This window comes from Zootoca vivipara, chromosome Z1 (genome assembly GCF_965207765.1).
Source record: "Zootoca vivipara chromosome Z1, rZooViv2.hap1.1, whole genome shotgun sequence".
Classification (NCBI taxonomy): domain Eukaryota; kingdom Metazoa; phylum Chordata; class Lepidosauria; order Squamata; family Lacertidae; genus Zootoca; species Zootoca vivipara.
Window position 1 is genome coordinate 69,786,862 of NC_142583.1, and position 128,627 is coordinate 69,915,488.

The window sequence follows — 128,627 nt, forward strand, 5'->3', positions numbered from 1 at the left end:
ACCACACTCCTTGGTGCAAATTCCACTGCCGAACAGCTCTTACTGTCAGGAAGTTCTTCCTAATGTTTAAGGTGGAATCTTCTTTCTTTCTTAATGTTTAGGAATCTTTCTTTCGTCCAGTCCTAATGCCACTCACTGCTTTTCAAGGAGAGTTCACACAATCAGTGGTTGAGTAGCTCGGGCTTGGAGATGCAAATGTATCACAGTACGTGCATGTTATAAACCAGGCACCCCCAAACTGCGGCCCTCCAGATGTTTTGGCCTACAACTCCCATGATCCCTAGCTAACAGGACCAGTGGTCAGGGATGATGGGAATTGTAGTCCAAAACATTTGGAGGGCTGAAGTTTGGGGATGCCTGTTGTAAACTATGCTCCTGGCCTTCCATACAAATGGGATTTGCTGTTTGCTATAGCAGTGAAGTGACCATTGCGGAAAAGGCAGAAAAATGGCTGGGTTTTAAGGTGGACATCAGGCAGCACTCTCGGCCCAAGCAAAGCCTGCCTATGTTTGGCAAACGTCCTCAAATGAGGTATGGCGGAGCACTTATAGGACAACAGGGAGCATCTATTCGCAGGCAGGGTTGCAACATTAAACTCTCTCCCACTGAACGTTCGCAACTAATGGATGCCATGGAGGGCAGCAATGAAAAAGCAACACGAATGTCCTTATTGAAGATTGCTTGGGAGAATTCCACTCTAGGAAGCCCACTCCTCCAAATGTGCTTTAGCTACAATGGCTGGGTGTACAAGGGGGTGTACCTCTCCAGAGGGAGTCACCTGCTCTGATTATGGAAGGTATCAGGTTCCACCAACATCCTCATCACCAATTAAAAACAAGTCAGCTGGCCAGAAAAGACCAAGGCGTCAGATCTTGTCCAACAGCTACCAGTCTTAAGAGAGGACAACAGGGCAAGAACCAGTGGCCTTAGCTGTCGCTGAAAGGCACCTTCGTACGTTCATATATGTTATTGCGTTTGATAGCATAGTGATTGTAAAGTTTGTTGTTTCTTAATGCTTTTGTGATTATCATGAGCCACTTTGAGCTCTACATTTGTTGTTGGAAAAGTGGAACAGAATATTAAATAAAATCTAACTAGGTTTGCGGGGAAGAGGGATTTAAATAAGGTGTGTACTTACAGGTGTGTTCTAGCAGCAGGGCCTTTTTAGTGGTTGGCCCTATATGTATGAAAGGTCCTCTCCCAGAAAGTATGGTCCCCCATCACCAGTGACTTTTAAAAGAACGCTAAAGACATCCTCATTTCAATCTGCTTATGATTATGTCTTTAATGATGTTTTGTTGCTCAACTGAAGGAGAATGATGTAGATTTTAATTTATTTTTTTAATGCATATTTATTTTGCACACTGTATTGGGAGGGCAATTCCACTGAAAGGTGGTTTGTGAATTAGCAATAATTGTGTAAAAAAACCCACGAGATTTGAAAGTCCAAAGGAGATCAGCAACTCCTGACCATCATTTTTATTAAGGCTTATTATCATTTCCCCCCGCTGCTATAGCCACCCCTCTCCAGTTGCACAACAGAAATCAAGAGTGACAACAGATGTGTGTGTGCTTGTGTTTGTGCGTAAACACGTTGACTTTTTATACAGATTGCACAACTAATGAAATTGCCGCTGTCATCGTTCAAGCGTCTCATATGGAGAGTTACTTGGTTTTTGGAAGAGGCAACCTACGTTTTCTGCAAGCTCCCCCCCCCCCCAAGGTTGGATGTCAAATTAAGTGGCAGGCGCCACATCAGGTAGGCTTTCCTTAACCACCTTTCCTTTCTATAACCAAAAAGCTCTCTCTATCGACCAGAAGGCAGGGGAAGTGAGCAACACAGCCGCTTCCTGAGGAACAAGCTGCCGCCAAGGCCTGAGCCACCTGGAAAGTAGCAAAATAATGGGAGCACAGTTACATGGACACACCACTTTTATATACAAATGACCTTTTTAAATTAGAGAAGCATATGGCTTTATTATCCTTTGATCGCTTTAGCTCTGGCACAACGCGCAGCACTGTAGCTGCATCGAGATTCTCTCCAAGGGCAGCAAAGTCCTCTTCAGAACCCCGCAGTTTCCTTTTGCAAGGTCTCCCATCCTGGCGCGACTCAAAGGAGATGGGGAGGAGCGTGTGGAACAGCCACGGGTCTCCTCTCCTCCTTGGTCGTCCCCCATCCCCCTAACAGCTCACTTTTGTTTTTTGTGTTGGATCATCCAAATTCCAGAGAAAGCGCAGTGAGAACGGTGTCAGAAGTGGACCCTCAGGATGTCGTGCGTGGCAACTAGCCTCTTGCAACTCATGCACAGTATCGATAAGGACTTCTGCTTCTCGGCCAAGCAAGAGCGGCACACCAGGTGGCCGCAAGGGAGCTGGTAAATGGGCTCCGTTTTGAAGTACACGGAGAAGGTCCGGGAGCAGGAAGAGCACCCTTGGGTGGAGTCACTCCTACTGTGCTCTGCAAAAAAAAAAAAAAAAACAGAGGAAGAAGAAGCACACGTGAGTGCCCATGGCGTCTCATGGTCAGCGATACAAGCCCAAATAATGGGAATTCCCAATCACTGTTGGAAAAACGCCCTGGGGGGTGAGCCTGCAAGCCCCCGGAACTATGCGCAGCTCTGGATAGGGGCATTCTCCCCTCATCTCCAGTGCTCTCAGCGACATAAACCAGCTGGTATTATGCACACTAATCTTCTAGCTTACACAGCAAGAAGCTTAAAGCATCGTAGAGCTAATCTACTATTTATTTACACACTATGTACAGAGAAAGGCATAATGGCGTCTGTTCTCTCCAGCTCGGAGAGAACAAGCAGGACAAGTAAAAGTGAAAGTACATTACAGCGGAAGAAATAAGACCGTCTTCCGTTTCTCACGCTCTTCTCAGGCAGGCGTGTGATTTATAACAATCTCATCTGCAGCGTCGGACTGCATGAAATACTAACACTCACTGCAGACACCACCAAGTAGAACCCTGAGCACCTTTTGTAAGGCCCAGCCTTTGGAACTCTGGTCAACATGAGTCGAGAAAGGGTGGGGAAGTTTGATGGAATATTATGTATTATTGTTACTGCATTTATACTCCCCCTTTTCTTCCAGGGAGCTCAAGGATGGCATACATGGTCCGTCCCCCCCTTCTCACTTAATCCCCCACAACAACCTTGTAAGGTAGGTTAGGCTGAGAGGCAGTGACAGGCCCAAGGCGACCCAACAAACCTCAGCGCAGAGTGGGGATTTGAACCCTGGTCTCTCCCAGGTTCCTAGTCTGACACTCTGAACACTCTGACACTGGCTACACCACCAGTCTGTTTTTTAATCTATTTTGCTATTGTCACCAGCCTCTGGAATGGAGGAAACTATAATCTCTGAATATAGCCTGACTCTCCTGAGACATGCATATTTAGATAATCAAACAACTCAGAGGATTGATTGTTTCCCCACCCCCTGAACCGAGGAGCACCTCCGAGGTCACCGTTTTCTGGTTACCTTCTTTTAAACATACAAACATTACTTAAGGTCCTGGCTATTTGACTGCAAGTGCTCAGCAAATCTACACAAGTGAATAAGTCAAATCTGCTTCCTGTCTTGTAAAGGTAAAGGGACCCCTGACCATTAGATCCAGTCGCGGACGACTCTGGGGTTGCGGCGCTCATCTCGTTTTATTGGCTAAGAGAGCCAGTGCACAGCTTCCGGGTCATGTGGCCAGCATGACTAAGCCGCTTCTGGCGAACCAGAGCAGCGCATAGAAAAGCCATTTACCTTCCCGCTGGAGCAGTCCCTATTTATCTACTTGCACTGCGTGCTTTCGAACTGCTAGGTTGGAAGGAGTTCCTGACTTGTAAGACGTTCTAATTTTGCAGAGCACACATATCCTGGATGGATGAGGTCCAGGGCTTCCTCTAATGGCTCTCTGATGCAGCTTCTCTTGGCAGGAGAAATGCCACAACGCTGTGGAATTCACGGCCACAAGATGTGGGTGTGGCCACAATCTTGAGAGGTTTCGCTCCTTCTCTCATAATACTAGAAGTCAAGAACATCCCGTGCAGCAGAATGTTGGAAGGTTCAGGACAGGCAAAAGGACGTGGCTAAACTCACACCCACAAGGGTGATGGCCACCAACTTAGATGGCTTTAAATGATTAGACAAACTCATGAAGGGCTACCAATGGCTACTAGCCAGGATGGCTATGCTCTACCTCCAAGGTTGGAGGCAGCCATGCTTTCTGAATATCAGCTGCTAGAAACTACAGAAGGAGAGAGGGCTGCTTTTGTGCTCAAATCCTGCTTGCCGGTTTTCCACAAACAATTGCGTGGCCACTTTGAAGACCAGATGCTGGACTAGGGGTGCCACTGGCCTGATCCAGGAGGCTCTCCTTGTGTTCTTATGAAGCGATCACTTGCAGGCAGAATTTGAAGTTAGACCTGAGGCTGCAGATTGCCCACTTGTGCAATCTACGTCTTGCTAGGCTGCTGGGCAGCCGAGGGCTCTTCCTCATGCAGCAAGCATTAGGAGCGTTTTGCAAACTTTGCCTCCCACCACCCCCTTTCCAAAAGAGGAAGGCAAAAACCGCCGTTCCCCAGGACAGCAACCCTGCAGTGTCGTGCTGCCTCTTTACCGTGTCCACTGCTTGCGTTCCACGGGTCAGGGCAGCTGCCGCCGGTGTGTGGTTGCTGCTGGCCTTTCGTCAAGCTAGCTGTGAACAGCGGCATGGAGCTGAGCGCCGAGTTCAAGGCGCTATCTAAACTGTCTGAAAGCCTCTGTTCGTGAGAAAGCAGATCTGCGGAGAGATTTGCAAAATCATCATCACCATCACCAGGAAATAGTCACTCTGGATTTACAAAGGGAGAAGGCAGCAAAACAATGGGCAATTCAGTCTTTCATGCTGTGCTGCATTAAAAATTAAAAAAAAATTAAAAAGCAAGTTTAAAAAATAAAACGGAAGGATTCCAGCGCTCTTCTTCCCTTCTCCTTACCAGAGGAGAGAGGATCCAATGTTCTCTTGTCTGCTAGCACAGGGGGCTGATAAAAGGAGTTGCGCAGCAGAGGAGTCAAGGCAGAGACTCTCATCTGAATCCCCTCCTCTCCACCCTTCCAAACACATGTTCAATTAATGTTTTAATTCCTAATGAAACGTGGTTGACCAACACCCAATCCCCCCTTTTGACAGCCCTGGATCACTCTGGGTGGAGCTGCCCCAGGTCAATACAGGCTGTCTTGACCCACTCAAGGAAAATCGCAGATCTACCTGACCTCTGTCTGGAGGCTGTGCACAGCCTAGCAATAAGGGGGTTGGGTGGGGAATGAGATGGACTCAAAAATAGCAATCACTTGTAAACAAGAAGCAGTGGAGGGAAGAGGGGGAAGTAAATAGATCTGGCAGAAAGTAACCATCACTGATTTGCCACTGTTTGAATGGGACAACAAACTATGGCTGTGGCGTATCACGAAGCTAACAAGCCGCTGTGAGCTTTTGGTTGATGGACTTCTTCCGTGAGGCCAGAAGTTGAATAAAAAGCAGTAACCGCAGCTTGCTGTATCATCCAAACACAACCTTAACTTGACCTTAACTACGGCTAGCTTGAAACAAACCAACCTCAAACAGAAGTTCAAGATGCTGGCTTGTTTGACCACAACTTGCTGGACAATGTAGCAATTTTTCATTAAGGAAAAGTGAAAGCTTCTCAACACCTCCTTGCAGCTGAGTTGGAGGGTGGCAATGGGCACAAACCCAAGTCTTGTTGATTTTAAACAGGAAGAAGAAGCCTGAAGACCATGAAGTTGTAATGAGCTTAGTGGCAAAATCACAAAGTTATTTATGCATGTTTTAAAAAACAAATTCTGAAAATGAAGCTAATCTTTTTTCTTTTCCTTTTTTTTTTTAAAAAAGGAGGATACACATTTTGTAACCTCATCTCTGAAACCAATGCATTTTTCCCAGGGGGTATTCAAGGGTGCACAGTACCAGCAACCCTTTTTTGTTGTTGTTAAATAGTGCAGCACTTACTGCAACAACTTGATGTACCAGCACCTATTTTTTCTAGAAAAAAGCACTGTCTGAAACTGTATTATTTTGGAAAGACGAGGGCACTTCCAGACTGTTGTTCTTTCCGAGTGTGATCCAATCACACGCCAGCAAATTTCGGGCGTGCAATTGTACCTAATTAGTGCTCTTGGGCAACAAACCACCCCAAAATTGGACCTTTTGCAGTAAGGAAAGTAACAGGGAAAGGAACTGCAAAGTGTGAGATGACGTTTATTTTGATGCAAGGTCGTCTCCCCACCATGCAAACTAATTGGGATGAATGCTCAACAAACACGGTTGTCTGGGAATGCCGTGGGATGGTAAACAGAAAGGCAGGAGGCAATCCACAAGCTGAAAGAGATGGCCAAAGCTGGGCAATAGAAAACCTGAGGCAGAATATGGCATTTTTACCTCCTGACCACTATGGGGACAAAAATACTAAAATATTCAGCGGACACTGCCCAGTTTTGTTTCTTATCTTTGAAACGATGGGGTCTAAAGACTCTTTTAGAGAGGTTCTGAGATACTTTTAATTCCCTATTGCCCAATGGAGATGTGCAGAATAAACAGGCCTGGAAATACCAAGGACTTGACTCAAACAAAACAGAAAAAGAGGCCAACAGTAATGGATGTCATAAAATTAACCAGCAAAAGAATGCAGCAGAGCCAAGAGGAAGGATGCATCCAAAACAGAAGGCAGCTCCTTGTGAAATCGGCCTGGACATGATGCCACTCTAACCATCTTACAGCTGCAGCGACAAAGGCGTAGCTTATTCCTGCTGCACCAGTGCTTAATTTTCCAGTGCTGAAAATGTTCCCATTTTGTTAATAATCTATGGGTGCCAATTGCAAATGCAACATTAGGCAAGCTGGACAGCTTCAAGGTTTTTAACTGTTATCTGCTAAATCAGATCGCTCTCCAGGGCAGTCTTTGCCAACCTGGTTGCCCTCCAGATGTTTATTTATAAAAGCATTTCTGTGCTGCCTTATCACAATGGTGTACAACATTAACAACTTAAAACACCCTCCCAAACGATGCAAATAACCATTAAAGTGACTGGTTAATCAGTTTAAAGAGCTGCACGGGCCCATTGCCAGAAAAACGTCCTCAAGAGATGTTTGAAACTCAAAAGGCAAGGAGGCCGGCTGAACCTCAACGGGAAGAATGTTGCACAGCAATATGAGACCTGCAAAACTGCATGCCTGACTCCCTGGTTGAAGCTGGCCAGGCCTGCACAACACTGGGGACAACAACGCCCCTTTGAATGATCTTGGTGCTGGCAGGAGCAGGTGGGACTTAAAACATATGGAAAGCAGCAGGTTGACAAAGGCTGCTCTAAGGAGCCAGAAAATTTCCTGATGCAGACTGAAAATTCATCCATGCAAACTATCCAATAATATAGTTTGCATAGGAAATTCAATTCCCCCACCCCCACACCTCTGCTCCCCATCCACTTGCCATTCAAAGAGTCACGTTATAGACCCGAACAGTCAAATAAAGCTCTCTCTCTTTTTTTTTTACAAAAAGGAAATAAAAGGAAAAAAGAGGATTTGAAAGAAGCAGCGCCAGCAATCCAGGCTGTTCGCCAACGGGCTCCTTCTGCATATTAAGAAGACAGAGGAGTACCTGTTGAGCAGTCCATCTGGGAGGAGTTGGCATCGCACTCTGTTTTCATTTTTTTAGCACGGGACTCAGAGGTAGACGTGGCAACAAAGTTTGTCGCGGGGAAACGGAAGGGCTCCGTGCTGCTGCTGCGTTGGTCGCCCGGCTTCTGCTCTACGAGGTCCATTTTCCTTTTGAGGGAAGACATGGCTATGGATGAAGCAACCACCGTCCCCGTGGCCTGAGCCCTCCCCAGGAGGCGAGTGCTGGGAATGCTGTGCTGGAGCAGGAAGTGGTCTATCCTTGCCTTGAGAGAGGGGTGGGGCAGGGGCTGCGAGTGCTGGCTGAAGGCCACCCCTGTGAAGGGATCACTGGGCACTCTCCCCCAGGACGCCTCGCTCCGGTTGCACTTCTCCAGTGTGCTGTGATCGATCACTTTCCCCGAGGGCAGCAGCATGGGGAGAGTCAGTACCTCCAGGGTGATCGGGTCCAGGAACTCCTCGGGAATGTCCGGGATGGCGTCCATCAGCTTCTGCTCCTGGCTGTCCGGGTTGCCAAAGGGCGCCAGGTCGCTCTCCATTGGCGACGGGAGGCCGGCAGCCTGTCCTCCGAAGCCTTGCATGACCCGCAGCACGTCGTCCACCACCTCGTGGGGGCAGGATTTGGCCGGCTGGCCCCAAACCTCCACTTTCTTGATGCAAGGGAGACCGCCACCAGCCACATGGGTGATGCAGATCTTCAAGTGCGAGACGCAGCTCAGGGAGCTCGGGCCTTTGTTCCACAGGTCCAGAGACGCCGAGCCAGAGAAGGAGAAGAGAGTGTCCATCTGCTGATGGAATGGAAGCCTCGGACGGAAGCCTCGGTGGCTGAAGGTCACTTTGCTTTGATTCTTCAGCACCGCTTTGCCCACCAGCGTGAAAGCTTCCTTGTCCAACGGGGGCTGAGCATCCAGACCTGAGAAGGGAGAGTCCGAGTTGCTCCAAGAGGCTTTGCTGGGTGAGGTAGATGTGAAAATATCCAGCCCGGTGATGTTCTGATAGCCGCCGGAGGAGACGTCTATATTAATCCGGAAGATTTCTATGTTGAAGGGGAAAGAGAGTGTCACGTGGACTGGGGGCTTGATGAAGTATTCGCAGCGGAAGCCTCGGTTTCGTTTGGCAAGGTCTTCTGAGACCAGGTTTTCTACTTCGTATCCGTCAGCAGAGATCTACAGGTAAACAAAGAAAAGGACTGACAATATTTCCCGCGGTCTTTGCATGCCGGCGTAACAACACAGAAAGAGACTGGAATCCTGTAGCAACAACAAAAAAGGACTTGCCCTCAATGAAAGCTCCCATGGATTTCAACAGGAGAGTTAAAGCACATGCTTAAAATTCTCCGATTGAAATAACTGGAAGTGGAACATTTAACTTTCTTTACCGCATGTCCCTAATCTCTCCACCTTTTTATTGTGGCTGATTGGCTCAAGTTACACAGACACACTTTGCACCCCCACTGCCAAAAGAAGAAAAAGTTAAAGCGGGGGGCATCTGTTTCAAAAGAATCTCTCATCACCCTGCTACCTTTATTCTAAACCCATCTGCAAGTCCCCCTCCTCACCTGGTGGGATGCTCAGCTTAAATATCCCAAGCAGATACACTCGTACAACCTTCTCTTGAAAAGCTGGAGGAGGGAAAGCGTGCAAGGAGCCCTCTCGGATCAGATCAAACTCCTCTCAGCTCCAACGTCCTTCATCCTTCTCCCCACAATGGCTAATATCTCCAGGTAGCCCTCAACCTCTGGTGGTGTTCAGAGGAAGACTCTCTCTAAGCCTGAAGATCCCACCACAGGGGAGCTTTGTTTTTTTCTCCAGTACTAAAACATCTGCCTACAAGAGAGAGCAACTGACCAAGCTGTAAAGTAGCAAGGCCACTGACCTGTCTTGCTAGTACTCTAGTTTCTGATCTTCCATTATGATGTCACTTCCCTGGCCAGTGACTTGCAACAGGAGGCAGTCCAACCAAATTTGCGCTTTTTTTAGCTCCACCGGAAACAAATACAGTATCTGAGCCAGCTATAGTTGGGTCTATTTCTCCTTCAGGCTTTTGCTGAGCTACTGATTTTATTAGGGGTGGGGGAACAGCTGTCTGATCATGATTATAGGGCCGAGGTGGACCTACCAGTCCAAGCCGAAAGTGGCAAGCTGGAAGAATCTAGTTTTTGTTTGCAGGGTGATGCTGGTGTGGTGACAGGATTACAGCACCCAACCACCTGCTGCTTGATTAGGCAGCTTACACTGCACAAAATGATTTGCTGAAGACATTGACAACCCTGGGTGTCATTAAGTCACATTTCCTCAGAAAGGATATGCATGACCAACAGTGCCAGCTGCAGGAAGCCTCCATGCATAAGCAGTGTCAATTTAGTTCTGCAACGAGCCGCTGAGTCAAAGCACTCCTTGATCTCTAGAATGTTAACTCCTTTGACCCTGAGATGCTGCGCCAAGTCTACACCCTCTGCTTTCTTAACCTGGAGCAAGGCGGGTTGTGAGTGTGTGTGGGGGGAAATACCTTGTTGCAGTGAATTCTTGGCTTGAATTGCGGGAGGCAAACATTTATCACCATCTTTGTGGCTCAAGGTGGAAACCAGCTCCCCAATCTTCAACTTGGCTCTAAAATAAAGCACACAAAAGTTTTGCTTTCTTTAAAAAAATAAGTAACTGTGGTGAACAAGTGATGTGACAGAATGACTGGACATCTTGCTAAAGACCTACTAGGGGCAGATCCACACCTTAGGTTTAAAAAATATCTAAAGGACATGACTTTCCTAAAAAAACTTCCACTGCCTGTCCACACAGCATTCATTTCTTATAGTTGGTTTTTTTTAGGAATTAATGTTTTGCAATGTTTCTTTTTTCCTTTCTACTTTTTTCTTTCTTTCATGTTTCTTTTCTTTTTTCCTTTCTTTTCTTGTTTTTCTCTTTCTTTTTATTCCTTTCTAATTTTGTTTAGCTTATTAATTGAATTTGAATATGTATATAATCTGAATAGAACTGACACATCTGTATTGAATAGTGAAATGAATGATTGATTGTAATTTTTTTCTTTTTCCTTACTTTTTACTGTATTTTGCATAATTTGTTAATAAATAAATAAATAAAGGGCATGACTTTCCCTAAAGAACCATGGGAATTGTAATTTGTTATGGGTGCCGGGAACTGCGGCACCATGATGGGAAAACTACAGTTCCCAGAATTTTAATTTTTTTGGGGGGGGGAGTCACATGCTTCTATTTTTGCTGGGTGTGCTTTAAACGCATGGTGGATTCACTGGGTTGTCTGAACATGTCATGCAGCTCCAGGTTTTGCTTCTATCTACTAGTCCCAAAGAGGCTGTGAAAACACTGAACATTTGCATCTAGACGGTTTGGGGACAAGTAAGAGAGAACAAGCTGAAACTTAAATCCAGATAAGGCAGAGAGATTGTGGGTAGTTAGGCCTGCTGCGGAAAGAGGTGGGCACTCCCCAACTTTGCACTGGTGGTGGGACGGGGGAGGGTTGCTCCTGGACTGTGTGTTGTCAGTGACCTGGAATACCTTTAGCTATCTAAGAAAGCACACCCTACTTACATCTAGACTATTTTAATTTGGGCTACCTTTAAGCCATGCAGAAACTATTGATCGGTGCAGAATGGAGCTCTGCCTGGCTGATTTTTGAAATAAAGTCACCAGAGCATATATCAAGGAATGAAGAGCTACCTTCGCCAGTTACCTGTTTGTTTCTGGGGCCAATTTAACGTCCTCATGATGAGTTTTGAGGCCTTAACAGTTTGGAACCAAGTTACTTGAAGCAACACCTATACTCAGGTGGACCTTGTGTGGGAGTTAAAGTGGGCCTCTACGAACGAATGGGCCTACCTCCAATAACTGATAAATCAGCGCCTTTTTAGTGATGGCCCAATGGCTATGAAACTTCTTTCCGTAATGCACAGCCCCTAAGTGAACCATGAAGCACTTTTTGTTCTGAGCTACTTCTAACTCACTCTTTTAACTATTTTCAGCTCAAACTAAATGGGCATTTCAGTGCTCTTTCTTAAGCAGCAGCTGCTCTCAGCCTCTCACGTCTAGCTGCTTTGATTATAACATTTGTTTTGGTGTTTTGAAGACTGCATTATAGCACAGTAACGTTGTGTTTTAACAAAGCGATGCCCAGGCCTAATTAGGGCTTTCCAGGCCTTAGAAGGTTGACTCACCAAGCCAAGGTTGCAGTCACCAAAACGGAATGTCTAGTTGCCATTTTGGACGGCTCTAAAGTCCTATTTTTCAAATGATGGACTGGCTGTGATTGATTAAACATCTGGCTAGTTCAGAAGACAACCTTGAGCCAGGTTAAGAACTCTGAGAACTTAAGAGAGTTCTGATTGTGGAGACAAAATATAACAGATAGAATTCTACAGGACGTGGTATTAGTATGTGAAAACAGTCCAGATCCAATGATCCCCAGGCATCCACCTTCAGATGATGGAGTTGTCAGGAGCCATCCTGCCACCCAGGCACCTTCATTTGGTCTCAAGTGGTCGAAAGCAAGGTGCAAAATGTGCCTGGTGCCCTGCTAATTTTGAACACTGCACATCCTTTACCACCCTGGAGCATTTTGGCAGGTTGGCATGTGTCCTTGGACTCTGTTAATGCCTCTTGCTTGTCTGGATGAAAGACAGAGGTGTGTGTCTGTATGTGTGTGTGTGTATAAAAACCAGCCAACTGTACAATAATATTTACGTTCATTGCTCCAGCCACCACTGTATGTGCCCCCACCCCCAGAAAGGGAATAAGGCCCTTGGAATAAGGTTCCCCCCACCCTGGATGTAGTGTACGGAAAACTGATGTAGCCAGCACCCGCCGTACTACAGCTCTGCTTCTATCATATCAGCTCAACCAGGATGGCTGAAAATATGGTCCTTGGATGTGAGAGCAGAACCTGCAGTCATAGCCAGGGTTGATGACCTCTCCCCGGGAAACAGAAGAGCCAGTGTGGCGTAATGGTTGGAGTGTTGGACTAAGACACGGGAGACCAGGGTTCAAATCCCCAGTCAGCCCCGAAGATCACTGGGTGACCTTGGGCCAGTCACAGCAAGAATTCTACAGGATGCGTTGCTGGTGTGTGGAAACAGTCAAGATCCAAGGCCCCCAGGCATGCACCTGCAGATGGTTGAGACGTCGGGCACCACTCCTGGTGCCCAGGCATCTTCACTTGGTTGCAAGTGGCTGATAGCCAGGTGCGAAATGTGCCTGGCTAATGTTGAACACTGCTTTCAGCTTGGTATCCCTTTTGAGTTTCGTCAACACCCTCCCTAGTTTTGCTCAGCAATAACTCCCAATATACATTTAAATGAAAAGGTCTTTGTGACTGATCTCTGATCCATGATTACTAAGGTACGTTGACACTCAGAAGGCTCGGTTAGTTTCCTCCTCAAGCACAAAGCCTGCCTATTGGCGACATCTTCTAATTCCCTTCAACAGGCAGAATCTTATCTGTTTGGGAAGGGGGAATCCAGGACAGCAAAGGTTGAGTGCTGACAGAAAGGTAGCAGGTCTAGCACAGTAGGTCTCAAAGGGTGAGGCAGGAGACGATGGCAAGTGCAGTGGGAAGATTCAAGGGCAATCAAAGAAACATTTAAACACTTTAGTGTAGTTTGGTTCATTGGCTGCCATGCAGAAAAGTTTTAGATTGGGTGTTGGAACTGAAGAATGAATTAAGAGTTTTTGGAACAAGAAGGGAACTCTTTGTAGCACCAACTGGGTGCCAATGACTGGCGTGCAAGGCTGGCATACTTGGTCAATATCTTTACCCAGCTGAATGAGCTCAATGCCAGTATGCAAGGTGACAATGACAATATCCTTGCAGCTACAGACAAAACAAGCTGCATTTTTTTAAAAAAAACAACAACAACATCAGCAACATACCCTGAAAATGTTCCCGCAGGTAAAAAGACAATGAATTACATGGCCTTGCACAGGAACATCTTGCAACACTGGTAGAAAAGACTGACCATTACATCACCTGCAGAAAATTTAGACTGGGTTAGAGACACCTTTGCAAATTGCAGCTGTTCAGGACTGACATTGAATGAGGAGGAAATGGCATGCATTTTAAGTGTTTGTACCTTGAAAATGAAACACACGAGTATGCTACTGGGTTCTTTTTGGATATACAGCCAGAAAACATACCCACACCTCTCTTCAAGAGCGTGGGCTATTCTTCTGCAGTTCTCCGTGACATATTGTTGTGAACAGGGATATGACAAATAAAGATCGGAAAAGAGAAAGGCTTCTTTGTGTTGATGAGATGAGAGTTTGTCTCAAATTAGACCGAAGGTGAATGAGATTACCTGGCAAAAGCAATCTCACACCCCTCATTGAGTTTGTATACCTGCTTAAGGTACATATGTAAGATAATAATGATGATGATAATAATAATAATAATAACAATAACAACAACAATAATTTATTATTTATACCCCGCCCATCTGGCTGGGTTTCCCCAGCCACTCTGGGCGGCTTCCAACAGAAAAATAAAACACACTAATCTATTACAGTGTTTCTCAACCTTTTTTGGGCCACGGCACACTTGTTCCATGAAAAAAATCACGAGGCACACCAACTCTGTGCCGCCCTATAGGTACGCGACGCCTTTTCCTCGGGAGGAGACCGTTGCCTATTGTTCTCGCCTTCCTGCCCCCCTCTTCCCACCACCACTGAAGTTGTGCGACAGACACCCTCGCTGCTTTGTGTGTGAACCTGGGTGACTGGCGTGTGTGTGTGTGTGTGTGGATGGATGTGAGTGTGCGCGCACACGGAGGGGATGGGCAGCTGGAGCGCAATGCGCGCTGCTGACGCTGGGCCGGCTTGGGCCCGCCGGGGAGTGAGCAGAGAGGGAAAAGAGGCCGCGCCGGTGCTGCTCAGCCTCGGTGCCCGCCTTCTTCTCAGCAGCCGCCGCTTCTTCTCCGAGCCCCGCGGCCTCCGGCATCCGCAAGGCGATGGGCCTCGAAGCGCAGCCCCCTCCGCCGCCACCACCACCACCAGACGAGGCTGAGGAAAGCCAGGCCCGTCAGGCCGGCCCCGTTCGTTGCGTGTGGAAAGTTTCAGTTGGTGGACTAGAAGCGGAGAGCGGGGCGCGTGAGGCGCCGCCGGCGAGAGAAGGGATGGGATCTCGGCCGCCGCAACTGCCGCCTTGCCGGGGACGCTGAGAGGGGGAGCTGCGGGAGGAGGGGCTGCGGCAAGGCGGGCGGCTGGCCCCCGCCTGCCTCATTGATCGCCCCTTCCCGTCCGAGCGCGGCTATCGTGGCCGCCCGGGAGGGTGGGCCGCCTCCGCCAGGATGATCACAAACACGCGCAGCTTCCTGTGGTCGGACCTGGAGACTCGGGCTCTGCTGGAGATCTGGGGGGAGGTGGATGTGCAGAGCGCCCTGGACGGCAACTTTCACAACAGCCATGTGTACCGGGACGTGGCTTGCCGCCTGGCCGAGCTGCAAATCGCCCTTCTCGTCGCCGCACTTCGCGGCACACCAGCCAGCGTCTCGCGGCACACTAGTGTGCCGCGGAACAGCGGTTGAGAAACGCTGATCTATTAAACATTAAAAGCCTCCCTGAACAGGGCTGCCTTCAGTTGTCTTCTCAAAGTCTGGTAGTTGTTTTTCTCTTTGACATCTGTTGGGAGGGCGTTCCACAGGGCAGGTGCCACCACCGAGAAGGCCCTCTGCCTCGTTTATAATTATAGTTTGGAAATGATTCACATTCTTACTTAGCTGGATTGTTTTATACTTTCTGGGTGCCCCATGATCATATTATAAAATAGTTGTATTCTATGTTATGAATCAGGCACTGGTAGTAGTTGTTTCTTTTTTGTTTTCCAATGTATTTATCATCAATTGGTGTGGCGCAAGGAAAGTTATTATTCTGAAGGTGTGGCCCAGAGAAAAGTTTGAGAACCACTGGTCTAGCAGGATGCATTATTTGCCTATATTTCTGCAATTGGGAATCTTAAGTGAGCAATTCCTTATTAATTAAGGATACTGACAAGCTGGAACGTGTCCAGAAGAGGGCAACCAAAATGGTCAAAGGCCTGGAAACAATGCCTTATGAGGAACGGCTTAGGGAGCTGGGTATGTTTAGCGTGGAGAAGAGAAGGTTAAGGGGTGTTATGATAGCCATGTTCAAATATATAAAAGGATGTCATATAGAGGAGGATGAAAGATTGTTTTCTGCTGCTCCAAAGAAGCAGACATGGAGCAATGGATTCAAACTACAACAAAGAAGATTCCACCTAAACATTAGGAAGAACTTCCTGACAGTAAGAGCTGTTTGACAGTGGAGTTTGCTGCCAAGAAGTGTGGTGGAGTCTCCTTCTTTGGAGGTCTTTAAGCAGAGGCTTGACAGGCATATGTCAAGAATGCTTTGATGGTGTTTCCTGCTTGGCAGGGGGTTGGACTGGATGGCCCTTGTGGTCTCTTCCAACTCTATGATTCTAATTGATTAAGGATAATTCCTTATTAATCACTGTTTTGTGCACTCAAGATCAATAAATGTGGATTAATCCATTCAAAGTGTGTTCCAGTCACTCATTGGAACAGCAGAAAAATCTACCCATGGCCTCCACCCAGGAATTCTAAACAAGAAGGTGATTAAAATGTAATAAAGGATGGTGGAAACCTATTAAGTTTATGTGAACACTCCATATTACCCACAATGCCTTTCCTAGAACCATAGAATTGTAGAGCAGGAAGGGACCCCAAATGCCATCTAGTCACAGCTAAAGAATCTCTGGCAGATGGCCACCCAAGCTCGGTTCAAAAATTTCCAACAAAGGAGAGCCTCTTCTAGAAGGGATTGTAAAAAACTAAATACACAGTTTAAAATGCCAAGCACTTTACAGCATCACTGTCGCTCACATTTCTCCTAGCCCACCCGGTTATGTAGGCAAAGCTAATTCTCATTTTGCAGATGGAGAATAAGACTCATTTAGAGTGATAAGTGAACTGGAGATTACATCTAGACATTACCACTGGACTGCATTGGTACCATTAACGCTTGAAGAGCTTTCCCCGCTCCCTGTTCACTTTCAAATGAGCTAGCTGTCACTCCAGGGAGGAAAAAGAGCGCATATAACATTATATTAGAATAAACATTTTATTTACAGGATAATCACTGCGAGAGACATTCGCAAGCTAGGGACCATTTCAGGGGTATGTTGCCATTCCTAAGAATACTGGAGCACAGATCCTGCAAAGGGATGCTGGCAACTGAGCAGCTTTGAAAAGGTACATTATACAGCAGTGCTACTGTGAACTACCTAGCTACATTGCCCAAGACCAAGAGCATCAGTTTGTGAGGAAACTTTTCAGAATTTTGCTTCTGAAAACCTGCAGATGGGTCACTGACTACCTACTATGTCATCTAAAGCGTCAAACACTTTGTGGTGCAAATAGCTCAGCTTTTCCGACCGGCTACGTCTGAGCAAAGGCAGCCACTCCCAGAAGGGCAGTTCTACCGCTATGTATCCCATTTGACGGAGTTGCCTCCTTTTCATACTGTGGAACCCCAGAAGGCGTTTGGAGCCATAGCAGTAGTGGTTCCTGCTGGACACCTGGACGGCTAGTTTCACATCCTGACCTTGCAGCTCATTCAACCGAGGAGCTGGACCTGTGCCCGAAGAGGCCTTGGGTTTGGTTAAAGCATTCAAGATGGCGCCCGTTAGTGGAACTCCGCTCAAAAACGTAAAATGATCCCAAGTGGGCGGAGGCGGATCCTGTGGCAATGCTGCTGCTGCTGCTGCTCTGTTTGGGGTAGACGTTTCTATCTTGCTTTCAGTGTTATTCATGGGGGATTGGCTACTAGGCCTACTGTTTAAGAGTTGACTCATCAAGTCATCTGTAAGGGAAACTCCACTTTCATTCAGTTCCAATTTTACAACTGCCTGAGAGTTAAACGGCAACGGCTTTCGGTCAGAGTCAAAACGAATCTCCAAATCAACCGATCTGGTATGAGGCAAGAGCATGTGATTTTTGACATACTGGGGCCCACCCAACATCTCCTCCAATAGAGACAGAGCTTCTGTCAATTCCGGCTTCGTTAAAATATCCTTCTTGGCAACGTTCCACAGCATATCTGCTACCTCTTGCCCAAACTGTGGCTCAAGGCGATGGCCTGTGTAACTGGGGCATTCAATCTCCACCGTGCCATCCAGAGTGAACAAGTCCTTGCTAAGGTCAAATTCACTCTTGCTGATTAATTCTGCAAACTCAGGACCCAAAGCATAGTCTAGCAAGTCGTTTGGGAACCGCTCTGTAAATGCCAGAGCTAACAAAAAGGTGAGGAAATGCTCCGGGAATTTCTGGATTTCATGCATCTTTGCGCGCATCTCTTCCTCGAGGCTGGCATAAAGCTCCTCTGCATTGGGGGGCTCATAGTTCAAGCATCCAAATGACCACAAGAATTTGGCAATATCTTTGCTCCGGCAATAAGAAACTCTGGAAGGCAAAGAGGCAGCAACAGCATTCATAATCCTCTCATCAAGATAATGCAAAGCTGAACAGGCAAGGGTGATGTGCATGACACCTTGAACGCCTATAGTTGGTATCATGGGAGGAACAACTTTCCCAAGCTGATTCATAAAGTCAAGATGAATAACATGAGTGTAACGGAACATCTTGAGGACATTCACCAAGGCAAAAGAGCTCATGTCTGATATACGGGCAGAGACTTTATCTCCAATTTTCCGCATGGTATGTTCTGAAAGACCATTGTGTGACTTGAAGAACCCTAAGCAAATGGCACCCACTTCCTCTAGATTGAGACAGTCCAGCTGTTTTAACACCAAGAAGTCTAATTTCTTCATTAACTCTCCAGGGGCTTTACGGCCTTCGCCTATGATGTAGACCAGCTGGACCAGCTGGGGCAAAGAGAGTTCTTTCCAATGCACGTTGACATAGCTCAGCATGCTTTCCAAGTACTGGGGGACGCTGCGGCCTAAGCACCGCCACAAGTCAGCCACCATCAGCTGCTGGTCTAGCGTCATGACCCAGACCCGGCTGCAGCACTCCGCTTCGTACACATTCAACATAGAGTGGGAGGGTGGGATGGCCAGGCAGACAAATGCTTCTAAAACCATCATAAGCTCGGATATATCGAAGAGGTGGACCTTCTCAATTCCATAGCGGCACAGCACAGCAAACCTTATATTGGACTTCATGCTTACTTGTTGTTCCGCTGGCAAGCAGCTCAGCTTGAAGAAATACTCTGCAATTGCTCTTGGTTTCAGGCTACTTTTCAACATGGAGATGTTCTGCAAGATCCATTCACGTTCTTCCATGGAAATGGGCTGAGGGAACTCATCTCGGTTGTAGCACAGAGATCTGTATTCGGGCCTTTGCTTCTGGAACAGCCTGATATCTTCCTTAGGGTCATAAGCCTCCACGTCAGCTGCTTGCTCATTGTCTTTCGTGGGGTCCAGTTTAGTTGGCTGCTCCAAAGAAGGTCGGATGGGCTGAGTGTGATTGCCTTCCAAATCCAGCAGTGTGTTCTGCGTGCTCGAAAGCTTCCGTGAGCAGGTAATGTTGCAGACATTCTGTAATGGTTTGGCACTAATCCTGGGACAGTCACTTTCTAGCGGCCCCTCCTCCAAACTTCTCGAGGTTTCCTCACGAGATATGGCTTTGGTTTCTGGGTAGGCAGATGGATTAAAAGATACATGGTATTCTGCAGGCTTCCACAGTCTGAGCATGGTGGCGGGTTTAGAGCCCTCTCCTGCCTCTTTGGTGGGCTGGCCGCCTTCTTCTGCCTTTCGGAAGAATACTGTCTTGCCCCCAATCTTGCTTGTAGTAGAAAATGCAGCTGCCCTGCAAGGCTGCCCTGCAAATCTTCGGCATATTATCCTCGTAGCCATGGTCACAATTACCAGGTCAGAAATGGTCCCAGGTACTGAAAAAAGGGCAGATGAAGAATGAGTGGCTTTCATCCGTCATGATGGCTTCTCTTTTTCTTTTTTAAAAAGACTTAACCATTTAACACTATAGTAAGACATGCCCTGAAAGGCAGCATTTACCCAGCACTTCAAACAATCTCAGCACATGGATATCCACCAGAAAGTTGACTATACTCAGCAGCCAATAATTCTGCTCCATTCTCTCACACAACCAAGGTATTCTGCAAAATGAAGGACAGGACCCTTATCTTAAGAGATTAGGTGCTCAGTTACTACAGGAATCTCTTTCAGGACTAGAATACGCTATGAATTGTATCCATACGTTAGTGCATGTCTATGCAGATAATATCCTACGTTGATTTTGAATATTTAAGGTTTGTGCAAATCTTTAGTATGAAAGAAGCAACAACCCCCCCCCTTAGCAGTATGTGGCCTACAGTGGTTCTCAAACATTTTACAGAAGAAATTCACAAATAGCATTTAAACAAAGATTTAGGGCACACCAGTGGGGATGCATTCCTGACCATAAAGTAACAACTCTTTGTGCTGCCTTTGCAAGCTTGAATGACTAGAGTGATCAAACCTCCCACATCCACTATCAGTGGCTGAAGCTGTTGCTGGCTGAAGTGGAAATGGATCCAACCCAAAGTCTTAAAAAGTGCAAGAAGCAGGGCTGTGATGTTCAGACTTCTGACTGACGAATCAAACACCCCGGTTAATTGGGCAGAATGTTCAAAAATCACCTTTTGAGCGGAAGTCCTTAGAAAAAGCACAATCAAAAGCATTCTCACTCCCTTGCAGAACTATTGTTTTTATTCTTTTTTATATATATAATTGATTAACCAACCGAGATTTCTTTAGCTGGTGACAACTATAGTTGAAAGCTCTTTATAACTGCCAAATAGCACCCCAACCCTCAAGTCCAATGAGGACATTTGAAATGTTTCAGGTCTTTGGAAGACAAAGGTACTGGAGACATGCTGGCCCCAGAAAATGAGAAATAAATGATAGTTTAAAATGCCTTTTTTAAACAGGATCACTCAGGTATCTAGAAGCTGTGAACTTTGAAGCCTTATCAGGCTTTTCTTTAGGCACAGATGCTCAACACAAAATGTAAAAAAATGGAAGAATGAAGTTCTTGAACGCTCTACCATTGCTGAGGGCTACCTGAATGCCCCACGCACAATGGGCCTGCTGATTCAGTAACAGTCCATATGGCTTTGGCAAAAGAAGATAGCTTTGGATTCATGCCCGAAGAACCACCTGACATTCAGCAACATCCAGTTTTCAAACAAAATGGCAGTTCCATTTTGAATGTACAGTGGTACCTCATTGAGCATCCAGGATCCGTTCCAGAGCCCCGGATGCTCGACGAAAGAGACACTCGACAAAGCGTTGCTGTGTGTGTGTGGAGCGGTTTTGCATTTCTGCGCATGCGTGAAGCGGCAAACCCGGAAGTAACCCATTCCGGAACATCTGGGTTTGCTGCGGACGTTCACCGAAATGGACAATCAAGGGGGCGGATGTTCACGGAGGTATGACAGTATTTCAAATGAATTCATATTAATCTGGAAGCAGCAAAGACCAGAGGCTTTAAGCACATTTGTATGTATGCTACACAATGCCAGGGTGAGATGTCAATGGTTTGGTTCAGACATAATCTGGTTCAAACTATGATTCTAGCAAGCCAGGAAATCCACATGTAGAAAGAGGAAGAATAGGGAGGTGGAAACATGATGTCTGAGTTAAGTCCAAAGGATTTTGCTTAACATTAAGCACAAATTAAAACTACAGTGGTACCTCTACTTACGAATAACTCTACTTACAAATTTTTCTACTTACAAATGGAGCTCTGTCCGCCATCTTGGATGCGGTTTAGATAGGATTTTTTCTACTTACGAATTTTTAGATAGGGTTGCTTCGACTTACGATTTTTTTCTCCCAATGCATTCCTATGGGATTCGACTTACAATTTTTTTCGACTTACAAATGTGTGTTCGGAACGCATTAAATTCATAAGTAGAGGTACCACTGTACTGCAATGTTGATTTCAAATGCTAAACCGCAGAGTCAATGCAGTGTAACTGATGTCAAGGAAACTGAGCCAAAAAATGGACTTGGTGTTAAAAAGGGTTTCAATCAGCTCTCCAGGAACTGCCACCACTTCCTAGAAGGCAGTTTTTTCAAAGTCAAGTCAGTGAAAAAGACCCCCACCCCCAGCCAGCAGAACAACCATTAACTCTCTTCTGTATCTAATCCGCTTACACAGAGTTGGGGTACTTAGAAGCAAAAGCATGCTGAAATAAGTTAATAGACACCAAAGTCTAGATGTACTGTTATAGATAGAGCTATGATGTGACCATACTTGGAATACTGTTTGCCACATCTTAAAAAGGATATTGGAGACCTGGAGAAGATGACGAAAACAGTAACTATTTAGTGTAGAACAGGCATGTCCAAAGTCCATTTCGGGGGTATAATCTGGCCCCTATGGCAGTATATCTCCTGGGGCAAAATCCTTAAAAAGATGTACAACTTCAATCCTTAAAAAAGGTCAACAACTTTAGTCAGCCCTCACACATGTTCACTTTATCAAATCTGGCCCTCTTTGAAAAATGTTTGGGCACCCCTGGTGTAGAAGAAATGTGAAAAGAGGGGGCATGGAAGAAGTGTGGAGTAGAGAGATATCCCCCCCTCCCCACTCTGATATAATACTAAAACCCAATGGGGTTATCCAATGAAGATGAATGGTGGGAGATTCAGGACAAAAAAGTAGTATTTTAACTGTACAATGCTTAGTTAATCTGCTAAATTTGCTTCCTCAAGATGTGAGCGATGTGTCAGAGTGGGGAAATAATAGCTATAGAATCATATAAGTGTAGAGTTGGAAGGGATCCCAAGGGTCATCGAGTCCAACCCCTGGCCATTGAGGAATCTCAACTAAAGGATACATGACAGATGGCAATCCAACCTCTGCTTAAAGGCCTCCAAGGAAGGAGAGTCCACCACCTTTTGAGGGAGTTCATTCCACTGTCAAACAGCTGTTACCATCAGAAAGTTCTTCCTAATGTTAAGTCAGAATCTCCTTTCTTGTAACTTGAAGCCATTGGTACGGGCCCTACCTTCCAGTGCAGGAAAAAAACAAGTTTGCTCCATCTTCCATGTGTCAACCCTTTACATATTTGAAGATGGCTATCATATCTCCTCTCAGTCTCTTCTGGAGACAGTACTCTAGGTGTGGCCTGGCCAAGGAAGAGTGGAGAGGTACTATTACTTCCATTGGTCTGGACACTAAACCTCTGTTGATGCAGCCTAGAATAGCATTAGCCGCTGCATCACACTGTTGACTAGTGTTAAGCTTGTGGTCTAAGTTAAGTAGTAGCAGGGTTGGTCACAACTGAATTCAAGATCCCTTGGTGGAGCTATTACAGTTGCCCACCCACCTCAGGACAAGTTAGGCTAGGAACCAAATGATCCACATGAGGACAGAGGCAGCTTATTTAGCTGATCACTGCAGATGGTGACAGCAGTCACGAAATTAAAAGACGCCTGCTTCTTGGGAGAAAAGCAATGACAAACCTAGACAGCATCTTAAAAAGCAGAGACATCACCTTGCCAACAAAGGTCCGTATAGTTAAAGCTATGGTTTTCCCAGTAGTGATGTATGGAAGTGAGAGCTGGACCATAAAGAAGGCTGATCGCCGAAGAATTGATGCTTTTGAATTATGGTGCTGGAGGAGACTCTTGAGAGTCCCATGGACTGCAAGAAGATCAAACCTATCCATTCTGAAGGAAATCAGCCCTGAGTGCTCCCTGGAAGGACAGATCCTGAAGCTGAGGCTCCAATACTTTGGCCACCTCATGAGAAGAGAAGACTCCCTGGAAAAGACCCTGATGTTGGGAAAGATAGAGGGCACTAGGAGAAGGGGACGACAGAGGATGAGATGGTTGGACAGTGTTCTCGAAGCTACGAACATGAGTTTGACCAAACTGCGGGAGGCAGTGGAAGACAGAAGTGCCTGGCGTGCTATAGCCCATGGGGTCACGAAGAGTCAGACACGACTAAACGACTAAACAACAACAAAATCAGGAGAGAGACTACTGGTACACCTAGCCCAGTACTGTCCATCCTAAATGACCAGCGGTTCCCCAGGGTGGGATACAGAAGATGCTTCTCATCACTTACTACAGGCTTCCTCAACCTTGGCCCTCTAGATGTTTCGAGACTACAATTCCCATCATCCCTGACCACTGGTCCTGCTAGCTAGGGATTATGGGAGTTGTAGGCCAAAAACATCTGGAGGGCCAAGGTTGAGGAAGCCTGACTTACTACCTGGTCCTTTTTAATTGAGATCACAGCAACCATGCAAACTCTATGAAACAAAACCCTGATGAATTGCAAAGTAGAACACCGTATTTTTGTATTGCCCTGAAATTCTCTTTACACTCTTGTTATACAAAATATAGATAGCCTGAGATGGCAATCTGAAGGCTGATGAGAAGAGAGGTTCCCTAAACCGTTGCTCTCCAGCCCATTTCCTCATCAAAATTAAGCTCTCAAAGCGGCTCTTTCTCTGAGGAAAGGAATACATACAGATTTTCTGCAAAGCAAATAAAATAAATTCTGTTTCAAAAACTAGCAGAACCACACAATATGCTGTTCTGTCAGTAGTAATTGATCATAGATGAGAAGAAAAGTCTTTTGCTGCCACCTGGTGTTGAGAAAGTGGAGCCACCACAGAACCAGAAAAAAGAAAGGCCCAGAGCAGGCACCCCCAAAACTGCGGCCCTCCAGATGTTTTGGCCTACAACTCCCATGATCCCTAGCTAACAGGACCAGTGGTCAGGGATGATGGGAATTGTAGTCCAAAACATCTGGAGGGCCGAAGTTTGGGGGTGCCTGGCCCAGAGCTTACATTATTTTATTTTATTTTTGAAAACCGCTCAGATTTCTAGCCCATCATGCAGTGGGCAAAAGCAAAACATGTCAGAACAGTATGCTTGTAACACATAGGCAGGACTAATGGATTGGCTTCTTTTTCCTGCATTGCTACAAGAAGTTGCTGGGCTGGTGGGGAGGAAATAAGTGAATTGAGAGTAGGGAGGCCATATTTGTTAAGAGAGTACAGGGAAAATGGGGCTTCTAGTGCCTTTTTAGGCTGGCTCATGCACATCTAGGCAAGTTGAATCATAGTACAAAAGACGCAGAAAAGACTGCAGCCTACAGTGGAAATGGGTTAAAAGACACCTGCCCCTATTCTGTGTTAGAGGGTCCCATGTAGTTTCTATAGAAGGACCACTGTGCAGAGGAATGACTCATGGTTTCAGTTGTATCTACACGAATGCACAGAGTATAGAAAGCAAGTAAGATGAATTGGAGCTTTTAATACAGGATGGCAAATATGACCATGTAGGCATTACTAAACCCTGGTGGGATGAGATTTGTGACTGAAATGGCGAAATATGTTCAAAAGGAATACATCAAACAGGAAGGGAGAAGTAGCAGCATTATAAGTAAAGGATGTTTACACTTGTGAAGAGATGCATGACTTGGAGCATGAAAGACAGATTGAGAGTATATGGGTAAAAACTGTAGGAGGAGAGGAAAACAACAGTGACCTTACTGAAGGTGTCTGCTATAGACTTCCATGCCAGACTAGGGTGATGCCCTCCTAGAGAAGATTACAAAACATTCAAAAAGGAGTCATGGGAGATTTCAACTACTCTAATATCTGCTGGAACACAAGTTTACTGTTAGGTGGATTTGTAGCTGGTTGACCAACTGAGTGCTCACAAACAGTTCCTCATCATCCTGGGAAAAAGTGACAAGTGGGGTGCCACAGGGTTCTGTCAGGGGTTCACTGCTGTTCAACATCTTTATAAACTACTAGCTGGCTCTGCCATGCGTTGCTGTGGCTCATCCCTGTGATTTCGCCCACCCTGTGCCGATCAATGACGTATCCCAACCCCTCCCCCCCACATATCCCTGTGATTCCCCCCTCTCTGTCCCGACCCATGACATATCACACCCCCTTCTTCCCCCACCCCCGGCTCATCCCAGTGTGTCCTGACCTATCCCATCCCCTCCTCCCTCCAACCCCCACTCAGGCGAGTCAGTACCTCCGTTCGGCCTAGTCTGTAAAGGCTTCAGCCTAGTATGGAAACGGGAGCCAAGGTGCTGTTGAGAGGGAAGGTTTTATAGGTGTAGTATCAATGTAGCCGCCGCTAGAGGGACTGGTTTGTAACCTGGTTCATTTCCCAGCATGCACTTTTGGCTGAGTGGTGCGTTCTGGAACAGGGTTTTCGGGGGGGTGTTACCTGGCGGAGGTGTGACATCTGTCTTAGCAAACTTTTCTATATCCTTCGGGCATTCGCATGTGATGTATAAAATTTCACCTCAATCAGTCAGGCGGTTTTGGTGAACAATGGTACCTCACTAGACGAATTTAATTCGTTCCACGGGTCTTTTCTTATAACGAAAAATTCGTCTAGCGAATCCCATAGGAATGCATTGAATTTTTTTTTAATTTTTTTTGCCCATGGGAACGCATTAATTGAATTTCAATGCATTCCTATGGGAAAACCGTGATTCGCTAGACGAATTTTTCGTAAAACGAATTCGTCTAGCGAGGCAACCTCCGCTCGAAAAATCTTTTCGTTAAGCGGAAATTTTGTTAAGCAGGGCATTCGTTAAGCGAGGCACCACTGTATATAGATTTGGGTGAAGGTGTCTGGGGGATGCGCATCAAATCTGCAGATGACACAAAACTGTGCTCAGTTCTGGGCATCACAATTTAAGGAGGATATTGATAAACTGGAACGTGTGTAGAAAAGGGCAACCAATATTATCAAGGGTGTGGAAACCAAGCCTTATGAGGAATAGTTGAGAGAGCTGGGTATGTTTAGTCTGTAAAAATGGAGACTGAGAGGAGATATGACAGCTATCTTTAATTATGCAAAAGGTTAACACATAGAAGATGGAGCAAACTTGTTTCCTCCCACTCAGGAGGGTAGTACCCATACCAATCAATGGCTTCAAGTTACAAAAAAGGAGATTCCAACTCAACATCAGGGAGAACTTTCTGACAGTAAGGGCTATTTGACAGTGGAACAGACTCCCAGTAGAGGTGGCGGACTCTCCTTCCTTAGAGGTTTTTAAGCAGAGGTTGGATTGCCATCTGTCATGTATAATTTAGTTGAGATTCTAGCAGTATACGTGATTGGACTAGAACTAGATAATCCTTGGGATCCCTTCCAACTCTACAATTACATGATTTTATGGTTTCCAAGAAAGAGGAATTTACCATCTTTTGTATGCATGGTGTATGCATCCAGTGTGTTTGTCCTTGCCTGTGATGTATTAACAAATGATATACAGGTATACCCAAAATAATTCACTTTACCTTGTGTGCCTTGTCTTATTTAGCTTATAAAAGTTCAGCCTGTGTATTTTATGTATAGCACCTCATTTACAAAAGACCATTGGAAATGTCATTACTACCAATTTATTAAAATGGAGGAAAAACATATGCATAGGCCCCACAGGGAATGCTAGCCATTCTTTATAATCATATTACACCCTGCACAGGAAATCTGCAGGTGCCTGGTGTCTGTACATGTGATACTTGCCATTGCAATGCTGCTCTGCAAATGTCACCCCCGAAAAGGGCAGAATACACATGGCAGAATATCAAGGCCTCCTTGGTTGACCCACCTCTGCCTGAGACCTAAGAGATGGCTGCTGAGCAGACAATTCTGGGCTGCTAGATGATGGGCGGCTTCACATGCTAATCCATAATGGTAGCATTAAGGAAAGTGTCTGCTGTGCAACCTGCATGCGACACACTCCACTGAGAACATAAGAAAAGCCCCGCAGGATTAGGCCAATGGCCCATCTAGCTCAGCATCCTGTCCTCACGGTGGCCAACCAGGTGCCTCTTCTGGGAAACCTGCAAGCAGCACCTCTCCTCTCCTGTGGCCTCTTGCAGCCGGCATTCAGAAGCATCACAGCTTCCGACTGCAGAGGGCAGGGCATAGCCATCGTGGCTAGGAGCCATTCATATTCCATGGGGCTCCCTGCAGGTATTTCCACAGACACGAATTTGCGACCAATTTACCCTGAATTTTTATTGTTTTAAGAAAAATCTGCCTTTGCCCCTCCCTGAAGGGTAAATTGGTATCAATGAAAGTCTGGAGGTGCCAGCAGAGGGATGGCATAACGGGGGGTGGGGGGTGGAAAGCAGGCACCTGGAGTCTATGACGCAAACACGGGAGGCGTGGTAAGCAGGGGGGGGAAGAGCACCGGCCAGATTACGTCACTCCCAGATGATGACGTGTTCCCCAGGGTCCTATAACGTAGAGTCGTGGGCGGGGGCTGAGGTGAGGCGACTGTGACGTGCCACGCAGGGGCTCCAAGCATCGCCCCCTCCCCCCCGGACGCGTCACCCTCCCCCCGCTTTGTATGGTGGGGGTGTATTTATTTTCGAGAGGGCCGCCCCCCCTCAAGACACCGACAGCGCCTCCTCCTCCTCCTCGGACTGCCCTTCACTCACCGGGAACGGCGCTGCCTCCGTCCTCCTCCTCCTTTCTCCGCTGCCGCCGGGTTTCGCCCCTGTCAGGCAAGCCTCCTCTTTCCCCGCCCTGCGCGACCTCTCTCCTCTGGAATGCTTCCGGTGCCTCCTGCTTCGGCCGCGCACTTCCGGGAGAGGCCCTACGGAAAGCGGACGGGCTCAACTGCCTTCGCGTGCTTGACGTAGGTGAGGGAGTGGAGGGGAGAAGAAGAAAAGGCAGCTTCCGCGCAGGCGCGCCGAGGGAAAAGTTCGGTTGTGCGCACGCGCCCGGGTGCCTCTCCGCTGTGCGCATGCTCCAGGACGGGGAAAGGGGCGTGGAATAAACTGCTGCCGCCGGCGCCGCGCAGGCGCAAGAGGGCGCCATCGCCCTGGCTGTTGCTAGGGCAGAGCGCGGTCGGTGTCGTCAAGGGGCGCTTCCGAGACTAGCCCGAAGCGGCGAGGGGCCGGTTCAGACTGCCTCTTCCCCAGGTTGCATGACTTCCTACCCTCCCTTTCTGTACAGGCCAAAGCCGGTCACTGAGGCCGCTTACTGGGGGGTGGGGGGAGTCTCACTGAAGTCTATGGAGGCCATTGGTCGTCGCGGGGGGAGGGGGGATTTGTTTATTTATTTCCTACCCCACCTTTTTCCTCAAGTCACTGTGCGTGGTTCTCTCCCCCTCCATTAATCCCCACCTCAACCCTGTGAGGTAGGCCAGGCTAAGAGGCAGTGACTAGGGTTGCCACCTGACAAAAAACGGCAGGGTTGGGGGGGGGCTTCGTCTGGTGCTGAAGCAACATAAAAGCAATCCGTTACAATCCATTGCAGCCTCATAGGATGCTCCCTCTGGAATTTATCACACACACGTGAATTTGTAAATCTGTCTGTGCTTGGGCACCCAGAGCGTAAATACATGACCCTTAATGTATCCTGTCAATCACATGCATTTGGAGAGGATCCTTAACTTGGCAGACAGAGAGAGAGAGAGAGAAAATACCTGAAATACAGGACAAAACTATCAATAAAGGATGTAGCATTTTACATTGGGATACAGGAGAATCTTGTATTATACGGTGCAGGTGGCAAAACCTACTGGACCCCAAAGGTCACCTTTCACAGCCCAGTGGGAATTTGAACCCTAGACACTCCCAGACCTTTAATCTGAAACTCTAACCACACCAGCCGAACCACACCAGCTCTCCAGTGTGTTAACATATATGCAAAATTAACTGCCTCATTGGGATTCAAATTTAGCCAGGACCTGGACAAAAATGCTCTGGACAAAAGCGCTCTGGGTGGCCTGTTTACTGTATTGAGCATGTGCCTTAATTTGCTATTTATGTGAGCATTCATTCTGATTTGTTTGCAGGGAGTTTAGATGCTGTTACATCAAACAAACAGCCCATGCTTTCCAGTGTATTTTCTTGCCGCTTTCCTCTAGACCAGATGTTTTCAACCTTTTCTGAGTCCACAGCTCCCTTGGCCAACTGCATTCTTTTTGTGAATCCCTGTGGGGCTCAGGAGCCCAGTCATGTCACCTCTTGCCTGCAGAGCTGACAGCCTCTCAGCTTTTTCGAATACCCTCCCTTGTGGAATGTTCCCTCCTCTCCCCTCTCCTTGGGAGTCCTCTGGGCAGCCTGGTCTGAGCTGACCCCCCACCCGAGAGGTGCCTCCCAGAGGCACCATTTGCCTGGGGAGCTTATGGCCAGGGCTGCTGTAATAAACAGCTGTGCAAGCCTTGGGGAGGCAGAGGTGCGAGAAGGCATCAAAGGAGGAAGGAAAGGAAAGGAGAAGAAAGGGGGAAGGGAGACACAGGCCAGTTGCCCATGGCACCCCTGACCATCATTCAAGGCACCCCAGGGCACCATGGCAGTGCACACTGGTTGAAAACTACTGCTCTGGACCAATGGTTCTCAAACTCCACCCCCACGGGCCACATAGGGGATCACTTAATGATTTCACCCTGAATGGCAGGGGCAACCCAGCAAAATGGTGGATTATAAATAGTAAAATTATTATTAAAAATAATGCCCGTTGTTCCATTTGCAATGCCCTGTGCTAGATGCTGTATGATTTTTACAGATTCTGAGGCCACCATGCATTGTGTGCTTTTATTATTGTTTTGTTGACACACTTATTTTTGTGTTAACTTCTTTTGAGCTTGTCAACAGGCCATATAAAAATGTTTTATGATAAACTGTACCATGCACTTTTGGGTCTATCTATTACCCTTCAAAGTATCACCACAACTTTTAATGCAGATTAGAATCAGGCTGAGCATTTCTGCGCTAGCCATTAAACTCTTACAGTGTCCTTAGCAACAGAGGATATGTAGCATATATATTTGAGAGCGGTTCACATCCATCTGTACTTCACGCTTGCTGACCAAGGCAATAACTATGAAGAGCAGCAACTATAAAAAGAATGAACTGGGAAACAGATGGACGTTTAGACAGGCCATGAATAATTCTGAAACTCGCGATAGCTATTCCATTATGACAATTTATGGGCAATAAGTCCTCCCTTAGCTGTGTTAGGGTTTTTCCCCTCCTTTTCTGCAGTTTATATTCTTTTTTATATAAAATCTTTTTTATTAAAACAAATTTACCAAAACAATTTAATAATCTATATACCCAATTGCATTCCCCCCCTTTTATTCCCTCCCACCCCTCCCTCTCCCACCCTCCATGGACTTCCCTCAGCTCCCCTCTCTGGTTTGTTTATACATATTGTTCTCTTACCTTATCTATCATCTATTTTACTAATAAAGTTGTGGATGTTTATTCAAAACCTGCCAAGGAGTCCAAATCTTTCTGTTGTCTTTTTAAATAATTTGTAAAAAGTTCCCGTTCTTCCTTGAAGTCACGGTTGTCCTTCTCCCGTCGTTTGAATGTTAACTTTGACAGTTCTGCATAACTCATCATTCTTTCTTGCCATTGTTCTTTCGTTGGGATTTCGTCAGTCTTCCATCTTTCTGCTAACAAGACTCTTGCTGCTGTTGTAGCATACATAAATAAGTTCTTTGTTTTCCTTGGCAGGTCTTGTCCTAAAATCCCTAACAAAAATACTTCTGGGTTGTTGTTTTTACAAATGTAGTTTTAAACATTTTTTCCAATTCATTTTAGATCATCTCCCAAAACTTTTTGACTTCTCTACATTCCCACCACATATGATACAAAGTCCCTTCTTTTTCCTTGCATTTCCAACATATATTTGACCCAGTTTTGTACATTTTTCACCATGTTTACTGGTTTAATGTACCATCTGTACATCATTTTCATATAATTTTCCTTCAAAAGGGAACAATTCTGCACTTTATATCAGGGTGGATTTGATTTAAATCAAACTGATTTAAATCATGATTTAAATCACTAGTCAGTAAGGCTTGATTTAAATCATAGTTTTCTACATAAAGACTAATTCTTGCTGGTATAACTTTAATATGCAAGTAGATTAAGATTTTTAGAATAACAACTTTTCATATTAGTTTTTTATCCCCCAGTTTAATAGGTTAATCATATTTGGACAACTTTACTGTTGTACTTAGGAAGGAGAAAAATAATCATTACCTTAATAATAACAATTTAAATAGATTTACTCAACTGAAACAATAACATTACAGCATGTTATTTGCTTAAACAAACATCCATGTTTGTTAACTAATTTGGCTAAACAAAAACTATATATATATATATATATATATATATATATATATATATATATATATATATATATATAGAAACTTAGACTGTCAGCCCAGCCTACACATGAAAAACTTAAATACTGTCTATTCCAAACAATCAGAAAAATATTGTTTCTATTCTGTTCAGTGAACTTCTTGAAACTTAGCACTGAAGGGATTGTTTCTGTATTCATAGGTTTGTAGAACAATAGGATTAAGGTCTTTTTCTCAACTCTGTTCATGTTATGACATTTTTGCTGTGAAGAAGAGGCATGTGATCTCTGTTGAGTCAAATTCAGTTTTGAGAACTGCAAAAGTAAACCAAGCATCTGTGATAATATCTTGTAGGCAGAGAAACTGCCCAATAATCTTACAAAAACCTCTGGAAGAGCATGACATGAATGGATTAATGCAGGCATCCCCAGACTTCAGCCCTCCAGATGTTTTGGACTACAATTCCCATCTTCCCCGGCCAGTGATCCTGTTAGCTAGGGGTCATAGGAGTTGTAGGCCAAAACATCTGGAGGGCCGCAGTTTGGGGATGCCTGGATTAATGGAATTTATTTACCCAAAAAATTAAACATATACAACCTTATTCTACATAATTTAAAAACTAATCTTTATTTCATGATGGAACAACCTTTGGATGGTAATATATTTTCCTCAAAAAGCATTTTATTTTTAAAAAATCCGATTTAAATCAAAAAAATCGATTTAAATAAAAAAAATCGATTTTTTTGATTTTTTTAAAAAAATCATTGATTTTTATCCACCCTGGTTTATATTCTAGGTGTGTTGACTACAGCTATATTCCAAATGTGCCCCCACCATCTATTTGAATGAAGTTGCTATGATATTTGGAAGATTGAAAGCAAGACAGCTGGTAATACCTAACATAGAATTTGTTCCTACGCACACCACCCATATTTTCAGGAAGCTCACCATTATGCTCCCAATATCTCTTTCCTGGAGCCAGTTCAGACCCCATGAGTGTATACTAGATGTGAATATTTTTGCTCCAATAGACATCACTTTACATTTGGAGCTAAGCCACAGGCCAAATGTGAGAAAGGTGTGATAATTCTTTGCTATATTGCAGTTCTGCATAGGGGTGATTTTGCAGCTGAGAGAAACAGTGACGGGAGACTCCTTACTGTCCATGCCCCCCACCCCCCTGCTACGCTTTCCACTGCAACTTTCCCCTCCTCTCCTCCAGGGTTCCATACAACCATTCTCCTACCTTCAGTGCGACCTTTTGTTTTCGTTTCACCCAACTTGGAGATGTATTTGGCTTGGGGTGGAGGGGCATTTACAGTCTGTATGGGATTTTCCTATCTTGAATAATTTGGACTTGCCCACAAGTCTGGTTTAAGGGCTGTTTTTAGAATCCTAAGCTACCAGCCCTCATGGCTGCAAACATGAGTGTAGCCAGGATTTTGGGGGGGTGGGGTGGGGGCAGGCATTATGTTAAGAGGGGGCAGAACCAAGTTATCTGCAATAGTCAGTTAATGCCAGGGGTCAGCAAACTTTTTCAGCAGGGGGCCGGTCCACTGTCCCTCAGACCTTGTGGGGGGCCGGACTATATTTTGAAAAAAATATATGAACGAATTCCTATGCCCCACAAGTAACCCAGAGGTACATTTTAAATAAAAGGACACATTCTACTCATGTAAAAGCACCAGGCAGGCCCCACAAATAACCCAGTGATGCATTCTAAATAAAAATACACATTCTACTCATGTAAAAACATGCTGATTCCCGGACCGTCTGCGGGCCGGATTTAGAAGGCGATTGGGCCACATCCGGCCCCTGGGCCTTAGTTTGGGGACCCCTGGTTAATGCCTTCACCTAGGAAGTGCAAGCATCTTTACATAATTTTACACCTGCTGTTCTTTTAAACATCAGGGGAAGGGCAAAGGGTACGGAAATAGACAAACTAATAAATAACCCAATTGAAATGAATTATTAGTGTTTTCCACTGTACTGCAAACTTTCCAAGAGAACCTCCTAGCTCAACATCCAGGCACCAGACCGAATTTTAGGGCCAAAGGTCCCACCTTTGTGGACTTTTACAAGCCATATAGAATCCCTGTGGCTGTGGGATGTTGCTCTTTGCCTCTGGGTCAATCATTTGTTCATTTCCTACCCTAAAAAAAAATAAAAGAGGCACCCCACCTTTTTGCTTCAGGCAGTTTCAGAGCTCCCAGAGCTGCTGCTTACGTAAAAATAAAATAAAACAGTTGTTCACGGTTATAATCCCAGCTAGCTCAGCTCCATGAAAGCATTCGGACATGACCACAGCTAAATGCCATGCAAATGCCCAGGCAGATCCATTAATTAAATAAGCTGTTCAGCAAAGGCCTTAATTGGGCTGTGACAAGCTCCCGGAACAATTGTGACTAGAGTTTATTCCTCGTCTGTTGTTCTTATTAGCTGCCATTTCCTCTGCAACGACAGGCCCTTTACACTGGAGGTTCATTACCTGCCAGGAAGCTAAGAGGAGCTCTGAAAAATGCGACCAAGGGTTAATCTAGATCAGGGGTAGGGAATCTCATGCCCAGGGGCCAAATGCAGTCCTGTCTGGCCCTCAGAAGTCTCTCCACGCCACACTCATCCCTGCGATTCCCCCCCACCCTGTCCCGATCCATGACCTATCCTGTCCCCTCCTGCCCCCAACCCACACCCAGGCGAGTTCCCCACCTCCATTCCATTTGGCCTAGTCTGTAAAGGCGAGCCTCCATTCGGCCTGGGGGCGGTGGGGGGGGGGTGTCCTGCGGGATCGTGGGGGCGGGATACCACTTCCAAAGTGAATTTTCGAACATTCAGGATTCCGAAACCTCCCGAGTCGTGCGGGATTGTGGGGGCGGGATACATGGGGTGGGGGTGGGGGTTGTAGAGAGGTCTAGGATTTTTTTGGAGGGTGGCCTGGTCCCTGGGGGCGTCAGGATCGGCGGTGGCTGATCCGCAGGGTGGGGTGGGGGTTGTGGAGAGGTCTAGATTGGCGGCGGCAGCGTGATCTGCGAGGTGTGGAGAGGCCTAGGTGTGTGGAGGTGTGTGTGGAGTGGGGTGTTCCGTGGATGGAGGGGGATCCCTGGGGAGAGGCCTGGTCTCGGCTGCAATCTCCGAGGTGGGCCTGGTTCCCTGAGGAGCGGCGTGGTCTTGGGCGGTTTGTTCTCTGTTGGAGTAGTGGTCTCCAGGGCGTGAGGGATTGTGGGAGTATGTTTGTCCGTTGTTCGTTGAATGTCCACTGGAGGGTGCAATTTTTCTGACCACAAATCCAGGTTTTTTACCTGTCTTAGGTGTGTCAGCTGGTCAGTGTAAGTGCATGATTACCTGCTCTCATGTGACTCTGAGGTTGTGGCCAAATTTCAGGACGATCGGGTAAGTGCTTGTGGGAGAAAAGTGGGGAATAACACACATGCACCTTCACCATTTATATATATAGATATATAGATATAGATATAGATATAGATTAGATATAGATATTTACATTATTTTAAAAACCACTATCCCATGGCAATAGCTGTTCTTGTCTATAAAAACCAATGAAGACGTACAAGAAAAGATGGTGAAACAAGTTTATTATTATTTTAAAAACTATTATGTCTCTGCTGCACATAAAGAACTTTTTGTTGTAGCCTTCACCATACAGTTCCCATCAACCCCAGCTGCACAGCTGGGCTGCCTGGTACAAAACCTCTGGAGGGCATCAGGTTGGGGAAGGTTGCTTCATTATTTTAAACACAATGACCAGCAAGGCAAAGTTGGTGGGTCAATGTCTGAATGCAAGGTTTGGAAAGGATACACACCTCAAAGAGTGTTAGTTCTGAAAAGATTCTTTAAAAAAACAAAAAAAACTGTAAATAAAAATTGTGTTTCAGTCGATTCCCCCCTCCCTCTTGTGGGTTTTGTGGTTTTATTTTGCAAATCTCATAGACATAGTTCAAAGAACCATCAACAGTCAACATGTGACAAAAAGATTCACAGTTTTGATTCAGTACACTTCCGGCTTAAATTCACAGTAAGAGCAGATATACAGAAACAGATTGAGGCTTATGGTTTGTTTGTTTGTTTGTTTTTAAAAAAAGGAGAACGAGAAAAATAACATCAAGGCAATTTTGCTTCCAACATGCTGACCCAGGGCCAGTCTAGATTTTGTGTTTTAAGATATAATTCCAGTAGTTGTCAGCAAAATCTAAAAACATGCAGACGAGCAGAGTTCTTATTGCTGGTGAAATTGCACTGGGCTATCCTGTATCCAGATTACAGGATACAGTGGGCTATCCTATATCCAGATTAAAAATCCTGCAGCTTCACGTGTGTTATTCCTTGTTTTCCTACAGCAGACTTCCCCAACCTTGTGCAAATGCTTTTTGCTGTCCTGAAACTCCCATCAGCCCCTGCCGACACAGCCAATTGTCAGGGACTGTCTGTTGGAGAAGGCTATTCCAGACTGTCATCTCTCTAGTAAAGACTATAGTCTGAATAATGACTAGTCATTATTTGGGTTGTCTGAATAATGATGTTTCTTTTGTGCTGCGTTCCCCATTTACGGTGCCTGAACACCGTCCCCACTTGCAGGGTCTCTGAAAGATTCTCCCATTTGCAGCCAACCAGGGCCACCGCAATTGGGGCAGTGGTCTCAGGAGGCAGGTATTGCGGGCTGTTAAATAAATTGCCAGTTATTTAATGACTACATTTAATTTTATTAGGCTTTTTACCTCAAGGGGGTGCCATTCGACTTTTCTCCCTCAGATGATGCTAGATCTGGCCTGAACTGTAGGAAGCAAAGTATTTTTGTCATGGTTTTTGACTGGTGGGTGGGAACTCTGTGTCACTCAGCCTAGCAAGTGAAGTCCCAGCTCCATTCAGCAGTCTCCCAAGAATCGATGCAACACACACCAGAAATTAGCCCGGGCATCCTTTCATTGACTTTGTTCCCAACAAACTTCAGCTCGAGCACAACTTATATGGAGTCTTGCCAACTTTTGACATCTATATTTCCTCGCTTCTGGTGTTTCGGCCGGCAAAGGCTTCCCGTGCAAAAGAATTCCATAGCCCCAAATTCCACAAGTCTGGCGAGAAATGAGTCATTTAAGACTTTTCTTTGGTAACTTACTTACAACGAGCCGTAGAATGGAATTCCCCCATGCGTTGGTTGTTTTCAACTGTGACCATGTGTTGGGCGACAGCAGGTGACAACAGTACGTGCAAAAATGATTGTGTGCACACAGCCTTGCAGGACTTAAACAGACAGCAAATTGGAAAAAGGAGAACTCCCCCAGTTCCCTGGTTTAACACAAAGCTGTGAACCCTTGGCATGGCAGCTTAGTCGCTTGCCCTTTCTGCTGTCCTTTTCCATGTGTGATATCTGCAGAGTGGTTTTGCTATGGGCACCAAGGTGCACACACACTGGGCTTTTGCAAATGTCTCTGTATTAGCTAGCTCTGAATCATGGGCGTACCCAGGATCAAAGCTAGGGGGGCACACCAGCCATGCCCCCCAGCCACCCGATTGGCTAGCTGGCAATGATGTGGCCAGGATCCCCCCCAGGAGGCATGGTCAACATCCACGCCCCCCCAGAGGAAAGGGGGCCATTTGCAAGGCAGCACACAGAGCCACCCACGCTTGCACTCCCGCCTTGCCCGCTCCTTTAATGGCAGCGGTGACTAAAACAAGGCAGCAGCAGCGAAGCTGCTTCCGTTGAAGGAAACCTGGACCTGAACCTGGACCTGGGCTAACTTCAGCCCGCACTCCTTCAAGTCACAGCAAGCACAGCACAGAAAGTGCTGCCCCACAATGCTCCACGACACTTCATTTGCATGAGATGCCACAGAGCATTGTGGGGCAGCACTTTCTGTGCTGTGCTCGCTGTGACTTGAAGGAGTGCGGGCTGAAGTTAGCCCAGGTCCAGGTCCAGGTTTTTTTCAACAGAGGCAGCTTCACTGCCGCTGCTGCCGTTTCGCTTCAGCTAAGCAGGCTGAGGTGTAGCACAGCAGGCAGCGTCCCTGCCTGTCCTCTCCAGATGCCCTGCTTCTGGGGGGCAGCTGCCCCCCTGCCCTATGCTGGGTACGCCCATGCTCTGAATACAGAATGATGAAACCATAGAATTGGAAGGGGACACAAAGAGCCATCTAGGCCAACCCTCTGCCATACAGGAATCAAATATTTCCTGACAGATGTTTAAAAACCTCCAAAGGAGAGCCCACCTGCTTCTGAGGGAGCCCGTTCCACTGTTGAGCAGCTTTTACCACCAGAAAGTTCTTCTTAATGTTTAGTCAAAATTGCCTTTCTTGTAATTTGAATAAAAATATGCTTGCAACATGCCTTATTACGATTTTGTTTTTGTTATCTGCTGTACTGTACAAACACACACAACCAGTCCTTTTGAGGAATCTCCAGTTGGAAGCTAGCTATTGTAAACTGAAAAGTATAGAACCAATTCCTTCTGGTCAGTAGTTTTCCTGCTGACCAGGAAGCAGAGGGCAGAGAGAAGCATTTTGAAGCAGGGATTCTGGGTGGCTACTGGGGAAAAAACATAACCACGCAGAATGGTCAATACAGGTTTCTCTCTTGTTGGCGCTGGAGAGTGGGTCTTAAAAGGGCTGCATTTTACTCCACAGCTGACAGCTGCATTCCAAACCGTGAGGGTGGGGGAGCTGTAGCCTCTTTCTATACTTATTTCCAGTTTTGTCTCATTTATTCTTACCAACTTTTGCTGGTTATCATCCTTCAGGTTGGGGACAGGGAAGAGGGCACAGTTTTTTTATTAAAAAAAACACCCATCTCTCCGAACACAAAAAACATCAGCCTCTAGAAAAAAAGCCAAGTTTCGGTCACTTCTGCAAAAATAAATTCCTCTGAGGGGGAGCAGCAAGATTTACAAGAGGAGTAAGGTGGGAAAGGGTATCTTGTTCCATTCTTGCACCACCACCACCACCCAAATTTCTCAGACATCCACAGCAATAAAAGGCTCGCTACCCCTTTTATCCAAATCACAGTGGTTATTCCCCAGAAACTGGTATTTTAAAACAGTGGCATTGTTTCAGCACCCAGGCCTATCAGCTTCCCCCCCTGGTGTTTAGGAAACATCTATTAAGGACCATTTCTCATGGCATCTCTGAATGGCTGCCTATTTTGGTTCCCGCCCCATGCCCAGATAGTGTTGTACGACAAAGCAGCTCATGCAAATGAGGTGTTTGCCATTCGGTATCGCCACACCTAGTGTGCCAAGAGGTGGCTTAACGGTTGTGACAAACGATTCCGAGAAACCGAAATCCTGCGCAGCTTCTGACTACCTGAGAATCTCAGCTTTCTGCTTCGGAGAGAACAACAAGTGTTTAGCCCTCATGGGTGCAAAGAGTAGCCCCTGGAAAATGTGGTGGCGGCCACCTCCTCACAAGGGAACCCACACTGCGCAAAACCCAGCAGGGATTCTGTCAGTCGCCAAAGCCTAGAAACCTCATGGCACCAGCATAAAAAAATAGAAATATGGATCCAGTAGCATCCCGAAGGCTCATCCAAGCTGGTCTTTGGTCACACTGGCCAGGAATCGGAAGCAAATATTATAAAGTGCTGTTTCAACTGGGCAACGGGTGGGTCCTCTTGGGTTCCCCCCCCCCTTTGGCTGCTTCCGTCCACAATGCAGCTGCAGGCAGCGGTGTCTCTCGGCAATTTCTTCCAGGCGGAGAAGCCTCAGGAGCAGGGGTGGGGGAAATCTAAATGGTCTGGTTCAAGTGAGTTTGGTTTCAAACCACAAGTTAAAGCGACAGCACACAGACACTTCAAAATAGCTTAAAATCCTCAGGTCCCCCCACCTACCTACAAGATTACCGATGGGTAGACAGAAAACATGCGCCAAAACAAGCCTGCCGTGTGACTTGTAACCCCAGGAAGGTATAGTGTAATCTCAAGAGCGCATGAAATCAGTGGGGCTTTGGAAAACCCTCCAAGATGTTGTCTTCTTGCCATAAATTCAGTTCTCGACAGTGAAGTCTGCTCTTTCCGCAAAGCCCAGTTACTCACAAGAGTTTTCTCTCTCTCTCTTTTTTGTACACGTGTTTTGCTTTAATAATCATATATACATATACAGAACAGTTATTTACATCCAAGTACACTTGTCTCTGTATACCTTAGCAGCATATAAGTAAATGATTTGCTTCCTAGTTCAGTTAATAAGCACTTTCACATACAGACAACCCGGCAGTGATTTTCCTGCAGATGCGAGCAACAGCAGGGTTTGCCCGATGCCAGCACCACTAGGCAGAAGGCCTCTGTCTCAGGTGGTAGAATCTGGGCACCATTGTAGAGTGGCAAACCATCTTGTTCCAAAACCTATTTATATATATTTAGAGAGGGTGACTCTGCGCATGTTTGTGTGAGTGTTGTTTCTTAGGCACCAGAATGAGAAGGCCTGACCTTGCATCTTGCTGTGGTGTGTGACTGGGAAAATTGGTGTAGACTGGGGAAATTTGTGGGTTCTTCTCTGATATCTATCAAGGTCCCCCCACCCCACAAAAAAGCACCATAAAAAACCCTCTGAAGAAGGCATTGACCATCAGGCATACTGAAGGCAAGCTAAACCATGGATTGCGCAAAAAAGAAGACGACCCGAAATCCTTTATGCAGCCAAGTCAACTCACATCACAAAGTTTTTGCTGCTGTTACAGATTCGCTGTGGAAGATGCAAGGGCACGCCTGCACTCCAAATATAAACCATCTTAAAACCGGGTTTAACTATCGTGGTTTCCCCGTAAATCCCAGGAAGGGTAGTCGAAGCCCCAAAGAGGAATGTGATGTCTCCTCTTTTAATACAAGTGCTCAGGATTTAGTATTAGGTAATAAAACGGGCTAGAAATAAGATTCCGGAGCCAAAAACCGTTAACCACAAAATGTAGGCTCTGGCTTACGGTGAAACTCGGAAAATTAGAATATCGTTGAAAAGTGCATTTATTTCAGTGATGCAACTTAAAAGGTAAAACCAATATATGAGATAGATGCATGAAGCAAAATACAGGTATGTCAAGCCTTTATTTGTTGTAATTGTAATCATTTGTCATTAGGCAGGTCAATTATAAATGGTATGTAATTAATGAAATGTAATAGCGATGTTTATTTTTGTATTATTGTAACTATTTGTTTTATTACTGTGGAATTTCCAAAAGAAAGCATTTGTAAAAATTAAAAGAAAAATCAAAAATAATAAGTTGCATTACTGAAATAAATGCACTTTTCGACGGTATTCTAATTTCCCGAGTTTCACCTGTACATATTTCATGGTCAGAAGATGTGGCAATAACAGCTGTGGGCTTTACAAATTGACGAGACATGGGCCAATTAGGGATGCTAGCTAAATGGGCCTGACGTTTAAAGCACTATGATACCACTTTAAACAGTCATAGCTTCCCCCAAGGAATCCTGGGAGGATTCTGGGAGTTGTGAGGGAGACCCCAATTCCACTAACCAAGCTACAATTCTCAGACTGGTTTAACAGTCTACCCCCCTTCCCAAAGAACTCTTGAAAATTGTAGCTCTGCGAGGGAAACAAGGGTCCCGGCAACAAATCTCGGCAGCCTTACCTAACTGAACTTCCCAGGATTCTTTGGAGGAAGCCATGATTGTTTAAAGTGGCATGACACTGCTTTAAATGCATAATGCTGGTGTAGGGCCCAAGTTCCCATTGCAGGGGAGCAATAGCTTGTGGGCTTCCTGAGAGCACTTGGTTGGCCAATGTAAGAAGCAGGTGGCTGGACTAGAGAGAGACTCCTGGTCGACTTGACCTTGCAGGGCTCTTCTTGTGCTTTTATGGCATAGCTGCAAGTCTCCCGTATTCCCCGGGAAACCCCCGTATTTCCAGCTGTTCCCAGCCGAAAAAACGGATTTTTTTGTTTTTCCCCGGTTTATTCTCAGAAGCAACTTTTTATGCTGCTTTGCCCAGTTCCAAAATGGCTGCAGTGCGACTTCTGGTGCAGTGGCCATTTTGGAACAGGGCAGAGCAACATCAAAAGTAGCTTCTGAGTATGCTCCGCCCAGTTCCAAAATGGTGGCAGCGCTACTTCCGGTCTGCTACTTCCGGTCCAGTCCCTTATTTCTCAGGCCGGAACTTGGCAGCTATGTTTTATGGGTTCCTTGTTTGGTTGGGTGCCAACCAGCTACATGAGCTTGAAATGAGATTAGCTTTGCAGTGCAGACAGGCTCCAGATTTCCTGTTTCCAGGCAGCACTTCCTATCGCAAGGATGCCACGTTCCCCCAAACACTCAAATTGGCGGCGTTATGGTATTGGAAAAATGCCACAGCCCTTTCCTGTCCCAGCTAGCGAGCAGCCTTTGCTCTTTTTTTGCTCTTTTTTTTAAAAAATCACTTTAAGTGCAAGTCCAGCAGCGCAATGGTAGCCACGATCTCCTTCAGGTGGCCCCCTCCTTCAAGTAAGGAATTTTGAGCTCCCAATCGCCTCCAAGAATAATTGGTTCTTTTATCGGCCTTGCATAGCATTCATTCCTTTCCTAACCTAGGGCAGATAAGAAGGTCCATTAGAGGGTGTGGAAAAGCTGGGAGGAACTGGCTAAGATGGTACAGACTAGCAAAATACCAGCTCAAAAGCTCTGCTGCAAATATGGGAGCCCAACTCATATTCCTGGGACCTAATTGGCACTTGCTAAATAAATCTAATTGCATGCAGCGGAAGCAGTAGGGACACTTGGTGGCAGGCGTTGCTTCGCAAGGGAAGAGGAACATTAATGCAAAAAGGCTGGGTGGTAGAGCCAGCGGCAGAGGAAGCCTGGGGCGGAATGCCCAGGTGTGGGGCGAACCGCCCATAGGGGCATGGCGTGGTGCCCATAGGGACGAGACACAGTGCCCATAGGGATGAGACGCAGTGCGCGGCGCCCATAGAGATGGGGCACGCAGCAGGGTCTCAGCCACCCTACAGCTGGGGGGGGAGGCAGCGGGCGGACAGCACGAGTGCCACCTGCCACTTTGTCACCCCCCGCCAGGGTGGCAGTGGCACCCAGGGTGGACCGCACCCCCTTCCTTCACCCCTGGGTAGAGCACCTGCTTTTCCTGCAGAAGGCCCCTGGGTCAACGCCTAGAATCGCCATGCAGGGCCGGGAGCGCCTCGTGTCTGAAATCCCGGAGGGTTGCTGCCAATCAGTGTAGACAGTACTGAGCCAGATGGACCAATGGGCTGGCTCAGTATAAGGCGGCCTCCAAGCGTGTGTGTTTCTGCTACTCAACAAAAGCAATGTTCTGGGGGAAAGGCCCGAGGGGAAAGACAAACCACCCTTCTCGGTTGAGATCATCTCTAATTCTAAAGATGTTTGGCCAAGCCACCTTCCCATTAAAAAAAATACAAACCCCCTCTAGTTTTTGGCTGAGCAAAGAGCAGTGCAACGATCTAGAACAAAATGGACTAGTGGGATTGCCTAAGGGGGCGGCAGGGGTGGTAGGAAGGCTCTGGAGGTGCAAATGACCATTGGTCTTTCAAAGGCTGGGGTCACTGGATCATCCATTTTGTTGAATCAATTAAACTTAATAATTTTAATTAGATTTTTTATTTAAAAAAAAATAAATGTTTTGAATTTTATTGTGCTATTATCTTCCTTGGTGGGTTGTGTGCAAACCGCTGTTCTGGAATGGTGGTTTTTTTTTAGGGTGGCACCAGGGATGAATTTAAGGAGCCACGGTTGTGTGTGGCCTGGAAATGCTTAGGAACTATTGACCTAAGAGAACGCCCGTGCTCCTGCTTTCTTAACCATGCTGGACAAGGCAGATGACCAATTGTGTGTGTGTGTGTGTGTGTGTGTGTGTGTGTGTTTAGTGTTTGGAGCCGGACTAGATGCCCCACATAAATTCCTTTCCATCCTGTTCTTCTGCCTTCTCCCCCAATGTGGTAGCTTAGTTCTTGCCCTCCTGGCTGCATTAAAAAGGAATGAGGTGCCAACTCTCTAAAATGATAGTCAATATAAAAAAAAGTTATCGATGTTTTTTGGGGGGGGGGGCGGTTTCACTAATCCAGGCCTACTGATGCTACCTCAGTTCACGGCCCTCTCATCGGATCACTGCCTTGGAGAGAGTTGTTTAGATTCAGTCCACGCTGCAGAGCATAGATTGCATGCCAGGAAGGGAGTCTTGCCCTCTCCTATTGTCTGTGCAACCTCTCTCACGGCTTGTGTGTGTAGATGCCTGAGGGCATAACTTTGCAAGAATCAGATAACCTGCAAACTGCTCCCATCCCACCACCACAAACTAAGATGGAGTGTGAACTAGGAAGTAAATAAACACGCCTTGCTTCCAATTTATAATAGGCTTAGCCTATTATAGGTAATTGAGAACTGAGAACTGGCTTTCATAGGTAACTCCTTTAAGAGGGGGCGGCAGACAGCAACACTACAAATTTGTTTCACTTTTATACTGGCTGTGGCTCCTCTCAAAGGATCCTGGGAATTGTAGGTTTTCTAGGTGCTGAGAATTGCCTGCAAGCGATCTGCATCCCCTGCTCCTCTCAGAACGACAGTATCCAGAGTTATCTGGGGAGCAGAAATTGATTTATGTCCGGTTGTGACACAGAAATGCTTCAGGACAGCCTTCTCCAACCTGCGAGGCCTCCAAATGTTCTGGACCACACCTGCCATCACCCTCTGACTCTTGGCCATGTTGACCGAGGCTGATGGGAGTTGTGAGTCTGATGCTTGGAAGGCCCCAAGGCTTCCTCAGAAAATAGAGACATTCTGCTGATGTGGAAGAGAACGTCCCCTTTCCCCTGAGGAATATTGGAGGGATTCCACCCTGGGTTATGGCAAAGATGAGGCAAGCCTGAGTGTGGCATGAATTTCTACTAGCCAATATGGCTAAAAAAATGCCCTGGAAAGAGAAGGTGGGTCAGAAGACCATTCAGAGAGGTGCTGCAGTAATGGCAGACACAGAAAACTCTGCGGTGTCTTTGTCAATGGGGCTAATTAAAAAACAAAAACCCACACCAGGCACGCCAACTCCTAGAGGCAGAGGGCTCTTCAACCCGCCTCAATATTTGCTGGCATGGGACCAGGCCCCCTTGATGTTGAGGGGGAAGAGAAGACCGAGTGTGGCATGGTTCAATGGCTGACTCCTCCTGAGTCATAGCTGCCAAGTCTCCCGTTTTCCCCGGGAAATCCCCGTTTTTCCAGCTGTTCCTAGCTGAAAAAACGGATTTTTTTTTGTTTTTCCCGGTTTATTCTGGCGTGGCGGCCATTTTGGAACTGGGCAAAGCAGCATCAAAAGTCACTTCTGAGCATGCTCCGCCCAGTTCCAAAATGGCGGCAGTGCTACTTCCGGTCTGCGATTTCCGGCCCGGTCCCTTATTTCTCTGACAGCAACTTGGCAGGTATGCCCTGAGTGCGAGAGAGGAGGCAGCACCAGGCTGCCCAATTGGCCTCTTCCCAACAATGCACGTCGCACACGTGTGATGTCATACATGTGATGCACATTCCATGTCACATTGAGAGGAAACCGAGCGGGGAGCCCAGTCTGGCGCGGCTTCCTCTCTCGCACTCAGGAGGAGCCAGCCATTGAACCGCACCATGCTGGGCTCCCCACTCGGCTTCCTCCCATCGATGTGCGTATGACATCACCTGCAAGTGACACACGTACGATGTCATGTGTGCGACGCGCGTCCCAAGCATGACATTACACAATGTGACGCACGCTGCCCCCCCCACAATCTTGGGTGCAAGACTGCGCCCCTGACCCCTCCCAACATACACACACTCAATCCACCCCCCCAATACTCCTGATGTCAGCTCATCCCTAGAAACACCTGTCTCTATTTTTTCCTTTATCACCTGCAAAGCACCAGAGCACGTTGGAGATGCCCAGGGCAGACGAACTTACACTGCTAGTTATATAGCATATTATTCTCCTTGGGAAGATCACCGGCTGAAGTACATGCACAGTAATTTGGGGAGGTGGGGTGGGGTGGGGGACAACGTACTTTGAACGCCTCAAGTCCTTTCCTCAGATCTCTGTGGACTCTATCCTCTCCAACCTGGAAGGAGTCCATGTTTTCTTCTCGTCGGTGTGTGGCGGGCTGGTGACCTTGCTGGTCATTTCGCTGACTTTGTGCTCGAGAATTTGGTTCTTCTGGTACATCTCCACGTAATTCAGCTGCAGCTGCTTCTGGTACTTGATGACCTTCTCCTTCTCCTCCTGCCAGGTGCGGCGCTCCTCCTCAAAGTCCATGACCTGCTGCTCCCGCTGCTGCCTCTCGGCCTTCAGCTCCGCCTGCAGCCGCTCCACCTCCTTCTTCAGCGCGTTGAAGTTCTCCTCGCTCTGCCGCTTCATCTTGGCCTCGTCGCTCTCGCAAGCCAAAGGGTCCCTCGCCAGCTTTTCCGTGAGCTCTGCACCGTAGTGGCTGTGGGGCCCGCCCAGGCTGGTGAGGGTCTGCTTCAGGTTGGAGACCTCCAGCTCGCACTGGTCAAGTTTCTCCCTCAGCATCTGCACCTCGCCCATCTTCCGCTGCAGTTCGCCCTCGGAGATGTCCAGGCTGATGCTCTTGGTGCTGTAGGAGTCTTTCAAGGTCAGGATCTGCTCCTCCTTCTCCCTGAGGAAGCTCTTGCCTTCCTTGAGCTGGGTCCGCAACCCGACGATCTCATTGAGCTTCTGGGAGACGTCGGACTGGGAGTCCTTCAGCTGCTGCTTCAGCAGAGAGATCTCACCAGCCTTTTGGCACACCTGGAAGAGAGGCCTTGTCATGAGACAACTCAAAACAGTGTTTTCTCTAGTGCACGCTATGCCTCAAGCAATATCATACCACTCTGAACAGTCATGGCTCCCCCTCCAAAGGATTCTGGGAACTGTCATTTGTTACGGGTGCTGGGAATTGTTAGAAGACCCCAATTCCCCTTCAGAGCTACAGTTGCCAGAGTTTCCTGGGTAGAGGGATTGATTGTTAAAACACTCCGGGAATTGTAGCTCTGGGGAGGGAATAGGGAACTGCTAACAGCACCCCTAACAAACTACAGTTCCCAGGGTTCTCTGGAGGAAGCCATGAATGTGAAAGTGATGTAATGTAAGGCCTACTTTAAACTGCTGCACCAGCCCCACAGAATGAAAACACAAGGTGCCACAACACTCCTGCCCAATGCACTTGATGACCTAGCCCAGGCATCCCCAAACTGCGGCCCTCCAAATGTTTTGGCCTACAATTCCCATGATCCCTAGCTAACAGGACCAGTGGTCAGGGATGATGGGAATTGTAGTCCAAAACATCTGGAGGGCCGAAGTTTGGGGGTGCCTGACCTAGCCCCCCCACAAGCAGAAATGCCATTAGAGACAGACACATCTATCGGTCTTGGGATTGCTCAGCTTCTCATTTTTCCCCACTGGTAACTTCTGTTTTCCACATCTTCATTTCAGCTAGTGACCTATTTATTTTTAAGTCCTCGTGAAAATTCATCAGCTGTCTGATGCAGATTTCTTCTAATGCATGCCGTTTTCACTAATATGCACACTTTCGCAAAGCAGTTTACATAACACACGTTTTATGCTAGCTTACTTGCACATTACTTGGCTGGAGAATTGCATTGCAAAATTCAGACAAATGCAAATTTCATACGATAGCTTTTTTTTAAAAAATGTACTGTACATTGTTTTGGAAAATGCAGATAAGGTTGGTTCATCTTTAAATGTGAACTAATTCAAATTCCCTCCCCACCCCTTTGCTAAATGCTACCCACACCTATTGCTGCAGAAACCAACAACTCTCACCTCCCAGGCCTGGTTAAACATCCTGCTCTCTTTGCATTGGAACTTTGAATTTTCATCTAGTAACAACTACTACAGGCAGTCAGGCTGGAGGAGCTCACAGAACTCTCAGAGAAAAGAAGGGGAGGGGGGACCTTTCTTTGCCCTAAGGGTGCCAGACTAAATGATGTACAGTGGTGCCTCGCTTAACGAATGCCCTGCTTAACGAAATTTCCGCTTAACGAAAGGTTTTTTTCTAGTGGAGGTTGCCTTGCTAGACGAATTCATTTTACGAAAAATTCGTCTAGCGAATCACGGTTTCCCATAGGAATGCATTGAAATTCAATTAATGCGTTTCTATGGGCAAATTTTTTTAAAAAAAACATTCAATGCATTCCTATGGGATTCACTAGACGAATTTTTCGTTATAAGAAAAGACCCGTGGAACAAATTAAATTCGTCTAGCGAGGCACCACTGTATAGCAATTTTAAGGGCTGCACCTGTTTTTGCCAAGGATGAACCTGCTTGCCCTCCTCCCTGGGCGTGCAGCGCAAGGCAAGATGATCCTGGGAGTATTCTGCACCACCTGTAGTGGCTGTTGGTGGAAGAAAGTAGTTGTCTTCCTCCAGCCTTCCAACACAAACCAAGAGTTGTTCAAATAGAGGCATTCCCTCATTAGATGGGGAGTTTATGAGCCAGCTCTGAGAGACAGAACAGCTGGGAATTTGCAGCAGAGGGTGTAGCTTGAACCTCTATGCATGATCCCCAGGGTGATCAACAAGGACTGATCCAATAAGCGGAGAGGGGCTCAAGTGCACACGCCCTCATTGTGAAAGTTGTATGTGAACTCAGCTAAGAGTCTCGACGGACCTTGATTCCCACCAAAACTCCACTCTGCCACTCCTTCACACTTCCATTGGCTTCAAGAAGTGGGAGGACAGCATCGGGGTAGGATAAAATAGCACAGTGAGGGAATAATGAGAGAAAGGGGAAGCACAACCTAAATGGCAAACTCCTGTCTATGTCTTGACAGCAAGGGAGCCTAATGGTACCCCTGCTGGAAATTCACGGACTCATAGAAATGAAGAGTTGGGGCCCTAGCAATAATCGAACCTCCTGCAATGCAGAAACCACTGTCTCGCCAGAGTGGTGCATGCTCAGGTTATCTCCCGCTTGGACTACTGCAATGTGGTCTACGTGGGGCTACCTTTGAAGGTGACCTGGAAACTACAACTAATCCAGAATGCGGCAGCTAGACTGGTGACCGGGAGTGGCCAGCCACTGAGACCATATAACACCGGTCCTGAAAGACCTACATTGGCTCCCAGGACGTTTCCAAGCACAATTCAAAGTGTTGGTGTTGACCTTTAAAGCCCTAAACGGCCTCGGTCCAGTATACCTGAAGGAGCGTCTCCACTCCCATCGTTTAGCCCGGACATGGAGGTCCACCTCCGAGGGCCTTCTGGCAGTTCCCTCCCTGCGAGATGTGAGGTTACAGGGAACCAGGCAGAGGGCCTTCTCGGTAGTGGCGCCCTCCCTGTGGAACGCCCTCCCATCAGATGTCAAGTATTTGACTTTTAGAAGGCATCTGAAGGTAGCCCTGTATTGGGAAATTTTTTAATGTTTGATGTTTTATCGTGTTTTTAATATTCTGTTGAGCCACCCAGAGTGGCTGGGGAAACCCAGCCAGATGGGTGGGGTATAAATATTATTACTACAGTGGTACCTCGACAACTGAACAACTCGACTTCCGAAGGTTTCGACTTCCTAAGTCGACAACCCCGGAAGTCTTTTCGCCGTGCGCGCCCTGCGCAGAAGCGATGCGCACGGTTGGCGCACGCGCAGAAGCGCAAAATCGCCATTTCGAGAACCGAAGACTTCAACTTACGAAGATGGCCGCGGAATGGATCGTCGTCGTAAGTCGAGGTACCACTGTATTATTATTATTATTATTATTATTATTATTATTATTATTATTATTATTATTGAACCCCTGGCAGATGGCACATGCAACTCACCTGTGCTCATGCCATCAAAGAGAAGGGTGTGTCTCTTGGCTGGTGACTGAGTTCCTGGCCAATGATACCCACCTGTGGTGCAGCCACAACCTTGAGCACTCAATCTGCCATCGGCACCTCCTCAAGGTACCACACTAAGGCAATAGCTTTGACTGAAGCAACCAGAACAGCCTTCGCCAATCCGGTACCTTCCACAGACCTTGAGTTAGAACTCACATCAGCCCTGCCATGCTGGCAGGGGCTCATGGGAGTTGTAATCCAAAACATTTTGAAGGCTCCAGCTTAGGGAAGTTGCTCTTGACACCTGGGTTAAAATTAGCCTACTTGTAACAGAATGGAGGCCTTTTTTTTTTTGCAGAGGTGAGCACCAAAGTCTGAGGAAGAACACTGGTATTTAAAAACTGATTTCCAGTTAAGTTGCGCCAACATAAAAGGGTGCAGTTAACACTCTCCCTGTCTTAAGTGCTTTTCAGAGGGAGTCTTTTTGGGGGGTCAGGCATGTTTGCTCAGGTGCACTTCAATGCTTTTAAAAGGCCCGTGGAGACTCATAAACTCTTCCATTTCATTTCTCTCCAAAGGGCGTATGGAGCACCTAAGCCACAATTCGGTCGGCAAAAGAGCATGGTTCATTGTGCTGGTTTCCTGCTAGTCCGAACAGGGCACAACTCAAAAGAGACAATATTACAGACCAACCCTAAGCTGCTTGATACTCCTCCCCCTCCTTTTGTGAAGCACAAAAGGTGAGGGAATCTGCATTCTGTGTTCACCCTGAGTTGATCTCAAACAGCAGCCGGCAAACCTTTTAACCAAGCCTGCTGTCTGCAGAGAGTCAGTTCTGCAGGTTGCATTTTGGTGGCGGTACACCAGCATTTTTGAAAGAACCTTGTAATGTTAAGGGGTGCTTCCAGATGACCTGTTGAATGAGGCTGCACCCAGATTTGCTTGCAGGGAGATTAGACACCACTGGCTACTTAAGGTGCATTCGTTCCAAATTGCTTGCAGGCAGGTTAGTTGAGATTGCGCCAAAGCAAGTGTTATTATCTTACACTTTCCTGTGCATCACAACATTGTAGCAATGCTAGTTTGACAGAGTGAAATGATCTAACAGGCATAGAAAGAGGCAAGTCAATTCCATAAGTAAATTGGTTGCCAGCAGTTAAGGGTTTTATATACTAATACAGTGGTACCTTGGTACTCGAATGGCTTGGCTCCCGAACAAATTGGCTCCTGAACGCCACAAATTTAGAAGCAAGTGTTCCAGTTTGCAAACGTTTTTCGGAAGCTGAATGTCCGACGTGGCTTCCGATTGAGTGCCGGAAGCTCCTGCAGCCAATCGGAAGCCGCGCCTTGGTTTTCAAATTGTTTCGGGAGTTGAACTCCTGGACTGCATAAAGTTTGAGAACCAAGGTACCACTGTAGTAAAATATAAAGGAATAAATATAAATATAAATAAAACCACCACCACCACAACCTTTGGCCCCCCAAATATCTCCGACCAACAAATCCCATCGGAGTTGTAGTTCCGCAACATCTGAAGGGTCAAAGGTTGCTCCCACATAATATGGGTCTTCAGGACGCTTCAGGCCAACAACATCTTGAAGGCCCCCATGACACGGACCACACCTGCCTCTCACCTCCCACTTGGTCTCCTCGATCTTGGGAAGGAACTCGGCCTGCTCCTTCTTGAAAGCCATGAACTTCTTCTCTAGCTCTTCCCGCTGCTGGAGGAGCTGCCCCACGTCGTCCTGGAGTTTCTTCTTCTCCTGCTGGAGCTTGAAGATTTGGAGCTGCAGAGCCTGCTGTGCCCTCTGCGCCTTCTTGGACACCTGCTGCAGCTTGTTGGCATAATTCTGCCGCAGGTCGTCCATCTCACGCTCCCAGATCTTCTGCTTCTCCTCAAAGACCTGGTAGATGGCCGCCTCGCTCTTGTCTAGGTTCCTCCTCATCTGAAGGACCTCCTGCTCCTTCTCCCACAGCCGGTCCTCCAAGTCCTGGATGATGTCATCCGTCGACGGTGAGTGGAAGGGCATCGTCTCGTTGAGGTGGTTGAGCCGGCTGAATGAAGACGTGCTCTTGCTGGAAGACCGGCCGCTGTCTGAGGTAGATATCCCGTTGTAGCCCACAATGTTCTTGTCCACGTAGGTAGTCCCAATGCGGTTTATGTGGCTGGTCGAGGCGCTCATGGGCCCAATATGCTGGCTATAGCCTGTGCCGTAGGTGGGCAGGCTGGTCAAAGAGTTCCGCCCGGAATCGGAGAGGCCGCCCGCCTGGTTGGTAGTCCTGTTATGGCTGGGCTTCTCCATCCCACTTTTGACCGTGGAAGGGCTATTGCTGTTGGTGTGGTTCAAGGTCTTCCGGGTCTCCGATATGCCGTTGTTCTGCGGCGGGCACAGGTTCTGCATGGAATGGAAGTTTTTAGGGACTACGGGCTTAAAGGCTGAAGGTCTAACTAAGGGCTCGTTGCTCTGCAAGGAGGAGGGAAAGAAAAGAACAGGACAGCAAATTAAACACGAGGATTGACACAGCCTGGATAGCTCAGTTGGCTAGAGCATTGGGTTTGGGGTGGTTTTTTTTTAAAAAATTATTTATTTTGTTTTTCAAATAAAAATTTCACAGCGCTATATCAAACATAAATAATAAAAACAAGATTCCAAGGAATCTCCTGGACTTCCACCCTCCCCTTAGTGGGTCCGATTATTTATCATTTCCTCCTGCATCTTTTATGATAATCCAAATCCTTTACCTCTTCCATTATGTCCAGAACTCATCCTTAAACTACAAGTGATATTCCAATCCTGAGCATTGGTTTTCAACCGATGGGCCATAGCACCCTGGGGTGACTTGAGGAACGTTCAGGGGAGCCCTGGGGTGGGGGATCATTTCATTAACTTGCAGCCCATAATTTCCTGTGTTATCTCGATTTCGCTCTGAGGAACCAGCACCTTTAACTTGCAGCCCAAAATAAAGCAATGGCAAAAAAGTGGGGAAACACTTTTGCATGACTGTTTCACTTCTTAAAATCCCAGACTACAAAAATCCTCCCCACCTTCGGTAACAGTTCCTTTGTTTTACACAGAGGCCTTGAGGAATGCAAGGACACGGCAAAGTAATTTGATGGTGTGTGTGCTCTATAAACATAACCCTGAAAGTGAGGAGTGTCTTCTGTGTTTCGCTCTCCTTCTTCTTAGAATTTTGAAGTGTCAGGCATAGCTCTAGTGGCTTCAGCCCAAACGTAGCAGAGTTTTCCTGCACAGCGCAGAAGCTAGTTGAGGTGGAAATGACTAGTCGGCTAGACGCAGAATAACTATTTACAGGATTTATTAAAAGAAAATAAAACCAGCAGAGTTTCTGCATACAAAGCAAAGCAAAATAAATCCTTTCTCTCTCTCTCTCTCTCTCTCTCTCTCTCTCTCTCTCTCTCTCTCTCTCTCTCTCTCTCTCTCTCTCTCTCTCTCTCTCTCTCTCCAACCATACGCAGCACTCCTACTCCTAACACCCAACAAGAAACAACTGTGCTAGCATTCCTAGATAACAGAGTTCAGTGCTGGTCATTAACCAATCAGAGAGCTGTTGCCAGGCCAGGCAGACCTTGGCTTCCTGCCAAGAGTAAATGGACACTGCCTTGAGTTAATTGCGTGAAGCAAGAATCTGTAAGTTTCCCATGAGAACCAATTATCAGAAACCGAACACTTCTACCCCCAACATCCCTCGCCTCCTAATTCTCCACCTCTCTCCCCAGGCAACCACCCTCCTCCTTGACAGTCACCCAGCTTTATGGGGACAGGGAGAACGAGGCAGGAAAGGACCATGTCCGCATGGGATTCCTGCGCTGTGTGTGTTTCTCATTTTTCTTCTTCAGCTCCGAGGACCTTTTGGCGGTTCCCTCAATGCGAGAAGTGAAACTGCAGGGAACCAGGCAGAGGGCCTTCTTGCTAGTGGCACCCGCCCCGTGGAACACCCTTCCATTAGATGTAAAACAGATGAACAACTATATGACTTTTAGAAGACATCTGAAGGCAGCCCTGTATAGGGAGGTTTTTAATGCTTGATGTTTTGTGGATTTTTAAAATATATTTTTTACTTTGCTGGAAGCTGCTCAGAGTGGCTGGGGCAACCCAGTCAGATGACCGGGCTATAAACATAGCTGCCAAGTCTCCCGTTTTCCCCAGGAAATCCCCGTTTTCCCAGCTGTTCCTGGCTGAAAAAACGGATTCCGAGCACAATTCAAAGTGTTGGTGTTGACCTTTAAAGCCCTAAACGGCCTCGGTCCAGTATACCTGAAGGAGCGTCTCCACTCCCATCGTTCAGCCCGGACATGGAGGTCCACCTCCGAGGGCCTTCTGGCAGTTCCCTCCCTGCGAGATGTGAGGTTACAGGGAACCAGGCAGAGGGCCTTCTCGGTAGTGGCGCCCTCCCTGTGGAACACCCTCCCATCAGATGTCAAGTATTTGACTTTTAGAAGACATCTGAAGGTAGCCCTGTATTGGGAAATTTTTTAATGTTTGATGTTTTATCGTGTTTTTAATATTCTGTTTTTATATTTTTTTGGTTTTTTCCCGGTTTATTCTGGCGCGGCGGCCATTTTGGAACTGGGCGGAGCATGCTCAGAAACGACTGAGTGTCTTGGCGGACCACTTAATGAGGATGGTGGTGATTTATTAAATCTTGCCCAAGGCAACTCCAAGTGACTTATAATCAAACAACCAAGCATTGCCTGTTGTACATGCAAAGAGCTAGATGTTTTGTTATTTTTAGGTAAAGGAACCCCTGACCATTATGTCCAGTCTTGACCGACTCTGGGGTTGCGGCGCTCATCTCGCGTTATTGGCCGAGGGAGCCAGCGTACAGCTTCCAGGTCATGTGGCAGCATGACAAAGCCGCTTCTGGCCAACCAGAGCAGCACACAGAAACACCGTTTACCTTCCCGCTGTAGCGGTACCTATTTATCTACTTGCACTTTGACATGCTTTCGAACTGCTAGGTTGGCAGGAGCTGGGACCGAGCAACGGGAGCTCACCCCGTCACGGGGATTCGAACCGCCAACCTTCTGATCGGCAAGCCCTAGGCTCTGTGGCTTAACCCACAGCGCCACCTGCGTCCCTTGCCACCCGCGTCTGGTTATCTTTAACCGTATTTTTTTTAAAAAGCTTCCTTCAAACTGAAATACAATGAAATGCAGTCTGTAAGAAATAAAGGAAGCAATGAAAATACAATTGAGAATGAATGCAAACATTTAATGCGGTCATTCCACAGACCACCTGGATGAAAGCCGTGGATCAGTGTGGCTGCTCACGGACCACGGTCTGGGTACCCCTTTTCTAGGATGCAAATTGTGTCTCACCTGGTCTAGTTTACCAGAGACTGGTAATATCTTTGGTGGGTTACTGGGTTCTCTGTACTGGGGAGGAGGTGGGATGTTCTTCTCATTGTTGGCCGCAACGTTCCCACAGAGGTCCGCCTTCCCTTTCTCGCTCTTGCGCAGGTCCCCGTTGATGTAGATGGAGTGGGAGATCTTCTCCGTCTTGTAAGTCTTCTCCTCCCCGGAGTAGCGGTTCGAGATCTCCCGCCTGGAGTAGCTATTCCGGGACCCATCGACCTGCCGGCTGCCGCTCTGCGTCCTGGTCCCCACGCTCTTCATGGCGAACTCTTGCTCGCCCGCGACGCCGCTGCCGACGCTTCCCATCGTGCCCTGGGAGGCGGGTTCGAAAGGGTGGAAGGCTTCCTTGTTGTGGTAGTTGGCGTCACTAAGGACGGAGAGGGTCTCTAATTTGGCCATGGCAAGGTATGGTAGTGGAGGCACAAGACGTCAGTGGCACTGGGAGAGAGAAAGGAACAAAGATTACAGAACGTCACAAAAGGAGGTTGCTTGGAGCAGCTGTGAGCACAAGAAAAGCCCAGGTATGGAGGCATGCTATCGGGGGCTATTAGCCACAATGGCTTGTCTCCATCTCCACCGGGGGAGGCAGTAAACCTTGGAACCCCACTTGCTGGGAATTACAGATGGAGAGAGGGCTGCCAGCACTCAGGTCTTGCTAGCAAGCTTTTCTTTCTGGCTGGCCACTGTGGTAAAAGGATGCTGAGCAAGATGGACCATGGGGTCTGATCCTGCAGGGCTCTACTTGCACCCTTACGATTCTTGTTTCTGGGCCGTGGTAAGGGCCAGGAGCTGGCGCACTGAAATTCCTGCCCACCTCGTTCACAGTGTTTCTGAGCTGCCCAACATTGAAAAAATATGTAACTGGTACGAAACAAAACGCAGCAAAAAAAACGAAAGAAAAACGGAAGAACAGTATAAAAGCAGTACACATCACAACAGCAGAGGTGTAAAAATCCAGACTTTATTCGTCAGAGAGGGGAGGGTGTTCCAGACTACAGGCTCCCTGTGCCTCGCCCCCATAATAGGAGCCAACTCTTAGGGGCCAAGGTCCCTGCCCCCCCCAAAAAAATTTCAGGGGCTAGCCCCTCAAAGCTGATGCGCATTGCCATTCAAACAGAAGGTGGGTGCCGCATCTTGTGATTGATTATATGGGGGGGGGCTTACCTGGCCGCCCCCCCAATGTTTTATTGAAGTTGGCACCCCTGCTCATCCCTCTTGGCCAACGGCAGCAACCCCTGGTGCTGCAAAGCTGGGAGAGCAATGGAGACCTACTGTGACCACTGGTCACTACTGCCTGCCACCACCCCCTCTCGTCCTGTTCCCTTCCTGACCTGTTAGCCTGCTCAGCCACTTGCCTACCTGTTAGGGACTGGCTGGATGAGGAAGAATGGTGGGAGCTGCCCCCCAAGTGCCCCCCGGGAAGGGCACAGTAGATGACAACTCCTGGATCCCAGTAGTGGGATACCGGCCACACCTCATCCCAGGCCCACTTTGGGGGGATTTCGTACCCTTGCCCTGCACACTGACTCCCATATAGACCTACTGCAGTCCAGTACAGGATCTAACCAGGTCAGGCCCCTGAGCTCAGCTGCCCATAGTCCAGGGCTAATAATATAGCCTTCTGGCCCATACATGGGTGTGATTTTATAAAATAGAGCGAAGGTGAAATCCCCCCCCCCCAGCCTGCCAAGGTCATCACCCCGCACGCTGAGTCAGAAAAACTGGGAGAGAGCCCATGGGGGGGCAACCATTGCTATTTGTCGCTCCCCCCACCCCGAGGTTTGATACTGGTGAAGCACCTGAACAGCCTCACCTGAATATCTGTCTGCCATCTCCTCCCCTCTTCCATCCTAGGAACATAGGAAGCTGCTGCTGTAGATGTTCTGTGAGATTCTCCTCTTTACTCATCTCAGGGCTTAATGGTGGCACCCGAAGGAGATTTCACGACGCCGGCTGCATGCACCTGACTCCTTGCAAAGGGGGCATCAGCGAAGGGGCATTTTGGGTGGGCAGCAAGCTAGCATAGTGTAGCAACTCTCACACCGAGGCAACAGGGAGTAGCACAACAGCTAACAGGACGTAATTACAATTGCTGCACGTATAGCGAAACCACAGCTACCAATGCCCCCACGCTCCCTTTCCAACACACACACACACACCAATAGCATCCTGCAGCAAGGATGTGAACTCTAACCACAACAGCTACACACAAACACACAAAGAGAGCCACAAAACAGCATGTCTAGTCCCCCGTGCCATGAGAAAAGTGCTGTTGGATCGGGCCAAGGGGGCCCATCAAGTACGGTGCTCTGTTCTCTCGGCATCCGAAAAGGATGCCCAAAGGATGCCCACACACAGACGCTGAGCGCAACAGCACCCTCCACCACCAACCCCGCGATTCCCAGAAACTGGTACCCAGAGGCATGGGGCCTCCAACACTGGGGGCAGAACATGGCCTCATCCTCACTGGAGGTTGGGTGGTCATCTGCCTTGCATGCAGTGTTTCCCAAACTCGGGTCTCCAGCTGTTTTGGACTACAATTTCCATCTTCCCTGACCACTAAGCTAGGGATGGTGGGAGTTGTAGTCCAAAAGCAGCTGGAGACCCAGGTTTGGGAAACGCTGGACTAGAGGACCCTCGGGGTCCCTTCCAACTTGATGATTCTATGAGCCTATGAATGCCATTCCAATATCAGGTGCTAAATATCAGGGAGGCTAGGAGTAATTGCATCATAATCTAAGGAGAGCCCTTGGGTGCTGGATGAGGCCATAGACCCGTCTGGTCTCTCATCCCCTTCTCACAGTAGCTAAATAGGTGCCTACAGGTGAAACTCGGAAAATTAGAATATCGTCAAAAAGTGCATTTATTTCAGTAATGCAACTTATTATTTTTCTTTTAATTTTTACAAATGCTTTCTTTTGGAAATTCCAAATAGTTACAATAATACAAAAATAAACAAAAATAAACATTGTGATTACATTTCATTAACTACATTCCATTTATAATTGACCCGCCTAACAACAAATAATTACAATTACAACAAATAAAGGCTTGACATATCTTGCTTTGCGTGTCATGCATCTATCTCATATATTGGTTTCACCTTTTAAGTTGCGTTACTGAAATAAATGCACTTTTCGACGATATTCTAATTTTCCGAGTTTCACCTGTACAAGCAGGTGATAAAACTAGAGGGGCGAGAGGAGAGACATGTTTCACCAAACAGGTTGAGATCCACAAATGTGATAGCCTGCAGCTCCTCACTGCTGCCATTTGAAAACTGGGGAAGTCAAAGGCTTAACCATATAGCTCTATGCATATGCATGAGGGGGGGAGAGACAATGTGTGTTTGTGATTTTGTGTGTGTGTGTGTGGGTGTAATACATTTCTTCAAGGTAGCATGTAGTCTCAGGTTCCATGTGACCAAATCAAGGCACTTTTCCATACCAAGGCATGCCATTTTAGGGAGTGAAACTTAATTTTTGCTAATTTCCTCAAGAGGGGGCGTGTCTCTAAATCTGCTGTTATTTTTGTGAGTGGACAACATTTAGCTCGGCAAGTCTGCGCTTCATGAAGAAGCACATATACTGCTTTAGGAAAACCAAAGACTTTCACCTTCTGAAAACAGCAGGGTGGATAAAAATCAATGATTTTTTTAAAAAAATCAAAAAAATCGGATTTTTTTGATTTAAATCGGATTTTTTTGATTTAAATCGATTTTTTTGATTTAAATTGGATTTTTTTAAATAAAATGCTTTTTGAGGAAAGAATATTACCATCCAAAGGTTATTCCATCATGAAATAAAGATTAGTTTTTTTAATTATGTAGTATAAGGTTGTATATGTTTAATTTATGGGGTAAATAAATTCCATTAATCCATTCACCTCTTCCAGAGGTTTTTGTAAGATTATTGGGCAGTTTCTCTGCCTACAAGATATTATCACAGGTGCTTGGTTTACTTTTGCAGTTCTCAAAACTGAATTTGACTCAACAGAGATCACATGCCTCTTCTTCACAGCAAAAATGTTATAACATGAACAGAGTTGAGAAAAAGACCTTAATCCTATTGTTCTACAAACCTATGAATACAGAAGCAACCCCTTCAGTGCTAAGTTTCAAGAAGTTCAGTGAATAGAATAGAAACAATATTTTTCTGATTGTTTGGACAGTATTTAAGTTTTTCATGTGTAGGCTGGGCTGACAGTCTAAGTTTCTTAAAATATATATATTTTGTTTTTGTTTAGCCAAATTAGTTAACAAACATGGATGTTTGTTTAAGCAAATAACATTTGCTGAAATGTTATTGTTTCAGTTGAATAAATCTATTTAAATTGTTATTATTAAGGTAATGATTATTTTTCTCCTTCCTAAGTACAACAGTAAAGTTGTCCAAATATGAATGATTAACCTATTAAACTGGGGATAAAAAAACTAATATGAAAAGTTGTTATTCTAAAAATCTTCATCTACTTGCATAATAAAGTTATACCAGCAAGAATTAGTCTTTATGATTTAAATCAACTATGATTTAAATCAAGCCTTACTGACTAGTGATTTAAATCGTGATTTAAATCGTGATTTAAATCAGTTTGATTTAAATCAAATCCACCCTGGAAAACAGCACGTAATGCCAAATAAATAACAACAGCAGAAACGACAACAATACAGTCATATTGTATTGTTGCGTGTTTTGGGGTTTGCACTTTGCGCTGAACCCGGAAGTACCGGAACGGGTTACTTCCGGGTTTTGGAGCTCGCACATGCGCAGAAAGGCAAAATGACATCATGCGCAGAAGCGCCGAATCGCGTCACGCATGTGTGCAGATGTGGCACTGCGGGTTGCGAACACGCCTCCCGCACGGATCACGTTTGCAACCCGAGGTATGACTGTAAATAACTGCAATCATTTTTAATGATTTCTATGCAATTTTATGCACATTTTACTTACCAAACTAAATTGTATTCATTTAACATTTCAGTTATCTTTCGAATTCCCAAATCATGTTATTTTATTTTAATTTTGTTTAGCACCCCTAGTTTTTGGAATTTGAAAGTTGAAAAATTCAAGATGCCTTATTCCTATATACCTGAACCCTCCTCTTTTGCCAAGTTGTGGCACATTTAAAACGACCAATGTCCACAGCAGAATGACAAGTCTCCTCACCTAGCAGGAAGAGATTGCTATTATAACCCCCATGCAAACTCACTCATCAACCGGGGTGGGGTGGGGTGCAGATTCTGACCAGGGGAATGTCAATCAGCAAAAGGGACGAATTGGGTGGACTGCGGGGACGGGTGAGGAAGAAAAGGAATGAGCTTAGGATGCAGTGCTCTCGTGGGTTGGCCTCGAGGTCATCGTGTCCTTATCCCTCCCTCGCACAAGACAGAACAGTGATTTTATTTACTTGAATGAGCCGGCTCAGGTCTAAATCTCCGGCTGCGACACAGCACCTCCTATGTTCCCAAACGATCCCCGCTCATTCACGGGCCTGGTTATAGGTGCTAAAAAAAAATGGAATGGAAGAAGATAAAACAAGATTAAAACAAGGCCCCTCATCCGGAAAGTCTTGAAAACAATACAATTTTCATTCTGCCCCTCTTACCCTGACATGTGTTCGCCTCAGAAACGTCACCCAAGAACCACAAAAGCCACCTCAGATGTTGCATACAAGCAAAAAACACATAACCCATCACCACCTGAACACAGGTGTTCTGTTCCCTTCCACACTCATAAATGACTGGTTCACTGAAGTCCATAATTCATTGGCTCCGAATACAAATCTCACTTATTCATAATGCCACTTTCAATACAAGGTGAGTATTAAGAATCCTGAGTTATGCCCCGACTTGGATTTAATCTGAGCCGCAGAAGAACTCCTCCTTATTCCCACCCACCCACTGACCTGACTGTTGTCAATGTTCTAAGTGCCGGGAGCCCTGGGAGGTACCTGGTATCAATGTGGCTACCATTGCCTTGGGGAAATCACACTTCCCAGGGCTCCTGAAATGTAACGGTAAATGGAATTCCAGGCACCAAGGATGGTGGGAGGTGGGAGAAAGGAAGAAAAGAGGAAAGTTGAGAAAGACCTTCCTCTTCAGTCACTGAGCAGTAGCCACCATCTCCCAGTTAAGCAGCTGGAGGTTGGCCAAAAGTTAGGAATCTATTGAGAGTTTGGGGTTGAGGGTTCGGCGCATCCGTATCCTGAAAAGACGCATCCTGAAGCGGACGTAACATGAGGTATAACTGTATAAAGATACACAAGAGTGTGTGTGTGTGTGTATTGCACTAGTGATCTTCAAAAGGGAATTCCACCCCCCTTCTGTCACACACAAGAAAAAACACCTCATTTAGAATGGTCATCTGCAGTTTCTTATAGGTATATAGGGTGGGGGGGTGTTTTCTTTTTTGTAGAAAATAATGCACCCTTTTAGTCATTCAAAATGCTTTTATCGATTAATCTAAGCCAGGCATGTGCAGCTTCCAAGAGACTGCAATCTACTCCCACTATAAAAAAACTGGCAGTGATCTTCCTATTGGATTGACCAGTTGTTGAGCTTTTTTGGGGGGGCAGGATGAGACAAAGTTGTTGAGCTTTTTTAGGGAGGATAAAACAAACTTGTTCAGTTTCTTGTGGGTTTTTTTTGGGGGGGGGTTCCCGCAATCCACCAGGATCAACCAGGGGCACCCTGCGATTCACCAGTAGATCGCGATCGACCTGTTGGACAGCCCTGATCTAAGCAGTTTCATTTTTGTCACCCTCATAATAATCAGGACACGCCTGATTGTCAACACTCCCCCCCCCCAAAAAAAGAGAGAGAACTTGGCACCGTACATGAAGAATCCCTTATGGTCAGTTTTGAACCACTGGACTCACAGACTTTGAAAAATATGGTCCTAACAGACCCATAATGCGCTTCTTGCACCTACAAGAGAAGAGACCATAAAGCAAGGGAGTGACAGCGCAGGCAAGGACTTTCTCGGATCAAGGCCAGAGCGTGCCTTAAATTTTGCCTTACCTGCCTGGCAGCACGGCAGAGCTCCCAAAGTGGCAAAGACCAGCTATAAATCTGTTCGCTGCCCGTTGATGGCTGGTGCATGGTTTGTTCAGCCCTTGTAATAAAGAAAAACGGACAACTGGCAGAAGCTGCTCTCCTTCCTCCGCCGTTACAGATCCTGAGCTATGTTCTTTGGGAAGCAAAATGCTTCTCTGTTCCAACTCAAGCAGCCTTCGGTTTCAGAAAAGGCCCCGCTCTCTCATCGCCAGCCCCCCAGAACGCCCTCAGAGGGGGCACCCAGAGAAGGGGCTCAGATACTGATCTCAGGGTCCGAGCGGGTTCGTATGCATTTATTAAATTATTTATGTTTCGCTGTTTCATGTAAAATACAGCGGTACTTTGGCTCTCAAACGGCTTGGCTCCCAAACAAACCGGCTCCCTAATGCCGCAAACCCGGAAGGGAGTGTTCCGGTTTGCGGACGTTTTTCGGAAGCCAAACGCCCGACACGGCTTCCGATTGAGTGCAGGAAGCTCCTGCAGCCAATCGGAAGCCGCGCCTTGGTTTTCGAACCGTATCAGGAGTCAAACGGACTGAGTTCGAGGGCCAAGGTACCACTGCCTACAATATAAGCACATATACGGTATTTAAACATAAAGCACCGCAAATACAAATTAAATAGCAAGGCAGCCAACAATATATAGACATATACAATGTTTAAACACCATAAATACAAATTATTCATTAAAACGACCAGCTGATCAAGAAAGTTTAAGCAGCTGCCGAGGTTCGTTAGCATCAAATATGCTTTAGTGTGAAGCAAAACCTTCTTTTGCCTCTCCTGAATTTCCCAATCTTCAGCTTCACTGGATAACCCCATGGGGGTGGGGGTGGGGGTGGGGGTGGGGGTGGAATCTCCCTATCAGGTATCTCCTGATATTTATTATAGACCTCTACTCACCTTTCCCCTAAACTAAAAAGCTTCAAATGCTGCGATTTTCCTTCACAGGAGAGTCGATCCATCTCCTTGATAGGTTTGAACTGTCCCTTTCTTAACCTTTTCCAGCTCTGCAATATCTTTTTTTGAAGCGAGGTGACAAGGACTGCACACAGAATTCCAAATGTAGTCCCACCATCAATCTGTTCCACAGCGTCGTAATATTGCAAATGCTATTTTCAATCTCTTTCCTAATGATCCACACACAGCATGCCATTCTTTTTCGCAGCCGTCAAATGCATGGTCAACACCTCTACCAAGCCATCCATTACGGTCTTGTTCCAGTTCAGTCATTGGCAATTCAGGCCCCATGTGCGTTGTTGTTTAGTCGTTTAGTCGTGTCCGACTCTTCATGACCCCATGGACCAGAGCATGCCAGGCACTCCTGTCTTCCACTGCCTCCCGCAGTTTGGTCAAACTCATGTTCGTAGCTTCGAGAACACTGTCCAACCATCTCGTCCTCTGTCGTCCCCTTCTCCTTGTGCCCTCCATCTTTCCCAGCATCAGGGTCTTTTCCAGGGAGTCTTCTCTTCTCATGAGGTGGCCAAAGTATTGGAGCCTCAGCTTCACGATCTGTCCTTCCAGTGAGCACTCAGGGCCGATTTCCTTAAGAATGGATAGGTTTGATCTTCTTGCAATCCATGGGACTCTCAAGAGTCTCCTCCAGCACCATAATTCAAAAGCATCAATTATTCGGCGATCAGACGTCTTTATGGTCCAGCTCTCACTTCCATACATCACTACTGGGAAAACCATAGCTTTAACTATATGGATCTTTGCCGGCAAGGTGATGTCTCTGCTTTTTAAGATGCTGTTTAGGTTTGTCATTGCTTTTCTCTCAAGAAGCAGGCGTCTTTTAATTTCGTGACTGCTGTCACCATCTGCAGTGATCAAGGAGCCCAAGAAAGTAAAATCTCTCACTGCCTCCATTTCTTCCCCTTCTATTTGCCAGAAGGTGATGGGACCAGTGGCCATGATCTTGGTTTTTTTTGATGTTGAGCTTCAGACCATATTTTGCGCTCTCCTCTTTCACCCTCATTAAAAGGTTCTTTAATTCCTCCTCACTTTCTGCCATCAAGGTTGTGTCATCTGCATATCTGAGGTTGTTGATATTTCTTCCGGCAATCTTAATTCCTGCTTGGGATTCATCTAGTCCAGCCTTTCCCATGTGCGTATATGTAGAAATTTGGGGGGGGGGGGGGTTGCCCAGGTGTGCATCATTTTAGACCTGCTAAAACGATCACATTGCATTTGCCATTTTATTGCTCGGATTCGCCCAGTTTGGAGAGATCCTTTTGGAGCTCCTCCCAATCCTTTTTCCTTCTGGCCACCCCAAACAATTGGGTATCATCAGCAAACTTGGTGGCCTTACTTGCTCACCAGAAACCATCCGACATGGATGCTTTCGCAAAAATTCCTACATTGCAGGGGGTTGGACTAGATGACTCTATGAAACTCCAGCTGACCTATGAACGGGATAGAAAGCAGTGGTCCCATATCACCATGGCTAATAGAATCATAGAATCATGGAGTCGGAAGAGACCACAAGGGCCATCCAGTCCAACCCCCTGTCACGGACGGAGCCATTTCTCTGGCTTGTTTTTCTGTATCAAAGAGCATCAGTCCTTGCTTGCCCTCCAAAATAAAACCTAAATATAGAATCTAGGGTTGTCTGGAATTTCTCGGACGCAGCCGGTATTCAGCCCTCGTGAACAGCGTCCGGGGAGAAATCGCTGGCAGCCCATGTTGGTAGTATAGATTTTTGAAATACAGCAACCCTCCTGATGCCGTCCTGTCATCCTCCATGCAGCTTGGCTAAGGAGGCAAACTTTTTGAGAACCCGTAAAGGAAAATAAAATGCCTGCCACCCACTGAGGCTGCTGGACAAAGTCTGTTTCATTAGCTAACAGTCTGGCATGCCCCCCAGGCACTGGGAGTTGGATTGTCAGATTCTACTTATGATAAAGCCATACTTCTGAAAGAGACGGGCAAAGGGGAGAGTGATTATGGGTGGTTGAAAAGAAGGGCACTCACTTACAGACTGAGACAGGGAGAAGGCCGCCATTTCTTTCTAGGGAACAGGGAAATATATCAGTTTCGGGTTCTCCCCATTTCCCATTTTTTCCAATCTTGAATTCAGGTCTCCGTATTTCCTCAGCACATCGCAAATTCTTTCCTCATGAAAATGCATCTAGTGCAAATTTCTCCTAATAAGCCAATCTCTGCATTCAGTTTTGATTAAAATACACATTTCTGCAAAAAAAGCCCCATCACAATGCATTTCTGTATGTTATTTTTTCCACTAATACCTGCATTTTAATGCACACTTTATCCTTATCTATGCATTTCTGTACACAGTGTCCGGAGAACTGCATTGTGAAATTCAGAGGCGTGCAAATTTTGAAGAAGAGGTTCATGCATTGATATGGGAAGCTCAAATTAGCTAGTTTTTTTTTCCATTAAAATTCAACAAAACCAATTTTCTCCCTCATCCCTATTCCCCCCCTCTCCCATTGACATTACAGTCAATGCATACATGCATACGTCTTGGTTTGCATACGTTTTGGATTACAAACACGTCAGACCCAGAAGTCTGTGTCCTGGTTTGCAACCTTTTTTTGGGATTACAACCCATTTTTTTTTTGGAGGTCCCATTGGCGAAAGTGCGCCTTGGGTTACAACCTGTTTTGGTTTACAAACGGACCTCTGGAACGGATTATGGTTGTAAACCAAGATACTACCGTAATATCATAAGAAATTCTGTGCTAATGAACTTAAAATTTCACAAGCAGAAACTTCCATTCTCACTATTGCAACAAAACTAGGTAAATGGTAAAGGGACCCCTGACCATTAGATCCAGTCTTGCTTTACTGGCCGAGGGAGCCAGCATACAGCTTCCGGGTCATGTGGCCAGCATGACAAAGCCGCTTCTGGAGAACCAGAGCAGCGCACGGAAACGCCGTTTACCTTCCTGCCAGAGCGATACCTACTTATCTACTTGCACTGGGTGCTTTTGAACTGCTAGATGGGCAGAAGCTGGGACAGAGCAACGGGAGCTCACCCCGTCGAGGGGATTTGAACTGCTGACCTTCTGATTGGCAAGCCCTGGGCTCAGTGGTTTAGACCACAGCGCCACCCGCGTCCCCACTATTTAGTGGAAGACCCACCCTGACTTTTGAAAAATGCTATATGAACAGCAGAACCATCATATATGCTTTGTAATTCTTCCCTTGCATCATGAGGACTAGCACCTTGCTTGTTTTTTAAAAAAAATTCTTAAAGGAACCATGAAGATTATTTGGATCCTGCAGCACAATACTAAAGGCTGAGTTAAAAGATAACATTTCACTGTCACAGCAAAGCCAATCCAAGCAACGTTTCCAAGCGACTCCTGGGGCAGAGATTGGAAGGCCTGCTTCCGCATCATTTGTGCAAGAGAGACAGAACTTTCCCATCTTTATTACCGCCCCATTCTGGTATGTGTTTGTTATGTTTGGCTGAACATGAGCAGGATTTAGCCTACAAAACTTGACTAAGCCAACAGTCAATATTTAACCAGCCCCTCCCTCACGGCTCCAAAAGGGTTTTGGTTTCCTCAGCTGAAAACATGCATTAGAGAGATTTCGTGCAACTACAAAAGAGGAGACAAAAAAACCTTCTCCACCATCAACACTGATCGAGTTTTCTATTTCCGGGGAGCTGAATCCGAGGTCTTTGTTTAGCCTAATTCCTTTTTCTCCCCATGTTCAAGCGAGGCTGAAAAGAATCCCTTTGTTTGGGTTGGACTGTGGTAAATGGAGACCTCCTTTGCAAATCCTCTTTTTTTAAAAAAAGGTCTACATACACTCATTGAACTGGTTAATGCTGTAATAAAAGAGTTGTCCTTGCCCCAGAAGAAATTCTCAAGCTAAGACTGAACTCTCAGGATGGGGTGAGAGGCCTGGCCCGTGTGCCACGAAAAAAAGGGACTCCCTTTGGGTCTCCCTCCTCCATCTGGTTTCAACTCTCATTTCTGTCCCAGGTCACAACCTTCTGCAAGCCCATCCTTCAAATTCCCCTTATTGAGATGTACTTCTGTTTAGGGCAGTTTTCCCCAAACTTTCTCCGGTGAAACACCACCCCCTTGTTTCCACGAACTCTTCTGCATCAGGAAGATTTTGGGGCATTGCATGGCACGACAGGGTCTCAAAACAAAGATATCTAAAAGGCCTGGGGAAAAGACATATAAAGATTTGAAGAGAATGTGGGAAATGCTGGTTGTTTTTTAAAAAATGAAGTTACGATATTGATATGTTCAAGACTTGATGGATTGTTTGAACGAAAGACTTTGTTCCGATATGTGAGACTGGATGCCGGGCCAAGTCCAGCCAGCTCCTATGGAAGGAAGAAGCCTCGGCCAAAGAAGATAAAGAAGAAGATTGGCACAAAAAAAAATTACTGAACTATGCAGGACAAATTATTACCAAAAAAAAAAAAGGGCAATTGCTCAATGCATATTTTTTAAGCTTTGTGTGCAGATTTTTACATTAGTATAACTTTTGAAAGTCACTTGTAATAAGAGGAAGGTTTTAAAATTGGATTGTTAAGCATATAAGGTTTTGTGGACGCGCGAAAACAAGTATATTATAAGTGGAGGGAAGTCAACCAAAAATTTGTGGTTTAATCTGGTTATGAATTTTTTCTTTTCTGTTTTTGTTATTTTTGATAAATCAATAAATTTTATATATATATATATATATATATATATATATATATATATATATATATGGTCTCAAACAAAGATGTGCTCTATCAAGTCCATTTCCCCATGATTCCCATCTCAGCGATGTCTACGCTGGCTTGGTCATGCCTGTAGAACGGAAGATGGCAGGAACTCTAAAGAAGGCTGATTGCTGAAGAATTGATGCTTTTGAATTATGGTGCTGGAGAAGACTCTTGAGAGTCCCATGGACTGCAAGAAGATCAAACCTATCCATTCTTAAGGAAATCAGCCCTGAGTGCTCCCTGGAAGGACAGATCGTGAAGCTGAGGCTCCAATACTTTGGCCACCTCATGAGAAGAGAAGACTCCCTGGAAAAGACCCTGATGTTGGGAAAGATTGAGGGCACTAGGAGAAGGGGACGACAGAGGAATAGATGGTTGGACAGTGTTCTCAAAGCTACGAACATGAGTCTGACCAAACTGCGGGAGGCAGTGGAAGACAGGAGTGCCTGGCGTGCTCTGGTCCATGGGGTCACAAAGAGTCGGACATGACTAAACGACTAAACAACAACAATATGCTATATGGTAATTTATGGATCTACGGTAATAGGTATCTAAAGCCATTTTATTTGTTTTTTATCTTATACAATAGGACCTCGACTTACGAGCTCATCGACATCCGACGTTTTCGACTTACAAGCGGAAAAAGTGGCCGCGCGCTCATGATTTTATCGACATGCAAACGGAAAACCTGTTCATGGCTAGATGCGGTTTCCTCGACTTACGAATTTTTCCGTTTCCAATGCATTCCTATGGGAAACCGCTTTTCCTATGGGAAACTCAACTTACGAAGTTTTTGACCTACGAGTGTGCATTCGGAACAGATTAAATTCGTAAATTGAGGTCCCACTGTGTTTTGTAAATGTACATCCACTTTTTTTTCCTTTAATTTTTTGTGGCGCCCTCAAGAGAGTGGAGCCGTAAGCTATAGCTTGTTTAGCTTATATGTAAATCAAAGTTCCCCCTAACCTATAAAAAGAATTTTTCACAAGCCACTAAGGAAGATGATCGCCCAACATTCAGAACAGTGACGATTAACTGACTTTATTCAAAATCCAGTTGAAACTATTTCTGTTTAACCAATTCCACAACACCAATGAACTTGGGTCGAGTGATGCCAGATAACTGCATGAAAATATTTGGTTGTAAGGGTGAACGAAACCTACAGCAACAAACCTATATAGCTACTCACCAAAATGCGCAAACCTTTGCCTATCAACAGATGTAGTGTAACTAACTTATAAGGAAGCCAACAGCTATTAACAAAACATGGGCTATCTTGTGACCAGTCAGAATCATAAATACAAACAAACATGAGCAAAGGAAATAGCTTCGAAAGTGATGAGAGCAGTAAAACTTAAAATATGAAGCAAGGGAGATGTTTCGTACTAGGCTCTGGGATTAGCTGCTGTGATTTGTACGAGAAACTTGGAAGGCCGGTCAAAATGATATCCCCCGTGTAATAGCCGTGGGGTTGGCACTTCACGTAGCTCTTTTAAGTTAAATTCCGCATAGACGCCCTCAGTGGAGGCAGCTCAAAAGAGGGCCAAGTGATGGAGAATTGGAAGCCCTTTTTATTTATTTTATTTATTTTTTCATCCATCTATTCTTTTGTTTTTATTTTTTCAGTTTCTTTTTCCTTTGCTTTGTTCTTGATTCAGGTTATTTGATTGGTGAAAAACCCTTTGTGAGAGGCAGGGAAGGGGGAAGTCACGATTTTATCGTGTATTGTGAGATCTTCAGATCAAGGGAGGTATATAAATTTAATTTAAAAATAAGAATGAGAAGCTGCTGGGTGAGAGCTGGTAGGATCCACCCCTTTCTGTGTGAAGCAAGGGTTCAGATCTACCCTTGAGAGAGGACTCTGCAATTATTATTATTATTATTATTATTATTATTATTATTATTATTATTTCTTCTGTTTTTGTTTTCATTTAGATTAGTCTGGGTTTTTTTTAATTGTATTGCATTATGAAAAAGCTTTACTGAAATCTCATTGGGGGGGGGGTCATGCGAGCCAACCCTCAGTTGGCTAAACCTGCCAACTATTTGAAAATAGAATTGCATTTAGATAAGAACATGAAATAAGCCCATTTTGGGCCTGGTAGGTTAATCATTAATGTTGTGCTAGCGAGCAGCCGTGTGAGAAATCCCCGGGCTTCGTTCCAGTTCCAAAACATACCAGGAGGACTTAATCAGTGCTATTCTAGGGAGAAACTTGTAGCTACCAAAAGCAAAGGAGCCCACTGTGTTCTTGTTTACCCTTCATTCATGGCCATTGGAAGCGTGGACACTGGGAATGTGGACATTTTGGGAGAAGCTTCCGTTCTCAGGCACGGGAGGGTCACAAGAGTGAATATGTCTGTAGCCACGAAGACTGAGTTCTGCCTCCAACGTCAGAGGCAGACAGGTGTATAAAGAAGACATCGTTTCACATGCTGCCCGGCCGTATTCATCACACGCACCGCTGTTTCCGTTCTGCTGCAGTTACACTTCCACCAAAAACCATGCTATTCGTCTTGCATTCCACAGTGGTGAAATCATGTTAACTTATATAGTTTACTGTCACGGACTGGCTGGATTCAGAGGAATGATGGGAGGAACCAGCTGGAGGACCCCCAAGGAAAGGAGGCTTAGAGCCAGGGGATTGGTGGAGAGAGAACGATGAGTGGCCAGAGGGAAAAGAGGGAGATGGCTGGGAAGAGGAGGTGTCAAAGCTGAAGAGGTAACAGGGTTTAGTGAGCGGGGAGGGTCTGTGAAAGAGAGAAGTGCAGAATCAGAGGCAGAAGCTGAAGCAGGAGAGAGGGGAGGCCAAGAAGAAGAGATGAGTCTGGCTGGTGGAGAGTCATGGATGTCTCCCTCCCACAACAAGCTCCCCTACTGCTGTCTCCCAAAACCAGGAGAGGCATGAAAAGAGAGGAGGAGAGGTTGGCTTCACAAAGGAACATTCCCTGACTGCTTGTAAAGATAAAGATAAAAGTCCCGGCCAGAGATGAACGGCTGATGAAGACTACGCTGAAATGGTGAAATTGACCAGGTAAATCAGAAACCAGGAAGAGAAGAACTTTAAGGATGAATGGGGGGAAATATAATGTATTTAAGAGAACATTGTAAACAACTAAAAACTTCGGCAGGATTTGAACAATGTTTGTCATGTGCGAAAAATAAAAATTGAGAAAATAAGAGAAGCAGTTGGGGGGAAAAGATTGATAATGGTAAGCATGGAAGGGCGGAGGGGAGTCGAAGGATTCAGGGATGATTTTGATTTTTAATGTTTGGATTTAAAGCAGCAATGTAAAACTCAATAAAAATATACTTTAAAAAAACACAAAATCCATTTTGGAAAGGCAGCAGCTGAGGCAAAGTGGCAAACGAGGCCTCCGTCTCCTATGGGCGTGGGGAAACGCAAACAAGCAAACAGTTGTAAACACAACGCACAGGCTTCTTTTTCTCCCTTTCATCCCAATAATAAGATAATTGTAGGCTTTTCTGTTCTGGAAGACAACATGCCCATTATGGGGGCTGCGTCGCCCATTTGCATAAGTAATCACAAGACAAAGGACAGGCGAGATGGAAACGGGACTGGCGCTGCAACGAGCAAGGGGGACGAATGACAAAGACACATCACACACAAACAAGAGGGAGGAGGACATCCTTCCATCATCACAAGGTCCATCCATCAGGCATTATTTAGTTTTAGTATCATCATCATCATATTACTTGATCTTCACCGTAAGGTCCCAGGGTGGTTACAGCATTACAAGACAATATTAAAAACAGTTTTAAACTGCAGTCATACCTTGGTTCTCGAACGGCTTAGTTGACGAACAAATCAGCTCCCAAATGCCAAAAACCCGGAAGTAAGTGTTCTGGTTTTCAAACATTTTTTCAGAAGCCGAATGTCCGACGCGGCTTCCGCTTGAGTACAGGAAGCTCCTGCAGCCAATCGGAAGCCGCACCTAGGTTTTTGAATGGTTTCAGGAGTCGAACGGACTTCCGGAACGGATTAAGTTTGAGAACCAAGGTTCCACTGTACATTGTCAAGAGACAATGGAGTGCGCCTCTGGGGGTGAAGTCAAACCGCTGTGTTAGCAACACCAAAGCGACCTCCCTGGGGGTGCAAACCTGGGCAGTGTGCCTGGAGGTCCTGGGCTGCCCAGATGACAAGACACCCCCCTCCCCGGCCTCGCTGATGGGGTCCAAAGGAAAGCAGAGCAAGATGTTTGGCGCCAGCTTGGCTGCAGGAGTTGCCAGAAGGAGGAGTACAAGGCCGCCTTAAGGACTCCACTCCGGATTTGGATAGGGTTTACTCCTGAGCCTTTTCTGGTCCCCAAGATATCCCGCAAGGGAGAGGAGGTTTAGGATCAGAGTTTTCCTTCTACTAGATGGGTTACCACCCCAGGCTCACAAGCCAACTCTGCCCCCTCTACATCATGTCCAGAAACCATGTTTGTGACCGTTGGACCCACTCTTGGTGTCATCCGCTCAATTCGCCAGAGCCTGTCTTTGCTTGCAAGAGAAGTCCCTAACTCACCGAGGGTTTGAGACCCATCGGCTACCCTCACCTGGCTTAGCCGACTAGTCAAAGCCCTTTCCCGGGGTGTGGCTGCTGCTGCTGCATGCTGACAGCTTCAAAGAGCCACAACCTGAAATTGAACATTGGAAACAAAAACGGCCAGGATCATAAACTGATCTGCACAATTCCTCATCACTTATTCTGCAGCGAATCCTTCAAACTCAGGCCCTGAAGGGTAAGATGCGAAGACAGAACAGGGTTAGTCAGAAATGAAAGGATATTATTAGTATACTCCGGGGAATTGCTAAGTGCAATTGAAAAAGAATTTAAGAGGGTAATTAACCCCTCCCCCCCCAAAAAAAAGTCCAGGGTAGTCTTAACATGCTCAATAGCCAAAGAATATTGAGTGGTCAGGTGGAACATTTTGTGGTGGGCCTTATAACTAGTTTGTAAAGTTTACTCTGGTTTTCCATAGTAAACTTTACCGGAGGAAACTGTGCAGGACAACAAAGTCATTCCTGGGTGGGAATTATATTCAACTGGCTGGATTCCAATATTCCAGCTGATGTTGCCCATGCGTTTCCAAGCATATCTTTCCCTCCAAAAGGACTGTAAACAGAAGGAATACAGAGAGTTCCACAAAAGACGAATTCATTTTTGTTTTGTTTTTAAATTTCGGTACCTGGTGGGTAAGCCTGGCTCCCGTTCCACTTTCATTCGTCACACATGCCTGCCTCCACGGCAAACGCCAATTTCCTTGTCGAGCTTTGCTCCACCCTTGCGCTTCTGGGGGACGGCCAAATATATAAGCACACAAATAGCTCTTTGGAACGCAATCTGATTGCACCTGCTTAAAAAACAATGGGCAAGGGGAATGCCCGCACCCGAATGCCCAGGGTCTTGCAGCAGGGAGCAGTTTATTTGCAAATCATACCCACTGTAAGAAGGTCAAATCTCCGCACAGTAGCCCCAGCGACCCTGGACTGCGAACGCATTATGGATTTGTTATTAACTTGGCATGAAGAAGCTGAAGCGCAGCGTTGCACCTCTCACCTCCTGGTATGCTACTGGCAAAAGAAATTCGACGTAGGAGGGTCCAAAAACACTAGCTATTCATTGGTGGGGATTCAGCCAGAAACTGCAAGTGTTAGGCCTTGAAATCACTTTGAACGCTGTGGTTTTTAAGGCAGCCTTCGCTCAGCTGGTGCCCTCCAGTTTCTTTTGGACTACAATTCCCATTAACCCCAAAAGCTTCTCTGGTTTGGTTTCACCCCTTGAGGCACACTCCATTGTCTCTCCAGACAGACGGATGCCAACAACGACTAGCATGGGCCTTGATAACTTTTTGCAGGGATACTTCCCTTCACTCCTGGTTATTATGTTCAGAGATTTCTGCATTTTCAGGGTGCAAAAGAAAGATAAATAGGCAAAGCAATTATTATTATTATTATTATTATTATTATTAAAATCACAGCCTGAAATCTGAACCCGATATGCAAACTGAGCAAGTCGGCATTCATGCCCTTATTTTACCCTGCAAATCAGGCTTCTGGCAGAATTTTGCAAACATTTGGACTACCCCTAGGGTACCAAATGAAAACCAAGGAGTGCGGCACAATCTCTTGCATATCGTTGCCGCACACATCTATTTGCATAAATGCGAAGCTGCCTTAAAAGCCTGACAGTTCCAGCCCAGCAACTGCGAGAAATCTCGCCAGCCAAAGCCTCTTGCAAATATCCCACTTCTTGAGATCTTTTTTTGGCTCATCTGGGGAGGCCTGGATTTGAACCTGGGATTTTATGAGAGCGCGTGCCTCTGCTGATGAGCTCTGAGCCATCCCTGAGATGGTAAACGATGGTGGATTTAGAAACACAAAAAAACTGCCACTGTGCCAGGTCAGATTATTTGCCCATCTCAGCCCCAGCAAGCCAGGCTCCCAGGGTGTGTGGGAGTTGTAGTTCAACATCTGGAGGGCTAAAGGTTCCCCACCCCTGATTCTAATCCTATCCATGGAGGCTGGTCCATTAGGCTGAACTGCTTGCTGCCCCCACGAACCTCAGTCCGCCCCCATCTGCGTGACGCCAGGAAAGGGGTCTGGCTCCAACTTCTGTTGGTCTCCTTGCCCACCAGTTGCAATGGGCACCCCGCTTTATCACTACCCGAAGGAGTCTCAAAGCGGCTAACATTCTCCTTTCCCTTCCTCCCCCACAACAAACACTCTGTGAGGTGAGTGAGGCTGAGAGACTTCAGAGAAGTGTGACTAGCCCAAGATCACCCAGCAGCTGCATGTGGAGGGGCGGAGACACGAACCCGGTTCCCCAGATTACGAGTCTACCGCTCTTAACCACTACACCACACTGGCTCTCCAATAGGAGCATCCAAAGGAAAAGCAGGACGTTCCAGAATCAAATCAGAAGCCAAGAGGGCTTCTGTAAATCCCGGACTATCCCTGGAAAACAGGGACACTGGGAGGGTCTGGTGATTGAAGTCGAACCTGGGTCGCTCTGCCTGCCCCATGAACTTATGTTCTGCTCCAGTAGCAAAAAATACATTTCCTCTGTTTTGTACACAACCCATCATTGCTCCTGATGCAATTGTTTATCTCGCTGCACCGTTCCGCCTGGGAATAGCTCTCCCTCTCCTTTCAAGCAAAGGTATTCTTTGGGGTATAAGCAAAGCTGACCAATTATTCCACTCCAAAGCCACAGAAGCAGTTTAGTCCCCTGAACCACCCGCCCTTTCAAACAAGCGATGCCTCTCAAATAGCCCAGTTCCATGCTCACGGCGTAACCATACGGAACTGCAAATACGTTCCCCCTCCTCAAAAACGGCAGACTGATCTGCAAAGCGCTCTCTAAAAATAAACCAGTCTCCTAAAATAGTAACGTAAGGATATAAGTTGAACCCTGCTGGATCTGACTGGGTTACCGCAGACACTCTGGGCGGCTTCCAACAAATTAAAACACCGAACAGAGTAAAACATCAAACATTAAAAACTTCCCTGTACAGGTATCCTGGTCCCAGGCCGTACTGGGATTTAAATATCAAATCTTGAAAGCTAAATTGAAGCCAGTACCATATAAGCCTTTGAAAAACGGGTGCCGTGCATTCTCTGCAACCAATTCCAGTTGCCACCATGCTCTGGACTAGCTAATGTTTCGGAACACTTTTGAAAGGCAGTCTCTCGAACACAGAGCCCCATCAAGTCCCTTTAAATTTTTTGCTGCCTTCAGAAATCGAAACAGATCTTTCCAGCAGCTTTTAAGGGAATCCAAGCCCAAACTTAACAGATGTGCAGCTTGGGCCAAACACATCCCACAATCTAAAAAGAACTCTCCCCACGAGTAATGGGGCATATGACGGCAGTCTCAAGTGTTGGAACTAACACTGGTGAAATGTGTATGTGTGAATCTGCCAACAACCGTGCCAGGGCCAGCTCCCGACAATTTGCTTGTGCTAGCACGCGTGCAAAGTTCAGGGGGGGTCCCCTGATTCTCAGAGACCCCAATCCTCACAAATGGGAGGGTCGGGTTGACAGCTTCCTGGGGGAGGGAGAGCTCCCATGCCTTTAACTGCTCCACAACAAGCAGAGGTTCGGCAGGACAACAGGCACACAATGACAGCAACCACTTTGCTGGCTCAGTCCAAACCTGCCACGCAGTTTTCAAAGACCTGGGAGTTCTGCGGGAGAACAAGCCCGGCAACCCTACTCACAAGGCAGAGGCTATATCACCTGCTGGGTCATATCACTGCCAGAACTCGAACCCAGCCTTATTAGATGCCGGCCGGGCAAAGTCCAACCCTGCAATCTGCTCTGAGCAAAGGAATGAAAAGAAGAGTGTCAGAAGAGCAGGGAGACATCGTGCAAAGCCATTCACCCAAGAGGAGGTGCAAACTCCCAAAACACATTTGCTGCAAACAGCACCTCTGGGTGCAAAAAGGAAAGTGAGATTTTCTGCAGGAAAAGTAGCAGATTGGGGCAAAGTTCTCCTCCCTAGAGACGGCTTGTATTTATTATTACATTTTTTTTAAGTAGTCCCCCCACGAAAGGGCTGCTCAAAGAAGCTTACAGATGGCAAAGCAACATGATCCTGGTTCTCTAAAACTGGGACAGGAACACTTTTCCAGCTCAAGGGCCACTTTCCATTCTAAGCAACCTTCTGGGGGGGGGCACATTCCAGCAGCGGGAGCTGCCAGAGGAGAATGTGGGCAAGTAGCGGGTGCGAATTTCACCACTGTACAGTAGGCTTGTTGCTACACACATCCCTCACCCCCACCCCTCTGTCCTCTATCCAAGCAATTCCAGACAGGCAAAAGGATAACTCGGTCGGCAGAGCCTGAGACTCTTAATCTCAGGGTTGCGGGTTCGAGCCCCACATTGGGCAAAAGATTCCTGCATTGCAGGGGGTTGGACTAGACAACCCTCGTTGTCCCTTCCGATTCCATGAATCAAGGAGGGTACAAAGCAGATTTGGTAAAAGGGCTGCTGCTCAGGAGGGGGGTGTGACCTGGGGAGAGTCCCGGGGGGGGGCAGACGGAGATATCTCAAGAGAGAGGGCCACCGGGTCTGAGATTTCCCCCTCCGCGCTCCAAACCTATCAATGGAGGGGCTTGGAAACAAACCACAACAACACAATTCCAGGGGGAAAGGAAGGCAACGGGTCACAGATTCCGGCCCAAATTCTAATGCCACAGGACTCCGATGTCTGCTCTGCACCTGCGGACAGAAACCTACCTGTCTGAAGCCTCCTTCCTCAGCCAGCAAGGACGGAGCTGGCGTCTCAGTTTGTCCCCCCCTGGCAGCTGCCCAGCCTGGGAAAGTCCTGCCTTATTCAAAAGAGGGGAGTTTCAGATTACCCTGCAAAGGGAGGTGGGCGGGAAGCAAGTTTCTTTTTCCCCCTCCTTTTTTTTTTACGGAGTCCTTTCTAAAACCAGGAATTCCTCAGGTCATTTAGCTCCACGCTCCAAGAGAGGCTTGCTTGCAGGCTCCCTCTGGATCCTCGCCCTCGCTGGGCTCTAAGCTGCTTCCTCGCCTGCAGGGACTTCTGGAGAAAAAACTAAAATTAATACCTGCTGCAAACAAACCCATCACCTGTTGCCAACCTTTGTTCCCTCCGATTGGCCGATACCAAGGAAGCGCTTGCCTGCCAAGTTCCATTAACTCTTCCCAGGCGAGACGGCAACTTGCCCTGACCTGCCTTAGTAGACTTTAGGAACAGAATCGTAGAATTGCAGAGCTGCGAGGGGCCATGGGGGTCATTTAGTCCAACCCCTTGCGATGCAGGAATTATTATTTTTTTTGTCCAACGTTGGTTCTCGAACCCACAACTCTGAGATTAAGAGTGGCAGGCTCTACCAACTTTGAGAACAGCAGAAGCAGCTGGGAAGAAAGAAGAGGTATTCAGGGATATTTTATTTAAAAAAATTAAAAAAAAATTATAATTGTTGTGTGTCCTTGTTTTTCAGCTTGATCCTTTGACATGGTTTTGTCTGTTAGGTGGTATTTTATGCATGGTGACTTGCCATTATTAATATTGGTTATAGTTTAGTAATTCTTTATTGTAATTATGAAGTGTAAACGGTTTAATTATTATTTGCTGATATTTAATTTTGCTGCTTACACCTAGCAGTTCAAAAGCACATCAAAGTGCAAGTAGATAAATAGGGACCGCTCCAGAGGGAAGGTAAACGGTGTTTCCGTGCGCTGCTCTGGTTCGCCAGAAGCAGCTTTGTCATGCTGGCCACATGACCCGGAAGCTGCCTGCGGACAAACGCCGGCTCCCACGGCCTATAGAGCGAGATGAGCGCCGCAACCCCAGAGTCGGACACGGCTGGACCTGATGGTCAGGGGCCCCTTTACCTTTAATATAGAAAGCAGGTACAGTATACAAATTAAAAGTGAAATGAAATGAAAAGTGCCTAAACTGAGGTCCCGGATTTTCTTTCTTTTTTTTTTGGTCTAGGATAGCTCGATTGCTAGAGCATGAGACTCTTCATTTTGCAGGGTCGTAGGTTCGAGCCACAAGTTGGGTGAAAAATTCTGCACTGCGGGGGGTTGGACTAGATGACCCCTGGGATCCTTTCCGACTCTACAGTTCTAGAATTCTACGATTCCAAAAATAAACACATTTTGTTTTTTTGTTCTCGGCTCTAAGACACAATGCGATCGTACGTATTTATTTCCTTGTTAACAATATTGCACAAGAAACACAGCAAAACATAACCTATTCAGAAAAGACCAGGTACTGCAATTATGTCTCAGGGACACAGGAAACGGCCTTGTAAAAATGTCAGACTGTTTGTCTATCCAAAGTGGTGCCTTCCAGATGTTTTGGGTTACAACTCTCATCAGCCCTGGACAGCATGGAGTCTGGGGGAAACCACAAAGCTTACCTGGTGACCATGGACCAGCCCAATGTACCTCGCAGGGTTGTTGTAAGGACAAACACAGTGGGAGGGGGCTCAACGCCCTCAGAATACTGACTGATTGGGGGGACGGGGAATGACAACCTGGTGGTGGTGGAGAGAATTGGAAATAAAAAGGTGAAGAAATAAATAGGTAAAGGTAAAGGTGCCCCTGACCATCAGGTCCAGTCGTGTCCGACTCTGGGGTTGCGGCGCTCATCTCGCTCTATAGGCCGAGGGAGCCAGCATTTGTCCACAGACAGCTTCTGGGTCATGTGTCCAGCATGACTAAGCCACTTCTGGCAAACCAGAGCAGCGCACAGAAACACCTGATCCCTTGTTTTCCAATCTGGAAGTTGACAGCTATGAATGCCTGGCACACTAAGATGGAAGGGCCTGGGGCTTTCTGTTTTCCTTCCTTCCTCCATCCCAAGATCTCCACATTTGCACCAAGCTAGCTTGGGCACACAGCACTCGATGCAAGAAGCAAAGGGCTTCCTCCTTCCAGAAAGGGCTTCCCTGTACCGGGGATACCAGCTGACCTATTAAACTTGGGCAGGAGGCAATCTTTTGATCATCCGCAGAAACTAGGTCAATGTCGGCATCCGCCGGTAGCCCGCAGTTAACCAAAAGGTACCCGCTGGAGAACTCGAGTCTTAATTTCGTACCAGAGCGCCAGTCTGGACACCCATTTTAAGACTCATCACAGGATGCGCATTTCGCCACAAGCCCATTATCCTGCAGTTTGAAAACAGAACACCTTGTATCCTTTTACGCACCGCATACATTTTCGGCAAGTGTGCAACCGTTAGGAAAGACTGCGGCGGTCAACACGCGCGGGTGCGCTTTTCGAATGCGGATCCCTAGGCTGCGAATAATTTAATGCTGCGGGCTGCAGACCATGTGAAATTGCAGGCGTTTGCAGAGGGAGAGAGGTGGCAACGAAGACACCCTCCTTTCAAATTTTCTTGCAAACGCATGTTGCTCTGAACCCCGAAAGTCCAGGAAATATGTAGAATCATAGAATCATAGATTTGTAGAGTTGGAAGGGACACCCAAGGGTCATCAAGCCCAACCCCCTGCAATGCAGGAATCCTGCCCACAGCCAGCTCTGAATGGGTCCGAACCCCCAACTTTCTGGGTAACAGCCAGATGCACGGACCCATGGTGCCAAGTGTCTGCTAAAAACACAGAAATAAAGGCATCCAGTATCAGCCATCGATCACACAGTGCTGGGGGGCACCAGCTGAGGAAAGCCCAAGGGAAGAAGGCTCAGAGCCTGGGGATCAGTGGTGAGATGACAAAGAGTGGTCAGAGGGAGAAGAGGCAAAAGACTGGGAAGAGGAGGTGTCGGAAGCTGAAGAGGCAGCAGGGCTTAGTGAGCAGGGAGAGTCTGTAGCAGAGAGCAGTGCAGAAGCAGAGGCAGGAGAGGAAGGGGCCCAAGAGGCAGAGATGAGCCAGGCTGCTGAAGAAGCCAGGAGGTCTCCCTCTCCTGCTGTGAGCAGCTCCCTCCCCCCCTTGTCTCGCAGAACCAAAGTGCTATAAAAAGGGTGGAGCAAAGAGAGACGAGATGACGGAGCCTTAGGCTGCTGGGGAAGGAACTGGGGGAGGAGCCTTAGAAAGCAGTAGAAAGGTGGGGGGGAACCTACAATCCACGCAACAGCCTCCTTGTGGGAAAGACCCCCTGGGAAGAGTTGCTGTAATAGCTAGGCCTGCGCTGTTTTGGTTGCTTTGAATAAAGAGGGCTTTTTATTATTATTGCTCACCTACGCTTGACTCTGGCTTCTGACATCAGTTGTGCAAAAATGCATCTGAATGAATAACTGCATTTTATGCACATAGCGGTTAAAACCCAAGCTAACATTGGGTTTTATTAGCGTTAAGATTGGCAAAAATGAGCCTATGAAGAAAAATTGCATGGCAACGTGCATATTGGGAGAAATTCGCTGGTGAATGTCTTTAAAAATAATAATAATCCACAGTGATGTGGAAAGTGGAGAACTAAATTTAAGACTAGAAAAATGAGAAACAGAGAAACCAAACTAACAGAGACACCCATCAATCTAACCTAGAGGTAGTCAACCTTTTTATACCTACCGCTCACTAATGCATCTTTCTTGATGGTAAAATTTCCTTACCGCCCACCAGTGCTTGATGGAAGGAGGATTCAGCTTGTGTCGTAGAACCCCCTGCCGCCCACCTAGAATCCTGAAACGCCCACTAGTGGGGGGTAGGGACCAGGTCGACGACCCCTGATCTGACCATTAGCACATTCAACGTTGCAGCCCTATTGCTGGCTTTGCGCCTTCGTTTCTGAATAAGGGATGGAACGCATGCACACCGACGGCTTCCCAACGGGTGTCCAGGAAACTCTGGCATCCCTAAAGAGCTTGCAGCTCCCTGCCGAGATGATCAGTAACAGCAGATAAGCTCCCCGGAGAGAGAGCTTGCCCTCTCCTGCTGATCTTCCTTTGCAGGGTTGCCAATGTAGGGAAGAGTCGATTACGGTCATCTAAGGGTAGGGATGAGCAGGAGATCTGATTGCGTTTGTAATCCCAGAAACAAAACACACACAGAAACCTAGCTAGGTCCTTCAAAATTCGCACTTCTCCGAAATTTGCAGTGCAGTTCTGGAAAATGGTGACAAGCCTAGAAGGAACCCATTGTATAAAAGTAGTCACATATAAGAAGGGGGGGCTTGTACGACCAGACTTCCAAACGACCCGGTCGACTTCTGCAACCTGAAGTCATAGAATCATAGAGTTGGAAGAGACCACAAGGGCCATCCAGTCCAACCCCCTGCCAAGCAGGAAACACCATCAAAGCATTCTTGACATATGCCTGTCAAGCCTCTGCTTAAAGACCTCCAAAGAAGGAGACTTTACCACACTCCTTGGTAAATTCCACTGCCAAACAGCTCTTACTGTCAGGAAGTTCTTCCTAATGTTTAGGTGGAATCTTCTTTCTTGAAGTTTGAATCCATTGCTCCGTGTCCGCTTCTCTGGAGCAGCAGAAAACAATCTTTCTCCCTCCTCCATCCTCCAGGGGAGCAAACGTAGTAACAATACCTTAAAGGTAAAGGTAAAGGGACCCCTGACCATTAGGTCCAGTCGTGACCGACTCTGGGGTTGCGCGCTCATCTCGCATTATTGGCCGAGGGAGCCGGTGTACAGCTTCCAGGTCATGTGGCCAGCATGACAAAGCTGCTTCTGGCAAACCAGAGCAGCACACGGAAATGCCGTTTACCTTCCTGCTGTAGCGGTACCTATTTATCGACTTGCACTTTGACGTGCTTTCGAACTGCTAGGTTGGCAGGAGCTGGGACCGAGCAACGGGAGCTCACCCTGTCGCGGGGATTCGAACTGCCGACCTTCTGACCTTCTGATCAGCAAGCCCAAGGCTCTGTGGTTTAACCCAAAGCGCCACCTGCGTCCCTACAACACCTTAGAGCTGCCCAAACTTCTTTGCTCTTTCAATTGAGCAAATTTAATTTTTAAAATTTAAAATTCTGCAGATACCGTACACTCAACACTACAAGTTCACACGCTACGGAGCAACTGGATTTATCTCCTTATGTGTTTTGCGCTTTTCTTCTGCTTAAAAAAAGTAGTCTGTGATGTAAAGTCACGGGGTGGGGTGGGGGGTGGGGAGGCATTTAAAACGTCAAAGTTTTGCTGTTACTACCAATGCAAAATAATGCACAAAGACACTCCACAAAACATCATAGCCTGCTAGTTAACGTAAGAAGGAAAGGTCCATTCAGATTACCCTCCAGACACTGGTCTGAGGGACCTAAAACAAGATGAAGACTCACATTCTCCTCTTTCCACCTGTGTATAACTTCCATATTTCCCCACAATTATAATTTCAATTGTCTCCCAACTTTGCAAAAATAAATAAGGAGGGGTGGGTGAGAACCAGGGCGGAACCAAACACTCAAAAAGCCCCAGATATAGTCACACGGGACACTTCCCTCGTGCTTGATGCACTGCATCAGGAAAGCCCGGTGAAAATGCAAGATTTCCGGTGCTGTCACGCAACTCTCAGAACCTGCATGCTGAGTTCGCCAGCGGAGCCAACACGGGCGCGAGCAGAGAGGCAGGGAATTCCTTGCTATTCCTTGACCTGGCTGAGATGGATTAAGGGCAATGGAAATATGGCAAAACACATGATATGAGTCGGGGGGGGGGGCATCAGTGTCACAAAGCCATCTCCAGAAGATAAGGAAGAACACAAGAGCTCAAAGAGACACCAGAAGCAAAGAGGGATGATAGGTAGCAAGTAATGGGAAAAACCATTTATTTCTGGTTGATCACAGACTCCAATTTGCTTCCCAGGAGCTTAGACCACATTGCATCAAAAGTGCAGGAATCCTGCGCGTAGCCGTCCCCGGGTGGGTTTGAACCACCAACCTTCAGGGTCGCAGCCAGATGCACTGACCCGTTGTGCCAAGTGCCTGCTAAACATACGAATACAAAGGCACTGACTGCCAGCCAGCGCTGTGTTCGCTCCGTCAATGTCATGGACTGGCTGGCTGCAGAGGCAGCAGCTGGGGGGGGGGGGCGCACCAAGGGAAGAAGGCTCAGAGCCAGGGGAATGGTGGTGGGACAAGAAGGAGTGGTGAGAGGGAGAAGAAGGAGAAGACTAGGAAGAATAGGAAGAAGAGGTGTCAGAAGCAGAAGTGGCAACAGGGTTGAGTGAGCAGGAAGAGTCTGTGGCAGAGAGCAGTGCAGAAGCAGATGCTGGAGAGGAGGGGGGCCAAGAGGCAGAGATCAGGTAAGGTGCTGAAGAAGCCAGGGGGTCTTCCCCTCCTGCTGTGACAAGCTCCTCTCCCCCTGGTCTTCCAGAACATGTAGAGGAATGAAGAGGTTGTAGCAAAGAGAAACACCTTGTGGTGCTGGAGGAAAAGTCTTAGAGAGTCTTCAGTCCAAGGGACCATGTTCAATATAGGAGAGGCTGCGCCAGTGGAAACAGAACTGAGCAGGAAGAGCGAACGGTCTCTTCTGCGTTGCTTGGGGATTATTTGCTGTGATCTGTCATGGGCATTACAGGAAGTGCTTGATAGCATACAGGAGCCCACGGGCATTGGGTTGGCAATCCCTGGCCTACAGCGCCTGGCAGCAGATCTTTTGGGTTTAAGAAAATGTAACTGGGCATTGTGCTGGATCCCAAAGAGATTGCAGCGTCACCTCTGGATAGATCCTTTGTCCGATTTGGAAAGGTCCATCCCAGGGTCTCCATGGTATATCACGACCTCTTTCCTAACGGCCGAAATCCAGCCGTTCTTAGTCACTATTCCTGGGCGAGATCATCCGTGACTTCAAAAGAAGCCACTCTGCAAACGGAGAATCTTCATAAAAAGAAAGGCTCCAGAAGCAAGATTTCGAGTCAGCAAAGAAGGTGAAGGAATACGGGCAGGATGGGTTTTTGTTTTTTGTTTTTCATCTCGGCAACAGATTATATAACACTCTCATAACACACACTTGACTATTCTACAGCTGGTATCTCCAGAGGAACAATCAGGAACAACAACAACAACAAAAGTTATAAGATTCTCTCTGAAGTGTATGATACAGTCCTCATTATTTCTTTTTTTAAAAAAAATCCTCAGGGGCAAAAATAGTGATTTTTTTTTTTTACTTTTGTGGGAAAAATTTCCAGGATAACCACTTCTGTGCTTCCAGGATTCGCCATCCTAGAATATTCACTGTGCCGAAATGGACAAGGCAGAGAAGTGCTATATGGGAAACGAGGAAGGAGGAACACAAAGCAAAATTTCCTGGGTTGTGGGATCAGAAGCAGATTTTTTTCCAGCCTGGTACCATTTTGTGTGTTTAACATGGACCTCCTGCTTTCTCTCTCTCTCTCTCCCCACCCCCCTATGCTTGGCAGTGGCGTCACCCGAAGAGCAGGAAGGAGGACCGCCATGCAGGAAGTTGAAGGAGGATCGCTATTGGCCCAGGGAAAGCACGACCCCACCCGTGACTGGCCAGTCAAAAAGGAAGGCGGGGCACCCATTTGGACTGGCAGGGTGGAAGGCGGGGTGGTCAAGAAGAGGTGGCACCAGAGCCAATGATAGGAGGAGTCAGAGAAATTGACAGGTCCTGGAGCCAACCAATTTGTCCCTATCTTCCTCCTCCTTGTGGAAGGGCAACACGGAGACCAAGGAGGGAACTGGCGGGGTGTAGCACATTATGGGATGGCTGGAATGATAGAATAGAAGAGATCCCATCAATCACCAATCCAGCTCCCTGCAATGCAGGAACATGCACCCATACGGGGATTGAACCCGTGACCTTGGCGCTATCAGCCCCATTCTCTTGATTTAATTAAACTAAAAAGTTTCAACTGCCTTTTGAGCCAACGCGCAATTATGCGTTACCATTTTGGATTTCGTCATGCTGCTATCTCCCTTAGCGGGACATGCTACCTGCTCTTCTGAATATTGCTTTTCATAGGGTAGGGGGCACCGGGAGCGAATTTGCGGAACCAAGAAAGCAGTGGCCCAAAAAGGATTGGGAACCGCTGGGGTAGACAATATACTGAGCCAGGAGGAGAAGTGCTCTTTCTCAGGGCAAGGTTTGTTGCAGGAGTGAAGGAAGGGGATTGCAGTGGGCGTGGTCCGCCCCGGGTGTCACCACTGAGAGGGGTGACAAAATGCCAGGTGGCACTCACCGCGCCTGAGCCAAGCATCTCTCCTGGGAGAGACGCAGTGGCTTGGGCGCACGCAGGCTCCACGCTCCCCAAACGGTCGGCCTGCTGCTTGGTTGGCATCCGTGCCTTTGGAGGTGAAGCCAAACGGTTGGAACTCGCAGCGCCTGCTGTGATTGTAGAAAACGATAAAGGAGAGACATGTTTTGGCACAGCTGGGGCAGAGGAAGGCGTCCAGTTGTGCTGCTGCAGATGCATCATGGCTTTTCATCTCTCTGCGCTCCTCCTCTGGTCACTGCTATCGATGCACAACTTGACTCCCTGTCTACAGGCACTGCGGTCGTCTGCAAGGGATTCCCACACTTCTATGATCTATACTCTCCCATGCCCTGCAATGGGGGCCCCCCAGTGGAGGCGGCTGGATGAGACGGGTAGCAGTGAGATTTGGCAAAGCAACCCCATTTTCTTGAAACCGAAATTGCTTCTTTTTCTATGGAATCGGGTTTTATCCCTCCTGCCCCCCCCCCAAGCATCCTTTTCCGAGGATGCATTGAGCATCCTGGCAAGAAAATACAGAAATAGAAAAGGAGGAGGCAGCTGACATTCTAAACTGCCTCCCAAGGAGCCCGCAACTCTTCGAGCCGCTGTGTAAATAATTTTTCGCTGGAGCTGTCTGGTAGACACTGAGATCATATTCCCAGCGCTCCAGAACCACTTTGCAAGAGACTTTTAAACCTCCAGCTAGCTGCCATTTCAGAAGCGTGTAGGAGGTGAAGCCGGAACGCGCTATATAAAATGCCGACAGCCTCCGTCGAGGGGCAAACTCTCCTCCGATGGTGGGTTCAAAATGCACAGCGACGCAGAAGCCTTTCCCCACTCTCTTTCAAACAAGGATTGGCCAATGCCAGAAACTCAGATATATAAGCTAACCGCTCAGCGGCACCTTAAACATGTTCACCACAATGGAATGCCTGGCCGCCATTATTTTTGCCATGGAATTTATTATAATTATAATTACTTTTCATTTCTATACCGCTTCACAGTTTAAAGAAAAAAATATCTCAAAGCGGTTTGCAACACATGAAAACATCAAACCAAACAAATCCAGAATAAAAAGAATTCAAGCTTCAAAGAAAATATTTCAGATCCTTCTCTGCCATTTTTCTTTCCCCATATTTATCCACCTACTGAATTTATAGAGCTGCCCCATAGCAGATGTACACTAGGAAGGCAGGGTGGTGTAGTGGTTAGAATGTCAGACTAGGACCTGAGAGATCAGGGTTCAAATTCCCACTCAGTCATAGAGCTCACGGGGTGACCTGGGAGTCAGCCACACAGCCTTTTCATCTAGAAACAGACAAAACTGCTCCAAGCCTAAAACAAGTAGAACAATGGGCAATGGATATAGGACATAAAATTGATTTAGCTGTATGGGAGAGATTTAAAATTCACAGCATGCTATGAGATAAAAGAAAACTATATGAAAATGTCATATAGATGGTATTTGTATAAGTCGAAATCTGATACCTGCTGGAAATGTCAAGAGAAGGTACCTTTCTCCACATGTGGTGGTCATGTAAGGTGGTAAAAGCTTTCTGGGAAATGATATATAATGAATTGGGGGGGGGAATGCTGAAAATAACTTTTATTTAAAAGCCAAAAACTTTTCTTTTAGGAATAATTGGTGGAGAGGAACCCAAGGAAGAGAGAAATTGATTCATGAATGCTATTACAGCAGCTTGTATGGTACAGTGGTGCCTTGCTTAACGAATGCCCTGCTTAACGAAATTTTCGCTTAACGAAAGGTTTTTTCTAGCGGAGGTTGCCTCGCTAGACGAATTCGTTTTCGTCTAGCGAATCGCGGTTTCCCATAGGAATGCATTGGAATTCAATTGATGCGTTCCTATGGGCAAAAAAAATTTCAAAAAAAATTCAATGCATTCCTATGGGATTCGCTAGACGAATTTTTTCGTTATAAGAAAAGACCCATGGAACGAATTAAATTCGTCTAGCGAGGCACCACTGTATATGCCCAAAGCCGGAAAGAAGAAACAGTTCCAACAAAAGGAGATTAAAAATGATGGAATATGCAGAAATAGCGAAACTTATCACAAGAATAAGAAATCAAGATGAGAAACTCTTTAAGATTGAGTGCAGAAAATTTATTGATTATTTGAAGACGTATTGCAGACTAAATCATTAGTAGGGTTGAAATAAACTGGTGCAGTAACAGATAACTAAAAGAGAATATAACGGGAAGTTAATAAATAGATTTAAATTGTATATGCAGTAATAAAAAGATATAAAATAAGTAACCGCAGAAAGGAGGGGAGGGAAGTTGAAGAAAATGTGGATTGATGTAAAGATTGTTTATTATTCGGCAAATAGATGTCATATGAAAAATGAAATTTAAATTAAAAAACAAAACAAAAAGGAGAACAGTTCCAAACAGAACTCTCATCAATGATTTTTCACGATTATTGAATGTTCACCAGTGGAGATATTAAAGGGTGTTGGAAACAGGAGAGGGAAGGGGAAGAGGACCCACCAAACAATTGCAAAAAAAAGGAAATGATTTTGGCAAAGCATTAGCAGTTCATGCTGACAACGTGACCCCACTAGAGTTCCTGGCAGCTATTTCCAGCTTAAACCCGGCTTCAATTCTCACACATAAAGCTTCTGAGGCTCAGCAGCCCATCATCCCCAAACAAACAAACAAACGCTAAAAAGGCTGTCCTGAAATGCTCTCAAAGACATCATTGGACAAGCTCCCATTTCGGTTTTCAATGGGGGGGGGAGGAGAGGAAGGAAAAGACACTTTTGCAATAATAATAGATTTTTTTTTTCATTATACCGGTACAAGGCCCAGCAAGCAAGACCCTGCCCACTTCTGTTACTCTCGTTTTTCTCATGTTTCTCATGTGCTCGCATTTACTTAGATCGGGAGGGGGTATACTTTCTCATTTATTTAAATGTGATCAGTCTTAAAGATATAGATAGATCTAGGTGTTGAGAAGCAGTTTACAATGTAACCCCACCCCCCAGTCAATAAATTCACAAATAAAGTACAAAATGCATTCCGCCATTAGAAATCCAGGATCAAAAGAAACCGAACCTTTCTTGGGCTTTCGCTTGTTTGTTTTAAATGCTGCCAAGTCCCTCCGAAGACCCCTGGTGCTTAGAGAGGTGCGACTTGTACGATTTTACGGATTAAATACATGCTCAGTAAGTACCCCTCACTCCAACCTAGCTTTCCTGGTACAGTAGAACATAATCCGTTCCGGAAGACCATTCGACTTCTGAAACATTCGAAAACCGAGGTGGGCAAACGGCGGTCTGCCAATTCAATAGAAAAAGTTTTGAAAAACAACAGATACATGCGGCAGAAGCCGTTAGACTTCTGAGGCACGTTCGAAAACGGAAGCATTTACTTCCAGGTTTTCGGCGTTTGAAAACCGAAATGTATGGCAACGGAGACGTTCGAAAACCGAGGTACAGTGGTACCTCGACAACCGAACGACTCGACTTCCCAAGGTTTCGACTTCCTAAGTCGACAACCCCGGAAGTCTTTTTGCCGTGCGAAATCGCGCTTCGTGCATGCGCAGAATGGGCGCTTCGACAACCAAAGACTTCGACATACGAAGACGGCCCGCGGAACGGATCGTCTTCGTAAGTCGAGGTACCACTGTACCACTGTAACAAATTTAGAATGTAACATCATTTAGAATGATGAACGTACCCCAGAGTGGCGGGGGAAACCCAGCCAGATGGTCAGGGTATAAATAATAAATAATAATAATAATATATGGTTGTTTTCCTTCTTTTTTAGGGCAACATTCAGCGCTGCACTTCCCTTTCTTTCGACAGACGAAACTTCTTCTCCCCTCATCTGCAGTCCTAAGCACGCTCTCAAAATTTGCTCCATGGGATTGGGGAACATCTCTGGGGCAGATATCGGGGGAGCACGAGGTTGCGGGGGGAGGGAGAGGAAACCCCACTTTGCAAGCAGAAATCTGCTTCTTGCAGAATTGCATGCAAGCTGTACATGTTTAAATGTCGTCTTTACTCCTTTGTGGAACCCATAAATGGGGTTCACAGGCAGCCAGATCCAGAACTGCGTAGCTTCAGAAAGGGGCTCCAGACCATAAACTGCTGCTACCTTTGCTTTCAAAAGCTCCCCTGATATTATGAAGGCCTGCAGAGGATTTCCCAGAGACCACCAGCATTCCCCCTTCCTCCATTCAGTCACATGAGTCACCGCCCAGCCGAGATTTGCTTGAACTTTCTGTCATGGCAGGGTAATTCGTTCCAAATTGCTACCATCAGCTAATGAGCAAACAAGATCAACTCAAATAAAGTATCTCTGTCAACAGACAGGGCAGCCTTGATGGAGCCGCTTGGAACTAAAAATAAAAAACCGAGAAAGTCTAAATCTCGAGCTAGAGAAAGCTCTCGGCTCAGGGGCGGAAGGGGGTCCACGTGCGAATCCCGCCTCTCGCAAGGCGGCTTCAGGCAAGGCACTGTTTGCTAAGCCGTGTAAAAATATAAATGGTCAGAGCAGAAGATTTCTGGAATCGGGCATTTTTTGAGGGAAGATGCATAGTAATTCAGTAAGCCAGCAATCTATGCTTTGGGTGAGTGGAAGTTCCATCTGATCATAGGTAGTTTGTCCACCTTTGGTCCCCAACCTGCACTCTGCTCTCACCTGTGGCCCCTAGAAGCTGTCGGCATGCAACAGGGGCCACACTCTGGAAAACGGTTTCGACTGGCCAGGTGAGGGTAGCCGAGGGATCTCAAACCTTCGGTGAGTTAGGGGCTTCCTCTGTGTGTGAAGACAGACTCCGGTAGATAGAGTACACGAGACCAAGAGGGGGCCCAACGGCCAAAAAGGCGGTTTCTGAATGTGATGTAGAGGGAAGTGAGACTCAGGTGGGGCTGGTCCACCTAGGAAGGAAGCTCATCTAGGAGAAGAAAAGCTCTGGCCCTAAATTTCTATTGCTTTGCGGGATAAGAAAAGGCTAAAGAGCAAACCCTACACAAACCCAGAGTTGAGTCTCTAAGACTCCTTGTACGCCTCCTCCTGCCAACTTCTACAGCCAAGCTGGTGCCGAACGTCTTGCTCTGCTCTCCTTTGGACCACATCAGGGAGGCTGATGGGGGGGGGTCTTCTGGGCAGCCCAGGATCCCCGTACACCCTGCCTAAGCTTGTGCCCCGAGGAGGTCGTTTCGGTGCCGCTAACACAGCAAAAACAACCCGGGAGGCAGCAGTTACAAGTCCCCAGTCTCTGCAGCCACAGCGGGTGCTGTGATTCTTCAGCAGTTTGGCTTCACCCCTAGAGGCATACTCCATTGTCTCTCAACAACAAGATCAGTCATCATCATATTTATACCCCGCCCATCTAGCTGGGTTTCCCCAGCCACTCTGTATAGTTTACAGCATATCTACCCAGCCAGATGGGCAGGTTATAAATAGTAAATAATAGTAATAATAACCAGGACCCAGGTGGCGCTGTGGGTTAAACCACAGAGTCTAGGGCTTGCTGATCAGAAGGTCGGCGGTTCGAATCCTGCCCACCTCGCAGTTTGAAAGCACATCAAAGTGCAAGTAGATAAATAGGGACTGCTCCGGCGGGAAGGTAAACGGCGTTTCCGTGCACTGCTCTGGTTCGCCAGAAGGAGCTTTGTCATGCTGGCCACATGACCCGGAAGCTGTCTGCGGACAAACGCCGGCTCCCTCGGCCTTTAGAGCGAGATGAGCGCCGCAACTCCAGACACGACTGGACCTGATGGTCAGGGGCCCCTTTACCCTTTACCTTTATTATTATTATTATTATTATTATTATTATTATTATTATTAACATAATAAAAACATCAAGCATTAAAAACTTCCCAATACAGGGCTCCCTTCTGATGTCTTCTAAAAGTCAGATAGTTGTTTATCTCCTTGACATATGAAGGGAGGGCATTCCACAGGGCAGGTGCCACTACCAAGAAGGCCCTCTGCCTGGTTCCCTTCTAACTTCATTTCTGGCAGTGAAAGAACCAGCAGAAGACCACTGGAGTACCTCAGTGTCTCGGCTGAACGATGTGGGTGGAGACACTCCTTCGAGATACATGCTCTCTCTCACACACACACACACACATACATTAAAAATTGTGAATTTCAAAGGCAAACTGTCTTTCAGTTTGCTTATTGGTTCAGGAAACATGAATTAAGTAGATTCACATAAAAATGCGGACTGAGCAAATTTCTTCTCCATGTGGTTGCATGTGACCCCTAAGGGACATCTATCCTCACCCAGGAGCCCCGGACAGGTGGCCCTCCAACATCTGCTTGAAAACCTCCAACCTCGGAGACCCTGCCACCTTCTGAGGTAGGCCGATCCCCTGCCGAACGGCTCAGAAAGAGGGGCTCGAACCCCTCTTGCTAACAGTGACATCTTGGAGTCACCCCAAGGCTTTCCTTTCCTCTCCTGATAGCCAAGGCCGGCCACACACAACCCCTTCCCACGTCCACAGAGCTGCAATGGAGGACGGCGGAGACCCCCCCTCCGCACCCTAAACCGAGAGTAATTGAAATCTAATCACAAGCCGCGAAACTCCCATTGCTGTTGGCAGCCAAGCTGGCAGCCTGCCCGACGTCTCTATTTTGCTCGTTTTCCTCCACTCCACAATCAGCCCTCGTCGCAACTGAATGGGCTGCCTCTTCGGAACAGCCGCGCGGGTCCATCTTCCCAGGAGAAGGTCGGCCGGGAGCCTCTCTCCGCCACTTCAGAGACAACGTTTGGAGGCTCCCGGCCAAATGTCAGCTCTCCTTAACCTCATCTGCCCGTGCAAACGTCTCCTCCGCTCCAGCCTTCGCCAGCCAGCCAGCACGGGCTTCTGAGCGAGGTCCTCGGGCGGCTCAAACGGGGTGGGCAGCCGGGCAGGAGGGAGGACGAAGGGGAGAGGAGAGGCAGGAGAGAAGAGGAAAGGGCTGTCTCACAAGTCCCATTAAGCAGCACTGCAAAGAGGGAGTGGATTAAAGGAAAGTCATTTCGGCAGGACAACGCAAATGCCTTTTCCCTGTTGTGCAGAAAGGGGGGTGGGGGAGGTGACCTTCAGGTGTGGAGGCCAAATTTGCCTCTCCAGGTACAGATGAGCCCACCTGCCCATTTTTGCTTCTCCCCGGTTTTCCAAGCTTCAGTTCTTTGCATTCCCACATGAGTTTGCAATTACTCTTTCTTTCTTTTTTAAGGGTCATCATAAAAATTCACCCACTTTTTAGTTTGAACTTTTCCCAATTTATAGGTTTGCATGCCATTACCCCCTAATATGGATGTTTTTTTATTTTGCAAAGCGGCTTCCCCATATATAATGCGTTATACATGCTGTTTATTAAATCTGTATACCACCCTCCATCCATAGATCTCGGAGTGCTTCACATCATGGAAATGCAAGATAAAAAACACAAAATGCACAACAAAAACAAGAACAGAAACAAAGCAATAACCCCCCCTCCCACATTTAGTTAGGCATAGGATCCCCTTTGCAAACCCCTACAGAGAGTTGCATGAGCCCTGTGGATTTCAGCTGGTCCCATTTGCATTGACATACGGCAGACATTAACATTTTCTCGCTTCATTTGCAGGCCTTGTATTCACAAATACAGACACCACACCCCGGGGCCTGGCCTTATGTTTTCTACCTACCCACACTGCATCATCGGCTTTGTGCTCTTAAGGCAGGCATCCCCAAACTGCGGCCCTCCAGATGTTTTGGCCTACAACTCCCATGATCCCTAGCTAACAGGACCAGTGGTCGGGGAAGATGGGAACTGTAGTCCAAAACATCTGGAGGGCCGAAGTTTGGGGGTGCCTGTCTTAAGGCAATGCAAACGGTCGCTGGCTCTAGTTTGTGCGCATTTCGCAGCACAACCCGAGGCATGTCTACTCAGAAGTAGAGTACAATGGGGTTTTGCTCCCGGGGAAGTGCCTGAAGGACTGCACAGTCACTGAGTCACACTGCATCAACACTCATGGGCGTACCCGGGATCAAAACGGGGGCACGCCAGCCACGCCCCCCCAAATGGCTGGCTGGTGATTACGTGGCCGGGATCCCCCAGGAGGCGTGGTCAACATCCACGCCCCCCCAGAGGGGAGGGGGCTGTTTCAAGCCGTTGCCAAGGTGGCACACGGAGCCACCCGCGCTTGCGCTTCTGCCTCGCCCGCTCCTTTCCTGGCAGTGGTGACTAAAACGAGGCAACAGCAGCGAAGCTACCTCCGTCGAGGGAAACGTGGACCTGGACCTGGGCTAACTTCAGCCCACACTCCTTCAAGTCACAGCGAGCACAGCACAGAAAGTGCTGCCCCACAATGCTCCGCGGCACCTCATTTGCAAATGAAGTGCCGCGGAGCATTGTGGGGCAGCACTTTCCCTCGACGGAGGCAGTTTCGCTGCCACTGCTGCAGTTTCGCTTCAGCCGAGCAGGCCGAGGCAGAGCACAGCTGGCAGCGTCCCTGCCTGTCGTGCCGTGCTCTCCAGCTGCCTGCTGTGCCTGGCCCTGCCTGGCAGGGCACCGGACCATGGCGGCTGGTATAGTTAAGACGGGCCTGCCCGCTGCGGCAAGATCGTGTACCCGACCGAGAAGGTGAACTTCCTTGACAACAGCGCGCGCCGCGAGCTGTTTTATACCATTTCCCCCTTATTTGCTTCTAGGGGGGCAGCTGCCCCCCCGCCCCGCGCTGGGTACGCCCATGGCTCATACGGATACATGATATGCCAGAGTACTTGTGCACATTATGTGCTTGACAAAAAATAAAATAGAAAAAATAAAATGAAGGACATTGCCATCAAACCCAATGCGTTTTGACTATATGCGATTTGGGCTTTAGGCGCAATCTCCAGAATGCAACCCACGGGCAAGTTGTGGGTCTGCTGTACTTTAGTACACAGTGCAGCTCCTAGCTGAACACGCACCAAATATGGGGGAAGCCATAGAGATTTGGTTAAGCCTGCCAAGGAAATTCTGCACTCACTTCATTTCAATCCAAATTCGAGGTATGCTCCTATTAATTGGTCCACCAGTTAGAAAAGTCGCAACTCCCAACAGCACCAGGGCCAATGGTTAGGGAGGATGGTAATTTATGGACCTAATAGGTATCCATTTGCACATAACAAAATATATATTTTATCAAAGTACAGTGGTACCTCAGTTTATGAACACAATTGGTTCCGGAAGTCTGTTCATAAACTGAAGCATTCATAAACTGAAGCGAACTTGCCCATTGAAAGGAATGGAAAGTGGATTAATCTGTTCCAGACGGTCCGCAGAGTACTTAAACTGAAGCGTTCATAAACTGAAGCATGGGTGTAATTGGTTCCGGAAGTCTGTTCATAAACTGAAGCGAACTTTCCCATTGAAAGTAATGGAAAGTGAATTAATCCGTTCCAGATGGGTCAGTGGTGTTCGTAAACCGAAAATTCGTAAACCGAGGTGTTCATAAACGGAGGTTCCACTGTAGTTGATATAGAAATGAGCAAACCAGTGATATTTTAGGGAGCAGGCTAGCAGGCGGGGCCTATGACTTACAATTCAAAGTGTTGGCGCTGACCTTTAAAGCCCTAAATGGTCTCGGTCCAGTATACCTGAAGGAGCGTCTCCATCCCCATCATTCTGCCCGGACACTGAGGTCCAGCACCGAGGGCCTTCTGGCGGTTCCCTCGCTGCGAGAAGCCAAGTTGCAGGGAACTAGGCAGAGGGCCTTCTCGGTGGTGGCGCCTGCCCTGTGGAACACCCTCCCATCAGATGTCAAAGAGAAAAACAGCTACCAGACTTTTAGAAGACATCAGAAGGCAGCCCTGTTCAGGGAAGCTTTTAATGTTTGATTTCTGTATTTTAATGTTTTGTTGGAAGCCGCCCAGAGTGGCTTCCAACAAAACATTATTATTATTATTATTATTATTATTATTATTATTATTATTATTATTATTTATTATTATATAACCAAATCAGTAATTTTTGATATAACTGTAAAAACTACTCTGAAAAATTATTATTCCAAAAACGAAACCTTCCTCCAATTGTCAATATTAAGAGGATGCCTGCAAGGTTGAACCTTTCCGTAAAAAATCTTACTGACTAGTGATTTAAATTGATTTGATTTAAATCAAATCCACCCTGGCCAGAGCCAAAATGGGCAGAACAATGAATTTCACCTTTATACAGGAGGCTGTTTTCTATACAGGCACCGTTCTCTGCCCTCCAGCCAAGCAAGTGAAAGGGATCGCCGTTTGCAAAAATGCCCAAGGAGGATGCAAAGGAGGACCACGGGTGGGGTGGGGGGTGGGGGTTACTTGAAAGAGAGTCCCAAGGACCAGATAAAGGGGCCACGTATTATCCCAGACTGGCCACCCCACTCCCAGGACATAGACCATGAAATTATTTATTATTATTATTAATTAAATAAATAAATTTATATGCCGCCCTTCATCAAAAGGTCTCAGGGCGGTTCACCGAATAAAATACAGTGGTGCCTCGCTAGATGAATTTAATTCGTTCCACGGGTCTTTTCTTATAACGAAAAATTCGTCTAGTGAATCCCATAGGAATGCATTGAAAAATTTTTTGAAATTTTTTTTGCCCATAGGAACGCATTAATTGAATTTCAATGCATTCCTATGGGAAACTGCGATTCGCTAGACGAATTTTCCATAAAACGAATTCGTCTAGCAAGGCAACCTCCGCTCGAAAAATCCTTTCGTTAAGCAGAAATTTCGTTAAGCAGGGCATTTGTTAAGCGAGGCACCACTGTACAAGATAAAACACAAGTGAATAATTGGACCAAGACAACAGAACATAACCCGCCCCCTTCCATTTTTAAAAGGCTGTAGGATATATGGTGCTGGAGGAGACTCTTGAGAGTCCCATGGACTGCAAGAAGATCAAACCTATCCATTCTGAAGGAAATCAGCCCCGAGTGCTCACTGGAAGGACAGATCCTGAAGCTGAGGCTCCAATACTTTGGCCACCTCATGAGAAGAGAAGAATCCCTGGAAAAGACCCTGATGTTGGGAAAGATTGAGGGCATTAGGAGAAGGGGACGTCAGAGGACGAGATGGTTGGACAGTGTTCTCGAAGCTACGAACGTGAGTTTGACCAAACTGCGGGAGGCAGTGGAAGACAGGAGTGCCTGGCGTGCTCTGGTCCATGGGGTCACGAAGAGTCAGACACGACTAAACGACTAAACCACAACAGGATATTAATCAGGCAAAGGCTTGGTTGAAGAGGAACATTTTCACCTGGTGCCCAAAAGTGTAAAGGTAAAGGACCCCTGGACGGTTAAGTCCAGTCAAAGGCAACTGTGGGGTTGTGGCTCTCATCTCGCTTTCAGGCCGAGGGAGCCGGCATTTGTCTACAGATAGCTTTCCAGGCCATGTGGCCAGCATAACTAAGCTGCTTCTGACAAAAGCAGAGCAGCACACGGAAACGCCGTTTACCTTCCCGCCAGAGCGGCACCTATTTATCTACTTGCACTGCGTGCTTTTGAACTGCTAGGTTGGCAGGAGCTGGGACCGAGCAACGGGAGCTCATCCCGTTGCGGGGATTCGAACCGCTGACCTTCCAATCGGAAAGCCCAAGAGGCTCAGTGGTTTAGACCACAGCGCCACCTGTGCCCAAAAGGTGTATAATAAAGGCACCAGGCGAACCTCACTGGGGAGAGCATCCCACGATGGGGAGTCTCTGCAGAAAAGTCCCCGTTCTTGTGTTGCCACCCTCCGGACCTTTCGAAGGGGAAGGCGCACAAAAGAGGGACTCAGAGGATGAACACAGAGTCTGGGAAGGTTTAGAATGGGGCAGGCAATCATCAAGGTCTTGCGGTCCTGAACCATTCAAGGCTTTATAGTGAAATGCCCTTTTTTCATGTGGTGGGACTGTAAAATGATAAAGAAATATTGGGAAATGATCTATAATGAAATGAAGAAGATGTTTATAATAACCTTTGTTAAAAAAAAAACCAGAAGCGTTCCTATTAGGTATTACAGGAGTGGACTTACCAAAATCTCAAAAGAATTTATTTATGTAGGCAACTACAGCCGCGCAGATATTACTAGCACAGCATTGGAAAGAAGAAGGTGTCCCAGCTAAAGAAGATTGGCAAGTTAAATTAACGGAATATGATGAAATGGCAAAATTGACAATGCAACTAAGAGGAAGAGACGACAATGAATTTAAGGAAGAATGGAAGATGCTTATTGCATATATACAATGTACACAGGTTATACATTAGCAGGTTTTTAAAACTACAGTGGTACCTTGGTTTAAGTACACAATTGGTTCTGGAAGTCTGTACTTAAACTGAAGCGTACTTAACCTGAAGCGAACTTTCCCATTGAAAGTAATGGAAAGTGGATTAATCCATTCCAGACAGGTCCGCTGAGTACCGTACTTAAACTGAAAGTACTCAAACCAAAGCGTACTTAAACCGAGGTATGACTGTACTTGTAATTTTGTTGGTGGCTGTTCTCGAAGCCACCAACATGAGTCTGACCAAACTGCGGGAGGCAGTGAAAGACAGAAGCGCCGGGCGTGCTCTGGTCCATGGGGTCATGAAGAGTCGGACACGACTAAACAACAACAACAAAATTTTGTTATGAATGGATAATGGATGAATTAAATGAGTTTTAAATTTAACTATGGACATGCAGTGTGCTGATAAATGATGGAACCAAGGAAGGGACTAGGGGGGGGGAGTCAATTTGTTTTGTTTTGTTTTTGTATTGCTGTTGTTTTTATTTTGGTTATTTTTGGAAAATTAATAAAATGCATGCATGTGTGTGTGTGTAGGCTTTATAGTGAAATGCAATTCCTCTGGCTGCACCTTCCCTTTGGCCCTCAAAACTATGACAGCTATTCCAGTTTAGGGGATTAGGCAAGCACAATTAGTCTCACTCCCTGTTTCTCCTACACAGGTACAATGCGTTCATTATCCATACTCTGCAGAGGGGAAAATGTCAACTCGTGGTGTGTGGGTTTTTTGGGGGTGGGGGGGTGGGGAGGTTGCATTAAAGGCATCGCTGCTAAATGCCTCGCCGGATTGTCGGAGGTGGCAATTAAAAGGTTCTCCCAGGTCTTTCACACAGTTGGACAATGTGGGTTATGGCTGTCCGACCCCAGCCAGAAGCAGTCGGGTGATCTGGGTGGCCAGAGCCCTAAACTCGCCAACAAGAAAGGGCCGTCTCTGATATTATTAGTACTTTATTCATTTGTATAACCTCCTTTCCCCCAGACCTGGCCGCCTCAAGGAGGCTTACGCAAGCGACGCAGTTCAGAAAGCTAAAAGCGTGCAAAGGATAATCGCTAAAAAGCAATTCGGCTCTAATAAAATTAAATCAGTATTTAAAAAACAAATCTATTAAAATACAGAAAATAAAAACAGCACAACACTATTAAAAGCCCTTAAAAAACAGTTCCCAAAAGCCTATTTTGTGGTTTTATAGTTTGATTGTGAACCGCCCTGAGATCTCCAGGTATAGGGTGGCATATAAATTCAATAAATAATAATACCGTATTGGCCCAAATATAAGCCACACGCAAATATAAGCCACACCTTTAAAATTCGGGGAGGGGGGGACAATACCTCAATATAAGCCGCTCCCTTAAAATTCTGCAGGCACTCACACCCGTTCCATTTTACCGTATGTCTGTTTCAGCAGCGATATCGTAAAAGCCAATTTTTGTAAGGTCGGTCAGAATTTGGAAAAAAAGTGAAGCTTATATTCAGGCCAATATGGAGGGAGTTGGTCTAACTTCACTAGAAAGGGAGTTCCAAAGTTGTCTGGGAGGAGCCACCACCGAGGAGGCCTTCTCCCATATCAGTCTCTACAGCCACAGGAGGCGCTGTAACCTTCTAACAGCTTGACTTCACCCCCAAAGACACACTCCTCTGTTGTCTCCTGAGACAGACAGCTGCCAGCAGAATTTATTGTTGCCCGTGTCTATTTATTCAAATACCGCTTTTCCCACAAGCAAATCTGGGCTCAAAGCGGCTCACACAAAATCAAAATATAAACACAGCCAAACGACTGATACTGATGAGCTGGAAAGATGAATGTACAGCTCCATTTAATCTGAGTTTTTATACTGGGTGCCAAATGGCTCCTTAAAACAAGGCTACAGTCGCCAAAACGCAATGTCTCGTTGCCCACGAAGTCTTGTTTTTCGAATAATGGACTGAGTGAGGTTGATTCTCAGCTAGTTCAGAGGACAACCTTCAACGAGGTTAAGAGTTCTGAAGACTTAAAAAAAAGAAAAGTCGCTTGATCCAGGGACAGCCCACATATGTATTGGCCTATTCCGGCCTCTTTTTCTTAATGCTGCTCAGGCTGCACAGAAAAAGCATTTTCCAGAAAAATTGGTTCCGGAAATTCATTCCGATTGTGCAGATAAAATATAACGGATGGAATTCTACAGGATGGGGTGTTAGTATGTGAAAACAGCTCAGATCCCAGGATCCCCAGGTGGTGATGACAGGCACCCTCCTGGCACCCGGGCATCTTCTTCACTTGGTCACAAGTGGTCGAAGGCCAGGTGCAAAATGCACCTGGCACCTGGCTAATTTCGAACACTGTTGGTACCTAGATTATATATCTGAGTCTCTAACACTGTGTACCCCTGTGCTGCGGGAAGCTACACTTCAGTTGACTTTCTGCCTGTCACAGTAGAGTGTGTCGTTTTACAGGGTGAAACTTAATTTTTGCAAACTTCTTCAGGTCTTAAAATTTTGGGGGGTGTGAGGAATTCAAATCTGCTATTATTTTTGTGATTGGACAACAGTTAGCTTGGCTGGTCTATGTCTGATGAAGAAGCGCTGCTTTTGGAAAACCAAGGAAATTTAATTTTACCTTCTGAAAATGTCGGGTAATGCTAACTAATAATAATTAATCATAAACATAATGAATAATATATAATGTAACTGCAAGTACTTGGAAAGCCAGATAGCTTCGTCGGCAGAACAGGAGACTCTTAATCTTAGGGTCGTGGGTTTGAGTCCCACGTTGGGCAAAAGATTCCTGAATTGCAGAGGGTTAGACTAGATTACCCTTGTTGTCCCTTCCAACTCTACGAATTTTAATGATTTCTATGCAATTTTATACATACAGTGGTACCTTGGTTCTTAAACTTAATCCGTTCCAAAACCAAAGCGTTCCAAAACCAAGGCGCGCTTTCCCATAGAAAGTCATGCAAAACAGATTAATCCGTTCCAGACTTTTAAAAACAACCCCTAAAAAAACAGAAATGTAACATGATTTTTAATATCTAACGAGACCATTAATCCATACAATGAAAGCAATAATCAATGCACTGTACTATAAAATAAACAAGACAGCATTGTAGATGATAAAAATTATCATAGCCGACAATAGCCAACAACTGCATCAGATTTTCGGCTTCCGAAAAACGTTCAAAAACTGGAACAGTTACTTCCGGGTTCTCGGGTCTTGGGAACCAGGGCGCTTGAGAACGAAGGTGCCACTGCATTTTACTTACCAAGCAAACCTAAATCACATTACTTTAACCAAAATATCTTTTGAATTCACAAGTCACGTTACAACTTTTTAGCAACCCTCATTTTTGGGAAGCGGAAAGCTGGAAAATTCAACATGGCCGACTGTCGCCGTGTCACGGACCCCTATTAAAAGCACAGGCCTGTTGCTCTGCTAGGAAAGGCGATTGTGAAAGCCAACACTCACCACTCCCTCCCTCCCTCCCACCCCATCCCCTTCTTGCAAAGTTGGCACCAGAAAGTCTAACATTAGCTTTTCCAAGACACTGGGCTGCAAGTCTTCGCCTCCCATTTCGGACCCTCCTTGTCATGTCCGTTTCCAAGCGAACATTAAGGTCAGCCTGGATAGAGCAAGACAACGACGACAACAAAAACCCTTCTCTTAAACAGCCTTGGCTGGAAGGATGGCAACAAATCCAGCCCGCCTTCTTATTAATCTTTTAATCTGTTGCTAAAATTCCACTCTGAAAGCTCCTTTTAAGTGCTGCAGATTCACCGCTAGCCAATTCCAATCGAGCAAAGCAAAAAGGGATAGGAATGAAACACACTCTTCGCTGGATCTCGTCAGCTCCTTGTTCCAGTCGCTCCAATTTAATTCACTGTCAAGGAACCACTGGGCTGAATCGTGGGAGGATTAACACACCTTCACACAGACACACACACACACACACAAATCATAGACCCACAAAGTGATCTGCCGATTGGTAGCTCCTTCCTCCCAGCTGCAAACTGGGAGCATGGAAGCTTGCAAATGCCACATTTTTGTGTATAAGACGCCCCCCCAATTTTGGGGGACCCCCAAATTAAGAAAACACCCCTCAGCACTACCTGTGTATAAGATGAGCCCCAATTTTAAACCTAGTTTTTTGGTTTAAAAAACCTAGTCTTATACATGGAAAAATAGGGTATATCTCAAGCAGGGGACAAAGGTTAAGCCCCAAATCACAATCTCAGATCCACCCAAACCATCGTTTGTTTTCTCAAACCAGAACCACAAATGTCTGCCAGAAAGGGGAGAAGAAATTCCGGTCACGAGTTCGGATTCAGGAGAAAGGTTTCAGCTGACGGGGTGGGGCTGTGGAACCAGCAATAAGCATCACAGTTTTCCGCCACACATTGCTTGAATGTTGTAACCGAAGGCACGATGATTCACAGCCACAAAAGGAATATCTTTCACCCGTCTCTTTTGCAAGTACATATTGTCCTAAATAATGTGGTGTCTTGCTCATGAACTATTTTAAACTGGCTGTGTGGGGAGCAGTGGTTGCTGCAGGTTACAGGGAACGGTACTTTGGATTGGGGTTGCACCCCAAGTACGGTTCGGTTTGGGGGTGCTCGTCGACCAGGTGCTGCTTTTGCCAGCTTCATCCTTTTCTGCAGCAGACAGGCCTGTCTGCCAACATTTATGCTTTAGTAACTTATAGGCTGGACTACTGCAATTCGCTCTATGTGGGGCTGCCCTTGAAGAGCGCCCACAAATTCAAACTGATCCAAAAAATGCAAATTCTGCAATATTAATTAGCACCTGCTAGATTGAACGTATTGCCTTAAGGCAGGGGTGCAGAACCTCTTCGGGCTGGCGGACTCGACTGTTATCGCCCTACCACCTGGCGGGCCAGATTTGGCATGTGGGCAGGATTGCCCACCTGTCAATCCTCACCTGCTGTCACCTTGACATCAGGTGATGTTGAGCTCTGATATCCTGTTTATTGGGGTTCCCAGGGCTATCTGAAAGGGTTTTGATGCTTGCAAGGCGCTTTCAGACAGTTCCCATGCTCCAGTTGGAGCCAGTGTGGTGTGGTGGTTAAGAGCGGTAGTCTCGTAATCTGGTGAACCGGGTTCGCTTCCCCGCTCCTCCACATGCAGCTGCTGGGTGACCTTGGGCTAGTCACACTTCTCTGAAGTCTCTCAGCCCCACTCACCTCACAGAGTGTTTGTTGTGGGGGAGGAAGGAAAAGGAAAATGTTAGCCACTTTGAGACTCCTTCGGGTAGTGATAAAGCGGGATATCAAATCCAAACTCTTCTTCTTTGGAAAGCCCTGAACAAGTGATCAGAAGGGCAGAAGAAATGTCTTTTGGAAGCACCACCTGCCTGCTTGGGCTGGGTGATATCTGTTTTTCAACATCGTGGCGCATCACCAGCTAAAGGTCATCATATGCCGATATACCACAATGTCTGAAATAAGCCTGGAGCTACCGTATGTGGAGCCATTGGCTGGCTTCACGGTTTTCCCCACATTGCGATTTTTGCACAGCACACAAACACACACACAACGATTCGTGATATATCGGCAGGTCAAAAATTATGAAACTGATACCATGGTATGGACTTCAAACCGGTTTGGGGAGATATATTGGCCAGCCCTACTGCCAGCAGGAGAGTCTTACATACAGGAGACTCTTCCCAAAGGGAGACTTCCCTGCACTCCACTTCTGAGCACCTGATCGGATTTTGAAGGACAACTGCCCTTCAGTTCTTGCACTGTTTCGGAAACTGTGACTTAAGTAGGTTCACTGTCAGATGGGAAGTGAATCGGATCTATCCCTCGTCCCTAAACTGGAATAGAGACTGGCCTGTGTCCATTTTCACTGTGGCGACCTCGGATTGGAATTCCCAATCCTGTGCACATCTGCTCAGACGTAAACCCCACTGGACCTGGTGAGATTACTCTGTGGTGTAGTGGCTGGAGAGCAGGACCAGGGCTTGAGGGAGCAGGGTTCAAATCCCCATTCAGCCATGAAGTTCACTGGGTGACCTTGGAACAGTCCCTCATTCTCAGCCTAGACCAGGGGTCCCCAAACTTTGGCCCGGGGGCCAGATGTGGCTCGTGCAAGCCAATTGTGCGGCCCCCACCGCCCGCTCTTACTGGCACGCCGCGGTGCAGTTGCCCATCTCCGGGTCGGTGCGGCACCAGAAATAGCTTGTGTGCACGCGCGGGCCATAGGGCGGGGGAACGTGCTCCCATACGCATGCGCACAAGCTGTTTCTTGTGCCGTGCCGACCCAGAAGTGCACTGGAAATGACATCTGCACATGCACAGAAGCCATTTCCGGCACCACGCCACGCCAGAAAAAGCGAGTGCGCGTGCGGATGGGAGCGTGTTCCCCTGCCCTCCGGCCCACCGCGCAATCGGTGCCAGAGGAACCGGCCCGAAGCCAGGTAAGTTTGGGGACCCCTGGCCTAGACTACCTCACAGGCTTGTTGTTTAGGAGGATAAAACAGGGAGAAGTATGTATGTCACCACCTTGGAGGAAAGAGGGGATAGAAATACAAAATATTAATATGTATACAGAGAGTTATTATTTTTAGTACAACTGACCGATACAACTTATGTTTTGCGAAGCAACTGAAAGCGATTCCTTTCCAGCTTTAGAGTACTACACACACAGAGGGAGGGGAGAACATTAAGATAAATTCAACATTGTAAATAAGTTTGGATGCAAAAGTGGAATACTGAATGGTACAGATTTTGTAAAATATGCCGGGATTTATGATATGTAAAATGAACCATGGAAAGAGAAGGGAAGTGACTGATATTTTAAGGATGTAAAATGAGTGTTTTAAATTGCAAAACAGAAAATTTAATAAATATTATATAAATAGAGAGAGGGAGTAGTAGCTTCCCAATTTGTTCAGGCAACTGTGGAAAAAAATCTCTTCCCAAGCAATACAACCAGGGAAATTAACAAACATCGTATTATTATTTTTATCAAACAAGATATTGCCCTTTCCAATGGTGTTGTGAACACCATGGAATGAAGCAAAGGAAGCAGAAGGAATGAACTTTTGTCGTGACAGAAGAATGAGGCAGCTTTAGGATATGTTGAGGGCCATAGAGAACCATAGGATTGTAAAATTGGAAGGGGTACCAAGGGTCATCTAGTCCACCCCCTGCAATGCAGGAATCTCAGCTCAAGCATCCATGACAGATGGCCATCCAGCCTCTGCTTAAAAACCTCCAAGGAAGGAGAGTCCACCACCTCCCAAGGGAGTCCATTCCACTGCCGAACAGCTCTTACTGTCATAAAGTTCTTCCTCAAAGGACAACAGTCATGGGAAAGGAATCCGCTGAGGAAGATTAGCTGTTGCTGCTAAACAGCCATGGAACAAAACAGTGCCATAGAGAGAGGAGAGGTTCAAATGGAGAGAAGTCATTCCTAAACATGCACAAACTCTATGGGAGGAGGAACCCGGCAGGGTGCGGGGCTAAGATTTCACTTCCCCAAACAAGGGTTTGCAGTTTTAAGAACTCGATAAAGACAGGTTTAAAAACTGCATTTGTCTTTCGCACGTACAAATCAGCAGTGGGAGGGAGGCTCCGAAGGGCATGGAGAGAGAGAGAGACACATGCGAAGTCAGTCGTGGTCCTTGTCCCTAAATAGAACAAACAACACAAAACTTCCTTTTCCAAAATTGCAACCTCGGCGGCTGCAAACGCCGGCAGAAGACAGGTGGGCTTGTGGCGGCTGGAGGCAGGAAGCCAGCAGCCTTATGGCAAGATCACTGGCCCAACAAACAAGGAACTGTCTTGATCACAATGGCAGCAGATCTTTGCGGTTTTAGGCAGAGAGAGAGAGGTTGGCTAGTACCCTTTGGGACTCATAAGGCAGAAGGCAGGGAGACTGACACTAGGTGGAGCTAGAGAGCACAGCAAGCAGAGCCAATGACAGGCAGAGCCAACGGATTCTAGCGTTGTCCGTAATCACACCGTTCAAAGATGGAGTGAACTCTTTATTAACACGACCTCCATAGACTTGGCTGAGTGTCAGGCCTAAGGAGCAGAACGGCTAATTCCTGGCGGTCTTCCTCCATTAAAATCAGTTGCAGAGACTGAAAGCTCTCGCCTCCGAACCAAGGCTCTTTCCGAGCAACCGGAGACTGTGTCTGCGTGCAGCCAACCTCTCCTCCGCCCCTTTTCATGCCTCTTCTGGTTCTGGGAGACCAGGGGAGGAGGGGAACTGTTCGCAGCAAAAGGAGGAGACACCCATGACTCATCTCTGCCTCTTGGCCTCCCCTCTCTCTTCTGCCTCTGATTCTGGACTGCTCTCTGCCACAGACTCTCCCCGCTCACTAAGCCCTGTTACCTCTTCAGCTTCTGGCACCTCCTCTTCTCCCTCTGACCACTCATTGTCCTACCACCATCCCAGGCTCTGAGCCTTCTTCCTTTGAGGATTCCCCAGCTGGTTCCTCCCACCATTCCTCTGCCTCCAACCAGTCCAGGACACCTCCCCACTGAGTTCTACACTTGGCTAAGGAGGAGGAAACCAACAGGCAATGCCACCCCCCAAAACTTATTACTATTATTTATTTGAATTTATATACCGCCCTATACCCGGAGGTCTCAGGCCAGTTCACAAAACAAAAACAAAACATAAAAGCACAAAATATATACAGTGGACCCTCTGGATACGAACTGAATTCGTTCCAGGGGTCCGTGTGCACCCTGAAAAATCTGTATCCAGAGGCACCGCTTCTGCGCACACATGCAGCGCACAGAGCGCTTCTGTGCATGCACGAAACCCGGAAAAATACTTCCGGGTTTGCTGCTTTTGCAACCCAAAGTTTACATTGCTTGAGAGTAACGTAACCCGAGGGTCTACTGTAATCAAAATAAAAATAACAACCCAATAACTCTTCTCCTCCCCCCCCCCCAAGAAAACATTTTAGAAGGGCATAGGATGTCAATTAAATCAGTCAAAGGCCTCGTTAAAAAGGAACGTTTTTGCATGGTGTCTAAAGCGGTATAATGAACTTCCTGCATTGCGGGGGGGTTGGCCTAGACGAAGCTTGGGATCCCTTCCCGACACCACAATCCTACAATTCTGTGAGTCTATCACAGGTGGTTCATTCCAAAATCTGGGGCCCTACATTCACCTCCTGTTAAGTCTTGGTTTTCCTCCTCCGGTGTCTCCAACTGTGGAAATGCAGACTGAGAGCATCCCGACTGGGGCAGAGACCCATTCCGGAGAAAGGCCGCCTTTGCCTGAATGGGCAGTGAAGCCTTACACAGAACAGCTGCACCACAGATCTGGTGGAAAGCAGTTCCTTCAACCAATGGGGTGCTCCTTCACCAGGAAAAAACCTTCCGCTCTCTCGCTCTCCTCTCTCACGACAGTGATCTGGAGATCAAAGCTTTTGCTGGAGTGTGAAAGGCAACGGGTGTGCATGCATGCATGCGTGTGTGTGTGTGTGTAACCCTGCCAACGTGCTTACATCATGCCCAACCGAGCCAGCGTGAAAATAAGCCCGAGTGCAGGGTAGCAAAGGGGCAGCAAAGGATGGGGAGAGAGACAGAGATACCCAGCTCTCTCCCTTATCTCCACTGCACTGCAGCTAAGTGGTCCCCAAGCTCCCTGCTAGGGAGATGGGGGGGAAGAGAGCAGAAAAATGCCTTCCTAAAGCAGCTCAGAAATCCAGCTTCGGGATATAATAATTATTATATGTGTGTGTGAGAGAGAGGGAGAAATTTGCATGCACAATGACCCAGTTATGCAGTGGGCCAATTCTAGAGATGAGCAATAATGAGCAAATGCTTCAGCAGACCAAAGCCACTTGATTCGTGTGTGTCCCGTCCCCGTCCCCCAAATATTGTCCCCTAATAGTACAGGTCTACCCAGCTACACTTGCTGGATGGCTGTACTCTCCTCAAAGAGATGTGATTTGTACTCTCCTCTCCCTCGCTCTCTATTTTAGGAAACCTTTGCAGGGATGGGAGAAGGAAGGTTATGGATGTGATGTAGAAGACACCGGGTGGATTTCAGATGCCCCAAATAAAGGATATGCCCAATTCACAGGATCTGGATTATTAGCATTTTTTAAGGATCTGTCCACAACAGAACTGAAATGAAATCCGCTTTCACACACACACACACACACACACACACACACAATGAAGGCTCCATCTTCCAGAAGCGAAAGATCTCTGGCGAAAGAGATCTGATCATCATTCTGTATATCCATGCGTATAGGGAGCCAAAAATGATGTGATGGAAGGTTATAGCAAGCAAAAATGTTTCGGTCTTTAAAAAAAAACACACACACACACACACACACAGAGAGAGAGAGAGAGAGAGAGAGAGAGGAAGAGGACATTTAATCCCTCTGCTCAGCTGGACAACATGTCACGTTTACCAGGAGTTTATGGCCATCCTTGCTTTGCAGCTATAATGCTACGGACATTAAAAAACAAACCAACCAAGGGGCATTATTTAGCCATATCGAACCCCTCTCTCCCAGTTTCTACACCTTGGCTTAGCCCAAAAAAGGGGGGAGCAGGTTTCCTCCCCCCCCCCGTCTAGTTGCCGGCGAAATGGCACGCAGCAGTCGCAAGCACCCAGAAGAGCAGATGACATAATTTGCAGCCATCCCCTGTTCATCACCCAAACGCCAGCACCTCACCTCGCGCTCTGGATGACACCCCATTTATGACATCATCTTAAAAACACACACACACACACACACACACCAACCCTAACACCAACCATCCCTGATCATACCTGCAAGGGGTTTTATGGTTTTACTTACACAAACGCACGCACATCCTTTATCAATGGGTGGCCGCTTCTTCAACATTGCAAGGCGGGGGGGGGGGGGGGGGAGGTGGAGAAAAGCAAGCAAAGAGGCTATGCCCCCGCCCCAGATTACGAAGAAGAAGAAGAAATTGGTGGAAATATTTTATTCTGGAGCAATGCACCCATTGCAACGGATATGCTTCCCCTTGCATTTCCCGCGGCGTCAGATTACTGTATATTGCAAGAAGCAGAGGTCTCCAAGCTCACCGGGGAAGGCAAACTAAACTAACAAGCGGGGGGGGGGGGTCAGAAGAGGTGGCGAGGCTTATTTTCGAGGACCCCCGCATCTCCGCCGTGCACCACATTTTAATTGCAACAATATCTGCACACGCTCCGTCCTCCCACAGAATCCTCTTCATGCACCGATTTCCTCCACCCTGAGCGATTTTGCAAAAGAGGGGAAAAGGTAGTGCGTGCAAACGTAACCAGTCTTCCACCACCCTGCAAGCAACCCCCCCCCCTCCGCGGGTCCAAGTGTGTGGCGACGCCTCCCTCTCTCTCCCTCCGCCTGCGCCCCCTCCCCAAATCCCTCCCGGGCGTGTAGGCAAGAGGTACCTCTCCTCCTCCCCGCTGTGCCCTTACTCTTTGCAGGAACGCAGGCGATGCGCTGCGGGCGCGCAGCAGCTCCTTCAGCCGGGAGGCGTCCGGTTTTTAATCCTCTCTTTTTTGGCGGCGGCGGCTCGGGATGCAGGAGAGAAGCATGCAATACGACGGGGAAGGAGCTCGGAGTTCAAAAATGAAACGCAACCGAAAATGACGACCTCCGACCAATTGCACGGGAGAAAAAATTCAAAGCGTGCGCTCAGGCGGCCATCCGGCGCTTCGCGGAGCCTTTGCAAGGAAGGAGGCGAGCGGCGCTGCAGGCGAGCGGGCTGGCGGCTCGCATCCCGGCCAGCGTCACCGATACACACGCGCGCACTCGCAGACACGCATCTTGCCCCTTTTCTTGCGGCAAACGGCAGCCAACCCGCCTGGCCACGCCCCTTTGTCACAGCCTCAGCCTATCGGAGAGCAGGATCCGGGAGGAGGGTGGATCGCCTGCCCTTTTTAACTCTTCCCGCACTGCAGCGCTCCAACGCTTGGAGGCAGGGTCGGGGCTGGTCGACACGTGATGGGAAATGTTTGGGTTTGATGACATTTGTAATTTTTTATTGTCCCATTTTGCGCGGATTGCTTTTTCTGTGCACCGGTTAGAAGTTGCAGGTAATGAAGCGTTTCCTCCAATTGGGAAACTGAATCCACATTCATAAATTGACCTTAACAGATTGGAGAACTGGGCACAAGCTAACAAAATGAATTTCAATACTGCAGAGGCAAATGTCAGGTTCTGCACTTAGGCAAGAAGAACCAGCTGATCACATATAAGATGAGGGACACCTGGGTTGACAGTAGTACATGTGAAAGGGATCTAGGGGTCTTGGTGGACCACAAGTTGAACATGGGTCAATAGTGTGATGCGGCAGCAAAAAAAGCAAATGCTATTCTAGGCTGCATCCACAGAAGTCTAGTGTCCGGATCAAGGGAAGTAATAATACCACTCTATTCTGCCTAAGTTAGACCACACCTGGAATACTGTGTCTAGTTCTGGGTGCCACAATTTAAGGAGGATGGTGACAAGCTGGAATGTATGCAGAAGAGGGCATCCAAGATGATTGGAGGTCTGGAAACTAAGCCTTATGAGGAACGGTTGAAGGAGCTGGGAATGTTTAGCCTGAAAAAGAGGAGACTGAGAGTAGATATTATAGCCAGCTTCAAACATCTTAAGGGCTGTCACATAAAGGAGGGAGCAAGCTTGTTTTCTCCTGCTCTAGAGGGTAGGACTCGAACCCATGGCTTCAACTAAATTCCGACTAAGCATCAGGAAAAACTCGGGAAGTTGTGGACTCTCCTTCTTTGGAGGTTTTTAAGCAGAGATTGGATGGTCATCTGTCATGGATGCTTTAGCTAAGATTCCTGCACTGCAGGGGGTTGGACTAGATGACCCTTGGTTCCCTTGCAACTCCACAACTCCATGATTCTATGATTCTAAATAGCTTTTCGCCCTTCTCTCATAATACTAGAACTTCGTGGATGGCCCAATAATATTAAGTGGCAGAAGCTCAAGCATTTCTTCACACAGTATTTCCTTAGTGTATGGAACTCCCTGCCACAAGTAACAACAACAACAACAGCAATAATTTTATTATTTATACCCCACCAATCAGGCTGGGTTTTCCCAGCCACTCTGGTCAGCTTCCAGCAAAAGAGAAAAATGCAATAAAACGTCAAATATTAAAAACAAAGCAAAGCTTTAAAAGATGGCTGTTAAAAGAGATTAAACAAATTTGTGGTGGAGGCAAAGAGCCTCTGTAATTGGCGGTTAGACATGATGGACCCAGTCTATTGAAGCTGAATGCACATTTTTTTGGGGGGGGGGTGATGTGTGCGAATTACGACCCATGGAAATGGCTTTGTCCAGATTCCCCTGTTGCTGTGCAGGGTTTCCCAAAGGGGTCAATATTGATCTTCTTGGGGTTGGCGGGACTCTGCAGGGGATGAATAAAAGCCCTAGAGATCGAAAAAGAAGTTTGCAAGGTACAGTGTAAAAAAATAACTAGGTAGTCTGAGCTTCAGCACTAAAGACGAAGGCCTTGCACAGAGGGCAGTTCCCTGGCCAATGAGGAAACTGTATTTAATAGTCATTTCTTTATTTTTTACACTTTAAGATACCTCATCACGGTGGTCGATAATAAATCAATGACAGTTGTGTGTTGGCTTTATTTCATTTACATTCCTAAGAATCTGGGTGGGGTGAATGGCAACTTTCAAGGACCTCAGTGAATTCAGAAAGGGGTTTAAACTTTTCCAGTGAGGCCATGGGGTGTTGCATTCATGTGATGGGGAGAAAGATGGGGGGGGGCTGGCAGGCCGCCGGATCCAGGCCCCTGTTTGCCACCCCTGGTTCTAAGCCGTTGCAACCTGCGATGTGATTCAGTCACTCTCAACTTCCTTCAACGGCTCTTCTCATCTCCCACGACTAATGCGGTTCCGCCGCTGCTATAGAGACTGGGTTTAAATAAGAAATGTACAGCCCACTAAGTGTGTGCCCAGGGAGATCGGGAATAATTATACAATTACATGTTGTTTTCATTTTTCGAAGATAAGAGTTGCCAGAGCTCAAAGGTACTTGAAAGTCCTTTGCTAGGGAAACTTTAACCCCCTTAAGCCCAGGTATGTCAGGGCGGGGGGAGTCCAAGCTATGGTTGCTTGGGGGGAGGGTATGCACTCTGCGTATGCTCAGAGGTACTCCTGCCTGTTAACAGAGCGAATGCTATTCTAGGCTGCATGAACAGAAGTCTAGCGTCCAGATCAAGGGAAGTAATAATAGTACCACTCTATTGCGCCTTGATCAGACCAAGGGCACTGAGAGGAGAGATGACAGCCATCTTCAAATATATTAAGGGCTGTCGCATGAAAGATGGAGCAAACCTTTTTTTTCCTGCTCTGGAAAGTAGGACCAGAACCAATTCAGGTTACAAGGAAGGAGATTCTGACTAAACATCAGGAAGAACTTTCTGACAGTAAGAGCTGTTCGACGGTGGAAGAATCTTCCCTCGGGAGGTGGTGGACTCTCCTTCCTTGGAGGTTTTTAAGCAGAGGTTGGGTGGCCATTTGTCAGGGATGCTTTAGCTGAGATTCCTGCATTGCAGGGGGTTGGACTAGATGGCCCTTGAGGTCCTTTCCAACTCTACAATCCATTTAATTATTTAATTATTCCATTCTTCCTTTTTTTAAAAAAAATTAATTTCCCTAGATTTGCCCAATATTGCCAAACTTCAGCCAATCATACAGATTTTTTTTAAAAAAAATAAAGAAATTTATCATTCCATTCTTCTGTTGCCCATGTGCTGTGTGATGCCTTTCCCCTCTGCCATATGCAAAGCAGCAACCACCCGTTGCTTTGGATGCCTTGGAAAGAGGTAGATTTTCATCCAAGCTTTCCCCTGACCCATGAGATCAGACCCTGGTTTCATTTATTTGAATTCTCCCAATCCCTGTTTTTTATACACCTTGGTGCGTATGCCTGGGAAGCCCACAGCACAATGCGTGTCAGCAAGAAACTCCATCGCTCCCCAACAAATGCCATTTAGAGATCAACTCCCTCTGAATCTGTGGGTTTCATATCCTGAACAGATATTCATTCTCCAATAACCAACCTAGGTGGTTGCTAGGTAACCACCATGTGGTCCACCCCAGAATTAACTTGTTGGCCTTGCTGGTGTCCCAAGTATCCCCATCTCCCTCTCCCTCCGCCCATCCAGTCTGCAGCTGTCAGTCTCTGCGTCCAATACTGATGTTCCAGATGTGGGTTGGCCCTGCATTCACCACTGGCAGGAAGCAAAGCGCAAGAGCTTGGAGATGTAATTATCGTTATTGCTCACCAGCACGTACACAGGTAATCCTTACATAATGTGCATACACACACACACCCCACACACACCATGTACTTGCAGATGAAAACCTTTCTCTTTTCCAAATACTGGTCCCTGAATGTTCTTGTTACGTGAAAACATCAGAGTTCTCCATTTAGCACAGGGGTCAGCAAACTTTTTCAGCAGGGGGCCAGTCCACTGTTCCTCAGACCTTGCAGGTGGGGTGGACTATTTTTTGGGGGGGGGGATGAATGAATTCCTATGCCCCACAAATAACCCAGAGGTGCATTTTAAATAGAAGCACATATTCTACTCATGTAAAAAGCCCCACAAATAACCCGGAGATGCATTTTAAATAAAAGGACACATTCTACTCATGTAAAAACACGCTGATTCCCGGACCATCCGCGGACCGGACTTAGAAGGCGATTGGGCCAGATCCAGCCCACGGGCCTTAGTTTGCCTACCCAAGACTTAGCATGTCTAGTAAAAGTAATTGAATGTCTCCAGACATATTATTCCACCACTTGGTTCCAAACACCAGGTGTTCTGGAATATGCGCTAATATGCAGGGACTGTGAAATGCTGTAGAAGTCAACATTCTGCAAATCCTGAATTCTGCCGTTGGTTGCAATCATACAAAGAGCATGCTCATTTGACTGGTCGTAGACAAGCAACACACATTTGATCTGAAGGAGCGTCTCCACCCCATCACTCAGCCTGGACTCCGAGGTCCGCCTCTGAGGGCCTTTTGGTGGTTCCCTGCCTCACTGCGAAAAGTGAGGTTCCAGGGAACCAGGCAGAGGGCCTTCTCGGTAGTGGCACCCTCCTTCTGGAACGCACTCCCTTAAGATGTCACAGCGATAAAGAACTACCCGATTTTTAGAAGACATCTGAAGGCAGCCCTGTTTAGGGAAGTTTTTAATGTTTGATGATTTACTGTGTTCGATGTTTTTTATTTGATGTAAGCCGCCCAGAGTGGCTGGGGCAATTGATGCTTTTGAATTATGGTGCTGGAGGAGACTCTTGAGAGTCCCGTGGACTGCAAGAAGATCAAACCTCTCCATTCTGAAGGAAATCGGCCCTGAGTGCTCACTGGAAGGACAGATCGTGAAGCTGAGGCTCCAATACTTTGGCTACCTCATGAGAAGAGAAGAATCCTTGGGAAAGACCCTGATGTTGGGAAAGTTTGAGGGCATTAGGAGAAGGGGACGACAGAGGATGAGATGGTTGGACAGTGTTCTCAAAGCTACAAACATGAGTTTGACCAAACTGCGGGAGGCAGTGGAAGACAGGAGTGCCTGGCGTGCTATGGTCCATGGGGTCACGAAGAGTCGGACACGACTAAACGACTAAACAACAACAATTTGATGTAAGCCGCCCAGAGTGGCTGGGGCAACCCAGTCAGATGGGTGCCACAGTAATAATATTAATTGATGATGATGAGCCCAGTGACACAAGCCCACAGCTGGAGGCAGCAATGCTTCTGAATACCAGTTGCTTGAAACCACAGAAGGAGAGAGGGCTCTTGTGCTCAAATTCTCCTTGTGGGTTCCCACAGGCATCTGGTTGGTGGCTGTGAGAACAGGATGCTGCCCTGATCCAGCAAAGTCTGTTCTTACGCTCTTTTCTTTTCTTTTTTTCTTCCTTGATTTGCCTTCACGCCTTTCTTCCAGTCCCTCTTTGGACGGACTTCTCAGTTCAGCCCCTGCATGCAACTTACACTCTCCCTGGATCAATCTTCCAGGAGAACTGTTTCAGTGCTGCTGCAACAACAACAACAACAACAACAACAACAACAACAACAACAACAACAACAACAACAACAACATTTGTATGCCTCCCAACATAGGGTTGCCATATTTATAGAAATAAAAACTTATTGAGCTTTATTTTCAAAAAGTTGTTGAGCATTTCTTGGGAAAGTTTAAATTAAAAAAACCCAGACATTTTCCCGATTTCCCCAAATTCCCCCTGGACGCTAATTCCGTCATTAGGAAACCTGGGAAAATCCAGACGTGTGGCAACCCTGTCCCAAACACGATAAGACATCAAATATTAAAAAGCATCCCTAAACAGGGCTGCCTTCAGGTGTCTTCTAAAAGTTGTGTAGTTCTTAATCTTCTTGACATCTGACGGAAAGGCGTTCCACAGGGAAGGCCCTCTGGCTGGTTCCCTGCAACCTTGCTTCTTGGAGTGAGGGAAGCGCCAGAAGGTCCTCGGTGCTCAAAGTCAATGGGGGCTGAGCAATGGTGCTTGGTGTCAATATCCAGGCTGAGCGATGGGGGTGGAGCTGCCAACAGAGGTTCCCACCCCACTAGGTCAGCCCCCTTTCCTATGCTCTGCTGCCTATGGCCTAGTGGTGACACACACCAGACCTTCTGTACTTAGCCAAGGCTGCTTCTCCTTATACAGATCTGTTCCTCCCTGCGATAGATCTGAGCATCCATTCCGAGCAGTCCAAAGCATGCTGAGACAAGGGAAGCAGGAGGAGCTGAGATTTGTGCCACCGAGGGAGAGGACCCTGCCTGAGCCATCCGATCGGCAAGAGAGAGGCGCCAAACTGAGCACATGGCCTGGCGGTCCTTTGCAAATATCTACCCCCTCGGAATGGCGCCCTGGCTGGGAATCTGCTTGTTGATGCAATTTTGCCAAATGTGGCTTTTGAATTTGCTCTGTTTTCATCAAGCACGAGGATATTTGTGGGCGTTGCGGAGTCTTTCGAGGCCCAGAATATGGATAGCTGGAAGATTTTATCTCTCTTTTTGCAACCAGGAAGAGGTAGCCAAAGCAAGGAGAGGGGGGGGAGGAAGGGAGGGGTGTTTGCACTGATTTCTGCACCCATCTCAGGTCCCCGCACATTGCACAAGAAGAGGTGGCAAACTCAGAAGTGGGGGGGGGGGCGGGGCAGAATTCAGGGTGCATGCCCCCTTTGTGCATCTGCAATACATGTCGGGCAGGTGATGAGAAGCAGTCTGAGGTGAGTCAGAAACAGCATGTGACAGTCAAAAGCGCAAGGCGAGCTAGGAGGCAGGGTTGCAAAAACAGGTGAAAAAAGCGAGTAAGGGTGGTTATTTGCTTTCTAATGCAAATCTACCTAATTCATACTCGCTGAAGCCATCTGAGAAGTAAAGAAGAACTACGATTCTCTGACTCTATGAAAGCCACACACCTCTGAATTTTGCGATGCAATTCGGCACCCGAAGAAAAGGTGCACACATTATGGGAGAGCATGCATGAAATATCAGGAGGAGGAGACAGGATAGAAATTAGTAAAATTGTGCATGGCACAGGGAGAGTCAACAGAGAAAAGTTTCTCTCCCTCTCTCATAACACTAGAACTTGAGGCAGGGGCATCCTAGGGACCAAGGCAGTTTCGGCCCCTCAAATATTTCTTTTGAGGGGGCTGCCCCCCTCAATATTCAGAGGACATTGCATGATGTCATGTCAGCCCCCTCTAGAGAAGCTGGTGCCTCTGCCAATGAACCTGAGGTTGGAAAATTCAGGACAGATTTTAAAAGAGTTTTGATTCATGCAGTGCATAGTTAAACTTTGGAACTCATTGCCACAGGAGGCAGTGGGGGCCACCAACTCAGATGGCTTTAACAGAGGATCAGACCAATTAATGGAGGAGGGGGCTGTCAATGGCTACTATCCAAGATGGCTCTGCTCTGCCTCCACAGGCGGAGGCAGCGATGCTTCTGAATACCAGTTGCTCGACACCAAAGGAGGGGAGAGTGCTCTTGTGCTCGAATCCTGCTTGCTGGTTTCCCACAGGCATCTCGCTGTGAGCACAGGATGCTGGACTAGAAGGGTCATTGGCCTGATCCAGCAGGAGAGCCACTGTAGGCAACCCTGAGCTAAAGCAGAGATGGAGAATCTTCAGTTCTCCGCACACTGCTGAACTACATAGAATCATAGAATCATAGAATCATAGAGTTGAAAGAGACCACAAGGGCCATCCAGTCCAACCCCCTGCCAAGCAGGAAACACCATCAAAGCATTCTTGGCATATGGCTGTCAAGCCTCTGCTTAAAGACCTCCAAAGAAGGAGACTCCACCACACTCCTTGGTAGCAAATTCCACTGCCAAACAGCTCTTACTGTCAGGAAGTTCTTCCTAATGTTTAGGTGGAATCTTCTTTCTTGTAGTTTGAATCCATTGCTCAGTGTCCGCTTCTCTGGAGCAGCAGAAAACAACCTTTCTCCCTCCTCTATATGACATCCTTTTATATATTTGAACATGGCTATCATATCACCCCTTAACCTTCTCTTCTCCAGGCTAAACATACCCAGCTCCCTAAGCCATTCCTCATAAGGCATAGTTTCCAGGCCTTTGACCATTTTGGTTGCCGTCTTCTGGACACGTTCCAGCTTGTCAGTATCCTTCTTGAACTGTGGTGCCCAGAACTGGACACAGTACTCCAGGTGAGGTCTGACCAGAGCAGAATACAGTGGTACTATTACTTCCCTTGATCTAGATGCTATACTCCTATTGATGCAGCCCAGAATTGCATTGGCTTTTTTAGCTGCTGCATCACACTGCTGACTCATGTCAAGTTTGTGGTCTACCAGGACTCCTAGGTCCTTTTCACATGTACTGCTCTCAAGCCAGGTGTCACCCATCCTGTATTTGTGCCTTTCATTTTTTTTTGCCCAAGTGTAGTACCTTACATTTCTCCTTGTTAAAATTCATCTTGTTTGCTTTGGCCCAGTTGTCTAATCTGTTAAGGTCATTTTGAAGTGTGATCCTGTCCTCTGGGGTATTAGCCACCCCTCCCGATTTGGTGTCGTCTGCAAACTTGCTCAGGATGCCCTCAAGCCCATCATCTAAGTCATTGATAAAGATGTTGAATAAGACTGGGCCCAAGACAGAACCCTGTGGCACCCCACTAGTCACTACTCTCCAGGACTACAACTCCCATCATCCTTGGCATTGCATGCTGGGGCAGATGGGAGTTTGCGGTTCAGCAACCCCTGGAGGGCCGAAGTCCCCCCACCCCTGAGCGATGCAGGCCAACGATTTGACTCAGCCCAAGGCACCTTTCCGGTGGGTGTCCCCATGTCCATAGCAACTTAAATGGGAAGAGAGATGTTATTTATTGTCTTGCTGCGGCAGGATCCAATTTGACAGTGGTTACTCACAGAGAGTGGGCGCATCTCTCTCGTTCTCAGCATCAGAGCCCCCTTCTCCTTGCAGGGACCCGAGGAGAAAGGAAGAAACTAAAAGCAGATGGCTGGAGGAGGCTGGTGGCAGTTTCCATCGGAGGTTGCCAACCCCCCCCCCCAAAAAAAGCACACACGATGGCTGCCACTTTGGCCAAGGCTGTTGGCAAGGCGGGATGTGACATTGTGACAGCCGTTGAGCTATTGAAGAGAGCTTTCTTCTCTCCTCTCAGTCTCCTCTTCTACAGGCTAAACACACCCAGCTCCTTCAACAGTTCTTCATCAGGCTTTGTTTCCGGACCCTTGATCAACTGACTGTAAAGAATAGCCCCATAAGAAGCCCGTTATTACAACTCAAACAGACATGTCAGAGTTTAGCTGAATCTGAAAAGATGACTGCCCTGATCAAGAAGCCCTTAGAATAATAGAACTCTACAGTGAGGACCCAGGGACCCAGGTGGCGCTGTGGTTAAACCACTGAGCCTAGGGCTTGCTGATCAGAAGGTCGGCGGTTCGAATCCCTGTGACGGGGTGAGCTCCTGTTGCTCGGTCCCTGCTCCTGCAAACCTAGCAGTTCGAAAGCACATCAAAGTGCAACTAGATAAATATGAACCGCTACAGCGGGAAGGTAAACAGCATTTCCGTGCGCTGCTCTGGTTCACCAGAAGTGGCTTTGTCATGCTGGCCACATGACCTGGAAACTATATGCCGGCTCCCTCGGCCAATAATGCGAGATGAGCGTGCAACCCCAGAGTCGGTCACCACTGGACCTAATGGTCAGGGGTCCCTTTACCTTTACAGTGAGGACACATAGGTTCACCTAGTTCAACCCCCTGCAAAGCAGGAATCTCATCTAAAGCATCCAGGACAGATGGCCACCCAACCTCTGTTTCAAAAAAACCTCCAGTGAAGGACAGTGAAGCACCGTCCAAAGGAGTCTTTTCAACTGTTGAACAGCTCTTACTGTCAGAAAGTTAATCCTGGCATTTAGTTAGAATCTCCTTTCCAGCTTGTCAACATCCTTCAAAAATTGTGGTGCCCAGAACTGGATACCGTATTCCGGGTGTGATTTGACCAAGGCAGAATAGAATGGTACTATTAGTCTAGAATGGACTAGACTTCTGTGGATGCAGCCTAGAATAGCATTTGCTTTTTTCCATACTGCATCACCCTGTTGACTCATGTTCAGCTTGTGGTCCACTAAGACCCTTAGATCAGGCATCCCCAAACTTCAGCCCTCCAGATGTTTAGGACTACAATTTCCATCTTCCCTGACCACTGGTCCTGTTAGCTAGGATCATGGGAGTTGTAGGCTAAAACATCTGGAGGGCCACAGTTTGGGGATGCCTGCCCTAGATCCTTTTCACATGTACTCCTGTCAAGCCAGGTCTCCCCAATCTCATATTTGTGCTGCTGGTTGTTCCTGCCTAAGTGCAGAACCTGATATACACTCCTATTGAAATTCATTTTGGGTGTACCTCAAGCTTCTGTGAATTTGCTCCCAATAACTCCCCCATTTTGAGTTTCGATCTCACATTACTATCCATGTTTTCTCCAAATCTTCAGGTACTTATTGAATATTCACTGAGCGTTTGAACTTTGCATTTGTCTCTACTGAGAATCATTTTGTTAGTTTGGGCCGAGTTCTCCTTACTGTTGAGGTCATATACCGAATCCCAATCCTGCCTTCTGCAGCATTGGCTTCTGATGGGGCTGAGTACACCCCCGTCTGAAACGTTGTAGAGCAGCTGCCGGTCTGTGTGGACAATACTGAGTTAGATGGACCAGTGGTCTGACTTGGTAAAAGTTGCTTCCTATCTTTCTGGGCCAACCATTAGGGAAAACCAGATGCTAAAGGAGAACGAAAATAAGTGAAGCTAAACAAGAGGGAAAGAGCTCCTCTGCTCACTAGGACTGGCACTCCACTAATCTGCGAGGATCCTGTTTTGCCAGTAAAGCGTTAACTCCCACTTCATTGTTTTTTTAAAAATAATTTGTATTAATTTTACGTATAATCACAATACATAACATGGTATCCTCTTATTAAATCTCTTGGCTCAACCCAGCCTAAACGACTTCCCTCCCTCCCACCTAATAGTTTACAAAATTAAATTTTACATTTTTGCACTTCCTTTCCTATCCTTGTTATATTACTTAAAATATTAAATTACTCAACCTGAATAGGTAACAAATTCATCTTACAAATCTTCAGATAACCCTGCTAATGATGTTAATTGCTTACAGTTGTCTTTCAAATATAATATAAGTTAGTTCCAGTCTTTGTGGAATACTTGATCTCGCTGGCTCCAGATTCTTCCAGTCAGTTTCGCCAGTTCTGCAAAGCCCATCATTTTCATCTGCCACTCTTATTTTGTTGATACTTCATGCTGTCTCCATTTCTAGGCTAATAAAATTCTTGCTGTAGTTGTTGCATATAAGAACAATTTTATTTTATTTTATCTTGTCTTGGTATCTCTTTACCCACTATGGCCAGTAAGAAAGCTTCTGGTTTGTTTGTTTTTAACAAAAGTGTTTTTAAACATTTTCTTTAACTCATTATAGATCATCTCCCAGAAAGCTTTTTACCTCTTTACATGTCCACCACATGTGGTTAAAGTACCCATGTTAACTCCCACTCTGAACAGTATGATTTCACGGCAGCTCGGTCTGTGACCTTCGGGCTGCAGACGGTTGAGCCTGGGTCCTTCTGTGTGTGAGGGATACGCCCTGCCACTGAATCATCTCAAGAAAAGTAGCCGCACGCAGGGCGAGGTCTGGCTCTCCAACTCACTGCTTGCTTCGCTCTGCTCATGTGCCTGCTTCTCCCACCTTGCCTGCAGCTCGGCATGAAGTTTCACCCATCTCCTACACACCTAGCCTCTGAAGCAAACACGTTTCCTACGCAGCTTCTTCTGCCGAAATTATACTTTCTGCCTCCTCCACTATCCATCACTGCTTGGAGTCACATCTCAGTTCCAGCAGCTTTTAAGTTACTTCTTATTCTTTTCTTTCTTTTTGGTGGGGAGGGGCATCTTGTTGCAGGGAGATGGGGAAAGTAGGGGCCTCTGTGTGTGTGTGGATGGAAGAGAGAGAGAGAGGGAGAGGGAGAGATGTGAGTGTGAGAGGGATTGTCAGTGTGAGAGATGGATTTTAATGCAAACCTTCCTGATTTGCATTTCCTGAAACAGTGGATGAACAAAAAAAAACGCAGCGCTCTTTCCAAATCCATACTTTTCCAGATTACGAAATTCCAATTCCTCCAGCCATGTGAACGTGTGCAAAAAATGCACATCTTGCGGGAATGTGTGCATAAAGGTGCATATGTTATTGCAAAGGCATTTGCTCATTTGCAAAAATGTGTGTGTTCAGGCAAAATTGCATAGAAAATATGCGTTGAAGGAGAAATGAGCCCTGAAATGCTGGTGAGTTATGGTGAGACCTTTTTATATATGTGTAAAATAAAATAAAATGTGAAAAGTAATGCAGAGCCAACTCTTGCTGGAAATATTTTCCTTAATGGGATTGTGCAAAGGAAGGCAAAGACTCCAGCAAAGATAAATGATTATTTAATTATTGGATTGTTTGACTATTTTCTGTTATTATCCCCAAGGATATATGCAAGACTTCCTCAAAGCTCCCAATAAACATTTACCCTGAAAACAAACAAACAAACAAATAAAGTGATGCAGAGAACCAAATTTAGGATGGGAAAAATACGGAGGTTGATCTGTGATTGTGGCAATAAAGAACAGAACTGAAGTCTGGAAAATAGAAACAGAAATGGACAGAGTTGTCTGTCTCAACTTCTGAGTAATTCCTGCTTTTACTCTCAAAGGCGCCATCCTTTTCCCATGCAAAAAGTGTTTTGCCCAGTTTTGACTCAGAACTGTATGCACCTCAGCTATCAAACAGTTGGGGAACACTGATGCAGAGAGCGAATGAAAACAGAAACCCAAAATCTGTGGATAATCATACCAAACATTCCCGTTAGAAAAGGCCACGCTGACACCTAAGCGCGGCTTGCGGCTGCTAGTCTGAATGAGCCCCCGGCACCCCCCACCCCATGGCACAATCAAATAATTTCTATCAAAGGCGCCTTTAACATATTATCTTTAAATAGCACCCACACTGAACTAGGTTATAATTACTGACAGCTTCTAATTCTGGGAAGCTGTTTCAACTCCCTGCAAATCTCTGCGTTGTTATTATGAGAATAATCTTTTATTACTCAGTCCCCCTAGCTTCATCTCTTATTTCCTTAACTTGAAAGAGAGGAGAAACAATTCTGTTCCATTATCGCGGCGGGATCCTGGTTCCTTATCAGCAAATAACAAAATTTGCTATGAACTGGCTGGAATAGTCGGCGGCGGATGAGGAGCCCGGACCTGAGCGTCCGTTCTCTTTAATGGAAGCGGTTGCTGTTCCTCATCTGACCCGGCCATCTTTGAAAGTGAGGCCCCATTTAGTTGGCAGCTGATACAGATGGTGCTATATCAAGGTAATATCAGCGTGGGCTTTAGGGAGGGGTCAGTCTGGATGATGTCCCAAGGCCCCTTCCGTTTCTTGGGCCACGGGGAGTTACAAGTTTGAGCCTCCTGCTTCTTCGCATCTGGTTGCTATTTCAGCTCCTAGCTTATTTAGAGCTTAGTGTCCATTGGATCTGACGCTCACCAGATGTTCATTTCATCATATAAGGAGATTCCCAGCCCCCAGGAGAAATCACATGATGACACGTCTCTGCATCCGATGGTGACCAAAGCTCGTGGCAGATTGGAAGCAGGCTGTTTGCAGTGAGCTGTTTGCGGCCGCACGTTGCCTCTTCTGTGCTTGCGGGGGGCGGGGCGGGCAGAAAATGTGCTCACACGAGAGAGGCACTAACTCTAGGCCTGGCAGGTTCAAATCTCCACTCGGCACGAAGCTCTTTGGGTGACCTTAGACAATTCACTCTTTCTCCCCCAAAGCTACCTCGCAGGGTTGGTGTGAGCATAAAATTAGTTTCCAGGCCCAATTCAAAGTGCTGGTGTTTGACCCATAAAGTCTTACTGTGCTCTGGACCTCCATACCTTAAGGACCTCCTCTCCCCATACAAAATTACCTTGACCTTGCACTTGTCATCTGAAGACTTTCTCCATGTCCCCCATCACAGAGAGGTTTGAGGGTGGCCGCATGAGAACAGGCCTTTTCCGTGGTGGCTCCCCGATTGCGAAATGCTCTCCACAGAGAGGTTCGCCTGGCACCATCCTTACATGTCTTTGGTTACCAGTCGCGCCTGCCCTCCCCTTCAGATTTCAAGAAAATGCACAACCACTTGACTTTTAGAAGACACCCGAAGGCAGCCCTGTTCAGGGAAGTTTTAAATGTTTGATATCGTATTGGGTTTTTTGTTTATTTTTTTAACATCTTTATTGAAAGTTCAAAAAGTACATTATTATACGTCCACCAAACATGGTGAGATACAAAAGAAGAAGAAGAAGAGAGAAACAGAGAAACAGAAAAAGAACCCGTGCAGAAGGGAAAACAAAGTAGGGAGAGGGAACCCCAAACTGTATATTTTACAAGGTTGTTATTTTACTTCACCAGATCTTAACATTTTGCAGTATTTGTAAGAATGGATTCCAAATATCATTGAATTTGTCCATGGCAAGTCTGTGTTTATTTGCAAGTTGCTCCTATGTGGCGAATTTGTAGAAGCCTTCAATCCAGTCGTAGAAGGGATGTTGTATTGTGTTTTAATTTGTTGAAAGCTGCCCAGGGTAGCTAGGGGAAACCCAGTCAAATGGGCAGCATATACAACATTATTATTATTATTATTATTATTATTATTATTATTATTATTATTATCATCCCAGTCCTTTGACCATTAAATAATCTGTGGCCTGTTAAATGCGAAAGGACTGTTATTATTAATTTTGGGGTGATTGTTTTAATTGGCGAGAAGTACAAATTTTGATAGCTGTGTTTGCATATTAACTTGAGAAGTGTGAATGAGATTAAAATACAAACAAAATCTAATAGAAAGATCTCAGCTGCATCCTTAGTATCTGCAGTGAAATTATCTTTTTGGTAGCAAAGAGTCTTGCCTGAGAGTTGCTGCTGCCATCCAGTCATGGAAGACAATACTGGACTGCTTAGCTGATAGTTTTGGGCCGAATTCTCACATTATGCCAACCCACAGTTAGCAGCACAAACCATGGTGTTCTGGTTTCACATGTCTCAAATAGCGTCAGAGATCGAATTGCTGAAATCAAGTACTCTAAGATTTCTGCACCTGTCAAATGCTCAGTGAATATTCAACGTATCTGAAGATTTGGAGAATACATGGATAATACGTGAGATCGAAACTCACAGAGGGGAATTTCTGGGGAGCAAATTCACTGCAGCTCGAGCGATAAATAAGGGGACATCAGCATTTACAGGGCATCCTTCGAAAACCGTAATTTAATCAGCTGACGTTAATGAGGCATCCGATGTTGATATGATCTCGGTGTTGTTGCCCTATTCATAGCTAGGCTTGATGGTGATTTGAGGCGACAATGTTCTTGTTGCAAAGAACACTAGCTCTAATCTTCTTGACTCTCTGGCTGGTCCCAGGGCCAGAGCTAGGAAAACACAGGGGTCAACGGGGCAGATAGTTGCTGAGATAGTGGACAAACAGGCCCCTTCACTCTCTGCATTACTGTATTAAAGAGCCAATGGACCAAAGGAGTGTTTCTGCCACTTTGCAATCTTCACCAGAGGAATTTTCCACCCTGTGACTCCAACACTTCCCATGAGAGTTAAGGGCGGGCCAGAGATCCCAGATCCATTGGCGTCTGGTCCAAAAGTGGAAATCTGGACACAAAGTTGTTCAGCTTTTTTGGGTCATCTAGTCCAACCCCCTGCAATGCAGGCATCTCGCCCAACGCGGGGCTTGAACCCACAACTCTGAGTCTATTTTGAAATATATATATATAATTTTCAATTAAATTTTCTAATTTCTAATATTCTAATTTACATTTCAAAATATTCATTTAGACAACCTTAAATCAATGACTTTTTCCCTTCTTTCCGTGGTTCATTTTGCATTCCATGCATCCCTGCATATTTTACATGAACTTAACCATTCAGTAATCCATTGTTACATCCATCAAAACTTATTTACACTGTTGAATTTATCTTAATGCTACCAGCGTTTTTAAATGAACACAGTTTTCACCCATATATTCAGTAAACATTTTCCAGTCTTCTTTAAACATACATTCTTCTTGTTCTCTTATTCTATATGTTAAAACTGCACGCTGCACGTAGTCCATCAGTTTAAGTTGCCATTCTTCCTTCTCGCTCGTTTTCCATTTGGGGGCTAACAAAACACGGGCTGCCCGTAGTAGCATACATAAACACTCTTTTTTTTGACACTTGGGAATTTCCCTCTGAATTATCCCCAACCAAAAGGTCTCTTTTTGTTTTTTGGAAAGGTACTTTGAAACATCCCCCCCCCCAATTCATTATATATCATTTCCCAATACTCTTTTACCCTTTTACAAGTCCACCATATATGAAAGAACGTACCCTTAAGCTCATTACATCTCCAACATTTATCTGATGCAGGCTTACACATTTTAGCAAGTCTAAAAGGTAAAGGTAAAGGGACCCCTGACAGTTTAGCCCAGTTGCGAACGACTCTGGGGTTGCGGCGCTCATCTCGCTTTACAAGCTGAGGGAGCTGGCGTTTGTCCGCTCCACTGACAGTTTTTCCGGGTCATGTGGCCAGCATGACTAAGCCGCTTTTGGCGAAACCAGAGCAGTGCATGGAAACGCCGTTTACCTTCTCACCAGAGCGCTACCTATTTATCTACTTGCACTTTTTGGCCTGCTTTCGAACTGCTAAGTTGGCAGGAGCTGGGACTGAGCAATGGGAGCTCACCCCGTTGTGGGGATTCGAACCGCCGACCTTTTGATCGGCAAGCCCAATAAGGCTCAGTGGTTTAGACCACAGCGCCATCCGCATCCCATCTTAGCAAGTCTACTCGGAGTTAAATACCATCTGTAAACACAACTCTGAGTCTCATGCTCTGCCCTGCTGACTGAGTCGTCCCTCAGGTGGCCATAGCCTTGTTCCTTCTAGCTCAGTAGTGCCTCCACTGACCGGCAGCAGCTCTCCTGAGGTGTTTCAGCAGGGAGTCTCTCCCAGCCTTCCCTGAATATGTTGAGGAGGTTGAACCTGGGGCCTTCTGTATGCAAGGCACATGCCCTACTGTTGAGCTGCGACCCTTCCCCAATGGCACAGCTGCAACGGAATGCAGGCCCCCTCTCGTGTAGCGACCGCTGTGCAAGAAAAAGGGGGTGGTCCATAATACCGCAAAGAGCCCTTGACCTAAATAATAGCATTTATTGACACATGGGGTACCTTTGGTGTGCGCACATGCAGAGGAACGTTATTCTGATTTCCCCAGCAGTTCCAGATGTGTCACAGATGCATCTGCTAAATTGGGTTGCATAACCACTTTTTTAATGTACGCTGCTGGTCTTGTTAGCTCTCTTATCCGGTGAGTGAAAACGGAAAACATGTGGTTTCTTTCCTTAGAAAACAGCCCCTGGTGATACCAGGGAACTCCAAACCTGTCTTTGCCAAGTGTGAGAAGCTGGAGGCGAGGGGGAAGTTGACGTTTGAACCGAAAGAAGATAAGAGGGTAATGCATCTCCTTTGTGAATCCACAACTTCCGGTGCAAGGTGGGGATTCGAACCCTGGTCTCCTAGCTCCTAGTCCGACACTCTAACCACTACACAACGCTGCCTCTCAAAATTAAAAAGCCAACCAATGTGGGAATCCACTGTGTCTGCATGCTCTGAATGAATGAAGGACTCTGGCTGGTAGGAAGGACAGGCATCAGCTTGATGCCAGAGTTCATCTGGCTTATATTCAACTACCCAGTCAAATTTTGACCTATAAAGCCTTAAACGGCTCAGGACCAGAATACCTCAAGGACCACCTCTCTCCATATGAACCTACCTGGACCCTGAGATCATCTTCTGAGGCCCTCCTTCGTGTGCCCCCTCCATTAGAGGTCCGGAGGGTGGCAACACGAGAACAGGGCCTTCTCTGCAGTGGCTCCCTGTCTGTGGAATGCTCTCCCCAGGGAAGTTTGCCTGGTGCCTTCATTATACACTTTTAGACACCAGGCAAAAACGTTTCTTTTTAACCAGACCTTTGGATGATTTGATTGACATCCTATGCCCTTTTAAAATGTGGGGTTTTGGAGGGGATGTTATTGTGTTATCATTTTTATTTTGATCAGTGCTTTTTTCGGGGGGGGGGGTACGCAGGGGTATGCATACCCCTAAACATCTTGTGAATCTTTGTACTTTTGTCTGTTTACTGTATTCATTCATTCATTCATTCATTCCCCCCCCCAATTTGAACTATACTGTAAAATTGTGATTTTCTTGCGTCAAAGAGAGTACCCTAAACATTTTTATTTTTACAGTGGTACCTCTGCTTACGAATAACTCAACTTACGAATGTTTCTACTTATGACCGGAGCTCCGTCCGCCATCTTGGATGTGGTTTAGATAGGATTTTTTCAACTTACAAATTTTTAGATAGGGTTGCTTCTCCCAATGCATTCCTATGGGATTCGATTTGGAACGCTTTAAATTCGTAAGTAGAGGTACCACTGTATTTTAGGGGGGGAAAGCACTGGTTTTGATTATGTATTTTGTAGTTTTATGTTTTGATTTTATTCTGCTGAGACCTCCGGGTATAGGGCAGTATATAAATTCAATAAATAATAATAACAATAAATAATAACAATGAATTCATTTCATTGGAGGATGGATGGCGGTTAACGGATTGAGGTTGAATCCTGACAAGACAGAAGTACTGTTTGTGGGGGACAGGAGGCGGGCAGCTGTGGAGGACTCCCTGGTCCTGAATTGGGTAACTGTGCCCCTGAAGGACCAGGTGTGCAGCCTGGAAGTCATTCTGGACTCACAGCTGTCCATGGAGGCACAGGTTAATTCTGTATCCAGGGCAGCTGTTTATCAGCTCCATCTGGGACGCAGGCTGAGACCCTACCTGCCGGTGGACTGCCTCACCAGAGTGGTGCATGCTCTGGTTATCTCCCGCTTGGATTACTGCAATGCGCTCTATGTGGGGCTACCTTTGAAGGTGACCTGGAAACTGCAACTAATCCAGAATGCGGCAGCTAGACTGGTGATTGGGAGCAGCCGCCGGGACCATATAACACCGGTCCTGAGAGATCTACACTGGCTCCCAGTATGTTTCCGAGCACAATTCAAAGTGTTGGTGTTGACCTTTAAAGCCCTAAACGGCCTTGGTCCTGTATACCTAAAGGAGCGTCTCCACCCCCACCGTTCAGCCCGGACACTCAGATCCAGCGCCGAGGGCCTTCTGGTGGTTCCCTCATTGCGAGAAGTGAGGTTACAGCAGGGGTCCCCAGACTTACCGCGCAGTGGGCCGGTGCCCGCCGCGCCGACCGCGCGGCGGGCCGGAGGGCAGGGGAGTGCGCGCGCAGTGGGCCGGAGGGCGGGGGAGTGCGCGCCCGTGCGCATGCGCACACGCACACGGGCGGGGGGAAAAATCGCCGAAAATCGCTTGTGCGCATGCGTATGGGCCTCCCCCGACCCGGAAGTGCATCGGAAATGACCTCTTCCGGGTCGGGAGAGGCCCATACGCATGCGCACAAAG

General features: G+C 46.7%; 3 protein-coding genes and 1 long non-coding RNA gene across 15 annotated transcripts; 1 reads left to right on the top strand and 3 right to left on the bottom strand.

Annotated features, from left to right (window-relative positions):
- Positions 1-1,949: 1,949 nt before the first annotated feature.
- Positions 1,950-28,238, bottom strand: UBOX5 (U-box domain containing 5). Of its 2 annotated transcripts, XM_088660666.1 has the most exons (6): positions 28,131-28,238; positions 13,563-13,659; positions 10,172-10,272; positions 7,647-8,829; positions 4,613-4,774; positions 1,950-2,458 (listed from the first exon to the last, which is right to left on the bottom strand). In XM_088660666.1, exons 3-6 carry the CDS (start codon positions 10,223-10,225, stop codon positions 2,250-2,252), a joined length of 1,608 nt encoding a protein of 535 aa, XP_088516792.1. In that variant the 5' UTR covers positions 10,226-10,272; positions 13,563-13,659; positions 28,131-28,238; the 3' UTR covers positions 1,950-2,249. The 2 variants fall into 2 exon arrangements, with proteins under 2 accessions (XP_088516792.1, XP_034957063.1); XM_035101172.3 differs by lacking the exon at positions 13,563-13,659.
- On the bottom strand, positions 16,766-28,238 carry FASTKD5 (FASTK mitochondrial RNA regulator 5). The gene is made up of 2 exons (XM_035101169.3): positions 28,131-28,238; positions 16,766-19,574 (listed from the first exon to the last, which is right to left on the bottom strand). Exon 2 carries the CDS (start codon positions 19,537-19,539, stop codon positions 17,029-17,031), a length of 2,511 nt encoding a protein of 836 aa, XP_034957060.1. The 5' UTR covers positions 19,540-19,574; positions 28,131-28,238; the 3' UTR covers positions 16,766-17,028.
- Positions 28,239-32,590: 4,352 nt separating this feature from the next.
- Positions 32,591-37,599, top strand: LOC148687413 (uncharacterized). The gene is made up of 3 exons (XR_015947823.1): positions 32,591-32,690; positions 35,107-35,188; positions 36,151-37,599. It is a non-coding gene; the product is annotated as an uncharacterized LOC148687413 (long non-coding RNA).
- A 2,251-nt stretch (positions 37,600-39,850) lies between these two features.
- Positions 39,851-109,341, bottom strand: LZTS3 (leucine zipper tumor suppressor family member 3). 11 transcript variants are annotated; one of them, XM_088660670.1, is made up of 6 exons: positions 76,925-77,247; positions 60,325-60,421; positions 54,883-55,356; positions 51,176-52,006; positions 45,772-46,511; positions 39,851-44,332 (listed from the first exon to the last, which is right to left on the bottom strand). In XM_088660670.1, exons 3-5 carry the CDS (start codon positions 55,315-55,317, stop codon positions 45,795-45,797), a joined length of 1,983 nt encoding a protein of 660 aa, XP_088516796.1. In that variant the 5' UTR covers positions 55,318-55,356; positions 60,325-60,421; positions 76,925-77,247; the 3' UTR covers positions 39,851-44,332; positions 45,772-45,794. The 11 variants fall into 11 exon arrangements, with proteins under 11 accessions (XP_088516796.1, XP_034957043.2, XP_088516793.1 ...); XM_035101152.3 differs by lacking the exon at positions 76,925-77,247 and adding an exon at positions 108,945-109,341 and having other exon boundaries at positions 39,851-46,511; XM_088660667.1 differs by lacking the exon at positions 76,925-77,247 and adding an exon at positions 108,918-109,317 and having other exon boundaries at positions 39,851-46,511.
- Positions 109,342-128,627: the final 19,286 nt, after the last annotated feature.

What these genes read in the sequence shown, in the direction of transcription:
- LZTS3 (XM_035101152.3), bottom strand. Translation starts at nt 55,317, where the DNA reads ATGGCCAAATTAGAGACCCTCTCCGTCCTTAGTGACGCCAACTACCAC. An exon ending in TCTCTGGTAAACTAGACCAG is followed by an intron (nt 52,007 to 54,882) that starts GTGAGACACAAT and finishes TCCTCCTTGCAG; the next exon opens with AGCAACGAGCCCTTAGTTAG. An exon ending in TCGAGGAGACCAAGTGGGAG is followed by an intron (nt 46,512 to 51,175) that starts GTGAGAGGCAGG and finishes CCTCTCTTCCAG; the next exon opens with GTGTGCCAAAAGGCTGGTGA.
- UBOX5 (XM_035101172.3), bottom strand. Translation starts at nt 10,225, where the DNA reads ATGGTGATAAATGTTTGCCTCCCGCAATTCAAGCCAAGAATTCACTGC. An exon ending in CAAGAATTCACTGCAACAAG is followed by an intron (nt 8,830 to 10,171) that starts GTATTTCCCCCC and finishes GTTTACCTGTAG; the next exon opens with ATCTCTGCTGACGGATACGA. An exon ending in CCAGATGGACTGCTCAACAG is followed by an intron (nt 4,775 to 7,646) that starts GTACTCCTCTGT and finishes ATCTCTCCGCAG; the next exon opens with ATCTGCTTTCTCACGAACAG.
- FASTKD5 (XM_035101169.3), bottom strand. Translation starts at nt 19,539, where the DNA reads ATGGCTACGAGGATAATATGCCGAAGATTTGCAGGGCAGCCTTGCAGG.